This window comes from Sarcophilus harrisii, chromosome 1 (genome assembly GCF_902635505.1).
Source record: "Sarcophilus harrisii chromosome 1, mSarHar1.11, whole genome shotgun sequence".
Lineage (NCBI taxonomy): Eukaryota > Metazoa > Chordata > Mammalia > Dasyuromorphia > Dasyuridae > Sarcophilus > Sarcophilus harrisii.
Window position 1 is genome coordinate 8755691 of NC_045426.1, and position 139000 is coordinate 8894690.

The window sequence follows — 139000 nt, forward strand, 5'->3', positions numbered from 1 at the left end:
TATCCTGGTAAAGGTCTGAAACTTTTGCCAGTAATAATAATAATAATAATAATAATCTTGAAATAAGGACTCTGATCAAAGAAATGATTTAACAATGTCTCAAAAAAAAAAAAAAAAAACCTGTAATGAAGTATGTTCCCATCTTCTGAAAGGAAGGTATGAATGTATGAAAGGTGCAAAGATTATATTGTCAAGATTGCTTTTCTTTGACTTGTCTTAATGGGCTTTTTTCTCCTCTCAATTAATTAGGGAAAGGGTGGGAAGAGTTGGGGAGGGTTAATTAAGAATATCGACGCAAAAAAAAAGGGGGGGGGAACCATTGGAATTTTTTTTTTTTAATGCACAGAGGAGAATAGGAGATTCAGAAGGAAGCACAAGCAAGCCAGAGTTTCAAAAGTAACATGTGGTATTTATTATGCACTTTAAAAAAAAAAAAAACAAGTCTTGGAAATAGAGATTCATTCTTTCATGTAGAATCCTCTTTTGTTTTCTCCTATATATGTGAAAATGTGTGTGGGGAGGCTAATTTTGGAATTGAAAAATACATTTGAAAAAGAATGTAATTGGATAAATGTAAATTCTTAAATTTGGATTTCAAAGATTGATTTCACAAGAACAAGATGGGGAAATATGGGACATAATCCTTTGAAAAAGATGTGGAAATTGGAGTGAATTGCAAGCAAGCTCATTGTGAGTCAGTCCCATGAGGAGGTAGTCAAGGAAATTAATGTGATTTTTTTTTTTAATTTCCATATTAGTCATGCTGTGAAAGAAAACACAGACCAAAAAAAACAAAACACAAGAAGAACAACAAGATTATAAGATGATCAATTCTGATGGTCGTGGCTCTTACAATGAGGTGATTCAGACCAATTCCAACAACTTGTGATTGAGAGAGCCATCTGCCCCAGAGAGAGAGCTGTGGGCACTGAATGTGGTTCACAACAGAGTATTTTTACCCTTTTTATTATTGTTGTTTGTTTGTTTTCTCATTTTTTCCTTTCTGATCTGATTTTTCTTGTGCAGCATGATAATTATGGAAATATGTATAAAAGAATTGTTCATGTTCAACATATATTGGATTACTTGCTGTCTAGAGATGAGGAAGGAGAAGGGAAAAAATTTGGAACACAAGGTTTTACAAGAGTGAATGCTGAAAACTATCTTTGCATGTATTTTGGAAATAAAAAGCTATTAAAAAAATACACAAGGAAATAAAGCGAAAACTACCAAGCTTCAATTTGCATTTTGATGCCATCAGTTCTTTCTCCGGAGGTGGATAGTCCATTTCCAACATGAGTTCTTTGAGACTGTTTTAGATCATCATATGGCTAAGAAATGATAAGTCACTCACAATTTTTCATCATACAATATTGTTATCACTGTGTGCACACTGTGTGTGTTCTTCTGGTTCTACTCATTTCACTTTGTATCAGTATGTAAGTCATTGCAATTTTTTTTTTCTGAAATCAGCCTGCTCATCATTTCTTAAAGCACAAATTTATTCCACTACAATCACACACTACTTGTCCAGCAATTCTCCAAATGATGGAAATCCTCTTAATTTCCAATCTTTGTCACCACACAGGAGCTGCTATAAATATTTTTATATAAATAGGTCCTTTTCTCTCTTTAAGAAAATCTCTTTGGGATACAGAATGTGATTTCTTTTTTGAAAAAAAGAAAGTTTCGGGGTAGCTAGGTAGCACATTGGATAGAGACCAGCCCTGAAGTCAGGAGGACCTGAGTTCAACTCTGGCCTCAGACACTTAGCACTTCCTAGCTGTGTGACCCTGGGCAAGTCACTTAACCCCAACACCAAAAAAAGAAGAAGAAGAAGAAGAAAGTTTCAATGTCCTGGGACTGGACTAAGAAAGGTTTAGCTCTCAGGAACCAAGCAAGTGAGAATAGTCTTTCCTGGTCATTCCTCATTTAAATCATCATCCTTGGTTCTGGGCACTACTTTGGGAAGGACTCCGTATTCTGGACTGACCAGAAGAGGGCACCCAGATGCAAAGAGCTCTGAGCACATGTCATAGGAAGATGAAAGGCAGAAGCAGAAAGTTTCTCCTGGAAAGGGAGGATTTAGAGGATGATGTCATGGAAAGAGGATTCAGGGGATGATGTCATAACTATATTTAGTACTTGGAGGGCTGTCATGTTGAAGAGGGATTCCACTTGTTCTGTGTCACCCCAGATACAAGCTGCAGAAAGGCAAACATGGGCTCAATTTTAGGAAACAAAATGGTAACAGTTGAAGTGATCTCCATAAGATCTGGCTGCAAGGCTTCCAAGGAAGACTGGGTCTCCATTTGGACATATTTTGGGAGACTCTTTTCCAGGCATGGAACACACTAATTGGTGAAATGAGAGCCCTTCCACTTGTGATACCGCATTAAAGTGGCCCACATAGGGGAGGGGGCTGGCTTCTTTATCAGCACTATTTTATTTTTTTTTTTTATGTTTTTTAATAGCCTTTTATTTACAGGATATATGCATGGGTAACTTTACAGCATTAACAATTGCCAAACCTCTTGTTCCAATTTTTCACCTCTTACCCCCCCACCCCCTCCCCTAGATGGCAGGATGACCAGTAGATGTTAAGTACATTAAAATATAAATTAGATACACAATAAGTATACATGACCAAAACGTTATTTTGCTGTAGAAAAAGAATCAGACTCTGAAATATTGTACAATTAGCTTGTGAAGGAAATCAAAACTGCAGGTGGGCATAAATATGGGGATTGGGAATTCAATGTAATGGTTTTTAGTCATCTCCCAGAGTTCTTTCTCTGGGCATAGCTGGTTCAGTTCATTACTGCTCCATTGGAAATGATTTGGTTGATCTCGTTGCTGAGGATGGCCAGGTCCGTCAGAACTGGTCATCATATAGTATTGTTGTTGAAGTATATAATGATCTCCTGGTCCTGCTCATTTCACTCAGCATCAGTTCGTGTAAGTCTCTCCAGGCCTTTCTATCAGCACTATTTTAAACAAGCATGAGTGACTGATTACTAGTTGAGTTTATCACTTAGGAAATTCTTTTTCCATATGAAATGGACTAGGTAGCCTCGGAGGTCTTTCCAACTCTGTGGTTTTGCTACCTCCCCATAACTCAAAGATTCTGTCTGCCTGACTGGAAACATCCTACCTCACGATATTGGCAACAGGTCTAATTTTGTCCTAGCTCATATGGTAAAGAAGGAGGTGAGAGACTCTGCTGTAAGAGGAAAGGCCAAGAGAACTTCTCCCATAGGCTATCTGACTTTCAAGAAACAGTTCTGTATAAATGAATTAAAATTGTGAATAGGCAATTTTTGGAGGAAGAAATCAAAGTTATATATAGTCATGTTGGGAAAATGCTCTAAATCGCTATTGATTAGAGAAATGTAAAGTAAAACAACTTTAAGATTCCATCTTACACCTATCAGGTTGGCTAAAATGATAGAAGGAGAAAATGGCAAATGTTGGAGGGGATGTGGAAAATTTGGGACACTAATACATTGTTGGTGGAATTGTGAAATGATTCAACCATTTTGAACAACTATCTGGAATTACACCCAAAAAGTTATAAAACTGAATATACTCTTCAACCCAGCAATACCACTATGAGGTCTGTTTCCCAAAGTGATTGGAAAAAAGAAAAAAACTCATATATTCTAAAATATTTATAGTATTTCTCTTTGTGGTAGCAAAAAACTAGGAATTCAGAAAATGTCCATCAATCAGGGAATTGCTGAATAAATTGTGATAGGCAATGAGAATGGAATACTACTGTGCTTTAAGAAATAATGAGCAGGGGCAGCTAGGTGGTGAAGTGGATAAAGTACCAGCCCTGAAGTCAGGAGGACCTGAGTTCAAATCTGGTCTCAGACACTTAATACTTTCCTGGCTGTGTGACCCTGGGCAAGTCACTTAATTCCAATTGCCTCAGGGAAAAAAAAAAAAGAGTAGGTTGGTTTAGGAAAAAATGGAAAGACTTGCATGAAATAATGAAATGGGAAATTAGCAGAACCGAGAGAACCTTATTACAGTAAATGCCATATTGTTCAAAGAGCATTATAAATGATCAAACTATTCTGTATAATATGAATATTCAAATAAACTATAAAAGACTTGTATGGGAAAATGGTTCCAGAAAAAAAATTGCTGTATGGAAGAAGGTATTATATTGTTTTACATATTTATCTGTGTCTGTTGTTGGCCTTTCCTGGTAATGGCTTGGGTGGTTGGGAAAGAGCTCAAATGTAACAAAAAATAAATTTTTAAAGAACATTAAAAAAAAAGAAACTTACATAAACTGGTACAAAATGAAGCCAGAAGAGCTGGGAGAACAATATATATTATCACTATAACAATGTCTATGGAAAGAAAAATAACTAAAAACAATTGAAAAATGAAGTTGCAAAGCCATAAAGAACCAGCTTGGCTCCCAAGAAGAGCTAGAAAAAGATACCCTTTGGTAGGGGTAGTGGGACCATGAATGTGAAACCGCCTAAAATACAAGATTTTTTTCCTTTAACTATTTGATTTGCTTTTTCAAATTTTTTTCCCCTTAAAAATTCTTTGTTACAATAGCTCTGGAAGTGGGGAGGGTGAAGAAGATAGAAAATCTAAGAGAGCTATAAAATAATTTTTCGGGGTTTCCACCTGCAGACTCTCTTGATTAGTTAGGAGCCCTCCCGATGAGGACACCACAAAGGACAGAGTGAGAAAACATCACTAAATTAAGCTCTGGGATGAGAACAGGAAGAAGATATCCATTGTTACCCTTAATGAAGGAGATGTGTCTCATATTCCAAAACGGCCTCAAACTGGCTCTGGCTGAAGTCTGACCTAATCCTCAAGAATTCCCAGAAGACCCGAGAAAACCATGATGTTCTGCCCGGTTTACCCCCTCTTCTCTAGGCCAGTTGTTTACCATTTGGAATTGAATTTCCAGCTGTTCCTGCTAGGAAATCTGCTAATGCACTGGGAAGGGTGACTGGCTCCCGCCCTGACCTCCCACCCATCTTCCTACAATGAACTTCAAAGCCAAGTAATTAATCTGAAGCAGAAAGGTGGAAGTCATGGCCAGTGACCCTGATGAGGATATTAGCCACTCTGTTGCTTGGGTTGTCTTGGAGCCCAACTCCAAGGCTGGAGCTAACCCAAGTTTCCCAGCTAGTGCATCTAGTGCCAGGATGGGAGGACGAGGAAGAGAGCAAGATACCTGACTGAGTGTCATGCTGGGGGCAGTACTACACACCCATGGCAATCTGAAGGCTTTCACTGGGTTGGGTAGAGATGACACCGGGCCCTGATCAGTGACTATTCTGCCCCTCTCCACATCTCCAGGGCCCCAGAAGCCAGAGGTCACGGGCCCTGACACATCTGTCCTAGAACTCCCTCCTCCCTCTAATCCCAGCTTGGGAACAGTGAGTCAGCTTTGGGCTCCATCATAATCTGAAAGCCTTGAAATTGTTCCTAATGATGTGTCAGTCAGTGCCAACTGCCAGGCAGCTGCTCCCGTCTCCGAGGAGCTGTTGCTGAGCTGGACGCTGCCAGTCCCGGAGATGTGGCAGCACTTCAGGGATAAGATCCCTGACTTTAAATACTAGGAGGTTAACAACAAGCTAGATGAATGACAGGCCACAGCTGAGGTCATCCACCAAAGACAAACCCCAAATCTGTGTATTTGGACCAGAAACCCCCCACCATAGTTAACAGTAAGAGTAATAGTGTTAAATAGTATTTAACAGTAAGAAAAATAGTAATATTTCTGTAATGCTCTCTGTGTGCCAATCACAGTGCTAAGCACTTTATAATTATTTTATCTCATTTGAACCTTACAACTCTGGGAGGGGCTTTTATCTTCATTTTACATATGAGGAAACTGAGGCAAATAGAGGACAAAGACACAAAAAGTATCAAGGAGGTTAATTTGGAGCTCAGGTTTTCCCAACTCCAAGTACAATGCTCTACCCTCTGCCTGCATACACGGATAATTGGTTGGTATTGTAATTAACACTACAGCATAAATGTTAAATTGGCCCACCATTTGGGAGCTTCAGGGGGGTAGTGTAAGGGAAAGTTGTTGTTCAGTCATTTCCAACTTTTTGCGATCCCATTTGGGGTTTTCTTAGTAGAGTCGTTGACTAGAATAGTTTGCCATTCCCTTTTCCAGCTCATTTTACAGATGAGGAAACTGAGTCAAGTGGGGTTGTGTGCTTCTATCCTGCTTCGCACATAAATCGAAGGCTTGTGGTACTCCTGCATCCAGCAGCACATCTCTCGCTATCATTTTCCCAACAGTGCAAGCTCAAATCATGTCACTGTGTCACATTTCATTCTCCCCAAATTTCAAACTTTTTCATTATTATTACATCTGTTATGGTAATCTGTGAGCAGTGATTTAAAAAATATATTTTTCCCCCAATCACAATAAAGACAAATTTTAACATTTTTTTTTTGAGTTCCACATTTTCTCCCTCCCTTCTGTGCCCCCCTTCCCTAAGACAATAAGCAAACTGATATAGGTTAGATATCTGCAAGTACTAGTCATGTTGTGAAAGAACTAACAGATCAAAAGAAAAGAAAAACCAAAAAAAGTAAAAATCGTGCGCTTTGATCTGTATTCAGATTCTGTCAGTTCTCTGGAAATGGATCGCGCTTTTCATCATGAGTCCTTGAGAATTAATTATCTTGGATCATTCTGTTGCTGAGAATAAGCAAGTCATTCATAATTGATCATCATACGATGTTGCCTGACTGTTTAAAATGTTCTCCTGGTTCGGCTCATTTGTGATCAGTGATCTTTGATGTCATTTTTATAATTTGTGGGAGTGCCACAAACTATGCCCAGACAAGACAGCGGATTTAATCTCTAAATGTGTGTGTTGTCTGTCGACTCCAACGCCTAGTCGTTTCCCCATCTTGCTCCTCCTCCTTGGGCCTCCCGGAGACACAGTCATATTGAATTTAGGGCAGTTCATAAGCCTGTAATATCCTCTAAGTGTTCAAGTGAAAGGAAGAGTCAATCTATGTGGCAAATTTCAGCGTCAATTTACTTGAAGAAATTGCCACATCCACCCCAACCCGTCAACAATTAGCACCCTGTTCAGTCAGTAGCCATCAACATCAAGGCACAACTGTCTACCAGCAAAAAAGATTCTTATGAGAATGGGAATGCAAAAAAGTACTTTTTAGCAATAAAATATCTTTTCCACTTATTAGTATTTTTTTCTAATAACATGTAAAGATCGTTTTCAACATTCATTTCTGTATGATTTCAAGTTCCAAATTTTTCTCCCTCCATTTCTTACCTCACCTCTTCCCAAGACATCAAGCAATCTGATCATGTATAATCACGTTAAACATATTTCCATATTAGTCATGTCACGAAAGAAAATCAAAACAAAAGGAAAAACCCATGAGAAAGAAAAACAAAAAAAGCTGAAAATACCTTGCTTCCATCTGCATTTAGTCTCCATAATTCTCTCTGGATGCAGATGTTATTTTCCATCCCAAGTCTATTGGAATTGTCTTCGATCATTGCATTGCTGAGAAGAACCAAGTCTATCACGTAATCTTGCTGTTACCCTGTACAGCGTTCTCTTGGTTCTGCTCACTTCACTCAGCATCAGCTCATATAAGTCTTTCCAAACTTTTCTGAAATCAGTCTGTTCCTCATTTTTTAATAGAACAATATTCTATGAGATAGATGTAGAAAAATACATTCACGTACCATAACTTTTTCAGCCATTTCCCCAATCGATGGGCATCCACTCGATTTCCAATTGTTTGCCACCTCAAAAAGAGCTACCATAAATATTTGTGTGGGGTCCTTTTATGATCTCTTTGGGGCCATAATTCCAAATTCCTCTCCAAAATGATTGCATCAGTTCACAACTCCACTAACAAGGAATTAGTGTTCCTATTTTCCCACATCTTCTCTAACAGTTATCCTTTTTCTGTCATATTAGCCAATCTGATTGGTACCTCGGAGTTGTTTTAATTTGCATTTCTCTAGTCAGGATGCTTTGGACATCAGCCCTGGGGCAACGTGCCCCCTGGCACAATCTCTCCCTTTCAAATAAAATATTAAAACTCTCTAATCTCTATCTGGCCTTAGTTTCTCTAGCATTATAGTGATTTAGAGCATGTTTTTTTCACATTACTAAAATAGGTTTAGCTTCTTGTTTGAGAAACAGTCAAGAGGACAATAAGAAAGCTTGAAAAGTAGGAGGGGGCTAGTTATTATGGATTTTAAAGATCAGAGACTGTAGAGATCATTTAGTCCAGCATCTCTCCATTTTATACACAAGAAACTGAGGTCCAGAAAGAAGTAAAAGGAAGTAACTTAAAGTTCCAAGATTCAGCCCCACACCTTCGGACTTGAAGCTGAACCCAACCCTCTTTTTGTAGTCAATAAATATTTCTTAAATGCTGACTATAGCTGGGAATTCAAAGAAAGGTAAACTCCACCCCTCAAGAGTTCTCAATCTCTACCGGGGGAGACAAGATGGGAGCAACCCAGTACAAACAAACCATTTAGTGGATAAACTGGAGGTAATTTCAGAACAGCACTGGCTCCAGAAGGCTGAGGAATGGCGTCCAGTGGGAGGTGCACTAGAAGGAAACCAGGATGTGCTGACAGGAGGGGGAGCATTCCTGACTTGCTGATTAGCCCAGAGAAATGCCCGGAGAGGAGGTGGAGGGTTTAGAAGGGAGGCAAGGTCTCAGCATCTCGGAAGGAAGGGATGGGCCATGGGGAAGGGCAGGGGAAAGCGCTAGGAGACTGGAAATATGGGGGAGGACCAGTTTATGTAGGGCTTTAAAAGTCAAACCAAGGATTTTACATTATATTGGGGAGACTGTTGGCCTGGAATAGGAGAATGATGTGGTCAGACCTGAATGTTAAGATCATCAATTTATCATATGAATGGAAGATGGCTAGAGGCAGGCAGACCCCACCTCCACCCCTTCCCCCAACAGCTATTAACAATATTCCAGGCAGGAGGTGCTGGGGGCCTGTACTGGCTGTGTCAGAGAGAGAAGGGGTGGGGGCCCTTGTGAGAATTATTGAAGATAAAATTAACAGGCCTTGGCAACATGTCAGATAGGTGGGGTGAAGGAAAGCAAGAGGAGTCAAGAATGACAAATACATTGCAGGTCTGAGGGACTGGGAGAATGATGGCGGCCTGGATGGTAAGAGGGAAGTTAGAGGAAAGGGAGTGTTTGGGGGCAAATATTAATAATTCAGTTTTGACACATTGAATTTATAAACTTAAATTCATAGAGTTTGAGATACCTAATAAGCAGCCGGGAATCAAAGATCAGAGGTCAACAGAGAAACTAGAGCTGAAAAAATAAATCTGAGAATCACATCACTCAATTCATGGGAACTGAAAAGATCACCCAGGGGAAAGAGGAGAGGGTCCAGGCCAGAGCCCTGGGGAACATCCAAGGAGACTCGGATGGAAATTTAGCAAAGTAGATGAGAAGGATCAGTCAGAGAGAAGAGAGAACCAGGAAGGGTCAGTATTGAGAAAACCCTTCAGAGAAGTGAGAGATGGGCTAAGTAAAGGCTGCAGAGAGGTCAAGAACACTGGATTTGGCACTGGTGAGATCACTAGTAATCTTGGAGAGAGCAGTTTCAATTAATCTTTGAGGTCAGGAGTTGGACTGCTAAGAGTTAATGAGAATGGGAATAGAAGCACCTAGTCTAGAGACCCGAGGAACTTAATCTCAAATGGAAGAAGGATGGGGGATGCTTGGGGGTGGATATGTGATGGATAGATGAATGGATGGATGGACGGATAGATAAATGGGTGGGTGGATGGATGGATAGACCAAGGGAAGGATTTTTAGGATGGGGAAAACATGGGTGTGTTTGTAGACAGTAAGGCAGCAGCCAGAAAACTGGGAGAGATTGAAAATAAGGGAATAGGGATGACAGGGGAGGCAATCTGCTGGAAGAGAAGGGAGGAAGAGAATCCCATGTGGATGTGAAGAAGTTTACCTTGGCAAAAGAAGGCAGAATGAATCCTCATTATGTGGACTGAAGTGGGAGTGAAGACAGAGATATTGGCAGAAGTCATTTAGGAAACGAGAGGAGGAAGGGAAAAGTTCTCAACCGATGATCTCAATTCTTTCAGTGAAATGAGGAAAAGTTCTTTGCTGAGAAGGTGGGGGAGGGTTTAAGGAATCATGAAAAGTTTTGGGAAAGCAGTTGTAGTCAATTAAGGAGCTATTAAAAGGGATTGCTTTGCAGTAGTGAGTGCTCAATAGAGATTACTTAGCATAAACTTGTGAGGGACCCATGGAAAGGCTCAGCATGTTGTTTCAAGAACAGGCAGAATCTGACAATCCCCCATCCTCACCTAGAACTTTCCAATGAATGCTGGGTTCCTTCTTTGTGGCAATGAGCACCTAAAGGAGAATTTCAAAGAACTAAGGACCAAAAAAGCTAAACCCATTGCTTTTCAAAAACTAGGATGCCAGCGTGGAGCAGGCATGGTTGGACTAGAGTAGTAGTTTCCAACAGAAATCGAGATTCTGTATGAAAATGGCAACGGTAATAATATTTCCCTTCTTGAATATTAAACATAAAATCCTATACACCAATAAAAAAGTTATTATAATAAATAAAATAAAATAAAATCCTATATACCAAAAATATGCTTGTTATAAGAGCTATTTATCCAATGGGAAAATAAGGCTTCATTTCTCTATTTTCTCTAAAATGTCTTAGATCACTTTTTTATGGACTTATGGGAGCCATCAACAATTATTATCAGAAGTAGTGAGATGCCTAATTGGTTTGGGTGGAACTGGAGTGGATGAACACTCAGATTTCCTTTGAGTCTTTGATTCCTTGCAACAAGATATTTAGTTTAGACGTCCGAATACTTTTAAATTCAGGTAATATCTCATCTAAAACAAAATTGATTTCATATATATGTGTGTGTGCATTGTATAATGTACATGTGTATATATATCTAATGCATATGTATATAACTACATAAAAATTATTTTAAAATATAAAATATGACTTACTGTCAAAGTTAAGACACTAACTTCTACAGAGGGATTGTCCTCCTCCCCCCTCTGTGACCCAGCTGCTAGTGCTTTCGCCATTAAGGTGGGTGTATTTCATAGACACACACTATACATATATATAGACATATACATCTGCATATACACTCATACACTTACATATACATGCACCCATACATGTCGTTTCCTTCCCAGTGGAGTGTGAGCTTGAGCCCTCTACTGTTTAGCACAGTGCACACAGCAGGCACTTAATGTCTGGGGATTGTTTGCTTGATCCCAATGTCAGGATTTCAGTACAGCAGCTTCCTAGACCGACCACCACCTATCTGCTTTGCCACACACCCCACAGGGAGTCTAACCCTTGAAGGTGTCCAATGAGTTCCCAGCCCCAGTTTTCCTAAGGTCAACCCATTCATTTCCCTTTGGGATAGCTGTCACTGAGAGGAAGTTTTTACTGTATGTCAAACTCAAATGTGCTTCTTTGCAGATCCCCCCCTTTGCTCCAGGTTCTCTGGTTTGGGGCCAAGAAGAATAAATTCTTTTCCTACATGACAGCCTTAAATATTTAAAGACTGTTTTTCTGTCCCCACCTCCAGGACATCTCTGTTCTAGGCTAACCATCCCCAGTTCCTTCTACTGAGTCTTACAGAATGTGAATTCAAGACTGTTTGCTATCCTGATTATCTTCCAATAATAGATACAAATTCATTGGGACTTCCAGGACTGGGTACACTGCACCATCTCTTCATTAAGGATCCCATCACACCCATCGGTGGAAGTACCTTGCTGTAGGGACAATTGGTTTTTTCCCCTCGTCATTTTCCTGGATCTTAAGAGATTGAGGAAAGTGCTGTCAGATGTCAGATCACATTGACCTTGCCCTAGCCGAGTTGGAGGTACAGTGTTCTGTTTGTGGCATTTGCTCTTTGGGGATGGCAGAATATTCTAGCTTCTCTTGGAAAAGCCTGGGAAATAGCTGTGGCCTCAGGGAATTCCCTGGAACTAATCTAGGAATTAATGTCCAAGTGGCCATCTGGAATCCGGTAGAGAAAAGAAAAGGCCATTGGGGGTGAATCAGTTTCCCCCTTTTTCCTTTTGAGTTTGACCCTGAGAAAGCCTGATAGCACTTCTCTACAAGTGGCCTTTGGGGCCATCTGTCCTACGATGAGTTGAAAGGGGCAGAATTCAGGGAATTCAGATTTGGCCAGAATGGAAGCCACTTGATTTAAGCCCCTTGTTTGTTGGGATTACAGTTAATTTTCAACTTCCGCTTATTCCGTTTCCTTTGCTTTATATGCCATGTGAGTGGATTATTTGGAGGACACTGGACTAGGAACGGAAAAGAATAGGGACCTGAGTGGGGGCAGGAGCCAAGAGATCTGAGGTCACTCACTTAGTATACAAGGAAGCTTTAGAAAAAAGTTGGAAGGTTTCCCAGGTTCAGAGTTTCTGGACTTGCTAGAGTTTGGTGAGCCGGGAGCCCAAGCTTGTCTTCCAATGTGCACAGTGAGCAAACTGGCGTAGTCCAAGCTTCAAGCATCATTTGGGGACTCGAACAAGGCTGAATGGCCCACGCAACATCCCCCTGCTCAGCTACAATGTCCCCAGGAAATCCCTAATTGAGTTTCAGCTCAGTGGAGTTAGGGTGGGGCTGGGCAGAGTACACATGAACATGGTCAACTGTCATCGGGAATCCTGCCCAAGACCATGAGGGAGACTGGAGATCAGCTTGGTCTGGCAACTATACCCCTCTGTGACTCTTGAGCTGTTGGTCCATTAGAATCACCAGATCCTTTCCCAGTGGGTGCCCAGTGACCTCTAACTGAAAATGTGTCTTCTCTCTCCCATTCCTCTTCCTAACTTCTCTAGACCCGTTGATTGCCATTCCTCCCACTGTCTGGCTGGAGAAGATGGGGTTTTTTTTTCCTGTCTAGTTCTCCTTTACGCCCTCACAACAGTCCTTTCACAAGGTCTCTTGTATTGGGCATTTCTCTCTGCGGGGAGGAGTGTATGGGTAGGGAGATAAGGCAGAAAAGGCAGAAAGCCATGGAAGAGAGCTTGGAGTCCAAGGGAAGAGAAATCCACGTCCCTCCCCCTTTCTTCCTTCCCACCCCACTCTGCCTCTTCCAGGTGCACACAGCGGCAAGGAGTAGGCGCCATGTGGGCTGGGAAGCAACACTTTGTCGTGAGGGATTTTGCCACATCAGCACAGCTTCCAATGATAAAGAGGCGCCCAGGGGAGGACTTGAGCAAGAGCTCCCGGTGCCAATCTGCATTAGAAGGTATAAACAGGAGCGCCAGGCTTGGTAGAACCCGAGCCCAAGGCCAGGGGTGTGAGGGAGCCAGGCTGGGTTTTTGCTAGGTCTACACAAGTCCCCATGACAGAGAGGAGCCTATGGGAGGGATAAGAAGGGAAGGCTGGCTTGCGAGACAAAAAGGGCTCTTGATGCCAACTGGTTTGCGGAAGTGTGGGCAGGGGAAGCTGCATCTTGGCACTGGTTTAGCAGAGGGCTCTGCTTATAAGGGTTCTAGCAAATAGATCTGCCTCTCCCGGTCTCATGTTAACAGCCCCAGTCCCACGCCAGTGTAGAAACAAATATTGCCGCAGTCACTGGGCTACAAGGTCAGCTGATGTAGCAAAGCCCCCCCTCCGGGAGCCACCTGCCAACCCCAAGCTGTCAAGGACCATGCCCGGGTGAAGGGGCGGGTTTCTGGGGGAGACCGCTGAGCTCTTAACACAATTTACCCATGAAACATCCCTTCGGCTCATCCCTTCTCCTGGGAAGAGGCTGCCAGGCCAGGTCTGCCGGCTCTTTCCCGGCACTGCCCTGAACCGGGCGGCAGAAGGGATGCTGGGAGCGTTCCCAATGTCACCGCCGGTGGGAATGGGGAGGCAGGGGCGTCTGTGGAAAGGGCCCGCTCCCGGCCGGTGGGAATTTCTTTCTTGGGACCCATAGCAGCGAGCGCAGCACCTGGCACGGGGGCAGCGGGGCCGGATCAAGGCCTGTTGGTTTAACTTGGGTAGAAAAGGCGCTTAACAAACGCTCGGGACGGACTGACTCGGCTCCCAGGGCGGCCAGCTGCAGGGCGACGGGAGGAAGCCCCATAGAAAGAGCTGGCCTGCTCTCCTATGAAAACACCCACACTCTGGGGCTATTTCTGGATTCGGATTCGGAACCTGCTGCTCACACGGGGGCTGATGGAACCTCAACCTCCTCATCTGCAAAGTGGGGGGACGGGACCCTGCGACCCCACGGGGGCAGCGAGCTTCCGAGGAGGAGCCGCCATCCCCGTTTTACAGAGGAGGAGACTCAGACTCCTGACGGTGGAATGAGGGTCACCTAGGTAGTCCCTGCCGGAAGCTCCCGGGGTCCCGGGGCCGGGAGCTGGGGAACGGCCTGGGAGAGCCGCACTCCAGGGCGCCCCGGCGGGCCAGTCCGTCTCCGCCCCCCGCCCCCCGCCCCCGGAGCGTCTTCGGACCGTTACTCCCGGAGCTCGGACCCTACTGGATGCCCGGGGCAGACACCCGAGCCACGTCAGCGGTCAATCATCGGGAGGCGGGGGCGTGTCCCCTCCCGCCCCGCCCCCCTTCCCTTTCAAAAAAGGCCAACAGCTGCGGAGAGCCGGCTCCGGCAGGCCGGGCTGCGCAGACCGGAAGCGGCAAGCGGGGAGCGATACAATGTATCGGGAGGGAGCGGCCGGCCCTCAGTGACGTCGGGCGTGCCGGCGTTCCAAAGGAGATCGGCGTTCTTCTCCGAGGCTCTCCGGGACCAATCGAGCGCGGCGGCCGTGGGGGGCGGGCCAAGGAAAGGGGCGGGTCCGCAGGAGGGGGAGGGGAGGGTCGGGGCGGGGCCGAATGCGCCTCCTGGGCCTTGTAGTTCCCCGGACCGGCCCGGAACGGGAGGGTGCTGGACTCGAGCTTGGGGCGGGACCGGCGGCCCGACGCTCCCTCTGGGCAGACGCGGCGGCGTTCCGGGGGAAGGAGTCCCCGAGGACCGGCGCTCGGAGGCGGCGCGGGGCCAGGGCAGGGCCGGGCCCGAGGAGGCCGGCGGGGCGGCATGGTCTGAGGGCTGCTGCAGCCCCAGCCCAGGCGAAGCGAGCGGGGAGCCCCGTCTGCCGCGGGCCGCGGGAGGCCGGCATGGGCCGCGGCCGCCGCTGAGCGCCGCCCCGGGGCAGGCAGGCAGGCAGGCAGGCAGGCAGGCACTCCCCGCGCCCCGGCGCAGCCAGGTCCCGTGTCCGCCCGCCGCGGCCCGGGCCATGGCGGGGCCCATGGAGGAGGAGGAGTACGCCAAGCTGGTGATGGAGTCGCAGCCCGAGTGGCTGCGGGCCGAGGTCAAGCGGCTCTTCCACGAGCTGGGCGAGACCACCCGCGAGAAGATCCAGGCGGCCGAGTACGGGCTCGTGGTGCTGGAGGAGAAGCAGCAGCTGAAGCTGCAGTACGAGGAGCTGGAGCTGGAGTACGAGACCATCCGCGGCGAGATGGAGCAGCTCAAGGAGGTGAGTGCGCCCTGCGGGCCCGCCGCCCCCCCCCCCCCGCCTGTCAGGCTGCGCGCCGGGGGCTTCCTGCGGCATTGCGGCGCCGCCTGCCCCCTCCCCGGGGGAGGGGAGCCCGGGCGGGCGCCGGCCCTGCCGGCCCCCGGCCGGCGGGGGTCCCGGGAGACCATGGCCGGGGGGCAGAACGGCGGGGCAGGACCCGCCTGGGCCGCCGCAGCCCTTGGCTGAGGGGAGCCCAGCCCCTTGCCCGGCAGCTCTTATGGCCTTTGTGTGTGTTCTGGTGGTCTGGAAGCGGACCCGGACCCGGGAGCTGGCTGCCTTCCTTCAGTGCCCCCGCCCCAGAGGAGTGTGTGGCGCTGGAGCGTTTTCTTGGCTGGGTCTTGGCCCCAGGAAGGCAGTAGCTGAATCGCCTTCTGGGACATCAGTGCGTGAGCGTTTGCGTCTAAGATCCGGCAGCAGCATCTAGAATGCCAGTCTTAGACAGAGGCTAAAAACACAGGAAATGGGTCCCGGCTGGCACTGTTGGCCAGACTTCCCTCCTAGATGGATGCCCTGGCCCAGATGGGCAGAGAAATCGCCGCGGGCAGAGGCCGGGCGGACTGGAGGAGCATTTGTGTGCGGCAATGCTGGCTCACCCTCACTGGAGCCACTTGCATCCTCTCGGGAGTGGGACATAGGTCATTTGATTGGTTATGTAATTCTGGGCTCTATACTCAACAGCTTTAAGCCTGGAGGAAGCTGGGGGAGTGAAGCCGCATGTGTGTATGCGATGAGAGAGAGAGATCTGGTGCCTAGAGAAGATTCGTTTAAGAGGAGCTCTCCCCTCCTCTCCCTCCCAGGTATCTTGCTTGGAAGCGTCTCCCTGACTGATTCCAGCAGGGGACTCTGGGTAGGTGCCCTCCCTTTTCAGTGTGCTAGTGGGAGAGCAGTCAGAGGAAGCTCCCAGCAAAGGGACCTGGAGAGAGAGAATCCATGCGGGGAGCAGATGGCTTGTGGGAAACTCTCCCAGTGGGGGGACGGCTAGAGGGAAGCCCCAATACTGCTTGGTGACTGATTCCCAGTAGAGGCCCGGAGAGGACTACTGAGATCAAACGGAGAGAAGCTGCTGTGTGTGCTTGGAAGTTCTGCAGACTTGTTTCCCATACTGCCTCTCATATAATCAGTGTTCTGTCCATCTTAGTCGGCTTGAGTCTTGGTTTCTTCTTCTGTAAAACGGGACTGATAGCAATAAATTCACTTGAAGATCAAGTGAGATAGATAATGTAAGTAAAGCACTGCATGAACAGTAATACATCAGATACACTAAATCAATTTGGCCTTAGTAGATTGAGTTACTGTGCTTGGAGACAGGAAGAACTGGATTTAAATCTCACTTCCCCACATCTTGGACATCTCCGTGCTCCACTAAGGCACTAAGACTGTCGAGTTGCTGCCCAGTAGCCTGATGGGAAAGGGGTCCTCTCTGGGAGCTTCCCACCCCGAGGAAACGACAAGTCAGACAAAAAGGTCTGAGGACTTCCCAGGTGGGAAAAACTCCCTCCATTAATGCAGGTCAGCACACCTGGGTACTTGTCAGCTCTATCAGAGGTGGGAGCTGGTCTTTCTCTCTACCCACTACTTCCTTGGTGACTTTATTTCCTAAATACACTTTGTGGAGACAACCTGATATTCTTTTTGACACGTTAACTTTTTTGTCTTACTTTATAAACATCATATTAAGTCACTTTTTTTTTTCAGTTAATGAGCATTTCTTTCCTTCTCATCTTACCTCCTCCCCCTGAGAGTATTTTTCAATTATATGGCTTTTACAAATCCTGCCTCCAAGTTTCAGGCCCCGTGCTAAGCTCCGGGAAAGGCAGAAATCTGGTCTCCGCTCTCGATGGAAGAAGAGATTGGAAGAAAATTACTCAGAATTACTTTCTATTCTTGTCCTATCTGCCTGCTGGCTCCCTTTTTAGTAGCTGATCAAGGAGGCTCTTTGGAGGGAAGAGCAGGAGGCTCATTTAGGCCGGATTTCTCTCTGGATTTCAATGTGAAGGAATTTCAGTTCTCTGGAATGTTTGTGGAAGCCTGGGAATTCCTTCTCCCTTCGAGATAAGGCAAAGGGCTGGTTGTGTGATAAAGGAGGGCTCCAGCAGGGAGGAGCCCTCCCATAGGCCCTCCTGGCTTCTAAGATAATTCTAGGCTTGATTTGGAATTAAGTGGTGACTGTGGCACTACTGAGCTACAGTCTGGAAGATCTGATTCCAGATCTGACTCTGGATACTTCCTAGCTCTGAACCTGGACTAGACACTTAACCTCAGTCTGCCTTAGTTTCTTCATCTGTAAAATGGGGATCATACTGGCACTTCCCCTCCCAGGGTTGTGCTGTGGATCACATGATATTTAGGAAGCGTTTTCCAGACTTTAAAGTGATACACACCTGCCTTATTATTATGTGGTTATTATTTGTGGCATCGTTTTATTGCCTTTTGCAGCCTGTCCAAGCTGCTGTTTGGCTTTGAGGGCTTGCTTTGCCCAGTCGGCCTTGCTCCCTCTCACTCCTTGCTCATTCCTATTCCGGGCTTCGGAGCTTAGGGGAGCCACTCGGCCTTCACCCGCCCCCGCCAAACTCACAGGATTCCCTCCTTAGGCCTCTTGCCTCAGCTTCGGGGTGGCTTGGGTGTGCGCTGTGGTCATCCCAAACATGGGGCTCGGTCTGCCTTAGACTCCTCCTTTGTCCGCTGTTCCCTCACTCCCCGGTGCCTAAACAGTGCTAAGCCCTCAGCAATTCCCTAGCAAAACAACTGGCCGCTTCCTCTGCAGATTCTCGGTGTGTTTATCCCTCTCTATTTTTAGTCTTTGTGTACTGGAGTGAGAGATGGTAGAGGAGGGGCTGCTTCCCTTCGGCACCTCCTCCTAGCCCATTCTGGCACAGGAGCCTTCATCTGAGGAAGGAGCCATGGATCTGGAAGGAGCACGCGCATGCTCTAGGAGCCAACCGGTCACTTCCCATCTCCCCTTGCTGCTTTCTTTCTCCCTGTGGGAGCAATCATTTACTCTCCCTGAGCCCCCCCAGCTTGCTCCTCTGTAAAGTGAGGGCCTTGGGCCTCTTCCAGCTCTCCGGTCAGGCTCCTTTGGGCATCCGGCCTCCGTTCGAATGCTGCCCGGGACAGGGCCTACTGCCTTCCATGGCATGCCCATGTAATGTGAGGCCACTTTCTCATATCAAGGAGAGGCTCTCTGAGCCTCGGCTTTCTCATCTGTAAAATGGGAGTAATAGGATCCTGCCTCACTTCTGTGAGCCCCTCCCACGGACCCTCAGCTCCTTGAGGGCAGGGACTGGCTCCATTGTGGCTCTGTAGTCCCTCAAGCTTGACACACACAGTTGATGCTTAATAAATGCCTGTCCGTTTAATTGAATTCGCCAGAAATTCAATCAGAAATTAGTAAGACCACCCGGCCCCCCAGTGTCAGTGTGACCAGCCGCCCTGCAGCTCCTTTAACTTGGTGTGACTTTCCTGCCGCCTTTCCTCCCCCCGCCCCCCAGACTAAGCCGTTCCCCCTTCCTTCTGCTGATCCCTCTGTACTTTCTTGCTCCCTCCCTGCTAAGTTACCCCCTCCCCAGAAAAGGTCCTACTTTGTTTCTATGTTTAAAAAAATTAAAGTTTATTGACACTAAAATCGACACTGTTGCCTTGCCCATGGTGGCTCCTTTCCCCTTTCCCCATTGCAACTTGTTACACGAAGTAACAAGTTGGAGCAAACAAAACAAGCCCGCCCGGCCCTCATGTCTGAACGTGTTGGCTGCGTTCTGCCCCCCCCCCCCCCCCCCCCCCCCCCCCCCCGTGTCCACCGCCTCTCCGGAGATGTTTCCCCAGCGTGCCGAGGCCGGCTCCCAAACGGTCACTTAAGGGAGCATTTCTGGAGTTCTGGCCATGCCCGCTGCATTTATCCGAGCTGGGAGAGCCTTCGTGCCGTTCTGGCCTGCTAGCCACCGGCCGGCTCGGTCTCCCCCATCTGCCTGTAGGAGCCGGCCCAGCTTTCAGTGCCTCCTTCAAATCCGTCTCTTGCAGCCCGGGGACTAGTTCTCCCCCTCGGATCCCTCCTTTCCTTTAGCCCCTCCCATTCCCAGGGGCCCCCTCGATCTCCAGCTTTTGCTACTATTAAAAAAGGGGGGCACCTATTCCTATTTTAGCGTGGATGGACTCGTGTCTTTGCCCTCCCTGTGGCTGCCCAGTCCCTGGCAGAGAGACGGCCCCATTACTTGGAGGTGACGGTTCCAAAATGGTTTCCCGTCTAGCCCCAGCTGAGCGTGGGGGGGGGGGGGGGGGGGGGCGCTTGTTCTTTGGTCATTAACTTCTGTGTTTCAAAACGTGAACCTCTAAAGTACCTTAACAAGCTTTGTTATTGCACCCCCCTCCTGCCTTATCCTTTGTAGTAATGATATTAATAGGGGGATATTAACACTAATAGCATCATCCATGTGGTCAGGCTTTGATGGACTAGAGAGAGCCACACCGGTCCCTGCCCTCAAGGAGGGGCTTAAATAATCCTCACAGAAATAAGGCAGGATCCTGTTACTCCCATTTTACAGATGAGGAAGCTGAGGCTCAGAGTCTCTCCCCAATTAGTATTTACTAATAAATATTAAATTTGCAGAGGGCCTTACAAATAGTCACCCCATTTGATCCCCACAGATTTAGGAGGAAAGTGCTATTATTATTTCCATTTGAAGTGAAAAAACCGAGGCAGGCAAGGCAGGTTAAATGACTCACGCAGGGGTCACCTAGCACCGGTTTTTCCCATCTCCACATCTCGCCCTCTATCCTCTGCCCCCCCCCCTTCCCCCCTGGCTCTGCTAGTTTGCCTGTAGGAGTGGGGTCCCAATGAGAGGCAGAGCTCAGATTGAATTAATGAACCAAGTAATTGCTTTGCAAGCCCCTCCCGAGTTGGGCAGTGGATGCTTTGTCCTCATTTCACGGTCAGAATCGCCCAGTTGAAGGACCTTGTCCGGGGTCCTGGCGGCCTTGGCTAGAGCTTGGGGTGAAGGCCAGACCTTGACCCCGGTCTCTTTTCTTCCCTTTTTAATCAAACAAGAATTTCAGTTGGGGAGAAAGGAGGAAGGGGGGGAGCTTTAAATCTTTTTTTTTTTTTTTTTTTTTTTTTTTACATGTAATTGGGGAAAAAGTAAAATATTTTTTAAATAAAAATGCTGCTCAGGTACCCCCCCCCCAAAAAAAAAATAGGTAAACCCACCTGCCTTTTTAAAATAGCCTTTATTTTTTTTTGCACTGCACTTGACTGAATGGGGGCCAGAAAGGCTTTGCCCCTCCATCTCAGGGACGAGTTCAGTCTCACGTATCTTGTCTTGGGGAAGGGTCAAGCTGGACATGCTTGGGAGGTTGTGGCTGCCCGGGGAGGGGGGGGAGGGGTGCTCTGTGCAGATTTTGATTGGGCCATGACTGATGTGGAAGGGGCCGTGTAGGTCCTGAAAGGTCAGAGTGTGATCCCACAGGTCCCGAAACTTAGACTTAATTTCTCCCAATAGGGGCTGAAGGCCGTACAGAAAGAAGGCAAGTGCAATTGTGTCACCGGCTGTAAAAGCACAAATCGGGAGCCCCAGAAGTGCCCTCCTCCCCATTCCTCCCCCAGACCATCTCTCACGTGTGGGAGAGACAACTACCAGGGCCACATTTTGAGTCCTTGGCAGAGTCGGGGGCCAGATTTTTCTTGGCTGTTTGACCTTGGGCAAATGACTTCACTTTGTAGCCTGTCTAGCCGTCTGCAAAATGGGATCAATAAGCAGACTATTAAACTCCCTTGAGGAGTGTTTTGAGGTCCAAATGATACCATGGACATGAGTGCTTCACACACCTTACCATATACCAGGCGTGCTTGTGTTAGTTGTTGTTTGGAATTTTGTTTCTGCTCCCTGTGAGATCTTGGCCCGGTGGTGATATTTTTGAGGCTTTTCTCATCTGTAAAATGGGTGCACCAGTGCTTGTGTCCTCTATCTGTCGGTGTTATGAAGAAAATGCTCATGGGAGTGGCTGATGTTGGAGGCAGCAGTGGTGTTCTGCAAGCCCAGGTCTTCTTCTGTTGTAGAATTAATTTCTTTATTACACGTTTCATTTGCTCCTGAGAACAGAGGGAGAGAATCCTGCCCCATCCCACCCCCTAACAGCAAAGTGCCCCCTCCAAAAAATGTGGGAGCCGGCTCACTGATAACTGGGTGCTGAGTTATCAAACCCAGAGCCGAAGCCACTCTGACCTGGTGCCCTTAATGCCCACGACGTGGGTCTGTTGTGATTTAAGTCCCATTTTGGAAACTTATAGCTCTCGGAATAATCAGTTTCCTAATCTGTAAAATGGGGCCACAAATACTGGTGGAACATAGTTAACCTACATCCGATTGCTTGCTGTCTGGGACAGGGGAGAAGAATTTGGAACATGGAGTTTTGCAGAATTGAATTTTGAAAACATTTTTTGCATGTGTTTGGAGAAATAAAATCCTATTGGGGAAAAAAAGGAAAAAAAAACATACTGGTAGCGTGCCCCCCCCCCCCCCCCCCCCCCCCCCCCCCCCCCCCCCCCCCGAATCCTACCCACCTCCCTTCCTAGGTCAGCCGCCGGAGTGCCCATTTGCACAAGGCTGTTCTGGTGACAGTGACTTCAGGCTCTCCTCGTAGCCCTTTTCTGGCCTCCGTCCTGGCCTCTTTGTGCTTGGGGACATTGGTTTGGTGCTGCTGCTGAAGAGATTCTGCCTGGGAAAGCTGGGCTCTCTGTGGCAAGCCTCCTCTGGCTTGAGGCTCAGTGGAAACTTGGCCGGGCCTGCCATGTGGAGCTGGAGCACCAGGGTCGGAGCCTGACATCAGCTTGGCAGCGCTCTCTGCCCGCCTCCTTCCCAGCTGATCTCTCACTGACTGGGGAGGAGAGTGGGGAGTGAGTCATGGGATGCGAAAGCTGGCTGGGACCTGGGAAGGCGGCTAAGCTGACCCGGCGACACGATCCTCCACCGAGGGCCTTCTAGCCTCTGCTCCCAAGCCTTGCGGAAGCAGGGAGCCCACAGTTGTCCAGGTTGCCCGTTCTGCCCTGTCCCCTTTCCAGTCCCGGCCCAGGCTGCCCGTTCCACCCTGTCCCCCTTCCTGACACTAACCCAGGCCACCCCTTCTGCGGCCTTTCCCCTTTCCAACACCGGTCCAGGCTGTTGTTCTGCCCTGGCCACTGGCCTCCCTCACAAGGCTGGAATCCGGGGTGGCACCGTCCTTTGTCCTCTAGCTCTGTTGTCCGGGGAACGTCCAGCTCCCATCTCTCAGCAGGAGCTTACTCACCTGAAGTTGGTTTTTTTTTTTTTTTTTTTTTTTTTTTTTTTTTTTTAATAAACCACAAGATCATAAATCCTGAGCTGGAAGTGCCCCCAGTCAGCCATCTAATCTCTCCCCGGCCACCCTGCCCAGCTCACAGCTGAAGAGAATGAGACCCGGAATGGGAGCATGACTAGTCTTGCGGGGAATAAATAGCTGAGCTGGGATTTGAGCTCGAGGCTCCCCTTGGTGCCCTTTCCATTACCCCGCACTGCCCCGCCACATGAGATGCCCTGGGCACGGTGGGTCTGAGAGGAGGCGGCCTTTGAAGTCCTAAAGAGGCTCAGCTGCCAGACCATCTTCTCTCAGATAAGGGTGGGGTCGAAGGCCCCAGATAACTGTCTCTGTGGTAACCCGAGTTCTCAATGCCCGAATCATCCGCCAATATGGCAGGAATGAGACCGCCCGGTCCGGAGGCACGCCCGGCATGCCAGGCATGGCACCAGACCCGTCGCTTGGCGCGACCCTCCGTGCCCTGGGAGGCTTCGGGCCGAGGAATGAGGGGGAGCCTGCCAGGACTCCTGGCCGAGCCACCACGGGCTTCACACTCGCTTTATTATCCGTCCGCCCTTGGAATCCTGGTCTCGAGTTTCAGGTTTCCAGATTTAGCCAGCCCCATCGGCCTCGTGAGAATCTGGAGGCAGCCCGCACTCGCTCGGCCCCCCTGGTAGGACGGCCTCCTGGAGGGTGCTCCGAGATCATCCTCAGGGAGGCTCAGAGAGGGCCCCGAGTTTCCAGATTGGGAAAACGAGGCCCAGAAACATACCATCATTGCCTCACGCTTCCATGGTAGTGAGAGTGATCAAAGGCCAAATTTGGAGTCCAGCCCTCCGTGTCCAGAGGACCCCCAGCTTCCCAGCCAGCCAGGAGCAATGATAAAAGGATAATACAGTAATATGGAGTGATAATAGTGATAGTGAGGGGGGAAAACCCATCTCCAAGAGGAGGGAAACACAATAATATATATATATAATATAATAATAATATAATATATAATTATATATATATATATAATTTTTTTTTTTTTTTTGGATGGTTATTTGCCAGCTGGGAGACAGTCTGAAATAGCCCGGGACTTGCCTCCTCTCCCAAGGAGATCACGAGCCCAGCCCCCTTACGGTGGTACCAAACTCACCTAGAAATGGTGGCCACGAAACAGTCTGTACATAAGGATCCCTGGGAGCTGCAGAGCCATCTGGAAAACCACATATTAACATTAGCTGTGTCCTATTTTATTATATTTTATTTTATTACTTGTTTTCCCAGTGTGTTTGAGGAATAAGAGGGGCCTTTATTTAAGCTTTTTATTTTTAACATTGACCCTTGCAAAACCTCGTGTTCCAAATTTCATCCCCCCCCCCCCCTTTCCTCCACCCTCTCCCCTAGGTGGCATGTAATCCAATATGTTAAACATGTTAAAAATATATATGTTAAATCCAATATAATGTATGGATATTTATGCAATTATCAAGTTGTACAAGAAAAATCAAATCAAAAAAGGAAAAAAAATAAAATACAAGCGACAGCAAAAAAAAGAGTGAGAAGGCTAGATTGTGATCCTCACTCGGTTCCCACAGCCTCCTCTCACGCTCTCTTCATCACAAGATCAAAGCCCACTTTTAAGAGTCCAAGCCTTGTAGCAAACCCACACCCCTGTTCCCTTTTCAGCTGCACTGGGCAGTTTGCAGGAGTCACTGGCAGCTGCCTGAGGCCCTGGGATGGGGCCGTGCAGCAGGAATAGCCAGCGAGGTAGCCCATCGTCCCACCGTGTCCTTACAGAATTTAGGGATTCAAAGGAAGGCTCCCCCGCCCACAGAGTGATCTCCCTGTGGAAGATTCATGGGAAGAGATGGCTAAGCCGGAAGAGCAGGTTGCCGTGGTACACCCCGGAGAACCCTTTGAAGGAGAGTAAGCTCTTTGGACAAGGGTGGCTCCAGCCCGTGGGCTGTTCCAAGCCACTGGTGAATGGCTTTGGGATGCGGAAGGAGCTCTGGGGATCGGCTAGCCTAGCGTTACCCAGCTCATGCTCAGTGGTCAAGTTTGGGGCTCGATAATAATGTTGCTTAGATCCTTAAGTGGGGAATAAAGGGGGTCAGGGAGCTTGGAGAGGAAATTCACTTGTTCTCCTCCTAAGCCAAGGCCTCGGATTCCGAGCGTCTTTGGGAGATCAGTTGTTTTGGATTTTCCATTTCTTAGTAAAACAGGGACTGGGCTGCTGAGGATCCTCCCTGGGGGGAGCCCCCCCCCCTGCTCCCCAGCCAGGAGTCCAGAGCACTTGTGAGCCCAGCCCAGGCTTTGGAATGGCGTTTTTTCAGCTTGGCTGGCCCCGGCCCTCCAAGAATGCAGCAGCAGGAATTGCACCTCGGGGCGCTGGCGACGACACCCGAGCAAAGGGCCTTGGCCCAGTTGGTAGTTAAATAACAGTCGTGCTAACTTGAGGAATAACTTGGAAGAGAGCTAAGAAAAAGGTCTTCTATTCCACCGCTGTCATTGGCAGATGAAGTCAGGTGACAGGTTCAGAGTCACAGGGCTGGAAGGTTCTGGAGGTCACGCCAACGTTAGGAAGGGGAAAGCAGCTGGGACTGTGGAAGGAACCTTGGGTCTGAAACTGGGAGCCCTGGCTTTGCATCCCTGAGCTTCATGGGAAGGTCTCGGTTTCCTCATCTGTAAAATGAGACAGTTGGGCTTGGGCTCTCGGAGGGAGGAGCCATCTTTGTAGGACAGTTTGGTCCCAAGAGTACGTAGGATGTGCATTCCCTTCCAGGCTGGAGGAAGCCCTGCCTCTTCCTGGCCTCATAAGGCGAGTTTCTGGTGCCCCTTTTGAGCTGGTGAGGGGGGCTGAGGAAGAGGACGCATCCTCCGGATTCGTCTGGGGGGCCTCCCCACGGAGTTCACTTATGCTCTGCTTTATCCAGGGCTGGGATGCTGCAGCCTCCCCCTCTCCCCCAGTTAAGGCCAGTTTTCTTTGGGATCCCAGGGTGGAGAGCTGGCCAGGTTCCCCTAGAGCTAGATCTGAAGGGTCTCGGACCACCCAGCCCAGCCCTCCCAAGGACACAGAGCTGCCTGATGGGACACGGCACAGACCAGGATGCCCTCCCCTCCTCCTCGGGCTCTGGCTGTGGCCTTGGGAAGATCTGGGAGGCTTCTTCTAGCTTCCTGGCTGGGTGGTCCTGATAAATGACAACTCGGACGGTTCCCCTCGGCCTCCCCCTGGGCATCATTGCTGAGAAGTTGCAGTGGTGGGGAGCTGCTTTCTGCGCGGCGGGACGGCGTCTCGGGCTTGCACCCTGACACGGGGCGGCTGTTGGGTGTGGCTGGCAGTTCCCTGGCAGGTGTGAGCAGGGGAGGGGCAGAGAGCCCCTCTCGCCTGAGCACCCTCAGCCTGGCCCCCTGGATGGGCACATGCTTCTTGGCTTCCAGGAAGGCCCCATCCTGGTGGGAAGAGCCGGTCTCCTCTTCTGGCCAGCAGTCGCATGGAGGACGGCCCAGGGACGAAGCGCCCCATCCTCTGCGCTGAGCCCCTTTCCCAGAATCCCCTTCCCAGAATCCTCGCTGGCTCTCCTCTGGGTTGGTTCAGAGGCGGCCATGGGGAGTCGGTGGGAGCCACGCTCAAAGCCAGGATAAGCCCTAAGGCTGCACTTGCCCAGAAGGTGCCAGCCTGCTCTGGCAGAGGGAGTCTCCTCATCTGGAAATACCTGATAGCGGCCCTGGGTCATATCTGAGCTGCTGCTTGTGTTCCAAGGGAGGGCAGCCAGCCCCCCACTCCTGGGCGACTGGTGGGGGCAGGAGCCTGGAGGGCCTGGAGCTCTAGATTGGGAATGGGGGGAGTGCTTGCGGCTAATGGAAAGCCCCTGGTCTGGGGCGCTGCTGACCTTGGCGTACGGGTCAGCTCCGCCACCACCCGGGATCCTGGCATCGGAGGGATCGGATGGGGGGGGCCGTGCCAGCTGGAGACCAGGCTGTTGTTCGGTCGCTCAGCCGTGGCCCGACTGTCTGGGGTTTTCTTGGCAGACACGGGAGCGGTTAGCCAGCGCCTTCTCCGCTTTTAGGCGAGGGTTAATTAAGTGACTTGTGTAGGGCCTGATGAGTGTCTGAGGTTGGGGCCAGAAAGCCGCCCTGCTGGGGCAGGACCGCGCCGGTGCCCCAGTACCCAGGCAAGCTTGGGAGGGGGCCCTCCCGCTCCCTTCTTCCCGCCTGGTACCGGGCGATGGCAGGAGGCCACCCGGGGCCTTCCCACCAGCCTCGGCCTCGCAGCCGGGGGTCTCTGGGGGGAGGCCCCTTTGCTGCAGCCGGGGGGGAAATTCTAGAGGGCGTCTGCTCCGGAGGGCGTCTGTTCCGGAGGGCACCTGCTCCGGAGGGCACACAGCGGCGGAGATGTGGGGCCGGCGCCAGGCTTCGAGGAGCAGGCCTTTGTAAATGGAGCCTCTGCCAGGCCAGTGCCAAGACGTGGCTCCCTTGTCTACACTTCCTGAAGTAGATTGACATCACAGAGTCCTTGTTGCCTTTGAAACTCTACCCTCCCCTTCTTACCCCTCCCACAGACTCCTCTGTCATTAGTGGTTGTGTTGAAGCTGCAAAAAAACAGCCTGACCCCACCCTTGACCTCTGACCCACGCCCTGTTGCCACCCAAGAGGAGGGGCTGGGGAGGGGGAGGAGGGGGGGAGACCCGGGAGTGATGAGGGGGGAGGGGAAAGGAGCTCGCTGAGCATTTTCTCCCAGACACCCTCCTTCCCCACCCTCCCTTGTGGCCGTGTAGGGCCTCCCTGGAGAGACCTTGTGAAGGAATTGTGGGAAGGCCGGGCAGGATTCATTTGGAGTATGTGTTGGGGGGGGGGCGGCTCTCTGGGCAGTTGGGACTGTGGGCACGGGCATGGAATTGCCAAGTGAAAAGGAAGGTAAAGGGCCGGGACTGTGCCTTTCCCTGAGAAGTGAGGGGGCAGAAAGGCCTCTGGGGCCTCCGATTGCCGGGGACAGAGGCGGGCGGCCTGGCAGCGGTGGGCATGGGGGCCATTTGTGAGCCGCACTAACATGGTGGGCTCGGTCTCCCCAGATTGTTCTGGAGAGGTGGGGAGGGGAGGGGGAGGCGGGAGGGCCTTCCCCACCCCCCATGTTCTCCCCTCCCAGTATCCACCAGGAGCGCGCCCCTGCCCCATTTCTGGCCACTTCGGGCCTTGTGACTTGTGAGACCCCCTCCCTGTGCCCCCAGACGGAGCCGTTCTCCAGAAGGAAGGCCGCGGGCTTGGTGAGGACTTCTCTTCCTCAGGGCTCCCCCAAGGAGGCCCCCTTTCCTCAGGATGGTTCAGGGCCAGCCCGTGGGGGGTTGCCCTGGAGCCCAAACTTGCTGAAAGTGAAACTTGGGCGAGCGAGTCCTTCTGACCTTGAGCCGCTGTTGTGCTGCGGTAAGCAGGAGTGCAGGCCCCTGGGGGTCATTAGTGAATGACCCAGAGGCAAGTGGGCGAGACCTTTCCTCTCAATGCTCCCTCGAACAGCTGTGGGCCTGTCCCCTCCCAGCCTCAGTTTCCCCATTTGTAAAATGGGTGTTCCCAAGGCTCCTTGGGGTTCTGTTGGGCCAATAATCTTCCAAACTAGGGTCATAAAGCCCCGTCTCCTCCCGGCCCAGCCTTGTCCAGTCCTGGACCCTCTGCCCCCCCGGACTGCGGAGAAGTTCCCGGGCCGGGCACGGAGGCGCCTCCTCAGGCAGGGCGCAGCAGGGGGGGCACAGGGCGCAGGAGGGAGAGCCTCGGGCCTATGGGAATGACAGCCGGGCACGCCGTGGGCTCTGGGAGGGCCAGGGCTTGCCTGCCCCGGAAAATCCACCGCTTTCCGCCTCGCCCTGGGTAAGGGCGCTCCTTGACTCCCTGTTGGTTCCGCAGCTGGGGAAGGTCCCGGAGCTGGGCCCGATGCTCCTGTTAGTTGCCCTTTGGAGAGGGGGAGCCAGGGGGGAGAGCTCTTGCAGTGCCCCTCCCACATTAAAATGGCCACGCCTTCCCCTCCCCCCAACCCGTTTCTTATTTTCCCAGAGCTGCTGGTGGAGGAGGCAAGTTTCGGTTTGGGGGGCCTGTCCCAATCCAGCAGCCCTGGCCGAGGGGCCCCAGGCATCCCTGGGGAAAGGGAGCCTTTTTATGAATGGTTTTGTTTTTTTTCCCGGGCAATGGGGGCGGATTTTGGGGTCACCAGCCAGGAAGTGTTGGTGTCTGAACATTTAACTGGGTCCTCAACGGGGCTGGTGCTCTGCCCACTGCGCCCCCCGGCTGCCCCCATTTGTGGGGTACTCTTGCTTTGGGGCATTCTGTCTGGCCTTGGCAAGGACACTTGTCTGGTCAGGGAAATGGGTCGCTCAGCCTTTTCTTAGCCACCTCGCCAGTCCCTGTGGGGAAGTTCCTGGGCTGGGCATGAGGGGGCCCTGCGAGGTCTAGGCCCAGAGAGCTGCCCTGGGCCCTTTGGCACCTTTCCTTGGCCCTCCCTGCTCCTCTGTCTGTGTTCTGGGCCCCTTCCCTCGGCTCGGCCCCTCTCGGGAAGATGGCAGTCCCAGGATCCTCTTTCCCAGATGAGGAACCCTGGGAGGCATGAGGAGGAAGTGGCAGCCACCCCAGACTCCACCTCCATCGCTTTCTATGGCACCTGCTGGCCCAGAATGCTTTGCTGTTGCACTGGTGTCAGTCACGGGCGTATGGCTGTAACCCCATTTGGGGGGTTCTTGACAAAGGCAGTAGGAGACTCCAGCTCATGTAGATGCCGGAACCTGAGGTAACCGGGGTGAGGTGACTTGCCCACAGTCACATAAGCCATGGCTGGCAGAGCCGGCCCCCGGGCCTCCTAACTCCCACCCAGTGCCCTTTCCCCTGGGCAGGGGAGCGTGCGGCTTGCTCTCTGGTTCATACTCTGAGGGGCGTTGATTTTTCAAAGCTTTTCCAAACACAGAAACTCCATAAAAACTGGGGAGCGCAGACAGAGTCCGCAGGAAGCCCAGGTCAGCCGGGACAGCCCCCTCAGGATCCGGGCTGCTGGCGGGCCACTTGGGCAGTGAAGCAAAGGAGCACTTGGCTTTCATTGGCAAGAGCAGATGCTGGTAGCCGCGGCCCTTCCGTTGGGAGGAAGCCGTGCTTTTAGTCCGTCAGCAGACCTGCACTGAGCCCTCTTCTCTTAGCTCTGCTCCCTGACCCTTTACTCTGGCCTTTCTGTGGCCTAGGAGCCAGCTCCCTTTCTGGGCCACTGCCTCCTGCCCCCTCCTCTTCCCAGTGCCCTCTGGCTTCCCTCTTCTGTTTCTGGAAAAGACGTCTTGTCATTCCTCTCGCCCATCCCCACATAAGCTTCTTGAGGGCCAGAGCTCTCGCTTGAGGAAAGGACAGATCCTGGAGGTTGGGCCACGTGGGAGCGTCCTCACACGGGGCACCTTCCTCACACTCCCCCACACGGGGCACCTCCCCCCACATGGAGCCCGGCCGCCAATGGGAGCGGCCCTTGGGTGTAAGTCTCCCCAGAGTTGTCATGAACTCCTTAGATTAGTATTTCAGGGATCCGTGTTTCACTGGGGTGGGAGGCATTTTACCGATGGAAAGTGCGATCCCTATATGACTTGATAAGCAGTTTTCAATACTTGTGAGTGAAAGATCCACTGCCTTTGGCTTTCCTGGCGACGAGCCCGTCTTGTCTTGGTTCCTTCAATGGCCAACAGATAGAGGTTCGTTCACGCAGGCCATTCGCCCCTGAACCTTAGCTTCCCAAACTTTCCAAATGAAGGTGCGGTACAGCATGGGGGGACTCCGAGTGACTCCAAAATAACAGCATTTAGCCCTGGGGAGATGCAGGTCGATCCGGATCAGGAGCAGCCGAGATGCCACTGTTGCCTTTGCTAAGGGCCAGGTGCCTTCTGGGCCGCTGCTTAATTGAACCGTTGCCTCTTTTTAGCAAAAACAATTATAGCTGATCACCCAGGCCAGCTCATGGGACCGTGTCCCACTGGAAAGAACAAGCTGAAGTACGTCGCCCCCATAACCCTCCCTCCCTCGGGGAGAGCCGGCTGCCAAGGCCAGTCTCCCCTGGCATATTTGACTAGAAGGATCTGGTGTAAGGGCTTCTTCTCCCCCTCCTTTCCCTTTTCTTCTGCTCTTGCTCTTTGACACAGTCTTAGAATCTAGACCCGGCCTTCAGGGATCCCTATCCCATTTTCCAGAGGAGAAAATGGTTGCGGTTAATTGGAAAAGCTTGCCCAGGGTCATGCTAGTTCACTGTAGCTGCTGCTCCCTTGTGCCTCTCCCTTGCCACATTTTTCTTGTGACTCGGCAGAGACCCCGATGAACTACTAAAGAGAAGATTTAAAACCCCCCAAAAGCGTGGTGTACAGTCCTGGTTCTCAACAGGCTTTAAACCTAGACAAGGGGACACAACTCAAAGGAAACAATTAGCGAGTGATGAATGACTAAGTTGTAAGAGATTCAGAGCCAATAAGGAGCACAGATTAGAGAAAGCTTTGTGGAATGGGTGGGAAATACAGGCTTGATTTTGTGCAGATTAGTTCCTTTACTTTTTATCTTGCTGCCATAGTTGATGGAGTGATCGGTTGGATCTTTCTAAGTTTTAATGTCACTTTGACCAAGATGGCGAAGAACTGGATTGGATTCCTCACTGTTGCCTTGAGACTGTAGCTTTCTCAGAGAGTATCCCATATTTTGGACATTTAGGAGAAACCACCACTAGAGCTTCTAGTACTTGGTAGGACTTGGAGAAAGCTGGCCAAGCTCTCTGCTGCGTTTTGTTTTGTTAGAGGTCGTTCCGGGAGACTTAGAATATAGTCTGTGTTTTGCCATGTGTTCCATTGGCCCATGGTCCAATAATCAGGGCTGCCTGCGGAAATTCAATAATGGCCCAGTGATTTACTCTGTAGTTCTTAATTCCTGATCAACACTTTCTCCAAATAAAAGATAATCAAATAGAAAAGAAAAGAAGAAATTAGATTAGGAAGGAACCTTAGAGTCCCCTATCTGCCGAGCCCACCTGCCTTTCTCTGCTCTCCCTGTAGGCTTGTCCCTTTAATTCAGATTACCAAACATTAAGTGCCTACTGTAGGCTTAAATCCTGGAGATACAAACACTAAAAAATTAAACAGAGGCCTCTATCTGTAAGGGTGGGTGTGGGGGCCTGGAATAATACTCCACCCACAGAGAGAGCTTTATTTTTTAGATCTGCTTTGTATTTGCTTAGTTAGGAGAGAAAACATCACTGGATGAGGGCAGGGAGAGATTAAGAACTGCTGCTCAGCATGGGGGACACCCCCTCCCCAATGTGGGAGGAAACTGGAGATTCTGAGAAGAGGAAAGAATGCATTTATTTACCTGGGGGTGAGAGGAGAGAGAATGGGATATTTGGGGAGAGGAGGCCCAGAAGGGATCCCTAGATGAGGACCTTGGAGAGCGTCCGAAATACTATTGAGCATTGGAAGACAAGCTGGCCCCTCTGGCCTTCCACACACAGCAGTCTTGGGTTCCCCCCTCCCGAGTGCAGAACCTCTTAGAACCCTGGGCTTCTGGCTGTGGACGCAGAGGCTGCCTTGTGTGCTCGGCCTGTTTAGGTGCTGGGCTCGCTCCTGGACCAATAGGGAGTCTGCATTTTCTCCCTGTTAACTCTGCCTGGTGGATGGAAGAGGCTCACGCTTCCATTGGCCCCCATGGGTATGGAGGAGGAAAGGAAGGAGAGAATTCTTGGGACACGGCGGTCTCCAGTGCTTTTACCTGTCACGGGTGGTCACATTGTAACTTGCCTGCCACCACTGCCGCAAAGCTGGCTTCTGTCCACCCTTGTGAACGCCGAGACTCCCAGAGTTCTGTGCCCCAAATGCCTTAGCAACCAGCAGTTGCAGCACCTGGCTACAACTGGGCAGGGCACCAGGGCCTGAGAGGACCCAGAGCTCAGGAAGGAGAATCTCTCCCCTCAGGAAGCTGACCATTTAAGAAAATTAAAGGTTCCTGTTGCTTTAATTCCCCCTTATAGCCCCCCTTTCCTAGAGACCTTTCCCCCTACAACAAAGGATTTCTAGGGGGTTAAAACAAGAGGGAAAAAAAAGCAGCAAAATGAAGAGATACTTTTTAAAAAAAAAAAAAAAAAAAAACAGATTATACATGCACAACTCCACCCCCGGGGACCTGGCCCATCTCCTCTACCCAGATTGGGGTGGGAGTCTGCTGACTTACTGATGGAATTAATTCTCTCTGTGAAGGGCTTCCCCGGGCCCCGCCTCTCCCAGGCTCTAGACCAGTCCTGAACGTTCAGTTGCCCACAGGACCAAAGTCACTCCATCTCTTTACTGAGTGACTGGGATTTGTCTGAACAGATCATGTCCACTTAACCGACTTCTCTTCCCTAGTGAGCAGCAGGGCTTTTATTTTCCAAAAACTTGAGTGCTCTCACACTCCTCTCTCCTTCGGTCCCCTGGCTCTACTGGCCGATGATTCTTCCTTGGAAGGCTGATTCATCTCGCGGCCTCCTCATCCCGAGCACGAGCACTGCATTCAGAGCTCTCTTCTTCAACACTGCTTCTATTCATTGCCCTTCCCGGTTTCTGAATCCATAATGGTGCCCTCTCTTGCTTATCAGCTCAAATCTGAATGTCTTATCCCTGGGTCCTGCATCCTCCCTCTCACCCCATCCCAATTAGCCAGCTCCACCTTGTTGCCCAATTTGTTTCCCACCATTCTCCATCTGCTTTGGTTAGCGTAGCTAACCAAGTACCATTTGGGAATTCATTAAATGAGCCGGGCGGATCGGAGGCTTCGTACAGGAAAAGCCCCAGACTTGGCGTTCCATCCCTTCCTTAGAGCTGTGTGACCCTGAGCAGCTTCTGGCATCTCAGCTGGCCCCTCTATGGGGAGTTTCCTCCGTAACGTGAAGAGATCAGACAAGATGGATCTCAGAGTTGTTTTCCAAGGCTAAGGTACAAAAGTCATCTTACCTCTGCTTTGCTTGCTTCCTATTAGGAACATTTTCTTCTCTTCTGAGGGACCATAAATCCTATCGTCACCCCCCATGGCTGCCCAAACTCCAGTGATCTGGCCCTTCTCAAGGGTCTTAGTATTTCCCACCGCCAGACACTTCTTGAATATGTCTTTTGTGCTAAGAATATGAAAGGGAATAAGGCAGTCCCTGTCCTTGACAATGACAGACTTTCTAGCTTAGAGGTAAGAAAGATTTGAATTGTCTGGTAAGAAAACCCCCTTCCTTACTGAATGCCATTTGCATCCATGCGTCCATTTTTAAAGACTTGCCAGACTAGTCACAGAGAATTTAAGTCACTTGGCCTGTCCAAGGCAGGACCTGAGGCCAGATGTGTACATGTGTATTCCATATTTGGACATACACATTTACTATAAGTTTAAATAAAATCACAGTGCCAAGTAGCATTTTATGGATCGGGGTCTTATATGTGTAAGAAGTCTTTCAGATCATCTTGGCCAGTGGTTCCCAATGTTTCTTGTTCCTCAAACCCCTTTATGAAAATAATGGGTTGCAAACCCCCACTATAACTTAAGGCTTATTCATTAAGTGTTTATAATAACAATAATGATAGCTTTTGACCTCAAAAACTTGAAAGTAAAATTATAAAATATATAAATGTATAAATAAAATAAATGTAAAAATATATAAAATATAAAAATGGCATTTAGAATTATAAAAGAAACATCCATAGTATCTTGATCATGTCATCATCTAGCTGAAGAGGTAAGATGACAGGATGATGGGAATGATGCTCCTCTGGAGCAGTGGGCAGAACGCAGATGAGGAGATGCACAGGAGTTTGACCGTCGATGGGGAATCGGCTTGTGTGCAAGCTGAAAACCCCTCTGTCTGGTTTGGAAACAATTTGATGATTGAGAAACAACACATTGTATCACCGACAGCAGTCGGAATGCTGAATAGATACACAATTTGTCGTGTGTATGATCATTTTGGTTTTTGTATCGCTGCAGAAACAAAACTATAACGCTTTCAAATGCGTGAAGCTCGTTGTCCCAGAAGAAAGAGCTATTTGTAACAATTGCACAATTATTTACTATTTAAGCACCATCGGTTTTTTCAGTTTGAGCCTCTTAGACCATCATGAACCTCCATTTAAGGAGGAGGGACTCAGCACAGGATTTCCCATCAGTTATGCTGATTTTGACTTTTAGAAGGCTCTATACCTTTAGAATGTTCCTTCCCTCTCAGTTTCCTTTGTGTATTGTCTGATCCCTTTAGGAAGCTCCTTGAGGACTGAACCGTCTTTGTTTTTCCTCTGCACTTCGCACATAGTAAGTGCTCAATCAGTGTCTCTTGATTGATGAACTTGGCAGGGACATGTGATAGCAAGTAGCTAAAAGGCAGTGTTGGGGAAAAGGGATCAGGCTGTTCTGCTCAGCCCCAGGAGCGTTGAGCCAAGTTGCCAAGAAGCACGTTGCATGTCTGGGGAATGGGCTCCAGCAGCACCGAGTTCCCGTCCCTGGAGATCTGGGCAAAAGGTGAATGATCAGGGAGTGAGGAAGGAGACTGATGTTCAGGACTGGCCAGAATTTTCACCCTCTGCCTTTTGAGGACCCCGAGGCCATGTGCAGCCATGGCGTTCACCAGTTATTTTGGGGGGCTAGAGTTTGGGGAGGGTCACTGCCATCTGACCGTCTCTGACTTGGATCGTGAATGAAATGCTGCCAGGGCCCTAGACGGACAGGCAGGGCGAGCGGCATTGGGAGGCTGGCACAAAAGGCAGGGAGGGCCTGGGCATTTCATTAGTGCAGAGTCATGACTCCTTCTCCAAAGCAGGTTGGTGCCCTCTTGACCATTTACAACTCAGAAGTTACAGAGTCCTGGAGTCGTGTCCACAAATATCATCGAGTGGCTTCTCTGTATTATTCTACTTGTTGCTGGAAACTGAGAAAAGCAAAAAGTCTCTGCTCTCGAAGCTTTCGTTCTAATGGGGGAGAAACATAAACATTGGGTAATTAAAGAATAAACTGGATGGAGCTACTCTTGGAGGAAAGGCACTAAGATTAAGATATTTCTTCGTGATCCCATTTAGAGTTTTCTCAGCAAAGATATTAGTGGTTTTCCTTTCCCAGCTCATGATACAGATGAGGAAACGAGGCAAGTAACTTGGCCAGGGTCATACACGCATGAAGTATCTCCAGGCCTGGCATTCTATCCCCCGCTGCGGGGACTGGGACGGCCACAAAGATCCAGGGCTGAGGACCCAAGGCTGGGCTGTGTTCCAACCAGGCCCTGCCCTCTTGATGCCCCCCTTCCTGCCAGACCCTCCCGGTGCCCTTGCCTTCTCCCCTAAGCCATCTGGGGGGAGGCGGGAAGGGAGACCCAGTAAGGAGGCTCGCTTCACTGGCCTGGAGAAAGTGTAAGAGAGAGATGGCTGAGCCAGAATGTGTGTGAGTGCCTGGAGTTACACCCCCTTTCCCTCTGTGCCTTGGGCAGTCTTGTGCTTACATCTTTATGTATTCAGTAGAATAGAAATTCTGTGCTTTTGTTTCCTGTTCCCCACAACTAACACAGGGCCTCTCCCTTAGTGTAGACAAGCTTCTAATGCTCTAAGAGTAGGGGAATCCATTTCTCTAGCACTTTGTCCCCATTTATCCCGAGGAGTAGGAAGTAAGGGACTTAACTTGTACAAGGTAAGAGCTGGTCTCACTCTTCCCAGGTCTCCTGACTGAAGGCAGCAGCCAGGTGGTTTTTGCCCTGGAATGAGCTGACAAAGTGAAAGGCTATTGGAAATTCCTTTGGTTTTATTCACGAGGATGGATGGATGGATGGATGGAAGGAAGGAAGGAAGGATGGATGAGTGGATGGATGGATTTCCTTATTCTTTCCTGTGCATTGCTTTGAGCTTGGACATATTAGAGTTAGTTAAACTCCAACCAAGGCTTTGAAGAGCCACACATGGCTCTCCTATAGGAAGGAGCCCCAGGGGCTCCCCAGATCTCTTTTCCCAGATAGGGAAATGGAATTTCAGGGAAGTTCTTTCATTTGCCCAAGGTCACAGGTCAGAAGTGGGATTTGAATCCAGAAACTGATTCCAGAGCTCGGCCATTTGCACAAGTGTGGGATTGTGGGCAAGCCTCTAACTCTCCGTTTCTTCATTTGAAAAATGGGGACATAGAGCTTGAACAGGGTCTCTTACATGGTTGTTGCAAAGAAATCATTTCTGAATTGTAACGCTTTCTGTAAATGGTGCTCTTATTAGGAGTTGAAGGGGTTGGGGCCAGGATCCCCAGCATTCTCAGGGCTGGGCCGAGTCTTTTCTGTCTGAGTCGCCTCTTGTTGGACCTCGCAGGCCGGGAGACCAGCTGGGGGACTTTGTGAATGGCTAATTGTCTAGCCTCGTGTGGCAGGGTCAGTCACCAAGCTGGGACATGGCAAACCCTGACTCTCCCTCCAGCACCTGCTGGTGGGATGGCACTGCCCGCAGGGCAGCACGATCGAGGCCCCTGCCCTCGGACATCGCCCTCCGGCACCAACATCATCGCCTTGGCCACATGGCGCCGCCCAGCCCCATTTTCACAATCCAAAAACTGAGGGAAATAATGATGGGGTCTGTCAGAGAGGTCTCAGAATCACGAGAGGACTGGAAAGGCCTTGGAAGCAGGTGTAGAAACTGAGGCTGAGGAGCAATACTCGAGACCACCCAGCTTGTGAGCGTCAGAATCGGGGTTTGAACCCGTTTCGGCAGTGGCAAGTCCCTCTGGTAGGCTGAGGGCTGTGAAGTGTCCAGAGTTGGTGGCAAACTTGAAAGTCTCTCACTCTGGGCAGGCAATCGAGGATGTTTTTGTTCCAAAGAAATCTGGTTTTCCCCTTTGAGCATCGGGTCTTCCTGAGGGAGAACAAGACCTCTGGGGTCTTCTTATGACCCGATGGCTCCTGACTGTGGAATTCACTTGGGGGTGTCAGGTTTGGTGGCTCGTTCTTGACGGAGGACAAAATTCACCTCCCTTTGTCAGGGTTGGTGTCCGGTGTGGCAGGCTGTGGCTGAGCTTGGAAGGTTCCACCACAGATCGGGCACAACGGGCATGTCAACATTGGTGTTGGACACGGCTCTCTATTTACGCATCCTTATTTCTTTGGAGCGTCTGCTTTGCTCAAGAGCACAGAGCATTCTGGGCCAGTGTCTCCCAGGTCACACAGTGGGGTCCGAGGTTCTTCGGGAGACCGTGACTGTGTTCTTGTAGGACTTCTGACCTTCCTCTGAGCGCCTGCCTTGGGTGTGTTCTGAGGCCTGGCTTTTAGGCAAATGTACGTTTGGCGTGGGAATCACATGGTGTAGGAACCCTGTGGCACAGGGACCACATCGCCCGCCCATCAGAGACACTCTGCAGTGTGCTTTGAACGCTTGGCAGTTGGGTTCAATTAGTGACCTCAGCGTCCGGTACCTTAGCTTCAGGATGAGCCACTTCCGTTTGGGGAGGAGGCTGGCAAATGGAGGGTCTGAAGGGTGGAAGGACCACAAGACCTTGACCCCTGCGGAGCTCTGGAAAGGTTGGGATGTTTGGCCCCGAGCAGGGAGTCCTTGGGAGGCCACCTCTGACCAAGGAAGGCGTGCTCGGGCTCGGCCGGCTCTGGCCGCTCGCTCACCACCACTTCCCATTCCCTGAACATGGCCGGTCATATTTTACGGCTTTCTGTCTCTGATTTCTGTCTCCCACTGCTTTTCTCCTCCCTCCCTCTTCTCTCTCCCCTCTCCCCTCTCCTCCCCCACCTCTTCTCTTCTCCCTCCCCTCCCTTTCCCCTTCTTCCCCCCCCGCCCCAGAAAGTCCTTCTGTCTCCCCGGCTTGGTGAGCAGTGTCCTTGAGGGTGAGCCCCTCATTGAGTCTCCTTTTCTTTCTCTGTAAGTACAGGGTCGGGCTGTATTTCTTTGGCTGCTTTAGTCTAAGATCCTTATAGATCTGGAGCCTGGAAAACCTGGGTTCAGATGCCGCTTGTGCTTCTTGCTGTGCATTCATAGGGGAGTCCCTGTAATCGGTCTTTGCCTCAGTTTCCCTGACTGTAAAGTCCAGATGACATTGCCCACAGGACTTGCCCCTCATGGTGAGCGCTGCCCTGCAGCAGCAGTTTGGGGGATTGTTGTTATTGCCACTATTACCCTTCTGTGGCCGGAGGGTCAGAAGGCCGGGCTGGGACCTGTGGGATGCTGGGAGGGCGGCAGAGGAGTCTCCCTGGCCTAGGCCTGGGCCTGCCCTCAGCACGTTCCCAGGGGGTGCTGGGGGGTGGGGATGCCCAGCTGTCAGGAGGGCCCTTCCCTTTATGGCAGCGGGTGGGGGCTCCTCACTGCGGCCTGACCTGTTGGCTGCTGAATGGGGGTTTGTGTCTCCTCAGAGGCCTTCGCAGCTGTGCTGGAAGAATGGCTGGCTCCTTCTCCCTCTCGCTGCCAGGCGCCTGCCCGAGAAGCCGGGCGCTACCTTGCCCGCTGGGTACGTGGGACAGCTCGGGCTTGGCAGCCAGTGCCAGGAGGGGCTTTGGCCCTGGCAGCGCCTGGGTCCCGGGCAATTAGGGTGTAAGCTTTTCTAAATGGGGCCGGATTCATCCTAAATCCCTCCCTCAGGCCGGGATTGGGCCTGAATTGCAGATTATAGATCTGGGAGCCTGCCCAGAGCTGGGTTGCCCTGCCCCCTGTGCCTTCCCCGCAGGCCCAGCTCGGAGGCTGAGGCGCCCAGGGAGCCCCCAGAAGAAGCAGGGATGATCCTGCAGGTTCTTGGCTCTAGAGTTACAGAGTTCCTCTGAGACCGCGTGGTCCAGGGGCCCAGTCCTTTCAAAGACAGGGCATCTTCTGCCATTCCTAAAGCAGCTTGGCCCGACCCGGAGACCCTGACCCGCAGACCTGTGGCCCGGCTGAGTCTGGAGCCCTGCCCTCCCCCGCTGCCTCCCAGGCCAGCGGCTTCTGCTCCTTCCCATCTGGTCTCTGCTGTCCTGTCTGCCTTCGGCCCTTCCCCCTCCCCTGGGGGCCAGCCTCCGTCTCCCCACCTGCTCCCCTTCCTTCTGCCTCCAAACAATTTTCTTGGGCTGAAAGAAACCCTGGTGTAGCCGCCTCTCTAAGGAGTCTTAATCCCCCCGGTTCGGGGGGTTCACAAACCCCAGTGATTGCTGGGAGAATTTCAGGCGGGCAGAAGGGAGTGGCTCCAGGCCCAGGGAAGGGGCCCAGGGGGAGATAAGATCCCCATTGTCCAGAACCTTGTCCCAGTTGGAAGGGGGATGGAGGTGACACTTGAGGGAGGGACCCAAGAAATCCTCCAGTTAGACACCCCCACCCTGTATGAACCGGAAAAGACCTGGCCAGGCCGTCCCAAGAGGCCTCGTGTTTCATGGTTCTCCTTGGGCCCAGCCCCTTGGTCTCCATCCTGGGATCCAAAAGCCAGAGATGTGCGTGAGAGAGCAGAGAGTCCGTCCAGAGAAGAATAAGCCAGTGGGAAACGGGCCCTTCGGGTGCCCGGGAGGCTTGAGTGACGACCCGGCTTGGGTTTCAGGGCCGCAGAAGGGGCGGCCGGGCCGGAAAGGGCACTCCCCTAAAGGATGTGAGATGGTGCCCAAAAACCCCCAAAGCGGGCAGAGAAGTGAGAGCGGCAGCCGCCTTTCTGTGCATGGTGAGGTCGGCTCAGGGAGAGAGGGGCTCTCATCCCCATCTTACAGAAGAGGAGACTGAGGCAGAAAGAGGTAAAGCCACCCGGCCGTGGCCGTACAGCTAACAAGCATCTCCAGTGCTCTGTGCCCCGGGGCCTGGCCCAGCAGGCGGGCCCCCTCCCACCCTCCCCATGTGGAAGGTAGCATAGCGGGCGGCGTCCAAATGCTTGTGGAACTGCCCAACCCACGAATGTCCCCTTCTAGTCTTGGAGGGCACCTGATCCGGGGCGGTCGGGATAGTCAGGGAGGCCGGGGAGGCCGGGGCAGTCGTGGCGGGCGGGACTGCAGCCCCGGCATCTCAGATGCGCGTTCAGACAGGTTTGCAGTCGTCCGGAGGTTCCGGGGGCCTGGTTTGGGACCTTCAGCCAGGGGCTTGTGGGCCGCCCTCTGCCCATCCCGCGGGCCGCCCGGTTCCGCTCTTCCTGCCCGGTGTGAGGAAGCTGCGTTCCCTGGCTCTGTGTGACAGATCTGGGGGGGGGAGGGGAGTAAAGGGGGTGCCAACCGTGCCCAGGGCCCAGGCTGGGCTTTGGCCTCCCTCATTCTAGCAGCTGGGGGTGGGGGGAGGTGGCTGAGCCTGGCTTCTGCCCTACCCGGGAGGGGGGGGGGGGCGGGGCGCGCTCCCCCAGCCCTGGGGCTGCTGCTTCCTGCTTCTGTATAGAACACGGCCTGCTGAGCCATGACCTCATCTGGCATGGGGGGGGACACACCCGCCACATGACTTGGGCTTGGAATGGGGATTTGTTGCCGGTGAAACCAGGAAGCCCCTTCTCCTGGTCCTGGGCAGTGCGCCCCACCCCCACCCCCGCAGTGCTCAGAGGTGGCCTGTGGGAGCCCTCCCCGGGCTTGTGCTGCAGACCCTGCGGGGGGGGGGGGGGGGGGGGGGGGTCCCAGACCGACCCACTCTGGGCTCCGAGGCCGGAGAAGGAGGGCCTGGTGCCCCCCGAGGGCTTTGGTCCCAGGGACTGTCTCTGTGGTGCCGGTTTTTCAGAGCCCCGACTGTACCTGTGGGAGGCGCAGTGACCCCCTGGGACCCTTAATCCACCTAAAACACAGCTTTGGTTCTCTGTTCCTTTGCCCAGGAACCTTCACTGGCTCCCTCCGGACCCCCCGCTTTCCTATGTGACTCTGTCTTGGGTGCGAGGAGATGGGGGCAGGGCCTCCGAGTCCCCCCGCCCTCCTCTCTGCCATCGGTGTTACCCCTGTAGTCGTGGGGAGCCCCTGGCTCTGCCCCTCTCCTGCCACCCTCCCTCTCCACCTCCGGACAAGGGGGGAGAAGGCCCCGGGGGCTCCGGTCTGTGGGAGGGGACTCGTTCGTGCCTCTGGGTGCCGGATCTCAGCACCCTCTCCTGGGCAAACCCTGGGCTTAGACTCCACGGGAACACACTGAGAAGCCCAGCCGGGATCCTCCGGGAGCCGCCGTCTGGGGCCGAGAGCTCTCCACAGGCCATTGGCCCCATCCTCCCCCTTGCTCCCTGCTCTCCGTCACTCAGAAACTGAGCCCTTAATTACCGGCAGTGAAAGGGCAGAGCTCTGGCCCCCGGGGATGTCAGCGGTCTTGGGGGCGCCCTCTGGAGGCCCCTGCCCGGCCGGGGGAGCTGGAGGGTATGTGAGGACAGGAGGCCCGAGAGCCTGGGCGGCCCCAGAGTCCTGGCCCGGGGAACCCTGACGTGGCGCTGGAGAATGCTTGGGGGTGCTGGGAGCTGGCCAGCGGGGGAAGGAAGGCTGGCCCTCTTCCTGTTTTGCACAAAGAGGCTCTCCCAGACTCCCTGGCGGTCCCTCGGGCAGCGTGAGCCCCCGGGCTTGGGGCCGGCCCACACAGGAAAGGCCTCTGAGAGCATGGCAGGGTGGGCTGCGGCCCCCCCCCCCCCCTGACCTCCTGTCCCTCCTTTTCCTGCCCCTCCCGGCCATCCTGCATGTGGCCCAGTGACCCCGATCAAGCACCTTCCAGGGCTCCCTCTTCCCTGCTCCCCAGACAGCTCCTCCTCGGCCAGAGCAGGCCCTCTGCAAGCTGTGGGACTGTACGGCCTGTGTTTCCTCTCGCAGAGGGGGCAGACCCTGGCCGGAGAGTTGGGAAAACAGCCTAAAGGGACCTCCCCTCCCCTCTCCTTCCCTAACAAGGCAGATGGCCCCACGGGCCCCTGTCTGCTCCTGTGCTCAGAACGAGGGCTTTGGGTCAGTGGCTCCCGAGATGCCAGGGAGGAATCTGCCCCTGGGCTGCTCCAGAGCCAGCATTGGCCGTTCCCGGGTCCCGGCCCCCTCCCCCAGCCGTTCTTGGGTCCCGGCGCCCTCCCCGTTGTCCTCTGGGTTTGGGGCCTTCCCTCTGACTGCCCCAGACCCGAAGGCTGTCCCACTTCTCTGCCTCCTGGCTCCCCCCCCGCCCGCAGGAAGCCTTCTCGCACCACCTCTGTTGATGGTTTTCCGCCTGGGCGCTGTGTCTCCTGTGTAGTCAGCACTTTTGTTGGCTTGTTCCTCTCCCCGCTCCCCATTAATTACACCGTGAGCCCCCTGGGAGCGAAGGGCAGCCTCCTGCCACTTTTTGTGCCCCAGCCCAGTGCCCGGCCCTTGTAGACACTCCATAAATGCTTAGTGATTTGGAAATGTAGACGTACTGTTAGACTGGACGGGTTTTCATCAGGAGATGGGGGACCCCAAAAGCAGCTTCCCTCCCACTCTGGGTCTGCAAGGAGAGGGCCCCCTGGGTAAGCCCACCTACTGGCCGACCCCAAGTGACCTTCAGATAGGCCCATTGAACTTGGTCTTAAATGACCTTGACCTCCACCACGTCCCGTCAGAGCGGCCCCGGAAGTCCCCTCTGGCCTAGAGGAGGGGCTGCTGGGAAAGCATGGTCACCTCTCCCGAAGGGCCAGGGCTAGCCGCCCCCTGCCACCGTGGGAAGTTTCCTGGGCCTTGGCAGCTCTGGTGGCCTGGCTCCCAGGATGCCCAGGGGCAGAGCAGGCCCGTGGGTTTTGGCAGGAACAAAATACAAGCCCAGACTGTTAGGCGGCAGTGGGATTTGAACAAAGGATGCTGACTAGCTTCAGACATACTAATGAAACGACTTCCTGGAACTCTTTCTCGGCTAATTACGAGGCTCGGGCTCATCCCGATGTCTCAAGCTGTGTGGGTGCCTCAAAATGGCCCAACTGGTTTGAAGGAAAACCCTTTGAGGAGGAGTCCCTGCCCCACCAAGCCGGCTGGGTTCCCTGGTGCCCTTTAGCCTGGCCCATGCTCCAGAATGGGAGCCAAAAGGGGGACCCTCGGGGAGATCAGGTCTGACCAGACCGTCTCCCCGGGGAAACTGAGGCCTGGAGGGACGAGCCACAGAGCCAGCAGTACCAGCCCAGAATGGGGAGGGACAGGAATATGGAAGCCCCAGCCCCTGCATGAAAGCCTCGGGGGCTGCCATCCAGTGCCTGGTTGTTGTGTGAGGGCCGTGCACAGGCTCCTGATCCGGACACTCCCTCTCAGTCCCTGGCTCTCGTTAGCTATGACTAAGAGGCAAAGCACCCTGGACTAAAGAGAGCCAGGAACCCTGGGATGGGTTTGCCTCACGTGCACACACCCACGTGCTTGCACACTCACATTCACACATGTGCTCGCACACCCTCACCCCCTCACCCCCAGGGAGGCATTTGCCCACACTTGTGGGAGCCCCCGTAGCCCTTCCTCATTCGGGGCCTGGAGCTGCCCTTCAGTCTCTGGGGGACGGCGGACAGACAGTGGCTGCAGCTCTGGGGGATAGACGGACACTGGCTCTCGGGGTGCCGACATGGCTCTTCCCGAGATCACAAAGAGGGTCGCGGAGAACTGATCCTTCAGGAAGAACAAGTTGAAAATGAGCCAAGACTTTGCCCACTGTGTGTAAACTGAAAGTTGGTTGGGTTCAAGTTCAGCCTGTTGCCAGTGGCTGGAACGTAGGGAGTACTTGCCTTACTCTGGCCCACACTTTCTTACCTGAGACCTTCCCCTTTCTGGGCCCCAGTTCTCATCTGTAAGACAGGGGAGGATGGGGGCCTGTGGGTCTCACCTTTTTTTTGGTTGGGCCCCTGGGGTCAGGGGCCTTGCCCAGAGTCACCGGCTGATGAGGCCCCGGGGCCGTGCTCCCTCCCACCACCCTCCTGGTGCAGCTGTTAGCACGTGGTAGCCCATTGTTTCCAGGTGACTTCTGCCATTATTTCGAAGGGAGACGGCAGGGACGGGAGAAGCTGGTTGGGAGAGAACGGGGGTCGGGATGAGACGAAGGCCGCCCACTCAAGGGAGTTCCGCTTCCTGCTGCAGGTGGAGAGAGCGGGATGCGGCCGGGGGGAACCCAGAATGCACCGCTGGGCCCTTCCCCTGGGCAGGGAAGGTGGCTGCAAACCCCGCTGTGGGTCCTGAACCTGGAACTTGATGGGAGCTTAGAGGATGTTTGTTCTGACCACCCACCACGCGCAGCTCTCCATTGTCCCATTCGGTCCCACTTTTGCCAAGTGAAGGCCCAGCTGCCCGAGAGCATGGAAAGTGGCCCGCGGCAGGACACCCTGCCAGGGGACAGAGCGGCTCACGTGAGGACTAGGAGTGTGCTTGGTAGCAGATCCAGAAACAGGAGTGGGGAGAATGGCCTCTGGGCAAAGGCAGGAGGAGAAGCCAGATTGGGGGGGGGGGGGCCAGAATGGACTGAAAATGGAGATAAGGGGGAGGGGGTGGCCGCCCACTGACGGTCCCTGGGGTCCGGCTGCTGGTGCTGGGGATGGAGACGCAAGTGCAGCTAGTGTTGGCTCTCTGTAATGAAAATGAGCACAGGCTGGAGGAATCAAAGTTCCCCTTCCCAAGTGTCACTGGCAAGTGTGGAAGAGGAATGATGGATATGGGACTGAGAGGGCATTGATGTACAGGAGCTGGGATCCTGTGGCAAGGAGGGGGATCGCCCTGCAGGGAATTCATTGGCCATAGGAGGGAAACATGATGTCACTTAAGGATGAGCGAAAGAAAACGAGAATGGATTGGGGGAGGGGAGGGGAGCTGACACAGGCCGCCGGGCCGGCCGGAGCCTATGGATGATGCATTCCTAATGGTGATGACAGATCTGGCTCTGAACCTCTCCCAGGAAGGCCCTGTGGATGTAAAGGAGCTGACTGTGGCGCATCTTGGCTGGCGGGTGATTCCCCGTCTCCCCAGGTCCTCCCCTCTCCCGGACCGACTGTCCCGGCTCCTTCAGGTTGCCTGGAGGCCTGTGACAGTCACTCAGCCTCTGGGACACGCCTCCATTGCCGGCGCCAGTGCCCGTGTGCGAGGTCCCATAGTCCCCTACCCGCGGGTGAGTGTCGCGGGCGAGTGTCGCGGGCTGGGGCTGTGGCCCTTCTTGTTCTGGGCGCTGATCTCAGTGCGGAGGCGTATCCTGCTGGGGGCCTTTTCTTCCTCTTATCGCCGACCCGGCCCCGGGACTCCTGGCTTTGTCCCAGACGTAGCGCTCTGCCCGTCTCCAAGGTTGTTGCCCTTGATTCTGTAACTGCCGTGGATGAGCTTACGTTCACTGGTCCTGTGGGATCTCGGGGGACGCGTTTGCCTCCCGAACATGAGCTACCCTTCGAGTTTGGGGCCATCTGCAAATGTTCTGTTTGTGCCTTCATCCTCATTGATGTGTGAAGTTGGGACCTGGCCCGACACGGGGAGAGCGTCCCCACCAGGAGACCCAGGCTCGGTCCCGGCCGCCATCTTTATGATGAGGCCCTGGCCTTGCTGGGCTAATCCTCCCTTTGGGTCGCACCTTGTTCGTGGTGGGGACTTGGTGACAGTTTCCTCCCTTGGGGAGTCTGAGGGAGCCGTGAGGAGAAGGGAGCCAGGGAAAGGGGTCAGTTAAGTGACTGGAAACCCGGGACGGAGGCGATCCCGCCCATCCTCGAGTTCACCGGAGCCAGGTCGGCGCTCTGGGTGTACACACGTACCCTTGGCTTTAGGAGAACAGATTTCAGAAAGAAAAGACTGGAAGTGCGCACCTTGAGGGCTGGGAGGCTCTAAAAAACAAAGTTCCGACGCCATGATCACAGGTGCTGGGAAGATGGGGAGGGGCTCGCAGAAGCCGGGTGACTGTGCAGGGAGGGGCCGCCAGCCTCGAGTGTACTAGGGATGCGGGATGCGAGGAGCTGCCTGGTGTTGTCACGACAGGGTGCCGGGCTGCCGGGGAGCAGGAGGAGTCTGAGGGTGGGACCCAGCCCGGTGCTTGGGGAGTAGGAGGAGGGACCACAGTGCTCCCAGGTGACACCACAAAGTCCTGAGCAAGGCGGCGGCTGCTCTGCTTAGCTCATCTGCTGAAGCTCAGACCTGGAAAATGGGCAGGAGGCGGCGAAAGCAGCACATGTGCTGGGAGCTTCCTTAAATGACGTCAGCCCCGGGCCCCTGGCAGCTGAGTCTATGAGCGGCCTCTGGGGAAGGGCGGTCGGTGGGTGGCACAAAGCAGCATCTCAACCCCGTGTGCTGCTGACTGTGTGTCCCCCCCCCCCACACACACACACACATTCGCACCTCTGTGCACTGCGAGGGGGGGGCTGGACATCCTCCCTCTCCCTCTGGCTTTTCTTCCAGTTGTGGGCTGCACCAAATGGCCACCTCGGCCCCTTCCACTGGGCTTGTGGGGAGCTGTCAGAAGAGGTGGGAGGTTTATGGCCGGCCTGAGGTGGGAGGACGGGAAGTGGTTCTGCAGCACTGAAGGAGGATTCCCAGGAGCTCAGGAGGCTGCAATGGTGGCCAGGCCCCAAACCAACCTTAAATGCTGGGGGTGGATAAAGGCGGAGAAGAAATGCTCATCAGCACTTTGGGGGGGGGGGGGAGCATCCAGTACCAGCAAGGGCGGGGTCCCATGGACCGGGGCCAGGCTGGCCACCCAGGATGGACGCAGCGTCCGGCAGGTATCGCTTCTGCTCACCGCAGTGTGGGAAGTCGCTCCTGCGTGCCTGGCATGTGCCGGGGCAGGGCCTGGATTTCTAGGTACAAACTTTAACTGCCTGAAATCTTTGGGGCCTCCTGAGGCTGGCTGCAAAAATGCCCCAAAAGACCAGAATGAAGGTAGCCGGGAGCTTCCACATCGTTCGATGTGGAAGCAAAAGGAAGATTTAAGAAGCCTCCTGAGGAGGACAGAGAAGGGCTAAAAGTGGCTTAAAACCAAAGCTGCTGCGCTCTTGTGACAGCATGTGTGCGTGTTTGTCCTCCGAGAGGACCAGAGCAAGGGAGACTGGGAAAGGTCAATCCCCCCCTCCCCTCCAGAGCCCCCTGGGCCCAGATAAAATCCAGGAGGGCCCAGGGTGCTGGGGGAGGGGCGAGACCTTTAACCCAATCAGTGATTAAGCCTAGATAAGATTTGAGGCAAAGAATGGCCTCTTTCTCAAAGAAAAGCCAAACCTTTGCTATTTACATGTCTCTGGGCCCAAACAATGACTGCTGGGCTTGGTTTGTCCACCAGGGAGATTTGGAAGGAAGAATCATAAACCCCAAGCTATCTTGAAGTTTCAGTGATCTGCATTCCCATGGGGAGGGGGATGGCCCCTCTGGCCAGGGCGGGGGATTCTGGGCCACCATTTGCTGGGCAGCCTCCGGTGCTGGTGCCCCTCCCACAGCTGGACTCTCCAATGGCGTCATAAATCTCCAGACTGCAGAGAAGGTTCCCCATCCCTGCCTGGGAGGGGATGGGAGGGAAGGGAGAAAGAAGGAAGAGGGAGGAGAAAGGGGAAGCACAGAGGGGCCGGGTCTCCCAGTGGCGGCTCCACTTGGCTCCCCGTGGGCAGCTCCTGTTTCTCCCAGATGCTGCCGCTTGGCCCTCTGGGCAGCCCGGAGGGGCCGGGCTCGGGCTCACTGTTCGAAGCTTGGGTGCTTTGGCAGGTGATGAGAGGATGGACTCTGGGAAAGATGCTAATGGGAGGAAAGGTTGAAGGAAAAGGGACCGGGGGAGGGGGGGTGTGATGTCATAGAAACAGTGAACGGGAACTAGGACCACGCCACGGGCTCCCCGAAAACAACAAGAACCTCAAGCCCTAATTTTTGCCCAAAGTTCCCCTTTCTGGAGAGCTCGAGCGCCACAGTTACTTCCTCTCTGCAGCCCAGGAGGAAAGTAGTAAAAGTCTGGGTCCCTTTTTACAGAGCAGGAAACCGAGATTCTGCAAGGTCTGGTGGTTCGTGGGATCCCAAGATTACAGAGATGAGCATTTATTTGGCACCTCCTGCATGCGGGGTGGGCACTAAGCCCTAAGGCTGCCTGGAAGCTGTTACTCCCCTTGGAGGTAGAGGGTCTGTGGGGAAGCCCACCAGGCACTCCCTTATTTACAAATGATTGAGGGGAGGTAGCGCCCTCTCCTGTTTCACTTGGGACTTTGTGAAATGGGCAGCACCCCCCCCCCCCCCCCCCCCCGAGCCCGGGTTCAGGGGTTTGTTTTTCTTAGTTTGGGCTTCGGCTCTTGTGGTTCCTCGTGTCCCTGGTGCTGCTCGCCTTGTTCCCATCAGCGTCTGCAGCTCGTCCTGTGCTTCCATTTTGCTCAGTTTCCCTTGTAATGCCAAAAGAAACTGAGCAAGACAGAGATTAGAGACCAATTCTATAGTTTATTAAATGGAGAGAAATGCTGGGACCACTGGATCCCCGCCCGGGCTAGACCAGACTGTCAGCTCAGAGTGTAGTACCGGGGCAGGGAGCCTTTTATGGAATAACAAGAGCAGTGACAGAATGGAGGGACCTGGGTGGAGATAGGGGGAGGTTACTGATATCCTAATGACATTAAGGAATGTCTATACCACCTTTATCTCAACCCTTAAGAGGGGACGGTCACACCCTAAGGCAGAATATGAAATAGGACAGTTGGAGGAACTGGTCACCCCATTAAAAGGGAGCTTTGGCATAACATTCTCTCCCAGCTCCTCTGGGGGAGGAAGTCATTGCTCTGGGGCTTCTTTCCTGGCTCCCCAGGCCCCAGGCCCAGCTGTTGTTAGGCCAGAGCCCCCAGGGCCTGCCTCTGTTTGTTCCTTCCATTCTGCCCTTGGATCTGCTCCTGTCCCTGTCCCTGCCTGGGCCCTTCTTAAAGACACCCCCCACCCTGAAAAGCCCGAGGCTTCTGCTGCCTCTGGGCCATCTCCTGATCCCCCTCTGGCCCCGGGGCCCCAGAGAGGAGAAAAGGGGCCGGGGCACGGGCTGGCTGCCCCTCCCTGAGGTCCCGGGCTCCTCTGAGAAGGAAGGCCAGCCTTCCTGCACCGGTCTGATGGAGCAAGGCATTCATGGGGGGCCGGGAAACCCGCACGGCACAAACAGGCAGGGTAGGGATGTGGCCCCCCCCCGCCCCCCTGCTCTCAGGTCGGACAGAGGAAGGCTTGGGGGGGCGGGGCTTTGGCCCCCCGCTCTCCCAGCCGATGCTCTACCATTCCTTGGCTTCTCCCCGTCCCTGCCGGCCACGTTCCCGGCCATCAGCAGCATGGAGCGGGTCCCACTGGGCGCCGGGCCCCGAGTGTCCCTCCCCATCCCCAAGAACGGGAGCTGCTCATTTGAAACTGTTGCCATCCCTTGGCCCTCAGTAGGCCCTTGGAGGCCTGGGACACTGGGTTGGTTTGGGAGGAGAGCGGCGGCCGGGGGCGGGGCTTGGGGCTCGGGCTCGGGGCCGGTTCTCGGGCTCATTCTCTGGGTTCGGGACCGGTTCTCGGGGCCCTCTCCGCGGCGGCTCCCCTTCCCTCGGACCTCTCGGGGAAGCAGCTTTCTCGCCTTTGATGGTGGTGGATTTCCCTCACAGAAAACAAATGCTGAGGAACGTGACATGAGAGCAGCCGGCAGGGTACTCGGGCCTCCTGGCAACAATCTGGGAGCCGAGGGAACCCCGGTGGGTTGTCATGGCAACGTGCAAGTGATCAGCGGGAGCGTTTTGCTGTCACGGCCCCTCCCCCAAAGCCTTCTGTAGTCAGTCCTTGGGGTGCCTGGTGACAGGCTGCAGGAGGCCCCCCTCGTGCCCCTTCCACATCCGTTCCCCCCCCCAGCCCCTCCATCTGCGCCCTCTCCCATCCGTGGGACAGTGTAGATGGGACAGTATTTGTCCCCACCTCCCCCGTCCAGGTCCTGCCGGGGAGACTTGGATGCACTTGGTCAGACCTCGGCTGTTCCGGGCTGGAGGCCGCCCTCCTGGCCCCGCTCCCTGGGAGACTTTCCCGAGCCCTCCCAGCTGCCTGCCCGCTCCTTGCGGGGCGCACCCTGCCTGTTAGATGGAGGCCCAGCTGAGGCGCCCTCGCGTCCTGCCCGGGTCTGTCCCGGCGCCTTCAGTAACCCTGGGCCAGAGGGAGGAGCCCGTGCTGGCTGATGACCCTGGGGGCTCCGTGGGCCTCCCTGCCCCAGGCCCAGCTGGGCCAGAGGCAGAGGGCCGGTGGGGACGGGTCCAGGCTTCCAGCCGGGGCGGCGGTTCCGGACAGATGGCTCCGACGCTGCACCTTCCCAGAATTGCTGATTGGCCTGGTGTTGCTTATTCATGAGGCGGGCAGTGCCCTTCATGCCCCGGAGGTTCCCTGCCCACACGCCTCCTCCCCCACCCGGCCACAGCAGAACCCGGGAGCCCGCCGTGGGACCCAGGCCAGGGCCACCTCACTGGGTCTCTCCCATCCTCGCTGACCCCGGGTCTGATGGATCCAGCACCCCAAGACCCAACTACACGACTCCCCAAGCCTCAGTGGCTTGAAAAATGCTTGGGTCAATTGGATCAGAAACTGGCTGCAGCTCCCGGTTCTCGGGCCAGAAATGGCCTGGGACCTGAAGGGGCCCTTCTCCTGAGGGCTGGCGGAGGGTGACCCCATTTTCATCTCGAACCTGAGACGGGCACGGAGGCCGAACCCTATGATGACCCCGACCCCCGCCTCCTGATCATCCATTGGAAGTCCGTTGGCTAAGACAAAAGATGGCTCTTGGGCCATCGGCTCCAGGAAGCGTTTCCTGCTTCCCTTTGTGACTTTTGCCTGTGGGATATTTTGTTTAGAATTGTTGCCCGTTGGTCCTTACTCTTGGCTTTCCTGATGCCTGGAGGGGGTGCTCAGACTTGCCCATGTCGCTGCCCTGCTCCATCTGGCCCGGGGCTTCCCATGTGGGACCCTCGGCATTGGCCTCGCCCAGGCCCTCAGGCCGGCCAGACTGGCTTCTGGGACATCTCGGCCCAGCCCAGACTCTGGCCCAGAATATGCTTCTCAGAACCCTTTGCTTCCCTAACTCCGCCGCCGAGGCTGGGAGGAGGGTCACCGTGTGGCCGAGGCTGGGAGGAGGGTCACCATGTGGCCGAGGGCCGAGGCCTGGTCGAGGGCCACAGGGTTCTGAGGCTCTCCAGGGCCCCGTTCCTGGCCTCCCCCTAACGGTCAGTGCGCTCTGTCTCCACAGGCCTTCGGACAAGCTCACACCAACCACAAGAAGGTGGCCGCGGATGGCGAGAGCCGGGAGGAGACCCTGATCCAGGAGTCGGCCACCAAGGAGGAGTACTACGTGCGCAAGGTCCTGGAGCTGCAGACCGAGCTCAAGCAGCTGCGCAACGTGCTGACCAACACGCAGTCGGAGAACGAGCGGCTGAACTCGGTGGCCCAGGAGCTGAGGGAGGTGAGGCCCCTGGGCCTGGGGGGAGCTGGGAGAGTCGGGGCCCAGCCAGCTGAGAAAGGGGCCATTCCAGGAGGTAGCTCCAACGAGAGGAAGAAAGGGGCGGCCCCCAGGGTGGGCTGGCCTGGCAGGGAGTGGGCAGGGGAATTGGGACCGAGCTGAGCCATTGAGGCTTCCTCTGGTGAGTAGCTGGGAGCTTCTGAATGTTACTGAGGAGAGGAGTGACCAGATCAGAGGATGACGGGCACTGGGCCCTCTCCCCCCAAACTGCCTTCTGGGCAGAGGAGGGAGTTGTGGCCCGACCCCTTCAGCCAGGAGGGTTCAGTGGGCAGCGCTCTGGGCCAGTCTGGTGCTGACTGTTCTGGTTCATCTCTAAGGCGGGGTCTTTAGAGAGGAATGGTGCAGGGGTCCCAGAGAGCCCCAGAACCTGAGCGAAGCAGCTCTGTGGTGGGAGGGACATTCACGGAAGTGGATGTCCCGGAGACTTGGGTCTGAAAGGCGGAGCCCTGGGTGCAAATCCTGCCTGGGTGACCTTGATACAGGGATGCTCCAAGGTCACTCTGAGCTCCGCTCCCTTCGTCTTTATCTGGAATTCTCATGAAATTATGACCCTGGGCCCTGATGGGAGAAGGGGATTCTGGGACATGGGCCTTGGCTTGGCTTCCTCCCCGGGGTGGGCAAACCCCCGGGCTCTCCCCCGCCGGGCCAAGGCCTTCGGGGCGGCCTTGAGTAAGTACCAGCCTCTGGGCGGGCACGGCCTTGACCCAGATGGGCCCTTCCCGAGAGGGGGCCCCAGAGGTTGGGGTGAGGGGCTGCTCTACCAAGGACTAGCCAGGGCTCCCTCTGAACCTCAGTTTCCCCACCTGCAGCTTGCTGGGATGGTGACCTCAGAGGTCTTCTGTGGCCCGGCAGTGTCAGCCCGGGCCTGGGAGTAGGAGTGGGCGACGGGGAGTTACCCTGTCCAGGGAAGCCAGAGCCATTTGGTCTGAGGCTGGGGAAGGGGAGGGAGCACCTGCTGCGGGGGCTCCGTCCTTCCTCTGGCCCCCAGCAGGGGCAGCCATCCAGGCCCTATAGGGAGCTTTGGAGGAAGGAGGAGCCGCCCAGGACCTGGCCTGCTCCCCTCCCCCCCAGCCCCGGGAGGGCAGAGGAGATAATGGAGCCAGAAGCGACCTCCGGCCAAGTGCGGCCCAGGAACATGGGGCCAGGCCGCATCCCGAGCACCCCCTGGATGGGCCTGGACCCGCCCACTCCAGACAGGAGCTCTGCCAGCATCCTCAGAGAGGAGAGACAGACAGACAGGAGACACGGTTTGACAGGAGAGGAGGGCTGGGGGTCCGGAGGGCAGGACGAGTCGGGTGGGCAGGGGCCGGGCCAGGGAATGGGGCTCGGGCACTGCCAGGGGCTGGCTCATCTCTGGGGAGGCCAGAAAGGTCGGCTGGGGTCCTTCACTGTCCCCTCCTCCCCCCAGCCTCTGGCTCGCCCAGGGCCGGCTGGTGTCCACTGTGGGCTGTGAGGTCGGGGGCTGTTCCCGGCCATTGCTGCGGGTCTGCCCCGTGCGCCCGGCTGTCTGAGCTCCCTGAGACAAAGGAAGCTCGGTCAGGGCCCTCTGACCTCCTCCTGGAGGGCCAAGGTTCTGGGGAAACAGGCCGGCCGGGCCCAGCCCTTCCTCCTTCTGGAAGCCACCTTGTGGGAGGTCCAGGAAAGGTGGGGGAGGGAGAACATCTGGGGGCCGGGCAGAAGGAAGCAGCTGGAGAGGATGAGCAGCTTGGGCCGGTGTCCAAGCTGAAGCACGAGGTGAGGCCGGAGGCTCCAGGCCTCCCTAAGCCCCGGAGGAAGGAGGGGCACTGGCCGCTGCCCCCGTCACAGAGCCGCTGCCGCAGGCACCGGGACTTGCCCGGACACACACACACAGCGGACGCTGCGGCCCCGGTTGCTCAGAGCCCGGCCTCCGGCCCCCCTGCCACAGGTTCCTGCACCCACAGTCCCTCCGCCACACAGTCCCTCCGCCACGCCGGCCCGTGTGCGGCTGGGCCCCGGGTGCCCTCCTCTCCTGCTCCCGTGCCTGCAGTGCCCTTCCTCGTTTCCCCAGGAGGATCCCCGGTGCCCAGCACGTGCCAGCTGCCCCAAACCCTAATGAAGACCTGACGGTGCTCAGGAAAGGAGAGCGGGCTCTCCAAGTGGGAGAAGACATAAGGGGAACTGAGAGGAGGCAGACAGGGAGAAGAGACGCCCCAGAAAGGGCCGCGGGGGAGAAGCCAGGACAGAGACCAGGCTGGGCCCCCTCTTCAGGGACCCCTGCCCCGGCCGCTGGCTGGAGAACCTCGAGAAATGACAAACTGGAAGAGTGATTTCAAGGCCGCTTGGCTGTCACCTGGTGGTCGGCGTCTGGACTCGGAGCCCTCCTGAGCCGTCGCGGTCCCCGCCAGTCTGAGCCCCCGGAGCTGGAAGCCGCCTCAGGCAGGAACCTGACACTCGGCCGGGCGAGAGACGGAGAAGGAGAGCGGTCCGGTGGGACACGCTCCAGCAAGATGGCGCCCGTCCGTCCGGTTGAGCTCGTGTGGCGAGAATGGTCGTGGGCTGATTCATTAAGAAAATTCCCAGGAGGCCCCGAGGAAAAAGGGATCCTTCCACTGGGAAGCGAGGCCAATGATGTCATGGAAATCAGGGCTCCTATGACCAGCGTGCACCGGGGCCCTGCCCGGGGGTGGGGGCTGCAGACCCCTGGCCGGGGGAGCGCCCTCAATCGGTCAGCGAGCGTTCTCGGGCAGGCCCGGGGCTACGGGCTGGGGCTGCTGCCGCAGGTTGGGTGAAGGGGTCCGAGCTGTGATGCCCTGGGGAGGGGGAGCCGGTGGGGGGAGGGGAGGGAGGATGTGAGAGCCTCAGACCCGAAGGGGCCTCAGTCCCAGGACCGGGCCGGACCCCTTCCCCCACCCCTACCAGGCTCTCACCGCCATTGGAGGCCATGTCTCCTCTCTCCGGACCTCGGGTTCCTTCTCTGTGCAGTGAAGGATTAAGCCCGACTCCCGAGAACCCCGTTAGCCCCGAAAGTCTGTACCTTTGTCAGGTACAGGAGAGATTTGGAGAGGGCGGGCGGGGATGTTTCCTGGGGGCAGGGCTGGGAAGGAAGGGGTCAAGACGGGCTCCCAGGAGGAGGGTCTCGAGACCAGCAGCCCTTGGAAAGAAGAGAAGAGCTCCGAGGTTTCTGGGGGAACCTGCACATGGACGCACTGGTGCCCGTCGTGGAAGGCGCAGTTCTAGACAGAGCCCCCTCCGAGGGTTTTAGACTCCAGGCTCCCAGACAGCCTAGAACGGGGACCATTCGGAGGGCGGACAACAAGGTCCAGTCAGAGCAGCTGCGAGGTCACCTTTGAGCTCGGGCTCTGGGAGAACAGATGGTGCCGCTGAGGAGAGGACGGGGGCTGTGCCCCGGACACGCCGGGCAGGGGCGGGGAGTCGGCCATGGGAGCCCTGAAGCCATGGGACAGGAAGAGCCTTCCAGGGGACGGGGGCTGGAGCTGAGGGGAAGAGAATTACAAGGCCTGAGGTCGAGAAGACTCCGTGAAGGGGCTGCGATGATTGGGGCGGAGCCAAAGTGAGGCTTGGGGTTCTGGGGGGAAAGGGGAGGTGGAGGAAGGGGGGGGACAGAGACCATCAAAAGCTTTGGCAACCGAGTGAACACGGCGAGGGGAGGCAGGAGAGGTGGAGGATGGCGGGACTCGGGCTGGGAGGGAGGGAGAAGCGAACCCGAGCTCAGCCGGGGTCACCGAGAGGGCCGTCGGGGAGCCAGCGCTGGGGCAGAAAGCTGAGGACGCTCGCCGACCCTAATGGCGAGAACCGGTAGCGAGTAGGTCGCTGAGAAGCAGTCATTTGACAGCGGCGTCTTTGCACGAAGCGTCGGGGCCATTCTGCCATCCCGCCACCACCTGTGGGCCCGGGGCCACGTGGACCTCCCGGGGTGCTGGGCCGTGGCAGGGCAGGCTCCCCCAAAGCGGGGTCCTGGGGCTGGCTTTTAAAAATCTCGTCTGGGTGCCGTTCCTGGGAACTTGTACAGTAAAATGCCCTCCATGGGCTCTGACAGGACTCGGCTGCCAACTCTCCTCTCCCCCCAGGTGCCCACTGAAAGGAGAGCTGCTAAACAACCCTCCCCCCCCCCCATGTGAATGACTCCCCTCCCGTGTCTCCCACTGGGCTGAGGGGAGGGAGTCACACACGGGACAAGATCCGTGCGCACCATTGCTCACACTCCGCCAGCTCGGGGAGCCAGGACGCTGTGCCTGCTGGCACCCGGCTCCAGGGGGAGCCCCCAGGCCCCGAGCCCCCTGCGGGGGCAGCACAGGTAGAACCCCCCTCCCTTCCCCCCACCCGGCTCTCAGTAACCCGTTCGTGCTGCTGTTTCCCTGCCAGATCAACCAGAATGTGGAGATCCAGAGAGCGCGGCTGCGCGACGACATCAAGGAGTACAAGTTCAGGGAGGCACGCCTGCTGCAGGACTACACCGAGCTCGAGGAGGAGAACATCAGCCTGCAGAAGCAAGTGTCCGTGCTGAAGCAAAACCAGGTGAGGGGGGGCAGGCAGCGGCCCCCGCCCCGTCGGCCCTGGGGAGGGGGGGAGCCCGGCTGGGAGGGGGGCCCAACGTTGGTGGGGTCTGGGCCCCCTCCTCCTTCTGCCCAAACTGGCCTGATGCCTTCTTGCCTTGTCTCCGTCCCAGGTGGAGTTTGAAGGCCTCAAACATGAAATCAAGCGGCTGGAAGAGGAAACGGAGTATCTCAACAGCCAGCTGGAGGACGCCATCCGCCTCAAGGAGATCTCGGAGCGCCAGCTGGAGGAGGCCCTGGAGACCCTCAAGACCGAGCGTGAGCAGAAGAACAACCTGCGCAAGGAGCTGTCGCACTACATGAACATCAACGACTCCATGTACACCAGCCACTTGAGCTTCTCGCTGGACGGCCTCAAGTTCAGCGACGAGACGGCCGAGCCCAACAACGACGACGTCCTGGTCAACGGCTTCGAGCAGAACGGGCTGCACAAGACGGCGGCCTGCGACAGCAACAAGACCTCGACGCCCAAGAAGGACGAGGGCTTCCCGCCGGCCCCCAGCCTGGTGTCCGACCTGCTGAGCGAGCTCAACATCTCGGAAATCCAGAAGCTGAAACAGCAGCTGATGCAGGTGAGCGGGGGGGCCCGCCTGTGGGGCTGGCGGATGCCACGGCCGGGGCGGGGGCACCCAGGCGGGGGTGAATGGTTTTTTTTTTTTTTTTTTTTTGGGGGGGGGGGGGGGCTTCCTTAACTTCGCTACTGCATTTTTTCCAAATTATCATTTATTTCTAGCGATTTTGTTTGTTTTGTTTTATTTTCTCCCTCCCACCCTCTGAGAAGGCAAGAATGTGACTCAGTAATATCGGTGAAATAAAATCACCGTCACTTCAGCTGACTCCTTGCTCTCCCCAGCCCCCTCACCACCAACCCTCCCTTAATAATGTAGAGGTGTGGTTCTCAAAAGTGAATCGCTCCGTCGGCCATGTGTAACGACATGTGCCTCGTTCCTCACCCGCAGCCCGCCGCCTCTCGCAGGCAGCGCGTTTCCTTCTGCCTGTCCCGAGGTCACTATTGTGTGGGGGCCTATGGGAGCCCACCGGAGTCATCCCTGCTGCCCTTCCTTCAGCCTTAGTTTTCCAGCTTGTAAAACAGGGGTGACTATGTACCCTTGGAACACGGACCTCGGCTCTTAGGTTCTATAGAATCCTTTCTGTGCCCCATACTCTAGATAATAAGGGACGAGGGACATAGTGTGTCAGAATCGGCAGATATTAAGCCCCTGCTGTGTGCCAGGTCCTGGCTTTGGTGTGGAGAACGCAATGTAAAAAAGACACGAAAGCAAACTGTTCGTGTTTTTGAGGAGCAACGTTCACACACACAGAATGACTTCCAGAGACTTGGTGGAGGAGCCCTGACGGCTCTCGGCATCCGGAAGGGTCCTGTGGAAGAATCCCGAGCTGGCTTTAATGCTCAAAGGCTCCTTGGGAAGGAGGGGAAGCGGGCGTCCCTTTGGCCCGGTCCTTGCCGCTGAGGCACTGCACAGGTAGCCACTGCAGGTCTGCCGGGGACTCTTAGACGGGCCGACCCTCCAAGGGGACCGAGTTACCTGGGGATCCCAAAAGCAGAGACGGGTTGCTGTGGCCTCCCGCCCCCTCCTGCCCTCGTCCCTCTGCTAGCCTTGTGAGAAAGAGGCAGGACAATACTGTGGACATTTGTTTGTGTTGCTGACAGTACTGTGACTGTCTATTTCCCATTATTATTATTATTGTGATTATTTTTAAAAATTTTAATAGTATTTTATTTTTTCAAATACAAGCAAAGATGACCTTTGCAAAACCTTGTGCTCCCGAATTTTCTTCCTTTCCTTCCCCCTCTCCATTTCCCAAGACAGCAAACAATCTGGTCTAGGCTAACCGTGCAGTTCTTCTAAACGGAGTTCCACGATTATCGTGCTGCACGAGAAACGGCAAAGGGGGGAAAATAAGCCAACAAAACAAAACCAAAAAAAGATGAGAATCCCGTGCTGTCTGCCTGGTCCCCATTCTGGTGCAGGTGGCTCTTTCCATTCCAAGTCTATTGGAAATGGCCTGAATCTCCTCATTGTTGAGAAGAGCCGAGTCCCTCACGGTTGATGATCTTGTTGCCGTGTACCATGGGTCACTGCTCACTTTCCTCAGCATCAGTCTCTCCGGGCCTCTCTCAAATCCTCCCGCTGGTCATTCCTTATAGAACAATAATATTCCATAACATTCATAGACCATAACTCACCCAGCCATTCTGGGCAGCCGCTCAGTTTCCAGTTTCTGGCCACTACAAAGGGGCCGCCACAAACCTTTGTGCACACGTGGGTCCCTTTCTTTCCTTTAAGATCTCTCTGGGATACAGGACCAGTAGAAACACGGCTGGATCAAAGGGGACGCACAGTTTCATGGTCCTTTGGGCATAGTTCCAAGTCGCTCTCCAGAATGCTTGAATCCATTCACTGCTCCACTAATAATGCACCAGCGTCCCAGTTTTCCCACATCCCCTCCAACAGTCATCTTAGCCAGTCCAACAGGTGTGTAGCGGTACCTCAGAGCTGTCTAAATTTGCATTTCTCTAATAGCGATTTAGAGCATTTCCTCACGTGACTAGAAATGGTTTTAATCGCTTCATCTGTCCTTTGGCCGTTTGTCAGTTGTGTTTCCCGTTATTTTGGGGGGCACCAGGGAGGCCACCTTACTTTTGCTCGGGACCCTGGTGGTGGGGTTCCGTTGTGTTGGTTCCCGAAGCTGAGCCGGGCCCGCCGCCCGCCTCTGAGCCGAGACAAATGGCGGCTAGAGAGTCATGGTCCCGCTTTGTGCCTTTTTCAGATGGAGCGAGAGAAGGTGACCCTCCTGTCGACGCTGCAGGAGTCCCAGAAGCAGCTCGAGTGCACGCGGGGGGCCCTGTCGGAGCAGCACGAGAAGGTCAGCCGGCTCACGGAGAACCTCACGGCCATGAAGAAGCTCCAGGTCAGCAAGGAGCGCCAGTCGGCGCTGGACAACGAGAAGGACCGCGACAGCCACGAGGACGGCGACTACTACGAGGTGGACATCAACGGGCCCGAGATCCTGGAGTGCAAGTACAAGGTGGCCATGGCTGAGATGGGCGAGCTGAGGGAGGAGCTGAAGGGCCTGAAGAGCCACTACGAGGCATGCGAAGCCAGGTACGAGGAGGAGAGGAGCCGCTACGAGAACGAGGGCCAGAGCCTGGCGGAGAAGGTGGCGCTGCTGGAGAAGGCTGGGCGGCTGGAGCGCGAGCACGCCGCCCGGCTGGAGAAGGAGCTGAAGAAGGTCAGCGACGTGGCCGGCGAGACGCAGGGCAGCCTGAGCGTGGCCCAGGACGAGCTGGTGACCTTCAGTGAGGAGCTGGCCAACCTCTACCACCACGTCTGCATGTGCAACAATGAGACGCCCAACAGGGTCATGCTGGATTACTACAAGGAGGGCAAGGGCGGTGGGCGCATCAGCCCCGAGGGCAAGGGCCGGCGCTCGCCCGTCCTGCTCTCCAAGGGGCTCCTGGCCATCGACCTGGGCAAGGCGGAGGGCGGCAGCGGCGACAGCTCGCCCTCCCCCGGCTCCTCCCTGCCGTCCCCCGTGTCCGACCCCCGCAAGGAGCCCATGAACATTTACAACCTGATCGCCATCATCCGCGACCAGATCAAGCACCTGCAGGCCGCCGTGGACCGCACCATGGAGCTGTCCCGCCAGCGCGTGGCCACGCAGGAGCTGGGGCCGGTGGTGGACAAGGACAAGGAGGCGCTGATGGAGGAGATCCTGAAGCTCAAGTCCCTGCTGAGCACCAAGCGCGAGCAGATCGCCACCCTGAGGACCGTGCTCAAGGCCAACAAGCAGGTAAGGGCGAGGCTGGGCAAGGGGCGCGCACGGCACAGCGAGGGAAGGCACCCCCAGGAAAAATTAGGGAGCCAAAGGGGTTCCCTCCCTGGACCCCGGGGCTTGGTGCCCTGGTCACCGTGACATCTGGGCCAGGCTCCCTCCCTGCCTTCCGTCATTGGCAGGTGTTCTCGGGGACGTGTCTCCTTCTGTTCCAGCCGAGGAATCCCCGATGCCTTAGGCCAGAGGGGGCGCAGGTGCCCCTCAGGGCGTTCGTTAAGGGCCTCCCCCCTGCTGGGCACGGCCACCCATCCCGGAGCCCATTGCCCTTCCTCTCTGTGCCATTGGCACCGGGCCTGCGGGCACGGTGAAGGGCGTTTTGTCCTCCCCAGGGAATGAGGGGAGGTGATTGGGAGGAACGGTGTAAGGGACGTGGAAAAGCTCCTTAAACTGGGCAGGCTGGCGAGCGCCGAGCCTTGTCCTTGGTGCTGGGGGGACCGAGGAGAAGGTGGCAGTGCTCCTGGCCCCCCGGGGGTGCGCGCTCTGCCCGTTAGGAGAGGAAAAACCAGGAGGGCGACCAGTACGGATCTGGTTTCCAAGACTTGCCAAAGGCCAGTGTAGACAGTTGGGAGCTATTTCATGATGGCTCGAACTCAAGACCCTTCAGTGAAATGCGGGGATTCTTGCCTCTGGCTCTGGCTGCCTTGTCTGGGGGCTGCCCGACTATGATGGGCCAAGCACCGGGGGGCGTGGCAGGGAGGCCGGGCCATTGTCGGCCAGGGAGCACGTTGGCCACTTGTGCCTCAGCTCGTTACTCCCTCCCCATAACCAGCCATAACTAAGTGGGGCCCAGGACGCTGCCCTCAAGGCGAGCGTGGGCTCGGGGGTGTCGGACCCACAGCGGGCTCCAAAGTTGGGGCCCGCAGCCAGCTCCGGCTTGACGCTCCTGGGGGTCTCCGAGCAGCCCCCAGGCCTCAGTCCCCCTGTCTGTTGAATAAGACGGTGAGCCTAGAAGGCCAGAGGCCTCTTCCAGCACCATGATGCTGTGGGAGGGACGGCGGCCTCTGGGCCCCCTGGTTCTGATGCTGTGATCCAAGGTCAGAGGCAGGTAGAGGAGGCCCCAAGGGCAGCCGATCCCTGACCCCCACAAAGCGGGCAGCCCCGTACCCTGGCTCAGCCCCTCGCCCAGTGGGAGCCTCGTAGTTTGTGAGGGATCCCGGGGTAGGTCCAAGCCCTGTTGGGACACTCGCTCATGCCCTCGCCCCCACAGACTTCCCAGGAATTAAAGTCCTCTCTCCAACCTGTCTCAGCATGTCCGGAGAAGCAGGCTTCCTACTCAGAGTTCTACCCTCCTCGGAGGCCGTCGAGCAGAGGCTTGGGTGACCCCACAGCAGGCAGGTGGTAGGGAGGGCTTGGCCGGGGGGCGGGGGGGTGACCCAGCTGGACCCTTCCAGTTCCCAGAGGCCGCCTGAGGTTGGGAAGGCCGCCGTCAGGCAGCCGCCAGCTCCGGGGGCGCCCAGAGCCCCAGGCCACGTCCCTCACTGACCTCTGTCCTCGGTCCCCCCCCAGACGGCCGAGGTCGCCCTGGCTAACCTGAAGAGCAAGTACGAGAACGAGAAGGCCATGGTGACGGAGACCATGATGAAGCTGCGCAACGAGCTGAAGGCCCTCAAGGAGGACGCCGCCACCTTCTCCTCTCTGCGGGCCATGTTCGCCACCAGGTAACGGCGCCGAGCTCACGGGCAAGGGGGGAAGGGGCGGCGCCTGCAGGCGTGATCCTCCTGGGGCAGAGCACACGCAGAGGTGGGGCGGCAGTTACCGCTGTCGTCTTGTTCGGCCCTCCCAGCAGTCCTGTGGGAGGGCTCTTGTTGGTGTCCCGTTTTGTGGAAGGGGAAACTGAGGCAGAGAAAGCGAAGTGGCTTGTCCAGGGTCATCTGCTTCAGAGCAAGGATATGGGGTCTGGCTCTGATCCCTCTGTACCGCCTGCAAAGGGGGAGCCTGGGGACAGGGCTTGTACCGTCCCACCGCTGCCTGGGGAACCCCAATTCCAGCCTTGTGCTTGCCCCCCCCCCCCAGGGTTGTTGATCATCCCTGGTAACCGGTGGGGGGGGGGGGGGTGAGTGTCTGCACACGTGTGTGTGTGTGTGTCTGTGTTGTCACCTTAAAACACAATCTCCTCATCAGCTGCTTGTGAGCTGGACATCAGCAGACAGGATTGAGAAGGGGAGGTGCAGGAGGAACCTTCTCCCCACTGGGTGCCTGAGGGAGATTTCTCCGTTAATGCCATTCTCACATTGCAGCTGCTGAGGGGCCGAGGGGGCGGCTTTCCTGCTTGGAGCCTCTGCTGATCCCCTTATGTGTAACCCAAGCAGGGGGGTGGGGAGAGGGAGGTGGGGCAGGAGAGCCAGAGCTCAGAACCAGGGAGGCCCGCGGGCCTTGGGACCTGCCATCAGGGAGAACCAGCTGGGATTTCACAGGGTGGCAGGGGCGCTGTAATTGGGCTTGGAATGCAGGGTGAGTCCACAGTGGGCACAGCTGCTGACGAGCAGAGCAGAGGAAGCCTCAGACCGAGGGCCTCTGATGTAGGGTGGGCCGGCTGGGATCTCTGGCTGCCTGGACCCAGCGGGTCTCAGTGCTGCTGGCAGGGCTGGCTTAGGCGGTTCCCAGCAAGCTCCTCTTGGGAGGAAATCTCTTGGCCCACAGCCCCCGCCCAGCTCCATCCCCTGGCCCTCCACCACACTCAGAAACTGGCTTCTGCTGCTCAGGACGCCTCTGGGCCTTCCTTAGAAGGGACCGTGCCTGGCATTTCTTTGGGTCGTCCTAGAGCTGGGCTGGAAGGGACCTTCCATCATGGAGGCCAAGCCCTCATTTGACCATCCTGGGGGGTGGAGGAAGCTTGCCCAGGGCCAAGCAGGGAGTCAGAGGAGGCAGGATTCGCCCCCAGCTCTTCTGCCTCTAGATAACTTGCCAGCTGACGACTAGGAAGGATCAGCCCCGGGATCCACAGACTTGTGGTCTCTGTGTTCTTGGAGGCCACTGGGAACAAGCCGTCCAGCTTTTAAAGGAACCACCGGCAGCACCAGCTCTGATTTGGTCCCTGCCCTTTCTCGGCAGCTTCCTGGGACTGGGTCTGGTTAAGGCAAAGAAAGGAGGCAGGCCCCACTCCCAGAAACGAGGGCTGCAGCCCTGGGGAGCCCTGGCGCCGGCCGAGCTCGAGACATGACATATACGTGGGAGGTGATATTGCAGTCACAGCTTAAGGCCAGAGCTGACGGACTCTCCCAGAGCCTAATGGTCGCTTGGCCACCCCCTGATGGGGGCATCCAATGGTCGCCCTGCACACAGAGAGAGCCGTGGGTCACTCACACTGGTGTCCAGACTGGAGCCGGCAGGCTCCTTGGCGGGCCACTGGTGGCGAGTCCTGGCCGAGAATGGGGCAGCCTCCTGAGACTTCTCGGGGGCAGAACGGGGAGAGTGGGGATCCCCGAGGCCAGGCCTCTGTGCCGGCCTCCCTCAGGGGCCCCGGGGCAAGATGGAAACGGGAACTCGGTGTTTGCCCAGAGCTGGTGTCGGGCTTGGAGCGCCGGGCCGGGCGGCAGCGCGCCCCGAGTTCAGATCCCGCCTCACTACCTGACTCCCCAGCCTCGGGCCTCCCCAGCCTGGGGCCCTCCAAGCCTTTGGATGCACTGGGTTTCTGGCAGAGGATGGAAACCGGGCCACTCTGCTGGGTTCTGTCTCCCCCTGGTGGTCAGCACGGGACCCAGCAATTTCAAACTGCCTGGGAAAAGTAGCCAGGACTAGCCTGGCGTGTGTGAGGCGTAACTGGAGAGCTAGCGCAAGGGGGAGGGGCCGCCCGGGGGCTGGCAGGTTCCCTGAATAACAATGGCCAGCATGTACAGAACACTTTAAGGTTGGTCCCTTTCTGGCCTCTCTTAAGACCCTAAGAGGGAAGCTGCTGCTATTCCCATTTTACAGATGAGGAAACTGAGGCTGGTTTAAGTTGAGTGACTTGCCCATGGTCACAACGCTAGTAAAGTGCCTGGGGCTGGGCCGGCCCCACTTGGCCAAAATTTCCGTTTGTCCTTGGACAGTATTGGAGGCTCTCTCCCGGGGCCTCTCCGGCCTCTCCCAGGGGCTGCTGGGTCTCCTCTCAGCCCGGGCCTTCTCCCTACCCTTGGGGGTCCCCGCTCGGCCCGGGCCTTCTCCTGCCCCTCCGGGCCTTCTCCCCAGGCTGCGTGGTCTCCTCTTGGCCTGGGTGGCTGCAGGGTCTCCCCGGGCCTCGGGGTCTCAGGCGCCTCCCTCCTTTGCCGTTGCAGGTGCGACGAGTACGTGACGCAGCTGGATGAGATGCAGCGGCAGCTGGCGGCGGCCGAGGACGAGAAGAAGACCCTGAACTCGCTGCTGCGCATGGCCATCCAGCAGAAGCTGGCGCTGACCCAGCGGCTGGAGCACCTGGAGCTGGACCACGAGCAGGCCAAGAGGGGGCGCACCAAGTCCGCCTCCAAAGGCAAGAGCAGTAGCCCAAGCGTAAGTCACCTGCGCTCCTGCGCGGACAGGCCCGAGGCGGCCGTGCTCGGCGGCCAGGTGTTCTGCAGCGAGAAGTATAAGATTTACTGCGACTAGGGGGCTCTGGGGCGCCGCGGGGCCTGGGCCGCGCCCCGCTGTCCGCTGGCTTCTCCGTTGTCCGCTTCCGCCCCACTAACGTTCCGGGGAGAGGCTCCCGCTCTTTGTCCTTCCCGCCCCGTCGCACCCGCTGCCTCTGCCGGGCTTGGCCGTGAGCATCGTGAGGGGGATGTCCCTGGTCCGGGTTATCGTAGGGGAGCGGACCCTTCCATCACCAGTGTGGGCGGGTGGGGGACTTTTTTTTCTTTTCTATTGAGGGGAGCGTGTCCTGGAGCTTGTACATTGGGAGGCCCTCGCTGTAGGTGTAGAGCACAAACATGCCTCCCGCCCCTTCCCGGGCCGCGTCAAGCACACAACAAATTGCCCGGCAGGCTGGAGCTGATGAGGTGGTCCCGGAAATGGGGCGGTCCCAGAGACCGGGTCCTGCATTTAAGGGTAGTTGGATGACTTGCCCATCAGCGGGAGTCGGACACCGCAACCAAGGTCCTTAGAAGGAAGGGTGATGGGGGCTTCCGGGACATAGCCGGGCTCCCAAACTTGCACATTTCATGTTTTCCGTAGAGATTATCGAGTTATGCAATTGGACCCCTTCGGGAACACATAAGGTAGTAGGGTGTATGTTGACGTAGTCTCCTGACGGTGGCTCTTGGGCCAGCCTTAGGTAGTCTCTTGCAGCAGCATGCGAATTTAGGAGAAGAAATGCTGTGTCCACAGGCCGTCCACGCATGAGCTTAGTCGGTAGGGGTAGGGATGCCCGAGAGGGGACTGCCCCAGTGGGCGTTAGCCCCGTCCATGGGGAGCAGGTTTTCTAAGTGAGCAAGAAAGGATCCTTTAAACACTCCCACATTCACACATTGACCATTCCAGCAGAGCCAGCCGGAAGCAGAGGAAATTTATCTGGCCAAGCAAGGCCCCTAGCCCACCGGAGAAATCTGGTGACCCCGGGACTTGCAGGTAGATTTTTAGGCCCTTGAGTCCAATTTTCAATGAAACAAAAGGATCTCTGGGACTGGTGTCTGGAGAGCTAGGGAAGCCTGGAAATGACTGCTTCTGGAGTGGGGTTTGGGGGATTGGTGAGGCCCAAGGAGGCACAAGATTTTGATTTTTTTTTAAGTGCCTGAAACTATCTTACTTTCCTTTTCCACGGGGAACCCTGCTCCTTTTTTTTTTTTTTTTTTTTTAAACATCTGGAATATCCTAAAGAATAGAAATCGTCCATGTGGGTGTGATGTAAGGGTCAGCAGATTGGAGAAGTGGGAGGTTTGGTCTTGATTTTTTTTCCCCAATAACTAAATTTTCTTGGTAAATAACTGAAGTCTGAAAAAAAGAGCAAGAAAGCTCAGTACATGGTCTGTCTCCTATAATAAGTGCTCATTTTCATAAATTCAAACTTCATTTTGCCGGTGAGCCACTTGTTATTTTAGAAGCCGATGTACTCATTCTGCTACTGTACCAATCCCCCCTTCCCCCACTGTGGCCCTGTCAGTCTCAGGGGCTTCCCTTTGGGCAGGAAGCTGCACACACTCACACTCAAACACACTCTCACACACTCACACATACCCCATCCTGGAGGGCCTCTGGTTCTGACACACAGCCCAGTGGGTACAAAGATTTCAAGGTGTCCGGCTCATGGTGACTTTCCTAGTCCCTGAGATTTCAGTAAAAAGGGATCATCAGTGTTACAGGGACCTGAGGTGATGTGACTGTTTCCGTGTCCTGTCATCGGTTTTGAGTAACCCCTCGGGTTGTCTTCATTCTCCATCATTTCTCAAAGTTATGTTTGTGATCTGGTCCAAAACTGAGGCTGTGAAAAAAAAAAGTCCATCCCACCAGTGTGGCTGCTCATGTAGATGAGGCTCTTAGGGAAGCATCACAGGGCTTGTGTGTTCTTGGCTCTCTGCTCCTGAGCTTGATCTGTGTCCAACCCTCGCCTCTACTTACTCGGCTCTTTGGGATTCTTAACGTGGGAAATTTCTTCAGCCATCACCTACCTCCTCGAGCAGGCTCTTGTCGGTTGGATTTCGGCGCTGGCCCGCATGACCCACACTTCCTGCATGTTTTTCCAGAGACCGTTTAGCTTCACTGATAAACTCTTCCAATGCTTCCTCCCAGCCGGCCCCTTGCTCCTGCAGCCTCTCCCTTCAGTACTTGTAAGAAATCTTTTCTTCAGCAAATGGTGAGCCCGTGGTCCCTGGGCCTCCGGGGTTCCAGCGCTCGGGCAGCCCCCTTCTCTCTCTGCCGGCTCAGGGGCCGCCCCTCTAACAGACAGACCGTTGGGTCCTCTCTCGCCACCACACTAACCCGCTCTGTAGCTCTCACGGCGCTATCAGTATTAAGATGTCAGACCTCTTAGTGGGATAAGTAACCTGTTTTTTCTAATGTGATTTCATTTTTCCCCCTCATTTTCAGCTGTAGAGTAGTGCCCGGAGATGGAATTGGCCTACAGTGCCCTCGCTCAAATTGCAACTTTCTTAAACTGTTCATGCTGGTGGCTAAACCAGCCCAGGGAGTTCTGGTTGCCCAAAGGAATGGACGAAATCCCAAATTTCCACTCTCTTTTTTTCTTTTTCTCACGAATAAACTACCTGCGCTCATTTTCAAAATTGCATATCCTGGGTTGGAAAAAGAAAATCTGCACGCCTCGTGTGCCGATATTGCTGCAGGAAACATTTTTTACAAGTGCTGAAGAAGCCGCCTTCAAACAAACGATGAGTCTACTAGAAATGTTCGGACGGGGTCGGGGGTCGGGAGGAGGGGGGACCGTCGGGGGAAGCCATTTTGGTTGTTACCTATATTCCTTTCTTATTCTGATTGTTAAACCTGTGCACTTTTGATATTTTGATATTGTATTAGCTTCCTTAATTCCTCATGTAGAAAAGATCTATGAGAAGCAATGGTTATGCTCACGGTAGGTCTCCATGCATTTGTACTTGTTGATTTCTCCAGAGGCATGTTGCAGAAATCTGTAAGCTTTTCGGGGTTGTTTTTGCTCTAGACTCCGTTTAGATGAGCACCCCGGCTCCAGTGGCGGGGCGGCTCTGCTAAACTGTTACGTGCTGTGCTTCAGCAGCCTTTTTTAATTATGAAATGTTATGGTTTATGTTTTAAATGACTGATTTTTAACTGCCATGTTCATTAAGAAATCCAGGGTATTCAAATTCTGGGGTTTTTTCATATTGTATTATTATTCTTAGGAATAGTTCAATGTAACAAGAAGAAACTTGACTTTGCTCTGGTTAAAACAGTAATAGGCACTTGAAAAATAAAATTAAAGCGATGAAAGCAGTAGTATTACTTGCAAACTCCAGAGATTCTGGATTGGAGGAGGTTGGGAAGCATGACTGATTAACAGAATTTTCTACAACTGTACCAGTGAAATTCCAAATTGGAATTGTTTCGTTACCTCTTTGTTTGTTGTGCCAAATTATGGTACATTTAGAAAGAAAAATTCTAAAGTTGTCAATTATAGGGTGTTCAATTTCAACGCCTTTTTGTTATTCATTGTTGCCAGTAGTGCCTTTGCTAATTTGAGGGAGAATCCTAGGATATAGTTTTAGTCTAGAGGAAAAAAAAAGGAACCGGGACGAGCTGGTTGGGAATTGGGAAGATGTGGAGCAATAAAGACAAAGTAAAGCAAGCGCCTCAGCTCATTTGTTTTTGAAAATGGGTCTCTTCGTATCCCACGAGAGATGAAAGATTGTGCAAAATTCTGTTAGTCAGTGATACTTTACCAGGCGGATCCTGGCAAATTCAGGGCTTGAGAAAGAAAAGCAAATGCAAAACATTGAATACACTTTGGGAACCAAATGGACTTTTACCGAACAAAGAAGCAAGCTGTGCAAAAGAAGGAGGACGTTTCTGGTCGCGGCACCGATGGGTGTTGGCTGTGGATCTTCTGTTCGCTTTCTGTGGCAGCAGCGGTGGGCATGGTTTAACCATTAGTATTCTTTGCGAATGTGAAGGCGAGACATTAATATCTTCTCTTGCATGTGGTATCTAATCATTGTAATTTCAGGAAACAGAAACGAATAAAAAACAAACAAAAAAAGACAGCAACAAAACTCGGAGCCCAAGCGGCTCGGGGCATTTGTTGAAGCTGGTGGGAATGATTAAATTGGTACTTCGGGAGGAAGAAGGCATTTTTTTCCTCAAAAAAGTACAAATTATAATAATAAATAATAATAATATAAATGGCAGGAACAAATGAGTTCTGTTTGCTGGAATAAACATTATTATTCCTAGATGTGGGGACTTCTCTATTTTCACTTTCTGTTACAGTATTGATTTATAAGAAATATTGTTGCATTTAAAATAACTTCATCTGTCTATATGTGGGTATTTATTTGAAATGATGTCTACGTACTGTATTCTGTTCTCTGTGCATTACCTTTAGCGGCGGATTATTGGTCCTTATTTTAAAGTCATATGCATGTACTCCTGCCAAGGAACCTTTACACAGACCCGAAGAGGCAAAAGCGTCCTCATTCTTTGGGGAAAGGAGGAGAAAGAATGAGGACGAGAACTCTCAAAGAGTCTAATTTTCACGATTGGGTAACTCTCTGTTGTCTAGGGAGTGCAAAAGTATGACTTTTAAATTAATCCCAAACCAATATTTATAGAAAACAGCCGGCCTGTGTAAAGAGTCATGTTGGCAGTTATTCGATAATAAAAAAAAATTTTTTTTTAAAGATTAAAATGTGTCTTGGGTCTCTTGTATTTTTCATGTCGAATTCTGATCCGTGAGAACCCTTTGGGAAGTGCGGTTTGGGATTTTCTGAGCCTTTGGGCGTGGAGATGACCTGAAAGGCATAATAATCCATATAATTATCCATCATTCCTCCAGCCCCATTTTCCCCAATGCTTCTCAATGGGGAACCTAGAAGACTTGATTAATTAACAGTAAGTGGAGAACTTCCCAATTAGCTCACAGATCCAAGTGATAGGTGGAAGGAAGACTCCAAAAGAAAAAAGAAAATCCATTTTTAAAAGAGCGAGCCCAGCCAGGAGAATGCAGATGTAAACCTAACGTAAGCCTAAAGTTAATGTTTCATCGCTGCATTTGGCATATATATCAGTTATTTGAATCGAGACAGTCCTGCTCACCCCCCACACTCACACCCCAAACTGAACTCTCCTTTGTAGCAAAGATTAAATAAAAATGACCTATACCGTGACCGGTGCTGACCACGTGTCCCACGTGGGATGAGAGGCTTAGAGCTGCCAAGGACCTTGAAGGCTTTCCAGGGCAATCCCCCTTTTCTTCCCAGGTGAGGAAAAGGGGCACTGGGATGGGTGGCGCGTGCCCAGAGTTACACAGGTCACCGGGAATAGTAGAGTCTCCTGGCTTTGATGGTTTCCCTACTGGTCAGGCATCTGCCTCGTGCTTCCCACCTCTCTTTGCTTATTCTGATTACTCAGAATTTGGCTTCCTTAATTTATAGGATTGCGCTCATTCCAGCTTGCTCCTTCCATTTCTGCTCAGTTCATATGGATCTTCCCAATTCTCATTCCTTTGAAAGCAGCAACAGTCACGGACATTGTTTTAGCCATTCCCCAATTGCTGGGTGCCCGCGTTGTCTTTCAGTCCTTTGCTACCCTCCCCCTCTCCCTCCCCCCCCAAAAAAAGGGAAGTGGTTGTAAATAGCATGTTCCATATTGGTTTTACCTTTGACCTCTTTTGGAGAATTGCTCCAGAATTTAAAAGGGCTCACAGCCAATCTTCTTGGAGAGTTGAAAATATCAAATTTACAGTCTACCATGAGGTAATTGACCTCCCAGGTACAGCCGCCTGAAATGGGGAAGGGGCACGTGGTGGCAGCTGACTCTGTTATGGTACAGCTCCTGGTATCAGTGAGTGAAGTCGGTTTACAAATAAGTTGCTGGTAGGACAGGTCTGGGATGGGGGAAGAAGAAGCTATTTTAGAATCACTTCCCTCCTGGTGTGGAAGGCAGGGAGGTAGTGAGCCGTTAACCATCCTCCTCTCTGGTCTGCTGCTGTCAGCTGGGGGCAACTGACCTTGTTCTCACTATTCTCATCTCTGTTCATGGAGTTCCGGAAGGCCTTTGAGAGCAGAAATCCGTTTTAAAAGCCAAAGCCAAATGTGCTTCTGCCCATCTGATGCACCGTTGGGCAGGAGACAGAAGGGGTCCCGAGCGTCCCCTGCCATCAGGATTAGCTCAACCCTGCATGTAAAACAGGGACAGCTGTCCTATCTGATAATCACTATTTTTGTTCAGCCTTTAACCCTGGAAGCTCCCTTTTTGGATGCCCAGGAATACCATACCCACGTCCCTGTGGCAACACATTATTTCTACCTCTGGGAAGCATTTTCCATCTGAATTTCAATTCAAATTATCGGATGTTTACTCCACACAGCGGACTAGCGGGCGAGGAGGAAGAAGGAAGGCTTTGCCTTTTTAGATCCAGGTAATTTGAAGAAAGAGCCCCTCTGCATGGGGGTGAAAAGGGATCCACGGGAGCACCTGGGCTCAGCCTTCAAGGTAACTGGAGAGGGGGAAGGAGGACTTCTGGAGGGGGGAGGGGAAGAGGTGTGCAAATATTTGGAAGTGGGGAATGGAAAGGCCAGTTCTGGGCCCTCTTAGTCATCTTGGCTACCTGGTGGTCCTTTCTGCCCTCTGGATCTGGTGGCCATCTCTCTGTCCAGTGATTCTCTTGCCCCAAAGTGCTGCATATACCAACCTCTGACCCCCTTGCCTATTGGGGGATTTTTTTATTGCAAATGAATGGCCAGTGCTCTGAAATCCTGAAGGATCCACGATCCACGTGTACAAACCACAGCCCGCCCTGTATTTGTACCAAAAAAAATCTTCCCTTAAGCCCTGTACGAGGTCCCCACCAGTCACCCTTGCGCCTCCTTCCCCTGCCAATGCGCGGGGCCGCCCCTCCTGTTCCACCCCCGTGTCTCGGCCATCCCTGACATCAGGGCCCTCTGACTCAAGTGGAAGTGAAGCCATTAAACCGCCTGCGGCGGCCGCCAGCGGGCGCTGACATAGGAGCCCATACACTGACCCTCGCGTAAGTTCTAGGTGTTTCTATTTATTGTGTTACGTGTTCCTTTGTCCTGGCACTAGGGGGTGCTCCCCCGCCAGGACTCCTCTGCTTCTGTGAGGGAGGCTTTGTGCGGCCGCCTTCACCCGCCTGGCTTCCCCGCGAGACTGGTGAGGCCGAAGCCCCCCGCCCCGGCCGCCAGGCAGCGGCCCTGGGAAGAAATGGGCCGGGCGCCGCGTCCCCCCGCTCTCCGGCCGGCCCAGCCGCTCCGTCTCCTCCCTCCCCGCCCCACGCCCGCCTGCAGGGGGCCCACGGAAAGCCCCCGGCCCGGAAGCCGGCCCTGCCCCGTTTTACGGGGGCCGCCGTCGCCTCCTCGCGTACTAAGGGAGGGGAGGCCCCGAGATGCTTCACGCGCGCTCCCGCGGGCCGCCCCGCGCTGCTCTCGGAAGGGAAGCGCGGCTTCTCCCGGCAGATCCCTGCACAGCTTCGCTGGCAGCACCACAAGGTGGCGCTGCCCTCCCATCCCGGCTGGCTCCCGTCTCTTAACCCAAGGCGTCAAACCTTCCAGGAAAAGCGAACAGATTCAGAGCCGCCCGTCCCCCGCCCCCGCCCCCCCTCCCGCGCACATGAGGGAGATGGGCCCGGAAGGGAAAAGGACCAGGGCCAGCGCAGCGCCATTGTCCCGGGGGAGGGCGCAGGGGTGGGGGGAAGAGTAACTGCCGCTCACTGAGGCAGCCCGGGGCCGCCGGGGCGTTTCCCGGCCCAGAGACAAAAAGCGGGGCTGCCAGCGAGGGGGAGCTCGGACCCTGGCCTGTCACGTGGCAAAGCCGGCTTCCCGACGTCCTCTGCGGCCTGGGGCTCACAGTTCCGTGTGCGTGTGAGAGAGACTGAAAACATGTGCGCGCGCACGCGCATTCGCCTGTACACGTACATGCACGTGACCTTGCAGACTCCGGCGGCTGCCAGCGCGCTGGGGACACATACGTGCACACGTGATACACGCACACGTGGGCGCATGTACACGGTACACAGAGAACTCCATGTACACATGCAGACATGGGCGTGCGTGCTTGGGGGGGGGGGACGCGGCCGTGGGGACCTGCTGCGCACACACGTAGTGCGTCTCTCCCGGGGGGCCCGGCCACGGGCAGGCTGTGGGGGGGCGGGGGGGCGGCTCCGTGTCCGGCGGCCTCGGCCCGCACAGCCTGGCGGCCGGGTAACAAAGCGGGTCCGAGGCCGGGTCCTGAGCGGGGCTTTGGGGTCCTGGGCCCGTCCCTTGACCCCACGGCCCTCGGCTGCAGAGGAGGCGGCGGTCCCTGCAGGGCTCCACAAGCAGACGGGCCTGCCGTGGGGGGAGGGGCGCCTCTTGCCACCTAGGACCCGGCCGCACAGCTCCCCGCCCGCTCCCTAGGGGGAGCCCGCCGCCCGCGAACGTGGCCGAGTTACCCCAAGCACGGAGGGAGGAGGAAGCCGGGAATCCCAGCAAGTGCATGCTGGGAGCGGCCCTCCCCCACCCGCTACCCCGCGCGGCCCCCTGGAGATGGGTCTCATCAGCCAAAGGCTAAATGCAGACTTCAAAAAGCTAGCCCAGGAGCAGGAGCAGGAGCAGGGGCAGGGGCAGGGCCCTGGGGCCGCAGCCCCCCGAAGCTCTGAAGCGTTGCAGGGAACGCAGTGGCAGGAAAGAACCTTCCAGAGCTGGGAGTCAAGAACCTTCCAGAGCTGGGAGACGGCTCAGGCTTCGGCCCCTTTGGGAGGTCTCCGCGGCCTCCCAAAAGGGGGGGGGGGGTGCTTGGTGGCTGCAGGCCCTGCCCCGCCCCCCGTCCCCCCCTGGTGTCCCCTGTTAGACCGTCCCCGTGGGCAGAACCAGCCGAAAGGGCCCCGGTGTCGTCAGCCCCGCACAACTGATGTTCGAAGCCCCAGATTCAGGGGCGAGGGGGGCGTTCCCCAGAGCGCACAGTAATTCCCGGTTGCATTTCCTCCCCTGAGACTCTCCCTTCTCTCCATATCTCTCCTCCCCAGGCCAATGGGCCCGCCAGCAGTGGGACTGAAAAACCCGCCCTAGAAGGCCCTGTATTCTCCCAGACCCCTTCCCGAATGGGGGGTTCGGGAGGTGCAGCCTCACGGGGACCTTTCCTCAGCACAGAAGCCGAACCTGCGGTGACTTGTCGCCCCAAACCTCCTCTCCTGCTCCCCAGGTCCCTGGCTGTGGAGGGAGCTCAGGGTGGCCATTTGTTAGGGCCCGGCAGGGGATAGAAGGCACCTTGGACACCAGCCAGCACGGGGTTCTTGGAGCGTCTGGGAATGAGCTTTAAAAAACGACAACTTTGGCAACTTCCAGTTTGATTTTTTTAAATAACTTTCTTTCCTTTATAATCCTTTGTTTTATTTTATACATTTAAAAACATTCCAAGGGCGGTTAGGGGCAGTGGAGAAAGCTGGCCCTGCAATTAGGAGGACCCGAGGCAAGTTCGACTTGGACACGTGACACTTACCAGCTGGGTGATCCTGGGTAAGTTACTTGACCCCAATAGTCTCATCAGGGGAAAAAAAGAATTGAAGCCCCAAGAAGTTAAATGGGTTTCTTAGCCCGGGGTTGTGCAACTAAGTGTCTAAAGTTGGGTTTTAAAACAGATCTTATATCTGCTGAAGCACCGAGCTTTATATGTTCTTAAATGACTGATAAACTTGTGGATCTTCAGATAATACAAAGTAGCGCTGAAAAAAATTATGATCAATTACATCAGTAGTTTATATAGTTATCTACCAAATTATGTGGTCAACCACTAGAATAGAAACCACTGTAATCCCCTACTAGGACTGCTAGGACCTCCTCTCAGTTAGGACTGGTACCGGCTCTGGCCTCTGGACTCTAGAAGCTCCTGCCCTTGGGTCTCAGCTAGGACTGGCTCCAGCCTCCGTTCTCTGGAAGCTCCTGCTTTTGGGTCTCAGCTAGGACTGGCTCCGGCCTCCGTTCTCTGGAAGCTCCTGCCCTTGGGTCTCAGCTAGGACTGGCTCCGGCCTCCGTTCTCCCGGAAGCTCCTGCCCTTGGGTCTCAGCTAGAGCTCCAGCCTCTGCTCCCTGAGGACAGAGCCGAGTGACTGATAGAGGCTGGCTAGATCCCTCCACTTCTGAGGGAGGCACCCGATCTCCAGCTGGACAAAGAGGACTCATCCCAGTCCAGTTTTGAAAGCACGTTATTGGAACCTCTAAGATTTAGGCCAGTGCCGTGTTTTTAGGACAAGTTTCCATGATTGTTTGCATGGACCGATTAGTAAAGTTTGACTGCCTGCAAAACAACAAAACCCCCAGTCTTCCTGCCTTCAGCTCCAGGAAGCACACAACCTGCCAAAGCTCTCTCGGGAAGGCCTGAAACCTGCCCCAACCTGCTCCCCGGCACAGCCTTCCCAGGACCACTTCCCTGCTATCGTGAAGCTCTGGGGTAAAGGCTTTTGGAATTAACCATTTCACACTTGGGCACCTGATGCGCTAATTCTGCAAATAGCACAGAGAACTCCGGCTGGAAGGGTCCTCCCTCATCCAGGGCAAAGCCTCCTTCTCCACTGTAGGAAACTGAGGCCCAGGTCAGGTGGCTAACTTGTGTTTGGCTTGCAGTCTTTGAATTGGCTTCTCTTCTTAAAAATTAGCTTTAAAAAGCTTAATGAAAGACTTTTTATTTTTCAAAACATGACAAAAACCTTTGCAAAACCTAGTGTTCCAATTTCCCCCCCATTCCCCCTTCTCCTAGATGGCAAGTAATCCAATATGTTAAATATATGCATACATATTTATACCATTCTCTTGCTGTACAAGAAAAATCAAATCAAACCAGAAAAAAAATGAGAAAGAAAACAAAATGCAAGCAAACAACAAAAACACTGTGATCCCCACTCAGTGACCACAGTCTTCTCCGGGGCAGATGGCTCTCTCCATCACAAGACCATCGGAATGGCCCAGATCATCTTAGTGTAGAAGAGACTGGCTTCTCTTCCCAAGCCCAGCTTCTCCTCCTGCACAAGGAGAGAACAGGTTCACTTCTTTCTCCGATTCCAAAACAGGTAAAAGGAGAAGCCTTGATCAGTAAAGGGTTGCCCTCAGCTGAGAAAAGAAACAGCTTGACCGTGCCCTCCTCTTCCTCCTCCTCCCTTTCTGAGGGTCTGGCCAAGCCTGCTCAGCTCCCTAATGCCCGGTGCCCTCTGACCCAGTGGGAGGAGTCTTGGAGGAGAAGGTTTGATTGGCCAGAGAGGGGGATCATTTGGTTTGTGGGAACCCTGCAAACGGGGTGCCAGCCTCAGACCAGATGCGCCAAAGCTGGCAGCTGGTAAGGGGCCACAAAGGCCTCTGGGAGTCTTACCTCTTTCCAACCAAATCAAGATTTTATCCATGTTCCTTGTTGCTTTACCTGTCCCTTTGTGGTGGGTTAATAAGCAATTTGAGCTTGGTTCTGGTAGCTAATGTCAATTTTGCTTTTATTCTGTGGATGTTTGTTTTCACCCCCGGAGACAGGAAGCCCCACAAAGGCAGGGAATACATTCATTTCACCCTTGCCTTGTAGCCCTGAAGTCCAGCCCAGTGCCACCTGTACTAAGTAGAGTCCGCGAATGATAGAAAGTAACATTGATAACATTTTCTCAAAACACTTTTATTATTTTCATTGGATCCGAGATAAGCAAAAGTTAATCAATGTGGTTAAAGTTACAGGAATGTTTCTCTCCCTCTCTCTGCCCTGCCCCTTGTTTGGCCCGGAATCCCCAGCAGACATTTTAGCCCTGGGACACGGCCGTCTTGACGGCCTGCACGATGGCGTCCTTGTCAATGCCGAACATCTTCAGCAGCTCCGCGGGCTTCCCGCTCCTTGGGACGCTGGCCACCGCCAAGCGAGTAAGGGTCACGCCAGATTCGCCCACGATGGCAGAAGCCACAGCCTCTCCTATGCCACCTGAGGAGATGGGAGGGACAGAACCTCAGTCAGCAGGGGGGTCTGGGAGATGGCACCGAGGAAAACCTTCCATTCTCTGTCTCGGGAAGCGGCTGAGCTAACGCTCGAAGGGGTTGCTCCCACAGGGGACGTGGGAAAGATGGAGAATCCCTAGCCTTTGCTCCCAGCCCTGGCACTGAGAACTCTGCAGGCTCTCTGGGCTGCCACTTCCTTTTTTATAAAATGAGGTGGGAGGTGGGGGGGGGAGAATAGGAGACTCTTAAGATTTTTGCCAGCTCTGAGTCATCCTGAGCACCATCTGGGTTCTACCTGCCAATTCCCAGGCTCCCAAAGGAAGCTCTCTTAATGGTATCTCCAAGCCAATCACACTTTTTAAAAAAAGTCAATCCACTGCCAAGCATGGGTAGCTCTTGGGAATCCCTTTAGTATCTTTCTTATTTATTATATAGATATAGATATAGATAGATAGATAATTAGTAATTTTACAGCATTGACAATTGCCAAACCAATTTTTCCCCTCCTTCCTCCCACCCCCTCCCCAGATGGCAGGTTGACCAATACATGTTAAATATGTTAAAGTATAAATTAAATACCATATAGGTATAGTATCTCTTTCTATAAGGGGTAATCAGGAGCAGGCTGAAAGCAAAGACCCCCAATTCTTCCCATTTCCAAAGCTTCTGGTCTACGTCTCCCTGAGCCGAGAGGTCCCCACCTAATCCCCAGACACTACCCCCACCCTCCCCCCACTGAAAGTCCCGACTGTACCTTCATAGTAATGATCCTCCACAGTCAGGATGCGGCCGTGGGTCGCACCGGCACTTTCAAGGATGAGCTTCTTGTCCAGGGGCTTAATTGTAAAGGGATCAAGCACCCGGATGTTGATCTTTTCTGGAAGCAGAAGGAAGACAGAAGCAGATGAATCCAATCAGCACTTCCTGCATCTCAGTAAGTTAATTCAGCTGGCATTTCTAGAAAATCTCCTGTCTGCTCCAAGAGGAACAGTCATTTCCTGCATCTGGGAGCCACGAAGCGCTTGGCACAAGGGACATGCTTAAGAAGTGCCCGACATAACGAAGGCCCTGAGTCTAACGATGGAAATAGCCCTTAGTGGGATTTCAGGGGGGTCTAAGGAATCACATATTGGACTTTAAAATACCAAGTTCAAATCCTACCTCAAACACTTAGTAGATGAATGACCCAGGCAAGTCAGCTCACCTCACTTAAGTTTCCTCATTTGCAAAATGGGATAGTAACAGCAATGACTCAAAAAGCTTTTGTGAGGTGAAATCATATGTATAAAGTGCCCTTCTTCCTATCCCAGCATACATAAGTGATCCATAAATGCTTATTGGCACTTATTTCCTCATTAGAATTCATGCCATCACATAAATGGAAGGAGTCCAGGCCCCCACCATATCCTCCTCGTATCCCATGACTCTCTGCTTGCCTTTGCTGCATTGATTGGGAAATCAGCCAGACCTAAGCAATACTACAGAAGGGCTCTGCCTCTGCCCAGTTCCCTTCAACCTGCTCGTTTCCCTAGAGAAAAGGTTCCCTGGCTCTATATGGCCAAGTCTTAAAGGTCCTGGCTCCTGAACCTGGGATAGGAACAGAGCCAAGAGAAGCTGTCAGCTCTCTCCACTGCTTGGCCATGTAGCCTTGCATGGATCGCAATTTCCCCATCTCAAAACCAGTGAGAACCTGGGTTCTAGTCAGCACTGAGGACATAGAGAACCAGGTTAGGTTAAGAGCTAATAGACAGCTACCGAGGAGTGCCAGGGCCAGTCCCGGGTGGTCTGGACTCCCGTTGTCCACTGCAGTAGCCCTTCTGCTAGTTTTTGGTAAATCCAAATGAGATAATGTGGCAATGAGCTTTTAGTACCCTAACACATTACCCCCAATCCTCTGCAGGGGGGCAGAACCCAGGGCCCAGGAGGGTACCAGCCAGCCAATAGTCCTTGTTCTGGCCTGGCCTGGCTGTTCAGGCCATCGAGGCTCCTTGCTTAGCCTCCCAAAGCTTAGCTGGTCAAGGAGCAGACACCCCTGCAAGCACCCCTGCAGCCAGAGATGGAAGCTTTCTCCCAGAGGCCTTCAAACCCGGGATCTTCCCTCTGTGACTGGGCAGTGCTCACCACCCAGACCTCAGCCTGTGCTGCTCTGCATCAGGAGCTAGCCACGCTGTCCCTACCAAGCTGTAGGAGCCTGAGTGCTCTCACTTCTGTGTCTCTCCCGAGGCCTCCACACCATAGGCTGGAGAAGGGCCTCAGAGGGAGCCGGCTTGACAGTCCATCTCACCTTTCTTCAGTTGCTCTGCAGCTGCCAGGGCTTCATGGAGGGTCACCCCAGCACCGATCACAGTGATTTGATCGTCCTTGCTCTTGAGGACCACCTGGGAAGGAGGACAACAGCAGGACCAGAATGAGCACTGGGTTCGGGTATGTTTGTTACCAAACTGAATGTCTGGCTGCGTGTCTGTGCCCCGATGGGCACAGGGATCCAGGGAGAGAACAGAGGAGTTCTTACAGGGGGCAGAGTTCTGGCATATCCCGTCCTCTCCACCCCAAGTTAGCAGGACAGAGGCTCGCTAGTACTGACCTTAGCCTGGCCAATCTGGAAGTTTTCATTGTTGTTGTAGATGATGGCGTTCTCTGGGCGGCTTGTCCTTATGAAGCAGATGCCCTAGATTGGAGGGGGAAATCCTTTGTCACAAGATAGGATCAGACCGGAGGCAGAACAGCTGGCCTCTGCTCCTTACTATCTACATGACCACTTGAGCCAGTCACGTGACTTCCTCATCTGTATAATCAGGGATCTGAACCTCAGATCTCTTCCCGCTCGCCACTGTCATTCCCTCTCTGCCCAATTCCTACACATACTTTAAGGGCGAACCTCCTTTGGAAAGGTCTGATCCCCTGGGCTGGTTATGCCCTTTCCTCCTCAGAATGATTTTTTTTTTTTCCTGAGGCAATTGGGGTAAGTGACTTGCCCAAGATCACACAGCCAGGAAGTATTGTGTCTGAGGCCAGATTTGAACTCGGGCCCTCCTGACTTCAGAGCTGGCTCCATCCACTGCACCACCTCACTGCCCCCAGTTTCCTTCTTTTAGACCTTGATGAAATGCTGGCATTCAAGACCCTCTACAGGACTGGAAAGGTGAGAAAGTATTCTACTCCTAAGACCCCAGATTTTGAACTGAAAGGGAGACGTGGCCATCTCTCCCTTTACAGATGAGGAAACAGAAGTGACTTATGGCCATATCTTAGCTAGGAAGAAATGGAGACAGCGTTCCCAGCCAGGTCTTCCCGATGCTGCTCTAGCACACTGCCTCGCCCATCACTTACTCCCCTCCATGAACGCTACTCCCCCAACCGGGCTCCACAGCTGCATTTATTTCCCACTTCTTTCTTGCTTGGCTCTCCTGAGGCCTAGCAGGATTCCCTTTTCACTTTGCCCTATCAATCCCTACCTCCCCAATTTCAATCAGAACCCTGTTCAAAACCTGAGAACCAGGAACTTATTTTTCAAACATTTTGATGGCGTCAGTGGCGACTCCCACTTTGCCATCCTGTTTCATTCACTTGGGGCATTTAAAAGGCTGATTCTAAGAAGGAAAAGACCGTTGGGTGTTAGCACAAGGCTGAAGGATCCAGGATCCAGGATCCTCCTTTCCAGTCCAGCTCAGGGCCCACCTCCTCCTCCATGGACCCTCGTTGCTAATAGCTCTCCCCCTCTCTAAAGCATGCTGTTAGGGAAAGCTGTATTGAGGATTCTTGGGGCTTGGATTCTGGGTTTCTCTCACTCCCTTCCCTCCATGCAGAAAGGGACTTTGTCTTTTATTTCCTCCAACACCTAGCATGTGCTCTGTATACAGTAAGTACTTAATAAATGTTGGTTAAATAAAATGAATATATAAAGAAAATGAACAAGAATGAACTCAATTGAATTAAAGCAAGAGAGTAAAGTCAGCCCTCAAGAAGAACATTTTAACTGGAGCCAGCTCCCAAGGCTTGAAGGCAAGGACTGGGCCAGATCATCAAGCAAATCACATTTGTTAAGCACCTACTCCGTGCCCGGCATTGGTACTAGGGATACAGTGAAAGAGCTCCTGGTGTCTGCTGGGAGCTTATATTTTTTTGGAGAAGACACAAAGATCTTGGTCATTCCTGGAGACTATTTCTGGTAGCGGATCAGTTTGCTGCCCAAAGTTTCCCTTTGGACGGCTACCCGCTCTCCAAAACCAGAGGGCCCGAAAGGGCTCCGGCCCTGGCATTCAGAGCAGACAGCAATCACCCCCTGGGCCCAGAGATCTCCACAAGCTCTCTGGGAATTCCTATCGCTGCAGGGTGTGGGGTTTCATACCTCTCCTGCAATTCCATTCTCTCCAGGCCGAACTTTGCCCAGTTTTCCCATTTAAGAAGAGTGAGTAACCCCTCCCTCTCCCCCCCACACACGCATACACACACTACCCACAGGTAACCAACCAACCTTTGTGTTGGCCGCTAACTCTACAGCTTTCTCAGTAGACACAGCATCACTTGGGTAAAAGACCGTCCCATTGGGAATGCTCCGGAACATGGCAAGGTCTTCAAGGGCCATCTGGGAAGGACCATCTTCCCCTGTGGAGGAAAAGAAATGCTTGGAGAAACCGGCAAAGCCCCCGAGGGGCAGCCATTCCAGATGACCTCATCTGCCTCCCAAGAGGGCCCGCCACCCTCTGCACCAGTGCTGGCGGGGGCCTCGAACTAATTGATATATTTGATTTGACTCCCTTTTTCCTTACCCTTCAGTCTTAGTACTTAGCGCCTGTCAATGCTACCCACAATCCTTCTCACCCTCATCCCCCTGCAGTCCATCATGCATGGTGGCCATCTCTCTCCCTGCTTCATAAGCTAGTAGATGTAACTGCTGGGTTTTAAACCAGTTTGGGGTTATTTTTTGTTTTGTTTTTTTAACCAAATAGGCTTTTATTAGTAGAAGGAACTTTTGGTGAGAAGTCTTGCTCTAGCAAAGCTCTCAGCAGTACCTCCCTCTGACTTGGCTACTGCTCTGAGAGGGGAGGGGACTTGTCCACAGTCACACAGCAAAAAGATCCAAATCCAGAGCTTCCTCAGTAAGAAGCTTCCTCCTCTAAATAATTATTTTTCTTCTGTTACATGTTAGGAAATGGTCATGACAGAGTCCAAAGGCATGGACCACCAAGACGAGGGGCAGCTTACCGATGGACACGCCGCAGTGGGAGCCACACAGGTTGATGTTGCTCTCAGAAATGGCGGCCATGCGGATCTGGTCGAAGGCCCTGGTGAAGAAGGCGGCAAAGGTACTGCAGAAAGGCACGGTCCTGTCCCGCGTGGCACAGCCCACGGCGATGCTCACCTGGGAAGGGAAGGGAAGGAAGCAAACGTGGGATCCCTGCTGCAAACTAGCCAATGGGGAAGGTCCAGGCAAGCCCAGCCCCTCCTGTCCCAGAGAGACAAAATGGCTGCGCGAAACGTAGCAACAGAAACGGGATCTGAACCCCAGGAGCCACATGGCTGCCAGAGAGCCAGGCCCATCAGCAGACCCACTTCCCCACATGAATGGCTCCTCCAGAAGCCCTGCAGAGCCAAGTCGCCCCGACAGCAGGAGAAAGGGGATTCCTGGGTCCTGGCCACCGACACAGATGCTCACGTCAGCCCCAGGCCAAAGCAGGCAAGACGCCTGAAAGACCCTGACCATTACTGCTCATGCACAGACAAGAGCCGTTTCCCTAGAAGCCTCCTCACCTACAAAACCTCAGCAATGAGCAAGCCTGGCGCGTCTGCTCCGTTCACTGCCGAGTGGCCATTAATCCCTTTACTCAAAGCTAAATCACACTATCTAACCCCTTCTTACAGATGAGGAAATGGATGCTGGGAGGGTTAAGGGATTTGCCCGAGGTCACACGGCTCGTGCAGGATTTGAACCCCAAACTTCAACCTCCAGAATGTAATAAACAGATCATGGGAGCTGTGCAAAGGGCTAGTGTCCAAAGTGTATTCTCCTTTACTGGAGGACAAGCTTGGCTCGAGGGAGGGCGTAAAGACATATGACCAAGTCAACTACTGTTTGGCTAGCAAAACATCCTACTGTGTGCCGGCAAAATGACCTAACCTCCTCAACTCTGTGAAGAGTCTGTGAAATGTTCACTTTGATTTGAAAAAATAAAATCTTATACTTATGATTTTTATTTTAACCTTTTCAAGGCTCTCCTAAAAAGACATTAAAAAGTTACTTAAGTAGGAGCAGTAGATAGCACACCAGTTCAAATCTCAGACATTTAACACTTCCTAGCTGAGTGGCCCTGGGCAAGTCACTTAACCCACTTAACCCCAATTGTCTCAGTCAAAAAAAAGTTACTTAAGTGAACTTTTTTTTTTTAAGTGAACTCTTAATGAACTTTTTTTTTTTTTTTAAGTGAACTCTTAAACAGAATCAGTCGTGTGGCCACATGCTTACACATAAGTACACGCATGAAAAAGTACACGTACCACCACGCATTGCAAATGTGGAATGTTTTGTCTATGTGGTTTAAATCCTGGCTTTGCCATTGACTCCTTGTGTTGTTAGAACTCCATTTCCTCAATGATAGAAGAAGTTTAGACTAGCTACATTTATCAGCTTTAGCCAAGAAAATCGAGAGCCTTACTCGATGCTTCCAGCATCCCTGATGTTTCTGTGCTTTGAATCCATGTTTGCATCCCTGTCATACCCTGTCACCACTGACCCCACTCCCATCATGGGAGCCTGGGAGGAGCCCAATGGGTGGCGTCTCCAAGGCCTGGCTGCTTCTCTCCCTCGGACTTCACTTCTCCTGGGTTTTCCTTCCCTTGAGTTCAGATCCAGGCTCCCCAGCCTTCAGACTGGCCCAAGGGCATCTCTGAGCCATTTCCTCTCTGAGCAATCTAGGATCCATGGCCGTGCTCCCTCCAGACCTACCATGTTCTGTTCGGCGATGTAACACTCGATGAAGCGATTGGGATGCTCCTTCTTAAAGAGTTCTGAGAAGGTGGAGTTCTTGGTGTCCCCGTCCAGGGCGATGACGCGATCGCTGGCTTGCCCCAGTTTGGCCAGCGCCATGCCGTAGGCTTTGCGGGTGGCCAGCTGATAGGAGAGGAAGAATCCATAGTGGTTAGTGTTGCCCACGCCTCCAGGATGTTCCAGTCCCTGATGTATCTGTGTGACGGACGCCTTTCCCTTCAGTAATAGATCCAAGAATGGCAAACCGGATGACAAATAATGCTAGCCACCAGAAGGGAAGAAAGTGGGAAGTGTGATGGCTGCTTCTATTGGGGGTACCGGGACCCCCTCAGAAAGCAGCAACTGATCCCTACAGACATGTGGTCTTGTCTAGCCTCTTGAAAGGTAGGTGACGGCAGGGACAACTGTCCCCATTGTTTGTGATAAAAAATAGGCCCAGAGATACGATGTATCAGGTCAACTTGTGTATGTTTGGGTTTTGCCTCTGCCAGACTCTGGGCTTCTGGCTAACATTTGTATCTCCCTCAAGTTCCCAACTCGGCCCCAGGGACCCTGTCACTGTTCATTCAGCTGAGGGGAGAAATCCAGCTCCACTGTTCTTCCAAGACTGTAGCTTAATGGTCCTAGGAGAATGAAGGCTCCCCGAAGGGCAAAGACTGTTTCACGCCTCTCCAGCGGGCGGAGGATTGGAGCTTTATCAGTGTCTGGGGGGTTACGTTCGCTGGTCCGTGCCTTTGGATCCTCCCACAGGTGCACCATGCTCTCCCACATGTGAGGCTCCCCCTCCTACCTTGTCTCCAATTTTGTAATTTGGGGGAGACGGCATCCGGATGTCTGTGATGTTAACGGCGGGGGCATCCTCTTTGGGGAGGGTGGCGAGAATCTTCTTCTTGCTCTGGATTTGGCTTTGTATTTCCTCAATGGCCTGTTCCGCCATGTTTTTGGGAAGAGGCTTCCCGTGCCATGAATCCTTATCTTCCACACCTGGGGTTGAGGAATAGATAGAATGGAATACAACAAACAAGTGCTTAATAAATGTTTTTCCAGGTTAGCTATGATTGGACTGAGCACTGGAAAGGGGAAGAAGCAAAAACTATCACTGCCTTCAAATAGCTTCCAGAAAAGCTTGGGAAAAAATAAAGGAGAAAGAAAGAAATGAATGAAGCAACAAAGGAAGGAAAGGAGAGAAGGAGGGAAGGAAGGAAAGAAGAAAGGAAAGGAGGGAAGGAAGGAAGGAAAAAAAAGTGACAAAATGAGCCACCGCAAGCCAAACCTATCCATGCTTCAAATGGGCCATGAACTCCTATTAAAGTCTGTCATCTGCCTCTTCCTCCCTGCTCTCGGCCCTGGCCCAAGGCCTCTACTCTTCTTGCTCAGACTGGCTGATGCTTCCTTTTCAGCCTCCCCTGGCCAAGTTATCCTTCAGCCCACTGGCTAAGGGATCTGCCACGCTGATTATCCCTCACCCCACAAAAGCAGCCACAGACCTGCATGGACAAAAGGGAGAGAGCAGCCTAAATAGAACCCAAAATCTCAGACTGCACTAGAGCCGTTTCCGAACTGCACGGCCGCCATTTGTTTTTTAATAAGTAAATAGACTTCAAGTTGGAAGTTACCAAAGGCCATTTCAGAGGCCCAGAGACCCTGCCTAAGCTCACCCAAGAGACAAGACAGAGCTGGGACTGGAATCCAGACCCTCTGGCTCCTCACACTTGATTGCTGCTTAGATCAATGGGAAAAACAAGGTGATCCAGGACAAGAACCCAAAGCCCACTTCAGCTCCAAGTTGGCTAAATCCTCAGTGACAGAGATAGGGAAGGGATTCATCCCTCAATACAAACGGTTAAGAAAGGGAGAGCTGGGACTCGGTTCCCATCCGATAGGAGACTCCACCACATGTCAACTACAGAGTTTCAAATCATTTTTAAAAACTAGAAAAGATCTAGGGGAGGGGGTGGGAGGAAGGAGGGGAAAAGTTGGAACTGAAGGTTTTGTAAGGGTCAATGCTGAAAAATTACCCAGGCATGTCTTGTAAATAAAAAACTAATAAAAAAAATAAAATTTTTAAAGATGAAGGCGCTAGAGCAAAAAAAAAAAAAAAACCAAAAAACCCTAGAAAGGACAGGGATGTGACAATTGTGGAAGGTGGAAGGTGGAAACTGTCATAAGTGACAAAGAGCAGGGGAGAATGTGCCCTTGGGCTCCCTGGCAGCCTCAGGCCAAAATACTGCCCACTAGCCTCCATTCCCCTCATTTACAGAGCAACCTGTGTGACCTGCTCAAGGTCATACAGAAAGCCCTCCACCTCCCACACAGGCTGTGGGGCAGCTCCAGCAGCTCCCTGCTACTGCCCCCTCTCACCACTGGACGCTTCCCAAAAGGCCTTGAACAAAGCAGCACAGTGAAGACCCGCTTCCTCTCCCTTAAAGGGCCTTTGCCTTTCCCAGGGTTCCCATGGCCCGGGGGAGTTTTGCCAGCCGTGAGAAGCGGGGCAGGGCCGAGCAGGCACAGCAGAGCTTCAGGAAGTCCGGTGGTCTGGGAAGCCCAGAAGGTACTGGTTCCCTAGGGAAGGCCTGGGGAGCTTCAGGAATTTCTCAAGAACAGAGCCCAGGAAGAGCTTTCAGGATGGCCCGGGGCAAACAGGCCGGCCAAAAATGTTACAAATGGGGGCAAGTCACAGGTCTCCAAATGAGGCACTGACGCTCTACTGCAGGAAAATCACGTCCCTGTGGACAAAACTCAATCTGCCCGTAAAAAGAAAGGCATTTTCTGGGGGCTGCGGGCTCTGCTGAGCGGTGCCCCCTTCCAAGATGGCAGCTGGCTTTCTGCTCGATGGTACTGGAAAAGGGGGTATGTGCTCACAGCAAAACCAAGCAGATCAACAGGAGCTGGGCAGAGGAAGCAAAGGGAGGGCCCAGATGCCACTGCCACTGCCAAACCCAGGAAATACACAGACGGGGCTGGCCATGGAGCTGGCCACAAATTCAAGGGAGAATGTCAGAAGTGACACTCGTGATCTGCACAGTCGAGGTAGCCAGGGGTGGTGCTTAACACAGGGATAACAACAGCCAGCACTGGCAAAGTACTTTTTTGTGTATTATCTGATTTTATCCTCTTGGCAACACTATGAGACAGATGCTATTACTGTCCCATTTTACAGCTAGACACTGAGGCTGAGAAGGACGGAAGTCTCTGAGACAGGATTTGAACTCAAGTCTTCCTGATCCTCACCCAGCATTCTATCCAGTCCATCGCCAAACTGTCTTAGGATCATTAAGACTTGTGGGAATCCAAGTCATGGTAAAAACAGAACAATGGATGGGTATTCAGATGGACTGTCTTAATTCTAGAGGGCTGGGCATGGAAGGACTCTGCCCCCTCGGGAGGCCCTCCAGAGGAACCCTAGCTTCCCAGAGACCCCAAGGGGGAGGAAGCCGTTAACGGAGGGGAGGAGGTCGTCCCTCACCTGAGATCCCTCTGCCCTTGTACGTCTTGGCGATGACAGCCAGGGGCTTGTTCTTGCCCTGGTCAAAGGCCTTGCAGAGCTCTTCCACGCTGTGTCCGTCCACAACGATCGCGTTCCACCTAGAAGGGCAGAGTGGAAGGCCTGTGATGCAAAAAGCGGCAGAGACAGGGACAGGGACAGAAGCTGGAGGAAAGGCGTTTCTTCACTGTCTACACAAGGCGCCACCTTTATGTATTATGGGTTGGTACTGAGTCCGAGCCCGCCTGAAGAGGTTTCAGTGATAAAAAGGTCATTTTATTCCACTGAGGCTCGATAATGACCTGACCAAATTCTCTTAAGTCCAGGAAGGACTCATACCTTTCCAGTGAACATCAGAGTTCCTCAGACCATGGGCTGTTTCAGGGCCCACATCCCAGCCTTCTGGTGTTCTTTAAACTCTTTAAGGGCCCAGGATAGGAACCCAAGCCCCAGAGAGGTCTCCACAATAGCCCTGGGAAACAGGCCAGTCAGGTGTTATTCTTATCATTTTATGGCTTTGACTCTCAGGTTCATACCCTCAGGGATCAATCCCCGAAAGGGGGTGGAGGGAGCACTGAAACACCCTCCTTCCCAGCTTGGGAGCACAATGCTTTCTCCTCCTAGAAGTTGGCAAATAGTTTTGAAGTAATTTGCAAATTCGAATGTTTGCAGCATTTAAAATGAAAGTGAGAGACTTGACAAGTTTCAGAAGCAACTGGAGCTCGCCAGCCCCCAGCAGGCACCCCATACACACCCGAAGGATTCACATCGCTTCTGGTACACATCCACCTGGTGCTGCAGAGGGGCAGGGTCGCTCTGGCCCAGACGGTTAATGTCAAGGATGGCGACCAGGTTGTCCAACTTGTAGAATCCGGCGAAGGCCATGGCCTCCCACACGGAGCCCTCGGATAGCTCCCCATCGCCCAGCAGGCAATAGACGCGGTAACTGAAAAACAAAAGGATGTTCCATCACCATCCACAAAGGACTTATGGAAAAGGGCTATGGATTCCTCTGTGGGGTCCATGTACTGCCTTCCCCCCCCCCCCCCCCGCCCCTCCAAGGACTGAGCTCTGGCTTAAGTGACAGACTTGGAAGGAACCATTAATCTACGGGAGGAAGTGATGGCACCTCAGTTTACACTGAGCACCTTGCACAGAGGAAGGAAAGCAGACTCAGAGATGGCCAGTGACCTCTCAATAAGAGCAGAGATAGGCCAGCTAAATCCTGGTCTTCCAGCTCTCATTCACTACCCACAATTCTTCACGCCTTGTACAATCCCCCCACACAAGGATACTTAGGACCTCCTAACTACTATTCCAGAGCCTTCATGTTCTCTTCCTTTTAGACTATTAGAAACTAATTTCATTTTTTCAAATTTTTTTTTATTAAAGCTTTTTATATTCATAACTTATACATGGATATGTTTTCAACAGTGACCCTTGCAAAGCCTCGTGGAACCTATTTCCAAGGAATAATCTCGAGTCATTCCCCTGCTGAGATCATAATTCCTGAGAACACGTTACCTTTCCCAGGGTGCCCTATTTGCCAAGTCCCCGGGTCACGGAATATCTCCAGGAGGGACTCTCTAGCCAAAGGGACAAGACCGAGATTGCGTCATCGGAGGCCCGGTGCCAGACTAGGAGGATTTTATCCTGCTGGTGGCCAAATGGAGCATGGAAAAATGGCCAATGACCAAAGGGAGGCAGACAGTGGTAGTTCTCACACCCACCAAGGACCGGGAGGGTTAGCCTTAACTCCAAGCCTTAGTTAAAATCCAGTGTCCGGAAGGTGGGAGACAGTGGTCACCTGGTCATGTCCTGTGCTCAATCCTTGATGTCAAATTATAGTCAGGATGAGGTCAAACTAAGAGAAGCCAGAGGGTGACCATGATGTCACGGGAGGCTGAGAGCCCCTTAGCCCATGGATAGACAGCCCCCAGCTCCCGTCTGCCCTCCAGGAGCCTGCTTTTTCCTAGGAGCCCCTGCCAATGAGAAGAGAGCTTGGGAGAAGAACGGGCAGTGATAACCGGAAGGGCAAATGATGACCTTCCAGCCTGGGGACCAGAACGACCGGACAAAAACATGGAGCTGGAAATGGCCCAGGGAGACGAGGTTGTCTGAGCACGGTGATGAGCACGAGGGCAATAAAGGTGTGGACCAGACATCAAGAGCTGGAGGCAACCTTGGCGTTCGGCTCCATTTCCTTAAACTATCTCATTTTACAGATGGGGAAACTGAGGCCGTTCAGGGCCTAAGATCACCTGAATAGTAAGTAGCAGTCAAGACTGGAACTCGAGTCCAGTGCCCTTAGCTCAGCATCTCATGGCTTCATGGGAAAGTAGATCAGAGGGCACATCAGGCCCGCTGTGTCACGGAAAGCAAGGAGCCCCTGACAACTTCTGAACAGGGAGTGATGGGACGAATTAGGCTAGAGTAGTCTGGGCAGAGAAGCCCGGGTCAGAGGCTCTTCCCAGGAAGAGGCAAGGAGAACCTCAACTCCAAGCTGCCACAAGGGAGGCTTTAGAAAAGACAGGCCTCCCCCCTTGGGACCCACAGAGGAATGGATGGCATGTCTAGCCAGGCTGGGGAGGAGTAGGCGGCTCTACCAGAAGCAGCTCAACTATTTCCTTCATTCTGAAGGCCCCCGGGGCCTAAAGAGGCTGCACCCGGTGGTCAGCACTGGGGAAGAAGCGGCTCTTTCCCCAGCCCCCAGCCCGGCACCTTCTGGTCCACCGGGCCCGGTCACTCCCCAGGGACTCGCCATCCTGGATCTCCCCAGCGCTGGGGCTCCTCTCTCACTACTGGGCCAGTCAGAATCCTTGGAATCAGAGGACTGGGAGGAGCCCCAGGGGAGATAGAGTCCCATTGCCCCATTTAGCAGATGAGGGAACAGAGCCAGAGAAAAGTCGGTCTGGGGTCCCCCACTGAGGAGACCCAGGTGTTAGGGAGGCCCCTCTGGCCCTGGTCTGACACAGGGAAAGGGGCAGGCCCAGTCCACGCTGACACATCCCACTTAACAGTCACAGTGATTCAGCAATATTGCCGGCCAGGGCAGCTCTCCTGTGGGTGTGTCCCTCACCGGAGCAGACCGGGAAACCCATTGGGACCTTCCCTTTTCTCAAGAAAGAGCAAGTTCAGGGTCCAAGAACAGGCCCGGGCAGGCAGGGAAACCTCAATCCCCCCTTGCTAGGGCACACCTGGGAATGGCTTAGCCTCTTTTTTCTGGGAGGGCTTCAGTTCTCCCCGATCCATTAGCCAAGAAGCCCTTATCTGCACTCAGTTCCGGTGCCAACGGCCAGCTCTTGCCTCACAGTGGCCCTGACGACCAGCAAAGAGGGCCCTCGGGCCGGACAGGGGCTGCCAGAGGCAGCCAGGACGGCTCAGGGTGGGTCAGGGTTCACTCTGGCTCTGCTGGAGCACGGCAGATAGCTGCCTCCCCTACCCCCGACCTGGGCTCACCCAAAACCGAGCCGAGCAAGTACAGCCAGTGGCCTCTCGGGGGCCAGAAAGCCGAAGATGTCATGGGGACATCGGGCCGGCAGGGCCCCGGGGCCCAGGGTCACCCTGCATCAGCCCGGATGATGGCCTCCCTCAGAGCCCGCTGCCAGACAGGACCCTCGCACGGCTACCCTTCCACCCATGCCTTTGGGGGAACTCGCTCACCCACTAGAATTAATTCCCAGAGACAAATCCTGCCCAAGGCAGTGGCTAAAGGTCAAGATGCACCCAGGAGTTCCTGTCTAAACCTGAGTGGGCCTCTGGGCCCAGGTGCAATTCCCGGTCTGGCCGCCCGCCACCATTTTGTGCAGTGTCATGCTTCTGAAAGAGCGGTCACTAGACACGCCTTTCCCAGCAGCCCCTGTTCCTTCAAATTTCAATCAGAAAGTCATTTTCCTTCACAGGGAATTACTTCCTAAGACTTCAGAGAATGACAAACCAAGCCCTCTGTCAAACAGCACCATTGTTCTGGCAATGAATCACTCGGGGGTGTCCCCCACGCCCACGGCAGAAAGCCAGGGGCTCAACAAACACTGGCTGATACACCAGCGGCAAAGGACCCTTCCCCATGAGCACCTTGTCACCCCTCCGTCTCCCTGGTGACCCCAGGTAGGGGGGAGGGAGGGGGCTGGGAGGCTCTGGAGAAGAGGAAAGCACCGGACCCCGTCACCCCTGGAGCCCAGCATCTTACCTGGCTTTGTCGAAGAATTTGCCGGTGTAGGCCATCCCACAGGCCGCCCCAAGCCCTTGGCCCAGGGAGCCGGTGGCCACGTCTGTAAAGGCTTGTTTCTACAATTAGAAAAAGTGACATGAGAAGGGTGCGAGGCAGTGGGGTGCATTGGGAAGGGCACTGGGGCTCCTTCTTAGATCTGGAGACGAGCTCTGGCTTTGCCCCCCCCCCCACCCCCCACCATGGTTGATGTCAATCACCCCTCAAGCCTTTCAACTTCCATTCAGCAAGAAGCAGCTGAAGACCAAACATGGGGCGCCCGCCCCATCACACGCTACTGATCGAGTAAACGCCGAGTCAGACTACGGGGACTCCAAGCAGCGCCACAGGCTCCAAGAAGGCGTCTGGACCTCCAAGGAGTCAGATGGCACTTTGCCTTCGTTCTTGTCCAAATTTACCAACATAGAGACACCTTGAAACGCAGCCCCACTTGGATTTCTAGTCTTGCCCGGAGTCACCCAGCCTGGCAGGTTTTGTCCCCCAATACTCAGAAATACTCTTCAAGGGGTCTGTGCTTGGAAATGATTTCCCGGGAAGAATTTGGAGCTTAGGCCAGTGAAGGTTCTTGGCTGGGTCACCATTGAAAATCTCCACATGGAAAAGTTCCCCAGTGGCCCCGCCTTAGGAACTGCTCTGAGACTCCCATTTCCCAAGAACAAAGGCTCGGGGGCTGGAAGGAGCCCGAACATCATTGGAACATCATTGAGTCCTCGGCCTCTTTTTGCAGATGTGAGGAAGTTTGTTAAAGACCCTGCAGGTCATCAGTGAGGATTACAGGCTGTATTTGAACCTGGGCCATATGACTCCAAATCCAACACCTTCTATGGTGAAATAGGCCATCTCTAGGATGACCGGATGACTGTCCCCTAATAAGGAACATGGTTCCTCCTCCTCCTCGTATGGGAAACAGAGGCCCAGAAATCTGTTTAGGTAGCCTGGACAGCTTAGCGGCAAGGGTGAGATTTGAACCCTTGGCGGGCCAGGAACACAGGAAAGGAGAGACATGGAATTACCAGAGTCTAAATCTTTCTCCTTTTCCTTGAAGAGCTAAGACCCGGCCAATGGTCACGGGAATGGCTTCAAGCCATGGGGCCCGGCCCAGGCTGTTCGGACCAGGGTCCATGCAGACTCACACCACATTCCTAATGAAATGGCCGCTTCTGCCTTGGGTCCAAGTTGGCTTGTTTCGCTTGTGTCTATAAGGAACCCGGGGAGGGCAACTCCGGAGGGCCCCGTGGGCAAGGAAACATTTCAGGAGAAGTCACCGATCCCCCCCCCCCCCGCCGCTCCCAGCCTGCCCCACACTTACAGGCACGGGGTGGCCGTCCAGGATGGAGCTGATCTTCCTCAGGTTCAACAGCTCGGCCTCTGGCAGAAAGCCGGCCTCAGCCCACACTGCATAGAGGATGGGAGCCGCGTGCCCCTGGGAGGAACAAGGATGGATTAGCAAGAGAGGGAGGGGGAGGAGGAGGAAGGAGGAGGAGGGAGAGGTGCAGGGAGAGGGAGAGACCTATTTGATTAACTCCTTGGGGAAAGGGGCAAAAGGCAGGATAAAGCACTCCCCCAGACATATTTTTTTTGGAGGGGGAGGGCGGCAATTCTGCAGTTTTATTAGTGTACAAACTCCTAGGGTGGAAATTTCATCTACTAATTGTCTTACAAGAGTGATCAGGGCTGTGAGACTTTTAGTGACTTGCCCAGGATCACACAGTCTATGTCAGGAACATGGCTTAAACCCAGGTCTTTCTGTGCACATCACAAAACAGCCTCCTGTGGAGTTAGGACTCATAGAAAATGGGTGAGTGATAATAAGGCAAAGATGGAAGAACTTCAGAAGCCAGCAAGTTCCTCTTCAGGAAAGAGAGGAGAGAGGGGATGCTACACAGTGTGGGCACTGGTCCACCAGGGGCTGGAGGGAGGGCTCGCGGGAATTCGAGGCAGCCACCCTGACCGGGGCAGCTGCCTCAGGACAGCAGCTTCTTACCTTGGAGAGCACGAAGCGGTCGTTGCTGGCATCCCGGGGGTCCTGGGGTTTGTACTTCATGGTGTGGAAGAAGAGTACCGCCATGATCTCTGCCGCGCTGCAGCATGATGTGGGGTGGCTGCAAGCCAAGGAGACAGACAGCCCGAGGTCAGTGACCCGCCAAAGTCCCAACCGCCCAACTGGGAGCCCCAGACCTGGCAACCCAGCCGTCGTCTGGAGGCCTCCACCTTTCTCGTTTCCCCAGCCCAGGAGACATTGGAACCCTGATCCAAGGCTGCTGGAGGTCCCCTCATCAGGTTTCTCAGGGGAGCCAGAATGGTATTCAAAAGACGCCCAGGGGGTTCAAATGTCCAAATCTGGCTGGATCATTTGGGGCTTTACCCTCCAGACCTTAGAAGGTCTTAGAAGGTTTCCTTAAGAAACAAGGGATGTCTGTCAAGTTCATAAGAAAAAGGATGTGAAGAAACGAGATTGTACCTTAGTCCCTTCTTTGCAGAGGTGGGGGACTATGGGTGAAGAACACAGGACATACTATGAGACTCGGTTTTGTGGAATTCTTGTTAGCCTTGTTTTTTTGTTAAAAAGAGACTCATGGGAAGGGCTAGAGTGGGAAGTATGAGTGAGGTAAAATCAGAACAGAAAGATAAGTTTGTTGGGTTTTTTTTTAAGATGAAAAAAAAAGGGAGGAGTGCTTCGAGATTGCACTTGCCTCCTTCCTTGCAGGTAGAGGACTATGGGTAGGACACACTGCACTTATCAGATTGCATTATGTTGGTAATTTTCTTTTTATTAGTATTATTACAAGCTGAGACTCCCCGTTGGGGGTAGGAAGAGCAGGGAGGATGAGGGAGAAGTGTTATCAAAAATAAGTGATGCAAAAAAACACCAAAAAAAAAAAATCAACTTTTAAAAAACAGTTTTCAAAGGAAGGTTGTGATGGGATTCTGCCACTGGGGGAGTAGCCAAAGGTCAGGATGGTGAGAGTTCCAAGAGAGGATTTTCTCCACCATCCCAGAAGCAGCAAATTGGCTCTGCTGGGATGCTCGAAGTCTGGTGGAACTGGAAGGGAGGACCTCAAATACATGTGAATCTTGGAATCTAGCCCATTTAAAAAAAATGTCAAGAAACAACTAGTAAAAATCTTTCTAGCCCCCTTTGGTTGGGGGGCGGGACATTAGCGGGGAGTAGATGCAAAGGGAAAAATGCACAGTTACCATAAAGAGTTTTTGCAACTGCTTGGACCCCTGGACCCATGGGGAAACCAAGTCCGAGTCACAGGGGCCAGCAACCCAGTCTGAACCAGGCCTTTGGGTTTCCTGAGTTTTTCTCATTGTTTTGTCTTGTGCATAAGTTAGTCACTGGAGGATTCACAGGATTTCTCCCCAATGTACCCCAAGAATTCTGCTCAAGCAAGAATCTCCAAACATTTCCTGTCCTTCCGGGACGGGTTCTCAAAGTCCCGGTGACGCGGTTTCGGCCGCCCATCGCTCTGCTGCTTCTGTGTGAGCCACTCTCGACTAAGACCCAAAACCTTGTTTGACATGGGACAGTTGGTTCCAGAACCCCCCCCCCCAAACACAGCACACAGGGATCCCACGCTCCATGCATGTTAGCGCTGGGCTGGCCGGCCCACTGAGAGACACAGAGAATCGCTTCCGAATCTGGGGGAAACACCGGCCACCTCCTCCTTCCAGAGCCTCCATATCCTGAGGCTGGGAACTTTCACCCTCTCTCGGCCGAGTCCCCACCACATGGGAACAGGAATAGGAGCGAGTTACTACAACAGTTCCAGCAGGTATTAGTGGCAGGAAGGCTGGCAAGAATTCATCACCAAACCCAAGCACATGCATGTTTAGTGCTGCCATTCCTGGGGTCTCAACCACTTTATACTTAGCCATTTTCTATGAATTCCTGGTCTTGGGGGGAAACAGACTTAACCTGAAAGAGCAAACACGCGTTCCAGTGAAATTACTCTCTGATGACACGTAATCTTCCCAAATTACAACACCCCTCCAAACACTCCCTACCCATTCAGAGCCCCCACAGCCTTAGGGGCAAAGAAATCCTCAACTCTGAGGATTTCTGCACTTAAAAACTAGGATTAGACTTTTAGGAAGTTTGTGTCCGCAAATCCGCCAGACAATTTGAGTCCCTCTGGCCCAACATCCAGATTTCTCTAGGAAAACTGCAGGCTTGACTTTGGGCTTTCTTGGCATTTCTGGGCTCAGAACACAGAAGAGAGCGTGACTCAAAGACGTCCCAGCTGCCTTCGAGGGTCTGGATTCCTTGTTCTCCTTGGGCCCACACAAGGCAGATCAGGAACAAGAGGTGAAGGAGGACAACTTATGCTTGAACTCAGGGGAAACGACCCAACAAAGAGCTGTCCCCGGCCCCAGGTAGAATGGGCTGCCTGGAAGCAGCGGACCTCACCTCCCCGGCAGCCTTCAAGCAGAGGCTGAAGGAGGCGCTTCAGTGTAGGGGGCTTCAGAGGGGACTAGAAGGACCCCAGAGGCCCTTTCTAACTTTGAGAGTCTGAACCTGGCAGCAGTCCTCTGAAAAACTTCATAATTCCCCAAGGGGAAAAAAGAGAATCAGGCCCTTCATTCACTCCAATAAACCTGGAGAAGCTGGCCCAAGGGCTCTCCCTGAGTCAGCTGCCAAGTTCCCTGTGGGAACCACCATTGGTTCAACAAAGGGATCCTAGGAGCCCCCAAAACCACCTTCCCTCATTTTACAGATGTGGAAATTGAGGCTCAAAGGATAAGCAATTTAGGCAAATCCATTACGCGGCGGAAGTGGGATTCAATTTGTGTTTATCACTTCACAGCCTGAAGCAGTAGTTTTTAAAATGAGACCATGGACTGGACCCTGCATCTACTGTACTTTGGACTGATATGAGGGACTTTGGGAATGTTTGATGACTGACTGTTGAATCTTGCCTGGATCATCTATCACTCTATCACTTGTGTTTAAGATTTGGGATGGGATTTGTTAAAACTGTGTAATTATTGCTGTTATGTTTGAGGGATTTTTAGGAAATGCCACTGTACTAGTCTGTTATGTATAGGGATTTTAATTCACTCTTGGGATTTATATGGGGAATAGTCATATGATAATTCCTTTCCATGAGGAAAAAGGAAGGGATAGAATATTTGGAAAATTGGTAGATTTTTTTCAAAATACCTGAAATAGTGGGAACCCCTATTCAATTTGCCTTAGTTCAGATTGAATTTGAATGCTTTAGCTTTAGAATCCCTTATTTTGTTAAAATTGCCCTGGCAGACTCGGTTTTGGGGATTATGTTTTAAGCTTTAGAATTCATTAATTAGTACTTCAGAACCTCAAAGGGCCTTTAATTGGCCTTCTTTTGCTTTTTTCCCCAAGTAGATAGTGCCCTGGCCAAACTCATTCATGTACACTATCACCGCCTTGAGACTGGTGATGATCCCCTTGATGCTCATATGAGCAATAGAAATTTTCGACCTGGTTAGTCAATGACAGGTAAGATTCCTCAAGGACTAGCCGACCTAAGCCAGGAAGAGACGTTTCTGCACATCCTTCCTGACGGGTAAGGCTTTTCCCCATAGGAACAACCTAAGCCAGGCACAGGTCGAGAAATGAAAAATTCTACATTTGATTCTTTTAATATAAATGAAAAAAGGGGGACCTGTGGGGAGCCGGCACTAATCTACAGCCACATAAGGCCAACCTTGAATAGGTTGGAATCTCCTAATCCCATCATACCAAAGACTTCCTGAATAGGAATCTCCTAATCACATTCTAACTTTGAATAGGCAGGTATCTAGGCATCCCCTAATCACATCATAAAGCTTTCTGCCACCAGAAACATCTGAGCAGCTCAATCCCACTTTTGACACATTAGCAAGTCAGTCTCTGAGTCAAGTCCTCCAGCACATATCAACCAACCTATCAATTCTCTCTCCACCAGACTCCTGAAAGTCCTCAGTCCTTAGGACTTTATACAAAAGTCCTTTTCCCACTCCCCATTACACACACAGTACTGACCCTCTAAGCATTGATTAGAGCAGGACTGTCCTCACCAAGTCAGTGGGAAATGGGTTTTGGGGACAAGACCTAGAAGCAGAGGATTGTGGTTAGTGGAATGAGGCCAGGTTCTGTTGTAGGGAAAGGGTGATAAATTTTTTTTTTTTGCTTCTTCAGAATGCTATTTCTTTCTAATGGCAAATCTTGAGTCTACCTTGAGTAAGGTTGGCAGCTTTGAGGAGTCAAGGCTAATTCACAATGATTTTCAAACCTACCACTAAAGATTACTTGTGCGGGATTTTTTTTCTAAGGGACTTTGACTTTTATTAAATTGTGTTTATCAAGCTTAGAGTGCCAGGCTCTATCTGCTCCAGCACTAGGCGCGTGCTTTTCACTTCTCAAACCCAGCAAAGAGAAAACCCTGAGTCAGACACACTGAACCAGTGTTTGGGGAAAACAGAAGGCCACGGACTGCTCCTGGTGTACCAGAAATGTGACGAGAGCAGCAGTTTAGGAGAGGGCACATGACTGGAGGGGGCAGATTTTAAAATTTTATAATAGAAATAAGTGAACAAAACTCCTTATTTCTAGACCAGCATACGGATGGGCTCCCATTTCTGAATCCTCCTCCGAGAGTGGGTACAGTGTTTATGAACAGCCTTTCCTTGGAGATTGGTCGGATGTCTCCAAGCCATCCTGACTCAGTTTACTCTGAGAGGTGCGCAGACCCATTGGGAAAAAGCATCCGTAGCCATCAGACCCAGAAAACTCTTCCTAAGGGGACTTAGGACACCAGGAGCAAGAGCAACCTGCTCCCATTAAGCACAGAATCTGCCAGAGGCCTTCAAAATCATCAAGTCAAACCCCTCGTTTCAGATTTGGAGCAGAAAGACCCATTCAACATCAGTCAGCCAGTGGCAGAAGGAACTTCAAAGCTTGGCAGAAATTACCCCAGAGCCCAAAGGAGGAAACAGCGGCCGGTTAGCCCACACCTCCCTTGCAGAAGGGATTGCGTTGATACTGGTTCTGCAAATCCAGCCCCATTCTCTTAAGCAAGCAGGGAAAAGAGGAAACTCTAGGTAGCCGGGCTGATCAGATAAAGGTGGGGAGGAGGGCTCCAGCACCCTCCACAGAGGGTGATCTGGGTGCTCAAGTTTTCAAAATAAGAAAACATGAAATTCAGCATGAAAGTTCTCCCCAGCACAGTGGGGGTCACAGATGCATATTCACTACCTCACAGCTGGAGGGACCTTAGCAGACAGCTAGCCCAACAACTTAATTTGACAATGAAGGAAACTGAGGCACATAGAAGGCTAAGTATTCAAAAGCTAAAAAGTGGTTCCTGGTTTAGAAACTGGTCCCCAAACTACCACGTTCTTTCTCTTGGGAAATAATCTTTACTATCTCTCTCCCCTCCTCTGAAGGTGCAGGGTCCCATTACCAGCACCCATAATACTCAGTGTCTCCCGAGCTCTTCGGAGACTTAAACAAAGAGGGCCATGAGTAATAGTCCCAGCTCCCAGAGGAACAAAACTAGGATGGGCCTGGGCCTTCTGAAGCATGCCCATAAGCGGTAAGAGGCTTGTTGATGATTTTGTCTCCTCCCAATCCATTGTGGAAGCATAGCCAGATTTGGTCCCCTTTTTACAAATGAGGAAACTGAGACCGGAGTACTGAACGAATTGCTTCGGATCACGCAAGTGCCAAGTGAGGGATTTGATTTCGGGTCTTTGGGAGTTACCACATCCTTTCCACTGTTGTAGGCTGCTTTGTGCTGCTTTAACAAAGCAAGCAAGAGGTTTTAGCCATTAACCTAGGCCTGCAGACAGCTCAGGCCCTGAACAATGGAAGCTGAAGTGGGAGAAAGCAGTGAGAAGCAATAACTGAATTGGAAGAAGCAATAGCGCTGCAGTGGGCCAAACCTGGGCTTCTCTATGGGCCGGGCTTGGTGACTTCAGTCACCAGGAAGGGTAACCAGCAACACCCGGCTTCTCCGGGATCAAGGGAAGTGCCAGCTAGGTAGCACGGGCTATGACACTGGGCCCCTGGGCCCAGGGACCTTAAAAGTACAGATGTGGGTGTGGACAGCAAAGGAAGGCTTAAAAAGTCACATAATGAGACAGGAGGAGGGGTGTGTGTGTGTTCCTACTTGTCTAGAAAGAAGTTTCAACATCGCTGAGTCCTGCACAACCAGGGCATTATCGTGGGCTAGATCCAAGTAACTGGGTGAGAAAGTGGAATCCCTGAAAATATATTCTTAAGAGACATAAAACCAGAGTTAGAAGGGACAAAAGACACTGAACCCAACCAACCTTCTTCATTTTTTACAGATGAGGAAACTGAGTCCCAAGAAATTTAAGTGACCCACTAAGGTTAGGAACAGAAGTAGGATCTGGACTCGATTCCTAACTCCAGAGCCAGTGACTACTTTCTCTTCTTGCTCCCTTTGGATTTATTTGTGCCCCTGGTGGTGCTGGGGAAGATCTCCTAGAAAGCCCAAAAGTTCCTCCTAAAATCCAGGACTCGGGGTCAGGAGAGCTGGTGCACAGAAGCAGAGAAATCCCAAGCTGAACTCTGACCCGTGCAGCACGCCAGTCATAGACTCATAAGGAAAAGCCTCCATGCTCTGTAGCTGTGATGACTGCAGTGGCTTCCTGCCAGCTGCTCATCCCAATGGAGGCTGCAAGTAGGATGATCCCCATTCCCCAATAGAGCTCAGGCAGCTCACCAAGGTCTGGTCAGGGGATGTTTGGACAGATAACCAAGTCACTCTGAGGCTGCGTGCTCCGTCCTCCCCAAGGGATTGAACCCTCACCTCTTCGGGGAGAATCTTGCCAAGTTCACCCTTGCCTCACTTTGATATAAGCCAGGAAGCCGGAGTCTTGTGCAAGCCTTGGAAGCAAAATTCAGCAAGACCATCAAGTGAGAGAGTCAGAGGATCACCGAAAAGGGCCTTAGAAACCACCTCGCCCAGCCCCCTTATTTCACACATCAGTAAACTGAAGTGATTAAATATTAAGTAGCAAGAACCAGGCCTCCTGACTTCACCTGTTATTCCCACAATTCCATCCTCCTTCCTGGCTTCTGGGAAGGGCTTATATACTCAGAGCAGAATTGGAGGATCCTAAATTCCTGTGTTCTGGCTTCTTAGGCAGTTATGTCACCATCTGGTCAATGATAAATGATATATTTAATATATAAATGATTTCTCTGTATGCACGCCCCCTATTTCTATTGTCTTTTTATGTCCTTCCCCTTTAGCCGTTAGCTGGAGATTTTCAAAATTCAGCTTATAGGTTTATATATATATATATATAATATATATATATTTATAAAATATAGTATAATAATATATACATATGAATATATATATATAATAACCTATATACAAAGGTTTATATTTAATAATAATTGCTGATTCTCAGTAGTCAGATGAGTAAACTGAGGCACTGTAGTCAGCCATCTCTTCCCAAAGATCCCGATGCAGTATGTAAATTATGCCACTGAGAAAAGGCCTCAAAGAGTTAAGATTCCTAAATCCGTAATCAAAGAGCCCACTTTGTGGGCTCAAATCTAATTCCTGCAAGAGCTGGAGAGTTCATGACCTCATGACAAGCATTAGTTTTTCCATTTGTCTTGGGGGGAAAGAAGAAAGCCCAAACAAAGCGATGGTGGCCAGGGACATTTCCTAACTTGTCTTACAACACTAGTCAGCCACTGGTTAGCAACCCTCCTTCCTTCTGCAAAGTTCCAAGTTCAGTTTTGACTCTGGTCATTTTTTTTCCTTTTTCTTTCTTTAATCTTTACAACTAGACTGTTTCAGTCCCATCAATTCACCTTCTCTTTCTTGACTCTCTCTACTTTTATTCCCACACCGCCTTAGACACTTCACTATTTGGAATCCCCGTCCCTTAGCACATAGTAGGCACTTACATTTGGCTGCTTGATTTAATTCTGGGAAATCTCCTAAATCTGACTCAGTTCGGTTCTGAGATCCCAGCCCTTGCCGATTTCTGCCATGGAGCTGAAAGGATCCTGGGGGTCTAGTGCCTGCTTCCTCCTGAAATTACTTTGTATATATTTCTACTCTCTCATCTGGCCAGATTGTATCTCCTGGAAGAACGGCAAACTGGGAAGCTGAAACTGTTTTATTTTGTTTCTTCTTTATATCCTCAGATCAAGAGGCTGTGGTCACGGAGATCAGGCAGCAGAAGCCCTGTCTCTGACTCACTCAGTGCCCCAGACTGTTACAGAACTGTAGTACTGTGAAAAGAATCCCAGTTCTATAGACAGAGGAGGGGGTCAAATAGTCCCTGATACTACCTGTGGGACTCTGGGTAAGTCAATCACTCCTTTCTGGAAATGAGCTGGCCTTTGAGATCCTGTCATGATTCTATGCAGGTGCCCATCTGCATTGGCAAAGGGTCCACACTGGGAGTTCCCTACAATGAAATGGATTGGGGGGGGAAGGGGGGGAACATGCAAATCTCTTCACCTTCGTCCTCACCCTCAGCCTAGCAATGTGCTTTACACACCAGGATTGGAATCAGGAAGATCTGTGTTCAAATCAGCCTTTGATACTTACTGGCTGGGACCTTTGACAAGTCACTTAACCTGTTTGCCTCAGTTTTCTCCTCCGTAAGAGGGTATTAATAGCAGCTGCCTCCCAAGGTTGTTGTGAGAATCAAATAAGGTAACGGTAAAGCACTTGGTATAGTGCCTAGCACAGAGCAAGTGCTTTATAAATGTTAGCTATTAATAAATCGATAAACAAGTATTAAGCACCTACTATGTGCCAAGCATTGTGCAATGTGCTGAGGAGATACAAAAAGGTGAAAGACATCCCCGTCAAAAAGGAGTTCACAGTCTACTGGAGTAAGGGAGCTTATAATCTAAGCTAAAAACAAAGAATAGGAAATAAGGCACAGAGGGGAGCCGCTCGGATTCAGAAAGTTGGGAAAGAATTCCTCCAGAAGATGGGATTTTCCTTAGGACTCTCCCTTTTGAGCTGTCTCAGTCCTCCACCCTAGCATGGCCCAAGTTCTGTCCTCCACCCAGACTTCCCAGGAAGAGGTCAGGGCCCAATGAGAGCTGTCCTCTAGTTCCCCTGGCACTTGTCCACCCCGTACAATATTACTGTTGCAAGACAAATTAGGAAATGCAACTGGCCAGTGTTGGGGTTAAAAAGAGGAAAGAGCCACTACCAAGCTCTGTATCCATCTCATCATCAGCACTCTGTCTAAAATGACTAATGTCAAACTATGTCCATCTCATCAGCACTGTCCAAGGTGGCCACTATCAGGCTGTGTCCATTCCATTATTTTGTCCAGGAGGGCCACTCCCAACCTCTGTGTCCATCCCATCAACACTGTCCAAGATGGCTACTGTCAAGCTCTGGCCCTCAGCATAGGAAGCACTTATTGCCTCATTCATTCATTTCCTTCACTGTCAGAGGCGGGAAAGGTAATGGATGATGCACAATCCCAAAACCAATACCTTCTAATCTGCAGACAGAATGACGTGGCAAAAGGAGCAGTGACTCTTCAAATTAAAAACCCCCAAGTTCAAACCACTCTCTAGCCAAGTCACTCCTCCCTTCCCTAGGGATTCAGTTTTCCCAGTTGTGAATTAGCAGATCTCTTTGAGAGAAGGCAGTGCTAGAGATACAGCTCTTAATAGAGATCATATTGATATTGATCTCTCTATCTATATCTTGATGGCTTCTGAGGGGATCCTGAAGTTAAAGATGAAATCTGACCTAAATCTGATCCAAGGTGATGGAAAGATTTCCCCCCACCAGAGGGGGAATTCCAGACCTTCAAAAGTATTTCCCAAACTGGGTCTTTTCAGCCTTTAAGGAGCAAGGCCAGTCTTTTCTAAGAGCTCCACCCCAGGGTGGCTAGAAAGAGCTCCCACTTCTATGCCAATGAATGAATGCCTGAGGCCTGAACAAACACTTGCTGCTCTACTTCTCCCAAGTGGGGGAGATAGCAGAAGTACAGCCACTCAGCAGAAGCACAATCACTCCCAGGACTTTGATAGAGGTCATTTTAGAAGCAGGAAGTTCTTGCCTGGGGTCCAGCCACAATCTAGCTAACAAAAAGCAGGAGCACAAAGGCTTAAATGGAGCTAACTCCGAAGTGAGGCTATTTGCAGAAGCAAAGGACTTGGGACTTTGCAGTCTGGGGGGATCACCTTCCAAAGGCAACTCCTCCTCCTCCTCCTCCACAATTCCCCATACTTCTTTTTAAGTTAGAGCTTGGTGCAGAGACCCTATTGACTTAGGTAGCCTGGGCCAAGGGAGAAAGAGCAATCTGGAGCACCTGCATTCGTCTTTTGCATCTTGCCACAGCCTGGCTGTGCTTCTGGGCCTTAGAATGAAACCTCAGTATTTTCCCCAATTATACATGGGGGATTAAGTTCCAAATTTTCTCCCTCTCCATCCCTAAAAAGGCAAGCAATTGGATATAGATTATATATGTGCAAATGTATGTAAACCATGTTTCCATAATAGTCATTATAGTCTCAAGAGTTACCCGAGACTCAGAGGTTCAATGACTTATCCAAGATCACAAGTCTAAAAGAGGACAGAGACAAGACTTGAAGGGAGATCAAGGCTCAGTTGAGCTGGAGCTGGGGCTGGGGGTTTGTTTGTGTGGTTCCTTTTCCGTGCCCAGTCACAAGCATTTCCCCTTCCAGGCCAGCTCGGGTTCTCTGGGGAGCAGGTGAGGATCCAGCTCATAAATGATAAGTCACCAGACTTAAGGGCCTGACCTACATTCTGGGAGCAGCTCCCTCCGGCCGCTCACAAGTCCTGTAGATAATTCTTTCTGACTGTTGGGCACAAAAAGACAATAAGGTGCTGGGGCCCCAGGGAGCACATTGTTGGCTGCCGGGCTGCCCCCATCGGTGCCCTTCTCATGATTTGGATTCTTTCCTTTATCCCGGACAGGCCGAAGCCTTCAGGGCCATCTAGTTAAGAGAAGGGGGTGAGGGCGGGAGCGGGCCAGCACTTGGAAGGAGCTGGCTGGGAGAAGAGGCCACTGGGCAATCCCAGGAGACCAGACCGAGCTCAAACCCCGCTCCCTCCTTTGGAAAGGAGGTTGCGCAGAGAGCTCCCCCTTTGCTTTGGCTTGTCCCCCCTGAGAGGTGCTTCTGCAGGCGTCAGGAGGCCTTAGTCTGGGGTTGTTCTCGCGTGGGGAGATGGTTTTTGCGGGAGGAGGCTGCAGAATATGAAAGCCAGGTTTCTTTTCACTCGGGCAAGCTCTTCCCTATCCAAGATCGGGTGGTTTAGGAGTGGGAGGGGCACTGACCGCCACGGGCAGCCGGGTTCCTTGTGGGCTGGGAGTTCAGGTTCTCTCCCGGGGCCTGACACTACGTGACCGACTCTCCTAGGCCTCGACTTCCCCAGGTGTCAAAGCCAGGATTTCCAGCTCTAACCGAAATTGCGCACAGATAAATAAAGCGCCCCAAGGGGCGGACCACGTGGCCCAAACCTCTCCCAGGCTCGGGGCCCTGGTCCGCATGCCTTGCCCCATCCCCCACCCGGTGTGAGCGGGGAAAGCTGATCGGGCCGATCTTAATGCCTGGGGAAATAACTGCTCCCCTCCCCCGGGCTGGGCAGTGAACCTGAGTAATCCGAGAGGGCCCCGGGGCCCTAAGATCACGGAAGGAACGGCGGGGACGCGGCGGCAGCGGAAGGAAAGGGGGCCCCCTCCCCGCAGGCAGCTCAGGCAGCTCTCCCCATCCCCGGGCGGCACGTGGTAGGCCCCTCATAATTTCGGGAAGCGGGCTGGTGCCGTCCAGCGCTAATCGCGAGCGCCCCCAACTTTCCCCTCCCCAAAGTTTCTCCAAAGAAGACGGGGGAGACGCGCTGGCGGAAGCGGGGGCGCGGGCTGGGCCCGAACTTCAGAGTCTTCTCCCCCTTCCCCCGCCCGCGGGGGCTCCCAACTTACAGGACCGGGGCCCGGACGGGAGGGAGTCCCCAGCTCGGACCGGGGCTGAGCTGCCTCGGCTCCCCGCCCGCCCCCCGAGCCCGGGGGCCCCCCACTCCCCATCCCTGCCCAGCCCCTCGTGGGCGAAGTCCCCGCAGCCCACCCCGCGGGCCCGGTCACCGGGACCAGCCTGGCCAACCCGAGAGCCCGCCGGGGATGGGCGGAGCCACCTCGCGTTCCGGGTGGGGAGCTTAGGTTCGGGAAGGCCCCGCGCCCGGAAAGGCTGCGCTAGCGCGGCCGCCTCCGCCCCTCTCCCGGCCCCTGCAGCGCATCCCCTTCGCTCCCCGAGCCAGATCTCCCGGATACGGCTGCGGCAGCCCCTGGAACCCGCACCCCCGGCTCCCCCCCTCCCCCGGGATCTGGGGCCCGATGTCCCCGGCGGCCCCGTCTGCTGGAGCCCCCGCACCCGCCTTCTCCTCCCCGCGCTCCCCCCGACTGCCGCAGCGTCCCGAGTCTGCGCCCCCAGCCTTCCCCTCCCCGGCCGGGGCTGGATGCCCGACGCTCCCCCCGCTCGCGGCTCGGCTGCTGCAGCCCCAGAGTCCCAGGGTCCTCCCCGTGCTCACTGAGTGGGAGCCCCCGGCTGCGACGTCCCGAGCCCGTACCCCTCAATGCCCGCAGCCCCCAGTGCCCGCTGCCCCCAGTGCCCGCAGCCCCTCAATGCCCGCTGCCCCCAGTGCCCGAGCTCAGCCTCCCAGGGCTGCAGCAGTGGCCGCCCGAGTTAGCTTTACCCGGAGCCGGCGGCGGTGGTGGCTTGGATGGAGTGGATGCGCAGCCGGTTGGCGACGTCCTTCAGCGCCTGCAGTTTCTGCTGGTCGGGCTTGTGATAATCCTCCATGGCGAAAGGAGTTTGGCGGGCGTCCCGGCCGGCGGCACAGACGGTACGAGGCGAGCGGAGACGGGGAGCCCCAGGAGAAGGGAGGAGGAAGAGGAGGAGGAACGGCCGCAGCGCGCCCTCTTATGACCAGGCCTACCTGCGGGAGGAGCCGGGGACGTGGGCAGGGGAAGGGGGAGGAGGAAGAGGAAGGCGAGGAGGAGGAGCGAGCGAGCCTCCGGCCCGGGCTCCGCCCGGCCCACGGCGGGGGGAAGAGGGGGGAGGACGGTGCAGGAGGGAGCACGGGGCCGCCCGGGTCCCACGCACGATTCCCTGCCCGAAGTCCCCCTCCTCACACCGCCATGCTGGAGAGCTCCCAGAACTTTGCACACCAGTTAGGGCTTTTTGCGAAGAGGAAACTGGCCCCGGGAGGCCCGGGGAGGCCGCGGAGGCCCGGGGACCTGCTCTAAGAAGGAGCTGGGCGAGCCATGGGGTGCACCTGCCTTTAAGTGGCTCCCCCCGAAGTTCCACCCCCTCCCTGGCTACCCCGAGAGCGCCGCTGCCCCGCGGCTGCTTTTGCGGGGGCCGCTGGCCTCCTTTACGGGTGGGGAAGCGATTGAGGGACAACATTCTAGACGCGGAGCCCGAAAATCTGTGTTCGGAGGATTCAGCTCCAGGCCTAGAGGGGCCCTGGGAGGCTCCCAGACCCGACCTCTGATCTTACAGAGAAGCAGCAGAGGAGGCTGGGAAAAGCCAAGCGATTGCCTACATACAGTCCCAGAGGGAAGAAGGAGGGAGGGTATTTTGAACCCAGGCCTTAGGCCACCCTAGCCCGGCCTTTTGTATTCCCTTCTGCGATCTGTTGGCTGTGATCTAAGGCCTCGCTGGCCGGGCCCCTGATTCCCCAACTGGACTTCAGATAAGCTGAAAGGTGCCTCTGGGCTCTTCCACCCGTGACCTCAGCCCTCCCTGACTCAGCCTGGCTGCGGGCCTGGGGTCGCCCTCCTCCGATGGAGGCCTTGGAAGGTCTGAGCATCCCCTGGCCTGCCTCCAGGCCTGGGCAGCTGCCTGAGAGGGTTGGCATGGTGCACTAACCCAGTCTGCACGTCGCCTTTACCACCACCCGGAGGAGAGCTGTCTGCCCATCAGCTCTCGCAACCGAATGGAGCCTTAGACCTAGTCTCTTTTACACACAGGGAAACTGAGTTTTAGAGAACGAAAATCACTTGCCCAAGGTCACCCAAGTAGCGAATAGCCAAGCTGGGTTCAATGTCAGTCCCTCTGACCACAGCAGAGCTCATTTTGCTGCATGATGTGGACAAGGGATTCCAGATGCAGAACTTTTCCTTTTTCCTTCCTCCCTCCTTACCTACTTTCCTTCCTTCTTTCCTTCCTTCCTTCCTTCCTTTCTTTCTTTCTCTTTCTTTCTTTCTTTCTTCCTTCCTTTCTTTCTTTCTTTCTCTTTGTTTCTTTCTTTCTTTTTCTTTCTTTCTTTCTTTCTTTCTTTCCTTCCTTCCTTCCTTCCTTCCTTCCTTCCTTTCTTTCTTTCTTTCTCTTTCTTTCTTTCTTTTTCTTTCTTTCCTTCCTTCCTTTCTTTCCTTCCTTCCTTCTTTCCTTCCTTCCTTCCTTCCTTCCTTCCTTTCTTTCTTTCTTTTTCTTTCTTTCTCTTTCTTTCTTTCTCTTTCTTCTTTCTTTTTCTTTCTTTTTTTCTTTTTCTTTCTTTCTTTCTTTCTTTCTTTCTTTCTTTCTTTCTTTCTTTCTTTCTTTCTTTCTTTCTTTCTTTCTTTCTTTCTTTCTTTCTTTCTTTTCTTTCCTTCCTTCCTTCCTTCCTTCCTTCCTTCCTTCCTTCCTTCCTTCCTTCCTCCTTCCTTCCTTTTTTCCTTCCTTCTTTCTTTCCTTTCTTTCTTTCTCTATAATGGACACCATGGACAGCAGTTTGATGAAGCTATGGAGAAGCCTCTGCTCAGAATCATGTTGTTCAATGAATAAAACAAAATGCATCAGATTATAAAGAAAAACAATTATGTCAAACATTTCCAGACCTCCCAGGGAAATAGTAAGCTTCCTGTCACTGGGGGATCTTCAAACCAAGTCTAGAGGCCCAGTTATCAGCTGGATTGTAGAAGAAATCCCAGTTTAGGGTGTGTTTATCCAGGTTAGAGTGCAAAGCTCTACCTGCTCCAAAAAATAAAATATTGGGATTTTTGCTGTTTTTAAACATTTTGTGGCATTTGTTTTTAAAATTTTGAGCATATACGTCCATATTTATTTGTAACAAGAAAGTCTATGAGGAGGCAAACTATGGGAAAGTGATAATAATGGTTTGAAATAGAGCATTAATAAAATATCTGGGTTTTTTTTTTTTGAGTTTTAAGCATATTTTCTGGCATTCATTTTTAAAATTGTGAGAATATAAAATATTTTAAAAGGAGAAAAAAGAAGTGAGTCCCTGCTGAGACGGGGGCATCTCCTAAAATTCCATCGGAGAGAAGCCATCTAAAATGCAGCTCAAGGAAAGGGAGCCATGATCTAGTTGATTATTACATGTTAAGGGAAGGCTGCCTTTAATGAGTGAGATGAGGAGCTTCAGAGTTTAAAAAAAGAGGGAAAGAATCCATATTTTTCAGGTGTTTATCTGTAGCACAGGCTGGGAATCACAGCTAATACTTATAAAGTGCTTTAAAATTGGGGGGTTAGGTTCCATTAGGATCCCTGGTCTATAGAGAAAGTATCCAATCTTGAAGAAACAGATTAAATGAATTGTAAGTTTAGTAAGGATCACATCATTGCTGGCAAATATTGGAGGCAGGAGATAAACTGAGGTCCTTTTGAAGTTCATTCGAGGAATACTTTTTTGTTTTACTTTGTTGTTTTTTAAGCAATCAGGTGACTTGCCCAGGGTCACATAGATAGTGTTTGAGGCTAGATTTAATTTCAGATTTTCCTGACTCCAGGTATCTATCTACTACACCATCTAGCTGCTCTCTGAACAGGTTTTTCTTTTTCTTTTTTTAATAATTATAACTTTTTATTAACAGTACATATGCGTGGGTAATTTTTTATAACATTATCCCTTGCACTCACTTCTTGGAACAGGTATTTCTTAAGCCTACCTGGTATGTGGTAGACACTATGCCAGGAACTAAATAAATACGGAAAATGGACCAATCCCTTGTCCCAAAGATTCTACAAGGGAAAAACTCTTTTAGAGACACCCTGTTTTCCAGAGCAGCTTAGCAAGCAGGCTGGGTCCTAAGCTTGTCATAACAATAATCCTCTGCACTCAGAATATCATCCTCTGGCAAAGTATCCGGCATGGACCAGCACCAGGTGTTCGCTGAGGGATTTAGCTCCTCTTATTTCCCAGGGTGCTCCATCACATGTTCACAATCCCAGCCCTTTGTCCCTCACGGGGACCGAACTCCTGTTCCGGACATAGTCCCACAGACAGGCCACGATCCTCCCTAATTTGAGACAACGGCTGTTCCCATGAGACCAAAGCACCCATAGTATTGTCCCAAGAAACACTAGGCAAGAGAACTATCTCAAGATCTAAGAATGATTGCGCTGGGGGCCAACCCCTCTCAGCAGCAGCCCTAAGTCCTCCTCCTCAGGAGGTGGCCTTCCAGCCTGCAGGTGTTGTTCTTCCTTCTGAAATTAATTAACCTTCCTGATTCTCCCGTCTCTGCTTTCTGGGGCTTCAGCCCCCCATGGGTCAGAGGCCAGCTCCAATTCCGAAATAAAGACAGCACAAAATGACTAAATCCACCATTCCCACATGGAGTTGTTAATACAAACACACATAAAGTAGTTAAATACAAGAAAGCTTGGATGGGAGAAAACCAGTGATCAGAGGCAATGGGGGGAAACTTCCTGTAAAGAAGGTGCTTGTGTTCTGGCTAAAAGAAGATGGGATTTTTTTAAGAGGGGGGAGAGAGGGAGAATGACTGGAGAGCAGAAGAGGAGGACAGAATGCTGGATGGCCATAATAAAGGCGCAGAAACTGGAGGTGGAGAGACTGACTGAGGAGAGAAGAAAGGGCCTGTTTGCCCAGATCAAAGCCAAAAGTGAAGCTGCAAAGATGGCTTTGGGCCAGGCTATGAAGGGCGTTAAAGGCCAAACGGGCAAACTTATGTTTTATTCTATTCTATTATGGCACTGGGGATGCTAGGGTGGGAGAGCAATGGAGGCTGATCTGTGGAAAGTTCCCTGGGGAGCAATGTGCAACCCGAGCTGGGATGGAGGGAGGCTTGAAGCTGGGAACCCCATTGGATGGTAGGCAGGACTAACCCGATCTTGCCAGACCTTGACTTTTACTGTGATCTTTCTCTGGCCCTCAAAATTGGTGGACTTCCTTTCAAAATGTCCTTAAAGATGAATGTTCATTCGGTGTCAGAATATTTCTCTTTTCTGCATTGTAAAATAGAAGGTTCCAACTTCTATCACTAAAGAGCTGTGTCGTTGGGCTAATCACTTAACTTCTTGGAACCTCAGTTTTTTCAGCTGTCAAATGGACATAAGAAATCCCTCCAACATGATTCCTTTCCCCAAACCCCAACTACTAGACATCCCAGTAATTTTAACATATTTCCGATAGACTTTTATGTGTATGTGTTGTCTTGGCCCCCATCCCAAGAATGGACAGACCTTGAAGGCAAAGCCTGTTACATTATTGTCTTTGTGGGCCCAGAACCTAGCACTAGGTTCTAGGGATTTAATTAACTATTAATTTAATTTATCAAATTAATTAATAAAAATAATTAAGTTAATTTAATGAATTGTTGTGGACCAATTGATCGAAACCTACTTCCTTAGAGAGTCATGTTGTTCAGCGAGGTGATTCAGGCCAGTTCCGATAGTTTTGTGATGGAGAGAGCCATCTGCACCCAGAGAGGGACTGAGTGTGGATCACAACATAGTATTCTCATCTTTTTCATTGTTGTCACCTGCTTTCTTTTTGTTTTGTTTCTTTTTCTCATTTTTTTCCTCTTTGATCCGATTTTTCTTGTGCAGCACGATCATTGTGAAAATATGTTTAGAAGAATTGTACATGTTTAACATATATTGGATTCTTACCATCTAGGTAAGAGGAAGTAGGAGCAGAGGAAGGAAGGACAACAAAGTTTTACAAGAGTGAGTGTTGAAAATTATCTACACATGTGTTTTGAAAATTAAAAAAAAAAAAAATGAATAAGAGAGAGAGAGAGAGAGAGAGTGTGTCATGTTGTTGTTGCTGTTCATTCTCAAAGACATCAAGACCAAAACCAGGATATCAGGGAGGTGATACCATGACATGCAAGTGAATTGTATGGAAGTGAGGGAGGGCTGTGCAAAGTCACCTGCCTCACTTTCCCCTCCAGAGCCTTCTGGATCCAGTGACCAGATATAGATCAAAATGAGAGAGCCATGGATATCAAATATATACATAGATATGAAAGTGATTCACAAATTAAAGCATGATTGCTTTTTATTATTAATGACATTACTTATATTCTAATATATAAATCTATTGCTAATAATTCACATATAGTATATTTAAATAAATAGATATAAATTATGAATAATATATAGGTAAAAGCATAACATGCAGGTACATATAACTGAGCAGGAGGTGTTTATATGCTTCTTTAAAAACTGGAAGTAGAAATTTGAAATTCTAGATTCCCCGAATGGTCTTGTGTAAGTCCCTTAATCTCTCAGTTGTCCTTCAGTTTCCTCATTTGTGGCAGGTGGTGGACTTGAGGGCCAAGGTCCCTTTTAAATAAAATTATAGTTCTTTCTGACCACGTGACCACTTCATCTCCACTTTTGATCCCACATTTATTTAATATTATTCTTTACACAATTTCATAGACCTTCATTTATTTTTTTCAAGGGATTTGAAATATTCTAACTGTCCATCATTCGGTGAATGTCCAAATAAGTTCTCATCTATCAGCGCAAGGTCTATTATGGTGCCATTAAAAATGATACAAATGAGGAACAGCAGTTTGGAAAGACCTTTGTGAAGTCATGGGAAGCAAGGCCAGGCGACCCAGAGAAATAAAATCATTCCCATGATGACTCTCACAAAGGAAAAATTTCTGGCCCAACATCAAAGAATAAGTTGTTGCGGACATGGAGGGAGAAATTAATTTTTCAGCATAATATGTGATTCTTGTATTGCTAGAGATGGATCTTTAATAGGTTTTGGTTCCTGTTTAAAGTTAAGTGAGCAAAGTGACTTATTTTGTAAAGAATGGGTTATTTGATTTAACTCAATTTAATTAGCACCTTGGGCTAAAAGCTGGGGTTGCAAAAAAAATTAATCCCTATTCTCAAGGAGCTTGAATACATTCTATTGAAGGGGGACATGGGAGAAGAGAGCAGGTGTGTGTGTGAGTGTGTGTGTGTTTGTGTGTGTGTGTATGTATGTGTGTGAGTGTGTGTGTGTGTATGTATGTGTGTGAGTGTGAGTGTGTGTGTGTTTGTGTGTGTGTGTATGTATGTATGTGAGTGTGTGTGTGTGTGTGTATCTAGAAATATGTATATATGTGTGGGCACCTATATGCATATAGACTATATAGTAAGAAATCATATCCATATCCATATATATATATATATTACATATATTTGTGTACATATATTATACATATATTTGTATATTATATATATATATACACATACATACAAATATATATGTACACATAAACACACAAATATACAACACTTACTCTGGAATACTCTCCCAACTTGAACTTTTGGGATGGCTGCCGCCTCATGGTCTGGGGGTAACTCCATGGGGCTGTATTCCTAAAACTATAGCTTATGAGCCCCCACCGGTGTTCTTCCCCCGATCACCAAATAGAAATACATTTTAGCCAAGACATTTACTAAGATGGCATGCTACAGAGAAGGCATCGTAGCTACAAAGCATTCCCCCTCTAAACTGGAGGCGCACTCTTTCACAATGACACCCAACATTCATGGGCATAATAGGCACAAAATAGGTACAAAAATAAGGAGGCACATGCATAGGGACACATACTATTGCTCAGTCACACACACACACATATATAGTTATAGTTATTTCTTGATAATGATAGCAAAGTGCTTCACCATTTCCTTCTCTAGTGATCAGAGGTTAAATGACTTGCCTAGAATCACACAACTAACAAATGTCTGAGGTCAAATTTGAACTCAGACCCTGCTGGTTCTAGGCCCAGCGCTTTATCCACTGGGCCATTCAGCTGCTCCAGGGAATCCATCTGCCAAGCAACTGACCCAAAATCTTATTTCCCCTTGTGTAGTCCTTTCTGTGATCCACCTCTCAATTGCCAGGATTAGTTCTCCCTTAACTTCATAGTCTATTTCTTTCCTTTTGGGAATTTTCTTCTTTAAAATTTCCTCCCTCAGGTGACTCTGTAGCAATATCTCTGCTCCCTCAGTTCTGTTTCCAATTCTCAAACCAACAAACTCTAGAGCTTCTGGAGATGGTCTCTACTTGTGATCAATAGGGGAGAAAGTCGGCTCCCTTTGATTCCATAAGAGAAAAGCATTTGGGTCTCATAAAGGGATCAACAAGTGTCAGTGCTCTGGGTGCTTCTAGGTGGCTCAGTGGATAGAGCACTAAACTTGGTATTATGAAGTCCTGTTCAAGTGAAAAAAAGCATACACTTTGCAAACCTTAAAAACACTTCATAAATGTCTTCTACTATTGGCTACTAATTCAGGCAACTTCTGGGAGCCTCCGTTTCCTCATCTGCAAATTGAGGACAATAACATGGACCTCCCAAGTTTTTGTGAAGATCAAATGAAATAAAGTGATACACTTTAAACCTTAAGGTAGTATTTTGTTGCTGGCTACTTATTAATGTTGCTATTCCATACTGTGACTACAGCAACTAAAGCTATGTGAGGGGGAACTGCTTTCTTTCCATAAGAATAAGTTGGTACAAAATAATGCAGGAGTTGAAGATACAAAAAACTTGGGGAGTCGGGAAAGGTGTAATGTTCTAGTTGGTTTTCTGGAGGTCTTTGGATCAGCCTTCTTTCAGCAGAGTAATCACCAAGACAATATTCAGGGATAAAGTCCAAAGACTTTATTATGTCCTTCACAGCCTAGTTTCCTTGCCCGGGGACCTGGGCTAGCTTTCTGGAGGCCCTCCAGAGCCAGGTGTCTGGGTATCTGTGAGGGAGGCAGGAGGACCACCATGACGGTCTCTGTCTTGAAGTCTCCCTGAGTGGGGGAGCTTGTGCTCCAGCTTCCAGTCCTCTGTCTCCCCCAAGTCTGTTCCAGTCCTCCTTTAGGTCTGACTCTGGCCTCTTAAATTCTCTTTTACAATTAAATCCATTCATCCTTCTGAGTATAAGCCAATCATTCTATCACTAGGGAACCATTATTTGTCAAATTAATTCAATCATACTGAAGGAGAGAACTATTAGTCACGAGGCTAACCTAGATAACCACTGTCTTATCAATTCCATTGACTTAACGCCTTGTTTAAATCAATATTTAATAGAGGGTTTCAACCCTCTACAGAAAGGCATCATGTAGAAAGTTATATTAGCCCTTGAAGGGACCTAGGGATTCTAAGATTTGGAGAGGAGAGAGCGTTCCAGATTTAAGGGACAGTCAATGGAAAGACACAGGTGGGAGAAGTTAAATCATGTGTGAGAAAAATCATTTGGACCCATTTGGATGGAATGAGAAAAGCAAAGGGGGTGGGGGGGGAAGTGTTTTACTATCAATCAATCAATCAATGAGCATTCTTTTTTTTTTTATTTGTTTGTTTGTTTATTTAGGCCAAAGCAACTGAGGCCATGTGACTTGCCCAGAGTCATACAGCTACTTAAGTGTTAAGTGTCTGAGGTCAAATTTAAACTCAGGTCTTTCTGACTTTAGAGCTGGTGCTCCATACATTTTGACATCTAGCTGCATTCTCAATAATTATTTATTAAGCACCTACTGTGTGCCAGGCACTTCCTAATCATAGAGCATACAGAAAGAGGCATTCTACCCTCAAGGAAAGGATCTCTTCTAATGTTACAATGTATGGATTCAATAGGTACAATCTCATTTACTAAATTAACTGCATTTCACTTTTTGACAGAGAATGCCTTAATGTGAACTCACCAAAATTTTCAGCAAGGCCCCTGAGAAAGTAAATATTTTCTGTGATAAACGGATCATCTTGGACCAAAAGGGGGCTCAGTGGTAGGGGAGACCCCTCCACGGCCAGACTAAAAGGCCAATAGTTGATTTTGCTATAGAGCTCTTATTCAGTATCATCAAATGAGAAAGCTTAAAGGACTTTAGAGATCATTTAGCCCAAAACTCATTTGTAAAAAATATTTTCAATTGTTTTGGTATTATTAAAAATATTAATGACTTTTGCCATCACATCAAGTCATTTCTGAGCCCTCCACCTTTGTTTTAAGGACAGAAGAAATGAACAAGAATTTATATAGATCCACTGGAGGCCAAGAATTGTGCTAGCACTTTATAGATAACACCTCATTTGGTCCCCACAATAACTTGAAAAGTAAACATTATTATTACCCCCATTTTACAGTTGAAGAAACTAAGGCAGAGGTAAAGTGCCACACAATGAATGTGTGAGGATGGCTTTATATTCAGGTCTTTTTTTTTTTTTCTGATACACAATGGTTTTTTAGTTTCATTTTATATGTGGTGTTTCCCAAGAAGAGATGGGGCTAAGGTGATAAAAAGGAGGGAAAAAAAGTATTGCTTATACTTATGCATTTGGGAGATAGTTTAAATATACCTGATCTGTTCAAACAAAAGGTGATAATTAAAATATATGAGAGAAATTAAGTAAACTTTACTTGCCGATGTTGAGTTGTAGAAAGACTGGATTTTATGAGAAGATCTGGGTTTGACTTTTAGCTTTTATGGCCAAAACTAATTAAGGAAACTTAGAATTTTGCGCTCTCTCTCTCTCTCTCTCTCCTTATTATAGTTTTTTTTATATTGTAGCTTTTTATTTACAAGACATATGCATGGGTAATTTTTCAGCATTGACAATTGCAAAACTTTCTGTTCCACTTTTCCCCTCCTTCCCCCCACTCCCTCCCCTAGATGGCAAGTTGACCAATACATGTTAAATATGTTAAAGTATATGTTAAATACGATATATGTCTAGATACCCATACAGTTATTTTGGGCAATAATATCTCTTTCCAAAGATCTGCTTCCCAAAGAAGTCAACCTTCCCCAGGAATGCTACCTGGCCACGTGGGATACCTAAGATAATGGGCCAAGACCATATGCAGTCAGCATTTTTGTGCTCTTTCCTTCACGGTAAATAAACTAAGAGATAGCATTCCTAGTCTTTATCTGTCTGGCTCTGCTTTCTATAATTCTAATCCTCACTGTTCTTTTATTTTCGATTTGCTTTCCTCTTGTTAACAATCGCTCCTCTCATCTTTTCATCTTCCTTCCATATCCTGATATCCAACAAAGTCTGTCTTCCTTTTTCTGTTTTGTTTTTCTTTTCTTTTCTTTTCTTTTCTTTTTTTTTTATTACAGCTTTTTATTGACAGAACATATGCATGGTTAGTTTTTCAACATTGATCCTTGCAAAATCTTCTGTTCCAACTATTCCCCTCCTTCCCCCCACCCTTTCCTCTAGATGGCAGGCAGTCCCTTACATGTTAAACATGTTAAAGTACATCTTAATTATATTATATGTATACATATTTATACAGTTCTCTTGTTGCGCAAGAAAAATCGGATTTAGAAAGAAGGTAAAAATAACCTGGGAAGAAAAACTAAAATGCAAGCAAACAATAACAGAAGGAGTAGCAATGCTCTGTTGTGGTCCACACTCATTTCCCAGAGTTCTTTCGCTGGGTGTAGCTGGTTCTGTTCATCACTGATCAATTGGAACTGAATTAGATTACTCAGGTCTTCTTGACTCCAGGCCCAATGTTCTATCCACTATGGCACTAAAATGTCTCTGGTAACAAATGTGGGGAATAGATAAGGTGAAGAACTTACAGGAATGTATGAATTCTTTTTCTCTATTTTATTATTTCTGTGTTTCCCCTCTGACCTGTATAATATGTGTAGGTTCATATCTACTTGAGCCTTGGCCAGCTAGAACCATATTTACCTAACCTGAGCTGATGACATTTATTGGTATTTGACATTTATCGATATTTAGTCTATTAGCTGGACCACTGTCTGCTTGATTAAGCCTGAAGGCCTGACTTTCTGTTTCCTTGAAATCAGGAGATTTGGGGGAAATAGAAACCTTCCATTCCAATCTCCCCAAATAGCAACAACCAGTTAGATGCCTCCCCCTCCCCTTCTCAATGCTCTTATTTGTGATGTAATTTCTTGTATAAAAGCTGTGTATCTTTACTACTTCTTTAGCCCTCCTACCGAGAGCTTTCTCTTTCTTTCTCTTTCTTATCTTGCCATGGGATGGCTCATCCTCCAGAGGTTTTCAATAAACAACTTTTCTGCCTTCTACTGAGTGATCTCTGAGTAATCATCTTGGGTAAGGGTCTTCTACATCCCTCACACAAAGAAAAATAAGTAAAAATGCCCAATCCAATGACGACATGGGAAAACGTATAAAACATTGCCACTTCTCTGACATGTGGAAGGAGATATTGATCCTCCTGGGCCAGGGGTTCTTAACCTTTTTGGGGTCCTGTTCCCTTGGGCCACTTCAGGAAGCTTAGAGGCTTTCAGAATCACTTTATTAATACACAAATTAATACGAGGCTTATTAAAAGTCAAATTTATTGAAATAGTTATAATTTTCTTTTAATTTTCCAGACCTCAGCTTAAGAACCTAGGCCATCATTGGATTTTTGATTACTTAAAATTCACCTTCCTTTAATGCTCTCACCATTTGCATTCTTATATTTATGTATAATATTCTGTGGGTCCTGCACTTTTTTTTTGCCCAGGCCCTTCATTTTACCGGGCCCAAATTTAAACCTCAGGGAGTTTAAAGGATCTCTTTAAGTTTGTACAGGAAGTGTGAACCTAGGTACCAAGTAAGCCTTTAATGGAGTTCTCCGATGATCTGTTCTTGAATGAGTGAGGGAATAATGGATGAGGAGACATTTATTAAATGCTTACTATGTTCGAAGCTCTAGAAAAGCAGGACGGTTGCTGCTCTGAAGGCACTCACCGTTTAATGGGAGAGACAACACTTAGAGCTGAAAGTCAGATGGGTAAGTCCCATGGATCTCAAGGGCAATGGCAAAGTAGATGATCAGGTCTCTTCTTTTTTATTTATTCATTCATCCATTTATTTTTTTATTTATCTATCTATTCATTCATTCATTCATTTGTTCATCCATTTATTTATTTGTTTGTTTATTGCTGAGGCAATTGGGGGTAAGTGACTTGCCCAGGGTCATGTATTTGAGTTATGTATTTGAGATAAAATTTGAACTCAGGTCCTCCAGACTTCAGAGCTGGTGCTCTATCCACTCCTCCATCTAATTGCCCCAGGCCTCTTCTTGATTGGCATTTTTACTGATAAAATCCTTTCTTTTTGATGAGTCATTTTGGCAGGGCCAGGAATACTTGGGGTCCTGTTTTGTCCAATGTTGGAATCTTTACGAACTGTTAAGCCATTGGAATTGATAGAGACAATAATTATCTAATTTGGCATCATGGTTCAATATGATTGATTTGATCTTAGAAGGAGATATTTTGGGCCAGAACTTGAAACAAGGTACTAAGTACAGCTGATGGAAACAATGCTTGTGTTCACATCTTTAGAGAGCTCATAAGTATCTAAGTACTCAATGGAGTTCACACTTTTGGGAGATTTCAGGCTTAGTATGAGATATCCGAATTCACACCTCCCTTAGGGCCAGAGAGCACTCTGGGGGATAACCCAGAATCCCTCTCTCTCCAGAAGGTGGAGTTAACCTTTGGGAGATCACATATATGCAGGAAGCTCTTAGAACTTGGAGAAGAGTTTTTCTTAAGAGAGTTTTCTTGGGAACATTGACTGGGGTCGGAGAGGAGCACTCTGGGAGGAAGCCTACAAGCCCTATCTTCGAGGCAAGAGATTCATTGCATCTTCCAACTTGGTGCTGGCTGGAGGCTGAAGAAAGCAGAGGCAGAAGCCAAGGACAAAGCTGCAAGAGCTCAAGCAGAGAGATAGTTCTCTGAGCTAACCGGGCTATATTGAAGGACACAATAAAAGATCTGAACTTTTATCACCTGACTGTGTTTTGGAAAAAGAAACCCCAACAATCCAGTGGTTTCTATCAGAGATTTAGATGGCATAAAGTTGGCACAAGGTCCCAAGGATGTCTCAGGTAATAATGTCATCCTTAACTGCTCCTCAGGACTGGTGTGAGGTACTTTGAAATAGAAGCCCTTTAAATAAAATGAAAGTCCTTTAAAGTGTAGATCCCAAATAATTTACAAATAAATGTAAGAGCTTCTTCTGCTTCCTCAGTGAACACCTTGTATTAGACCTGATGAGATTCTGTCCTTCAGTCCCTGAGCATTTGGGCGGACTCCCCAAAAATGGGACTGCGAGATGCTCTGATCGACAGCAAACCCCCCCCCCCCAATCTATCTCTTCTTTTGCCTTAATTTCCACATTAGTAAAATGGGTTCAGCTGGATTTGATGGAAGGGACAGCTAGTTAAAACTAACAGAGCGTTTTGCAATCCCATTTTTTGGGAGTCTGCCCAAATGCTCAGGGACAATTCATGGGCAAACATGATTGCCCATGCATGTGGAAGGCTTGATGGGTGGATCCTATCCTGCACATGCACACACACACACACACACACACTAGCACACACACTCACTCACACACATATACTCACACACACACACGTCAGGTTAGTTCACTCTTGCTGCCACTTGGTGATCTGATCCACTGTGGCATGGGGATTTGGGGTGTAAACTTGACCCTCTCTTGCAATAATTGGGACATCTCTCCTTCCACCTTAGAAAGGGAAACCCAAGAAAGCCTGGCAGCCGACAGCTGGTTGCTCTCGTTCAGGGTCTCGGTCATTGTCTTTGTGTCTCAGACCCTTGGGCGTGAGACCGATGAAATTCCCGGCCCTTTCTCAGAGTTTCAAATGCATGAAATGAGCTACACGGGGGCTCCAAAGGAAGCTTAGGGGGGTGACAATAAAAAGGTTGCTGTTTCCTGAGTTCATCCCATCCTGTCCCACATCTGTCCTTGGATCTCTGGGATTGAGGTCGCATTGTAGAAGGGGGTAGGTCCCTGAGAAGAGCAGAGAAGTTCAGCTGGGCGGCTGGTACAGAACACAGAGGGGGGAGCCCCTGGGACCCCGGGTTGGGTGTCCTGCTTTGTCTTCTCCCCCTGGAGGAATATATACCTTGAAAAGTTGAGACTTTGGGGAGTTGTCAGAGAGAACTCAGAGCCAAGTCCGAATTGTTCCTACACTATATAGCGTGTTTGTAAAGCACTAGTAAGTAACAGCTGTTATTATTGAGGGTGAGTGGCTGGGTTTAAGTTCAAACTTACTAACTGTGTTATCCTGGGAAAGTCATTTCACCCTCTAAGTTTCTTCTTCATCTGTAAAATGGGTTGGAAAAGGAAATGGCAAACCACTCCATTATCTTCTCCAAGAAAAATTCAAATGGGATCACGGACATGATCTGATCATGGACATGAACTGAAACAACGGAACAACAACAATAAAACCCCAGTCTCAAACTTCTTGACCTGCTGACTCAGTTAGTAAAGCTGGGCTATCACACCATGATCCGCTCACTTTATGATTGTCAATAGTTACACTAATATAATAACAATCCCATCGTTATGGAAGCAGAATTTGAACTTGGGTCTCACCGTCCTTCTGGTTTCTCTAAGACATAATAATTCACCATCATTTAAAGCTTCCCCATCCACTCCCGATGACACCGCCATGTAGGCGGGAGGTGGATTATTTCCTGCATTTGACAGAGAAAGAAACAGATTTTGAGAGATGAGCTGCCTTAACCAGCTTATGGAGCCGACCGGGTCAGGGATGGGATGGAACCCCACGGCTGCGCCAGGGTGCAAAGAGTACCAGATCTGTGTTTAGAAGACAGGGGTTTAAGTCCAGGTTTGCAGTTCATTTCCTTGTGGATCCTTGGGCCATTCATGCCCTACTGGCCTCAGTTTCCTGCTCTGTAAACTGAAGGGAATGGAGCAGATTCTTGCTGTCTAGGGCCCTTTTCAGCTCTAGCTGCAAGTACTGCAAGTCCAGTGAGCATTCTATGCCTCCCCAGTCTCCAGGCCCCTTGGGAGAGGGGCATGCTGGCACAAAAATGAGATCAGGCAGACCAAGCAAACTTCCCCGCCTCCCTTGTTTTTTTGGGCTCTGCCCTGGCTAGGGCACATGGGGCCCAAGGCATCTCTGGGCAGGCACTGACCGGCTGACTTATTTTTGAAAGCAGCCAGCTGCTCCTCCGGGGAGTCCCGCTCCGATGCCCAATTGTGCACCCCTGGCCAGCCGCCCGGGCACGCATCCCCATCGGGCCGCTCCAGGAAGTCCTCCCCTCCCCAAGAAGTTCTACCACTCCTACAGGGCCCTTCCAGCTCCAGGATATCGTCTCTCCTTCCCACCTCCCTTCCCACAGCCCCACCTGGAATGCCTAGTCATCTTGGCTTGCAAGTTGAGAGCTCGGGCTCTGGGGCAGAGCCAGGACTCCACCCAGAGGTGCCACCGGAGAGCCCTGTGGCCAGCCTTGTGCTTCTCTGTGGGCGGGCGGGTGGGGAGACAAAGAAGCGTGCAAGGACAAGCAGCTACCTCACTGGAAAAGGGATGGGACTGCAGTCCAACCCCTGGCCTGGTGTTCAGTCCTTTCAGTCATGTCCGACTTCTCAGGGCCCTACTTGGGGTTTTCTTGATGGAGATAGCAGGTTTGTCATTTCCTCCCCCAGCTTCTTCCTTCTCCATCTCCAGCTCCAGCAAGAAAATTAGATGAGGAAACTGAGGCAAACAATGACTTGCCCAGGATCCCACAGCCAGAGAGTGTCTGTGGTTACATTTGAACTCAGGAAAATGAATCTCCCAGATTCGCCCAGCACTCTGTGCACCCCCTCACAATCCCAAATCCCACCCCAGAAAGCTCTGAAAGAGGAGCCTTGTTATGATATCCTGAGTTCAAAGCCAGACTCTGCTCTCCAAGCTCTCTGACTTCTCTCGGTCCCTCTTTCATCCCCTATAAGTGAGGGGGGGGTTGACAAAGTTAGGAAGGAGTTCTTGACCTGGGGAACATGAACATTAAAGATAAAATTTTGATCAGCATTTCAATATGAGTGATTATTGTTCTAATTCTATGCATTTTATTTTGTTCATTTAAAAATATGCTGAAAGGGGCAGCTAGTTAGTGCAGTGGATAGAGCACCAGCCCTGAAGTCAGGATGACCTGAGTTCAAATCTTGCCTCAGACACTTAACACTTCCTAGCTGTGTGACCCTGGGCAAGTCACTTAACCCCAATTGCCTTACCAAAAAAATTAAAAATAAAAAAAATATGCTTAAAATCAATATTTGTGGAATTGCACATGTTTAACATATATTGGATTACTTGGCATCTAGGGAAGAGGGGGAAGAGAGGGAAAATTCAGAACACAAGATTTTGTGAGGGTGAATGTTAAAAAATCCATGTATATATTTTGAAAGTAAAAAGCTTAATAAAAAATGCTAAAATAACTGTAGGAACATGTATACATATATTGTATTGAACTTATACTTTAGCATATTTAACATGTATTGGTCAACCTGCCATCTGGGGGAGGGGGTGGAGGGAAGAAGGGAAAAAGGTGGAACAGAAGGTTTGACAATAGTCAATGCTGAAAAATTACCCATGCATAGAACTTGTAAATAAAAAGCTATTAAAAAATAAGCACTCACAAAAAAAAAAACAAAAAAGATGCTGAAATTCCAGTAGATGTGGGGTGGAAAGCGCCATCCACATCCAGAGAGAGCATTGTGGAGACTGAGTGTGGATCAAGGCAAAGTGTTTTCACTTTTTTGTTGCTGTTTGTTCACTTTGTTTTTTCACTTTGGACCTGATTTTTCTACTGCAACATGGAGAATATGGAAATATGTTTAAAAGAATTGGACATGTTTAAATTGCTTGCTGGGGAAGGAGGAAGGAGGGAGAGGGGGAGGAAAAGATTGGAACAAAAGGTTTTGCAGAGGTGAATGTTGAAAACTATCTTTGCATGTATTTGGAAAAATGAAATATTACTTACAATTTTTAAATATGTTGCGAAGGGGTTCATGGGATTTCCTAGGCTAATCACCAAAGGGTTCAAGGCACAAAAAAGGTTAAGAATATCTAGACTATATAATAGCAGTAGCAGAGATTCATGTAAAGATTTAATATTTACAAAATGTTTTAATATATTGAATTAATTTCTGGAATTATTAAATAGGGGCAGGCAACTCAGTACTTTGGGTACTCCCCAGAGAATGCCACAATGACTGTAGAAAGAAGTGCTTCAATCACATTTTAATAAGGCACAGAGACAAAGGGTAAGAAGGGAGAAGCCATAGAGGCAAAGGATATGGGGACTGGGTGGGATAGTGGAAAAGGCAGAGAGGAGAACGGGGAGAATCAATTATGTAGCCATGGATTAGAATTGGGAGCACTCAACAGATGGACTTAGATGGTGACAAAAGAGGTGGGGAATGGGAGGCGTTTGGGGTTTCATTTTTATAGGATTGGTGGGAGACTAATTCTTTTTTTTTTTTTAATTAAAGCTTTTTATTTTCAAAACATATGCATGGATAATTTTCAACATTCACCCTTGAAAAACTTTGTGTTCCAAAATTTTTCCCTCCCTTCCTCATCCCCTCCCCTAAATGGCAAATAATCCAATATATGCTAAACACGTGCAATTCTTGTACACATATTTCCACAATTATTGTGCTGCACAAGAAAAATCAGACTAAAAAGAAAAAAAAATGAGTAAGAAAACAAGATGCAAGCAAACAACAGCACAAAGAGTGAAAATACCATGTTGTGATCCACACTCAGTCCCCACAGTCTCTCTCTGGGTGCAGATGGCTCTCTCCATCACAAGACCATTGGAATTGGAGACTAACTAATTCTTAACTCTACCACGTTGGGGTTAGTTCACTGACAGGTACATCCACATCATCTCAAAGTTATCAGCAACATCTGGGGCTCTCCTGGGCTTGCTGTGTGTGAAATTTGGATCTTATCTGAAGCTTCCGGAGAACGGCAGTTAGCAGGATTAAAAGGATCTGCCAGCAAGGTCTAGATGGCTGCCTCTGATCTAGCATGTAGCCACAGGATGGGATTTTTACCTAATCATAGAGTGTGCAAGTTCTGTTCCTTTGATCTATGGGATGGTCTGTAAGTGACTTCTGCCTTCTCCCTTTGCAGTCTCACTTCTTGCTCTTGTACCTTTGTGCTAGCTACTTATAAATGTCCTTGCTGTTGTTATTTGCCCTTCAGTCTCCAAAATGACCAAGATACCATGGCCATGCAAGTGAATTGGATTTAAGGGAGGGAAGGCTGTGTAAGGTCACCAGTCGTCTGGATCCAGTGGCCAGATATAGATCAGGATGACTGAAGATGGCACTGGAAGCAGTGAGACAGCTAGTTGAGTCAGTGGATGGATCACTAGCCCTGGAGTCTAGAGGACCTAAATTCAAATTGATACCTATTAACTATATGATCCTGGGAAAATACTTAACCCCAGTTGAACCCCAGTGAACAAAAATTGCATTAATAGTGATTTAGAGCATAAATTTACTTGCTAAACTTCGGGGGTGTGAGATTAGAAAGACCTGAACAAGATACATTTAACATATGTACATTATTGTTCAATCTAAGCAATAATTCAGGTGGGTCTAAATATCTTCACTTTACAGGTAAGAAAATGGAGTTGTAGATTGGTAAATGTATATTATTTATAATATATTAATATATTATTGATATATTACTATAATATATATTATATATATTTATACATATTTATATTTACATATTTATAGCTCTGCTATATCACACAGCTAGCATATATCAGAGGAAGGATTTGAACTCAAGTTTTCCTGACTCCAATGCCAGGCTTACGCTGTGCTGTCTCTCCATGTAGAAATGATCAGGAACATCAGGTCTGGGTTCCACTGAAGTCATCAGCCAAACATGTCTTGGAGCTTTCCCTATACTTGACACTGATAAAGAAATCGATTCTTCGAGGTAGCTGGTGGTACCATGGATAGAGCACTGGGCCTGGAGCCCAGGAAATCTAAATTCAGATCTGGTCTCACACACTTACTGGGTGCCTCCAGGTAAGTCCCTTAAACCTTTGCCTCCATTTCCTGGTCTAAAAAGGCCATGACAGTAGCACCCACCTCCCAAAGTTGTTATGAGGACCAAATGAGATAATATTTGTAAAGCTCTTAGCATGTGCTAGGCACTTAATGAGTATTTGTACCCTCTGATCATTGGGACACAATTGCCAGTGTATGGGAAAAGGTGAAGAACTTACAGATTAAGCACATATTGATCAGAGACTGTTAGCTAAAGTAGATCAAGCCTATAGATCTCAGTTTCAGCTTCTCCGGAGTCACATGATTTTAGATAAGGCCTGGACTACATTCTATTGTGGCCAAAGAAGCTGTACATCATCTTATTTACTGCATCCCACTGACCAAATTGGAGAATACAGGCTTATGTGACCAATCACAACATATAGAGGGTGGGATTTTGGAGGTTCTTTGTATAAAATGTATAAAAGCTATAAGCATTTTCAAGGCCCTGGCCCTCTCCTTTGTGAATTCAGTTCACAGACCAGGATGGGATCCGCTTCTCAAGATTTTAATAAATAATTTTACTTTCTATGAGTGATCTCTGTAGTAGTCAATTTGGGTAGGTCTTTTTGTCCCAAACACCAGGTTCTGCTCTTTCCTGGGTGACCACTCCTCTCATTCATGGGATCCCTCAAGATTCTGCGCTAGGTCCTCTTCACTATTTTTTATCATCTCATTTTTTTTTTCTGATTATAAAGCAAATTGATTTAATATACATTTCTTTATGAAGCATGTTGAGAGAAAAATCAGAATCAAAGGGAAAAACCATGAGAGAGAGAAAAAAAAAAGACAGAAGAAAAAGGAAAAAAGTGAACATAACATGTGTTGATTGACATTCAGTCTCCATCTTCACTGTCTACACTATTTCCTTTAATGATCTCATCAGCTCCCAGGGATTTAATTACCATGTCTATGCAGGATTATCTACTCTTTCTATACTGTCCCAATTTCTCTGTTGATGATGTCCAATCTTGTATCTCCCACCATCTTTCAGACAAGTTAAATTGTATGTTCAATAGGCATCTTAACCTGAAACCCTTGTTCCACTGGTATGGGAATTTCCCTATTGGTAGAAATAAACATCTGCCCCAGGTGAGGTGGGGCAGGAGTTGGGGACAGTCAAGAGCTTCAGTTCTCAGCCAGTTCTGCCTTTGGGGACTCTTCAAGTAAAATCTTCTTTGAGTTTAGTCTTGAGCCAGCTTTGAGCTTTGAGAGAGAAGAGGAAAAAAGACCAATCTTACTTTGGGTTACCAAAGAAAAAGATTCTGGAAGACTCAAGAGGAGCAGGAAGTTTTAGTCACTTTCCTGTCCCCAGGTTGCATCCTCGAGGCTTTGGGGAGGTTCCATGTGGGAGAGTTGCCGAAAGTTCTCTCTTGGTTGAACTGAGTTATCTCACTCCCAGTGGGAGAGCAGCACCCCGGATAGCCTGGCATTTCTTCTCCTTTGGAGGCCTTCTCCAATTTCTGTTTTGCTAAGATTTAGATAAAGGGGCTTCTTTGCTATTTATTATGTGTCAAAAATATAGTTATTTTATTAATATTGTTATATATAATATATAAATATAATTATTACACAACAATATAATGATAAAAATTGAATGAAGTGAACAGTGAAAGCTGTCTCACAAGATAGAAACAGTATTCTAAAGAATGAATGAGGGTCAGCTGGGTCCCAGGGCCAGGTTTCTCTCTCCAGACATCATGTGATTTTAGAGGAGTGGGACTTTTCTTTGTGAGACTAAGAAAAGGGGTCACCTTGGCACTGAAACTCCCAAATAAGGTAAATCAGTAATCCTAAAGATGTGGTTGGTTGAAAGTTTTCCTCATTTATGACTTAGAATGTGAGGTCATTTGTCCTGGCTAATCAGGACAAAGATCCAGCCTAGAGGGAGTGTTAGCCCCAGTCCCTATATAATTCTTGTCTTTTGACTGGGCCTTGCCTCTCCTTCCCCATCTGTTTAAGGGAGGAAGGAGATTCTCTTTCTTACAAGATTGTAATAAAATTTACTTCTGCTTTTGCCTTAAGAAATCTTGATTTATTTGAGCTGATGGTCTTGTCCCACACAATATGATGATAATCAGTAATTAATTAATATATTATTGATAAATTATTAATAATTATATAGCAAAAGTATAGGGAATATACTCATTTACATTGTGGAAGTGATCGATGGGAAAGAGTCAAAAATTGGATATAGACCTTGGGATCTACCTTTCCCCCCAAAATGACAAAGGAAGCAAAAGTTAGGTTGAGCCATATTTACAGGAACAGATAAATTTTAGCCTGTATGCCCTGTCTCTAAGGAGAGCAGGATGGTGACCTTTGTCCCCAGCTTCCTGTTCTTCTCCTTGCAGGAATAAAAGTCCCCCTTGGAGAAAGGGGAAGGGGAAGAAGAGGCTGCAGATGTCCCTTCTGCCTCCCTTTGAGCCACACAAGATGGCAGGCCCTTTACCACACATGTAGAAGCCACCATCTTTCTCATCATTACATGTGAACATATCTTTACACACAGGCATTCTGTAGGAATATAACTTTGCATTGTTTATATTTTGCAAGATCCTACAATTTGGGGAGAAAGTGTTATTTCCCCCCCTAATTGTTTGGACAATTTGCTCTCAGTCCAGGGCTTCTTTATTATTATTAGCCCTTTTTTTAAGGCTAGTCTGTTGTATTTCAAATAGAGCTTCTAGATCACACCTTTTAAGACCAAAATCTTTGAATGGCCAATAAAAAAAAACCCAATCCTAGCCAGAGTTTTGGATTTTGATGGATAGAAGTTAAGTATAATTAGCAATTGTTTTCTACCCCCCACCAGGTTAAGACTTGGAGATTTTTCCTCTCCTCAATCCTACCTCCCACAGGGTGTTTTCTATTTGTGGGAGTTTTGTGATGGTAAATCCTAAAGCCATCCTCTTTTGTCTTTTGTGAATGAATGAGGCCGGGGAAATGCCCTGAATTTGGAAAGAATGGTTTTTTTGCTTGCATTGTTTCTCTCTCCTCCCCCCCCTCCCATTTTTGCTTTTGGCAATTCCCTGAGATCAGATTAATTTCAAAAACAAGATTAAGCCTTCCCTTTCTGGGAAAAAATTTTGATTGAATATCTTTCTTTTATTTTTTTTTTCCAGAAATAGAATTTTTTTTAAAGCTATCATTTTGTTTATACTATATTATATCCTTGGTTATATCCTGAAATTGTTATTTCAAAGTAATTTTGATTATGTTACATTGGGACATGTAAGAAGCTTATTCTGGCTTGATTTTATCCTCCTGTTATGCAGTTGCTGTATGTATCAATACAGTGTATTTTTGGAAAGTCTGAATGCTACTAAATGTCTAATTATTACTTGCTAAATGCTGATAAATGGAAGTTTTTGGTTCTGTTTTTATATTTGAATGAATGTCTTTTGCTGTACCATTGTATGGTTCAGCATGCTAGATTAATCAGAGAGGCCATTTGTTATAACACTGTACATTTGTCATTGTGTTAATATTTGTGTATTAATGTGGGCACATCTGGAGCAATCTCTAGAAAAGCAAGAGTAAGGATCATGGATCATTAGATCTCGACATCAGAAATAGAGTCAGATGTTAAGAATGATGACAGTTTAAGGCTATTTGGAAGAAAAGTGAAAGGTTTAGAAGAATGAACAATAGAGGCCATGGATGTTAAGGCAGGGGAGACAATTTAGGATTTTTTTTTAAATTGTGTCTGAGGATTTTGACCATAGAAACATGCCTCGGCCCTTGAGGCAGAGTGTGTGGACCCTGGAAGAAAAGAGATAAGGGCAAGAGAGAGGGGAAGGGCAAAATGGAGGCAAGGCAAATCCATCTGATCAAGCCTCATTTTAATGGGTGCAATAGTACAGATATGTATAGCATTGTTCAAACACAGTACAGGGTGGGGGTCCTAGACAAAGGACTGGTATCCCGCCCAAGGATGAGCTGCTCAGATGTTTCAGGTGGCAGGAAGCTCTATGATGGGATTAGGGGATGCCTAGATATCTGCCTATTCAAAGTTAGGATGTGATTAGGAGATTCCTATTCAGGAAGTCTTTGGTATAATGTGATTAGGAGATTTCAACCTATTCAAGGTTGGCCTTATGTGGCTGTAGATTAGTGACTGACAGCTCCCCACAGAAACGTGCTCGAAGAATTAACAGTAAGAAGTGGGAATTTCAGACTTATGCATGCATCACTTTACAAAGTAGTAAGCCTCTTTCCTGGTTAAAGCTGGGTGGTGCAGTGAATAGAACACTTGCCTGTGTGTGTGTGTGTGTGTGTGTGTGTGTGTGTGTGTAGTTGAAGAGCTTCCAGCAGCTGAACTTCCAAGGACATTTAACTTCCTCTTCTGTATTTTTAGTTTCTCTAGGTCTCTGTGACCTGTGTGGGTATGTTGAGTAGTAGCCAATATGTACTTAGAATTTAGACATATGTATTTAACCTCCAATGATGACATTTATCACTGTTCAAGTTACCAACATCTGGCCAATTAGTTGCCTGATGTATGGTTCCTCCGGGAACTAGGGAATCTGCTGTTTTTGCCAGGAATAACATCCAATTAAGGGATAGGGGTGGGAGGGGCACCTATCTCTTACTGTTCTCCTACTCGTGATGTATGTAATCCTTTGTATCTAAAACCTATAAATACTGTATACCTCATCCCCTTCTTTAGCCCTTCTATCTTGAGCTCATTCTCATGAGAATTAATTAAATAAACAACTTTTCTGCTTTTTACTTGGAGAGATCTGTAAATAGTCATTTTGGGATAGGATTTTCTATCCTTCACACCCTGAAGTCAGGTGAACCTGAGTTCAAATCTAGTTTCAGACACTTAACATTTCTTGGCAGTGTGACTCCAGGGCAAGTCACTTAACCTCAATTGCCTCAGCAAAAAGAAAGAAAGAAAAAAAGAAGCTATCTCTCACAGAAAGATTAAATGTTATAATTATAGCCCAAACTCTACATCCACAAGGCAGAAGCCATCCCCTCTTGTGATAGACCTACTTCTGAAGGTCCATCCCATCAGTGCTTCTCCCTCCTTGCCTCAATGAGCAACTTAGCCTCTTTTTGTTTAGGGTAATTCAGGCTCTCAGTCAATGCCCACCTAGCTACCAAGGGCTTCAACTATGTGGATCCAGAAACTATGACCAATCATGGCTGAAATAAGGCATTCAAGGGTCAGTCTAATCCATAGGGTTCAGTCTAAGCAAGCTCTGGGATTTCTCTACTATGGATCAAGAGAAAACTTTTTGATTGCATTTCTTTCTTTTTTTTTTTCCTCAGAGGAAGTAGAATTTTTTTGAGAACTGCCACTTTGTTTATATTATATTCTGTAATTGTTATTTCAAAGTAATTTTAATTTTGTTACATGGGGACATGTAAGAAGCTTATTCTGGCTTGGCTTTATCCTCTTGTTATGCAAGTGTTTTTTTTTTTTTTTTTTTTAATTTTTTTTATTTAATAGCCTTTTATTTACAGGATATATACATAGGTAACTTTACAGCATTAACAATTGCCAAACCTCTTGTTCCAATTTTTCAGCTCTTACCCCCCCATCCCCTCCCCTAGATGTCAGGATGACCAGTAGATGTTAAAATATATTAAAATATAACTTAGATACACAATAAGTATACATGACCAAAACATTATTTTGCTGTACAAAAAGAATCAGACTCTGAATTATTGTACAATTAGCTTGTGAAGGAAATCAAAAATGCAGGTGTGCATAAATATAGGGATTGGGAATTCAATGTAATGGTTTTTAGTCATCTCCCAGAGTTCTTTTTCTGGGCATAGCTAGTTCAGTTCATTACTGCTCCATTAGAAATGATTTGGTTGATCTCGTTGCTGAGGATGGCCTGATCCATCAGAACTGGTCATCATCTAGTATTGTTGTTGAAGTATATAATGATCTCCTGGTCCTGCTCATTTCACTCAGCATCAGTTCGTGTAAGTCTCTCCAGGCCTTTCTGAAATCATCCTGTTGGTCATTTCTTACAGAACAGTAATATTCTCTAATTTTCATATACCACAATTTATTCAGCCATTCTCCAACTGATGGACATCCATTCAGTTTCCAGTTTCTAGCCACTACAAAAAGGGCTGCCACAAACATTCGTGCACATACAGGTCCCTTTCCCTTCTTTATAATCTCTTTGGGATATAATCCCAGTAGTAACACTGTTATGCAAGTGTTGTATGTACTGATACAGTGTATTTCTTGAAAGTTTGTATTCTACTAAATGTATAATTATTACTTGCCATATGCTGATAAATTATCCCAAAAGCTGAGGTAATCAGGTAAGAAATGGAATAGCGCCCAAAGGAATGGAGCCCCCAGAAGCCTGACGTAAGATCACTCCCATCAGGTAATCATCAGAGTAACTGAGTAACTCTTTTTATTTATTTTTTATTTTTATTATTTTATTTGCTGAGTCAATTGGGGTTAAGTGACTTGCCCAGGGTCACAGAGCTAGGAATTGTTAAGTTATCTGAGACCAGATTTGAACTCAGGTCCTTCCTGACTTCGGGGCTGTTGCTCTACTCTTTTTGCTTATAATTGCGAATTATATGGACATACTTACATTGGCTGTAGTGGCAAAGAGAACTGGTCACTGGTCACAGCAAATTTTAAATCTGATCTAGCTTCTAGAAACCAGCATAGGGCCAGGGAAGGAGTCACCCTGGGCCCCCAAAGACAGCCACATTTAACCTCATCAATTCCTTGTGAGTCTATTCCACTTGAACTCATAGGACATCGTGCAGAGCACTTGTTTTCCAAGTTGCTCATTTTCCAATCTTTTTATGACAAATATTTGTGTAAAATATCTTTAAAGTCTATGACAAGGCTTGGATATGGTGGTCTGAGTGACAAAAGAATATCCAGACAATAAAAATGACAATAAAATGAAACCCAAATAGGCTGACTATTCATGCATGTTGTGCAGAGGCTAACAAGATTCTAGAGGCAAAACACCAATGACTATCACAACAGCTCCAACTGTTCACCCTGTGACATATAAAAAGTTTGAGAGAATTCTGGGTAATTGTGTTATTAATTATGCTACTAAGTAATTCATCAGAAATGAATGAAAACCCCCTATTTTATTGAATGTCCATCTTTTCCCCTAAAGATAATAGTTTTGCTGGGTGGCTGCAGTCCAAGCTCCATTGCCTTCCAGAATGAATATCATATTCCCAGCTCTCTGATCTTTTAATGTGCAAACTAAGTCCTGAGTAATCCTAATTGTGGCTCCTCAATATTTGAATTTTTCTTCCCGGATGCTTGCATATTTTCTCCTTGAGCTCATAATTTTGGAATTTAGTTTCAACATTCTTTGGACTTTTCAATTTTGGGTCTTTCAGGAAGTGATCGATGGATTCTTTCCATGACTATTTTAATCTCTGGTTCTAAGATATCGGGCAGTTTTCCTTGATGATTTCTTGAAAGATGTTGTCCAGGATCTTTTTTTTAATCAGGATTTTCAGGTAAGTCCAATAATTCTTAGATTGTTTCACCTGGATCCATTTTCCAGGTCAGTTATTCTTCCAATGAGATATTTTATATTTTCTTCTGTTTTTTTCACTTTTTTGGTCTTGTTTGTTTAATCCTTGATGTCTCATTAAGTCATTCACTTCCATTTGTCCAATTCTAATTTTTAGTGAATTATTTTCTTCAGTTAGCTTTTTTTTTTTAACCTTCTTTTGCATCTGGCCAATTGTACTTTTAAAGGAATTGTTTTTTGGTGGATCTCCCCCCCACCCCCACTCTGACCATTTTGCCAATTCTGTTTTTAAGGAGTTGTTTTCTTTTTGCCAAATTTATTTTTTAAGAAGTTTTCTTCAGTCCATTTCTATGCTTTCTTTTCCAAGTTGTTGACTTTTTTCCTTAAACCTTCATAACTCGCCTACATAACTCTCATTTCTTTTCCCCAATTTTCTTCTATTTCCCTTTTAAGATCCTTTTTGAATTCTTCCAAGAAAGCTTTTTGAGCTGGAGACCAGTTCATATGCCCCTCTGAGGTTTCACCTGAAAGCATTTTGCTTTTGCTGTCCCTCTTATGAGTTTGTATTCTGATTTCCCTGTCCCTTTAGTAGCTCTCTTTAGTCAGAGCTCTTTTTGCTTTTTGACTTATTTTTAAAGGTTGAGTTCCATGCCTAGGGCACAGGAGAGATTGTCCCAAGCTTCTTGCATGGGGGACAGGGGCATCTCATTGACTACATGGACGCTGGTGATGTTGCTTTGAGCCTGCCCGAGTCACACTTGTTATGCTGGGATTTGGGAGCTCACAATTTGCCTTCTGTAGATGCAGTGAAGGCTTCACAGCTGTTCCGCTGATCCACTATCCTTCTGAACCAGAACAAAGTAGTCAACATTGCTGTATTTTTGAATGCCAAAGACCCCTCATGGAACCCTTAATGCTTATATGTCCTTGGAAGAGTGGATATTCCTGAAGGTGACAAGCAACTCTGGTTATCAATTGATGAGAAGAATGAATATAATGAGAAAGGTACACATTCTAATAAAGGGCTGGGAGACTGATTTTAAATACTTTTAATCCTAGACACACACCCCCTTCCCCCTGCCTTGGATAATCTAGATTAGTGTTTCTTTTTTAATTCTTTTTTTAGATTAGCGTTTCTTAAACTTTTTGAACTTGCAACCCCTTTTTGCCCAAGCAATTTTTACCTGAAACTAAGTATATAAATACATGAAATAGGTAGATATGTCAAACCTTTACTGATAATAAGTCATAATTTTGCAGCCTCCATATTACAACACCCCATATGGGTTGCAACCCACAGTTTAAGAAGCTGAAACCTTGATAAAGGATCTATTTCCCCTTTACCCCTTACCCAAGCCTGAGTAGAACACAATGGGTTTCCCCACCTGGGTGGAGTCTGAACAAGATTGAGAAGTTACTCTATTCTCATTATCAGCAATGTTCTCAGAAGCTGACTTATCTCAGTTGAGAATGAGGAGCTAGAAAGGGAATATTTCTATAATTTTCTTTTCTATAATTGGCTATTTAATAATAATTTCTCTCAGCTTTCAATGCTAGATCCTGAGGTATTTAACTTTGAAGACTACCCAGTACCATCAGAACAGAAGGATAACTTGAGGCTGAAACTCAGCGAGAAAACAAGTTTTCATTGACTGAGAGGGATGTGCTACCCACAGAATCTAGCTCACCAATTCCCCATGATTCATAGAAAGATCTAGGACTTCTCTGACTATTTCAGAGACAAACTGGTTGATGTCATCATCACAGAATTTTGGCAGCTGTTGTACAGCATCGATAATGGTGGTGTCTAAAAAACCAGAACGATACCAGTGTGTGTCAATAACCAAACATTGAGGGAAAGGACTAAAGTGGACTAAGATGTGATATCATGAGTGCAAGATGCTCAGGATGATCTGTTAGGCAGCCTGTGGTTTTCAGTCTTGGATTTACATAGCGGATACTTTTGTTGTTCAGCCATTCCCAACCTATTTGGGATTTATACTATATGCTTAAAGGTTTTGAACTTGCCCCAGCTGATGTCTGCAAGAGACTGAAAAGAGTTTCAGCCCCAGGGAGGAATGTAAGGCCCACTGGATGGGAAAAACATTCCTTCATTCCTTTCTTTCTCTCTTCCTTCCTCTTTCCCTCCTTTCCTTACTTCTTCCATTATTCCCTCTCTTCCTCTCTCCCTTCTCTTCCTTCCTCCCTCCCTTTTCTTCCTTCCTTCCCTTCTTTCCTTTCCTCTGTCTTCCTTTTCTCTTTTCTTTCTCTCCTTCTGTCTTCATGGATTGTTACTCTTACCTCCAGCTGCTCAAAGCCTTTCATAGCTCATTCCCCTTCTACGTCCCAAGTCTTCTTACCCTCCACACATACTCTTTGATCCAATGACTCGGGCCTTCTGGCTGTTCTATAAACAGGACAACCCCTCTCTCAGCTATAGACAGTTTCTCTGGCTGTTCCTCGAGCTTGGAGCACTCTCCTTCTACTCCCCCTGACCTCCCTAACATTCTTCCACTCTAAAAACCTCATCTTCCTAACTGCGGGTGACTAATGCTGCCTTTTCCCAGGTAATTATCTCCTATTCATGCTGTATGTAGCTTGATATTTATTTCTATCTTTTTAGGTTGTAAACTCCTTGAGGGCAGGCAGAGCCTTTTGGCTTTTCTATCTTTCTATCCTTAGCACTTGGCACAATTCTTGGTACATAGAAGGGGCTTGACGAAGCCAAGAAGGGACCAGGAACATGTCCCTATTGTCTTGGACTGGATGTCAAGGTATCGTAGACTTCTGGTTATCAGGGATCTCAGAGCTCAGCTGAGCCAACTCTCATTTTATAGCAGAGGAGCCTGAGACCTAGAGAAAGAGTCATGGCTGACCCTCAAGACTTTGTGATTCAGAGACACGGGTCTCCTGGCGAGTTCTCCCTCCATGTCTTGGCTCCAGGCATTTTCCCTGGCTTTCCTTGGCCAGAACTGGAACACTGGCCCTCCTCACCTCTGCCTCCTGGCTTCTTTAAGTCTTGACTTAAATCTCTTCTCTGCTGGGAGCCTTTCCCAACACCCTTCCATGTTCTGTCTGAAGGTCAAGTGTGTCACACTTCACCCCTCGGGTTTCTCAGGCAGCTTTGAGCTTTGAATTTCCCTGCCTTTGGCTCAAACCCCGACCACTTGTGTTCTGCCAATTTTAGGGGCTACCTGAACCCCAATTCCATTTAACCATGTAAAAAAGTCAAATAAGCTTTTACAAAAGACTATTTCCTTCAGAGACATCATGTACTCCCAAACAAATCCCACCTCTTCTTACTCCACCCTACCCCCACCTCTGTCTCTGGGAAGGAACTCAGTTCCTCCATGGCATCAGTCCCACCAAGTTCTAAGTCCCACCAAGTTCTAAGTCCCAAAATTCTACAAACCTGTGCCCTTGTCCCTGGCTTCTCGTGGCGTTCCCACTGGCCTGGGAGCATCATTTGTCCTGGAATCCCAGCTCCAAGGTCGCCATGACTTGAGCGTCCAGGGCTGGGAACTGAACTGACTGTGGTTAGAACTGAAAGGGGACCACACCGATCCTGAATTAAGCCTTGGGTCCTAAATGGGAGAAGGGGAGGTAGCTCTTCCCTCATACCCAGGTAAGTGTATGGTGTTCATGCATTGGGTGAGCAAGACTTTCACCCTTTAGACATGGCTGAAAAAGGGGAAAGAGTCTTTTTTTTTTGCTCCCATCTGCCGTCCTCTTCTCCGCCCAGATTTAGTGTCTATAAAGGAAAGGCTCCTTGTTTCCCAGGAATATGCAAGTGAGGCAAAGATGTGATTAGACTGAGGGAGCTTGAGCAGATCAGCCCTCTTGCTTCTTTGTAGACTTACCATTTCAGGGCTCCAAAGTCTCTGAGGAATGTTAATTAATAACCTCAAAGTTCCTCCCCCCAGAGTAAATATGCTATTAAATCCTTCAGTTGACATGGAGAGAGGGCAAGTCATTCTCAGAAACTGCTTTGGAGGCAACAGTCAAAAGGACTCCTGACTTTGGTGATAATATTGTCCTGAAGAATTAGCAGGTCACTCCTTAGCTCAAGAAGCTGCAGGGACTCAGTTTTCCTTTCTAATAATAAGAGTTAAGGAGGTAGGACAATGCTAGTAGAAACTACTGAAAAAACAGCACCATCAACTGTTCAGTTGATAAGTGTTTATTAAACACTTACTATATACCTGGCACTTGCCTCGGCCCTTGGGAAATAAATAAAAGGAAAGAAGGGAGGCATTTAGGCCCTGGTTCAAACTGCATTTGCAGGAGCCACTCTTCCATCTATGTTTGGGGAAGGATGGAGTTGGCCAGAGCTTAGAAGAAGAAAGAACCAGGTCCTCTGGCTTCCTGTTTAGAGAGAGAGAGAGAGCTTCGGATTCTCTTCAGGCCCCTAAAGGGAAAGAAAGTGTGAAAGGAAATGGACAAGTGAAGCAGCTGCCCCCCATCCTATCTCTACCTTCAGTTGACTTCTACTGGAGACTTCAGGGAATCCCTCTTGGGCCAGATCTGGTGCCTTTGTTTCCATCAGGAGAGGAATCCGTTTTGTATGTTGTCTTGGATGGGGGCCGGCATCGGTTGTCATCACCTGTGTCTTCCCACTGGACTCTGGTGGCTCTGGAGGAGAGAGGCTGACGACTTTGCTGCTCTTTAAATCCAATTCTCTTGCAAAGTCGAGCTATCACTCTCCTAAGGTCACTGGTCCTCTTTAAAAAAGAAGGCCAGGGGGCAGCTAGGAGGAGCAGGATTCCCAATGTGCTCTGCAGTGTCCACCGGGGTATATTTGTGGTTCACAGAGAGGTATGATATCTTAGTCTCCTCTCTCCCACCCTTTCCCAGGGGAAATGTATTCCTACCAGGAGGCAAAGGGGGATATTGGTCACAACATAACATTCTCCCTCTCTTTTTGTTGTTCACTTGTATTTTCTTTTCTTTTTCTAGCAAAGTCAAGCTATCTCCCTCCTGTGCACTCTCCAGATTTCCCTTATTAGTGCCTTTCCTTTGTTTACCCCGGGTACATCCCGTATACCTCTTATTTGTACATTTGTGGGTTGTTTTTCTCATTAAACTGTGAGCTCTTTGAGCTCTGTTTTTAGCTTTCTTTGTACCCCCAGCACTTAGCACGTTGCCTGGTACACAGCGGGCACTTAATAAATGTTTGTTGGCTGCCTCCATGAATTAGCTTGGGCTGGAAAAATGTTTTACCCTCCCCTTTTGCTGGCTCTGTCACCCAAGCATCAATTTGATTCAATCAATTAGTTTGGAGGGAATGTGGGGCGAGCTTTATGTAATACCTCCTCTACTCCGCCATCTTGGTCTTTGATTTCATTTTTTAAAGTATTTTACAACCGGCGATGGACCTGTCTCTTGCTGTGACTCTGCAAAGGCAGACCCTGTGGACTGTAACCTATGGGGACGACTACTCTTTCCCATTTCTCTTCTGAAAGATCCAGTTTCAAGTAACCAATTCCTGGAGCTTGTCACCCTCCCTTCATACACCCCCACCCCCACCTCAAAACTGGCTTCTTGTCTTTTTGCTTCCCATAGGTAGAAATACACACACACACACACACAAAAGAAAGATTAAAACACATTGATCATTATGTATTCAAGATCAGTACACTA

At 50.6% G+C, this 139000-nt stretch overlaps 2 protein-coding genes across 4 annotated transcripts; one reads left to right on the forward strand and one right to left on the reverse strand.

The window, feature by feature from the left end:
• Positions 1-15300: 15300 nt before the first annotated feature.
• Positions 15301-69682, forward strand: BICD2 (BICD cargo adaptor 2). 3 transcript variants are annotated; one of them, XM_031952012.1, is made up of 8 exons: positions 15301-15540; positions 51876-52088; positions 56490-56642; positions 56794-57252; positions 59474-60496; positions 62045-62196; positions 64792-65002; positions 67508-69682. In XM_031952012.1, exons 1-8 carry the CDS (start codon positions 15301-15303, stop codon positions 67511-67513), a joined length of 2457 nt encoding a protein of 818 aa, XP_031807872.1. In that variant the 3' UTR covers positions 67514-69682. The 3 variants fall into 3 exon arrangements, with proteins under 3 accessions (XP_031807872.1, XP_031807869.1, XP_031807877.1); XM_031952017.1 differs by having other exon boundaries at positions 15307-15540; positions 64792-64982; XM_031952009.1 differs by having other exon boundaries at positions 64792-69682.
• A 7043-nt stretch (positions 69683-76725) lies between these two features.
• On the reverse strand, positions 76726-106691 carry TKT (transketolase). Its single transcript, XM_031952024.1, has 14 exons — positions 106466-106691; positions 93739-93856; positions 93064-93177; positions 91716-91813; positions 88281-88472; positions 87509-87627; positions 84833-85026; positions 84001-84165; positions 82263-82419; positions 81532-81662; positions 79642-79725; positions 79342-79435; positions 77812-77934; positions 76726-77043 (listed from the first exon to the last, which is right to left on the reverse strand). The coding sequence occupies exons 1-14, from the start codon at positions 106570-106572 to the stop codon at positions 76868-76870; spliced, it is 1872 nt and encodes a 623-aa protein (XP_031807884.1). The 5' UTR covers positions 106573-106691; the 3' UTR covers positions 76726-76867.
• Positions 106692-139000: the final 32309 nt, after the last annotated feature.

Bases quoted from the DNA above. Each gene is read 5' to 3' on its own strand.
- BICD2 (XM_031952009.1), top strand. From the start codon at position 15,301: ATGGCGGGGCCCATGGAGGAGGAGGAGTACGCCAAGCTGGTGATGGAG. The intron at 60,497-62,044 runs GTAAGGGCGAGG...GTCCCCCCCCAG, and splicing joins TGCTCAAGGCCAACAAGCAG to ACGGCCGAGGTCGCCCTGGC. The intron at 62,197-64,791 runs GTAACGGCGCCG...TTGCCGTTGCAG, and splicing joins CGGGCCATGTTCGCCACCAG to GTGCGACGAGTACGTGACGC.
- TKT (XM_031952024.1), bottom strand. From the start codon at position 106,572: ATGGAGGATTATCACAAGCCCGACCAGCAGAAACTGCAGGCGCTGAAG. The intron at 91,814-93,063 runs GTAAGTGTGGGG...TTCTAATTGTAG, and splicing joins TGGACGGCCACCCCGTGCCT to AAACAAGCCTTTACAGACGT. The intron at 79,436-79,641 runs GTCAGTACTAGC...CCTCCTTCCCAG, and splicing joins TCCAGATTGGCCAGGCTAAG to GTGGTCCTCAAGAGCAAGGA.